Genomic DNA, 144,179 nt, shown 5'->3' with positions numbered 1-144,179 from the left:
CAATGGGTGTAAACAGTAGTAACTGTAAATATGCAAATCTGCCAAAACAGTTAATGATTTACTGCGATACTACAGTTCTCCACCCCTGAATGAGGCAATAACAGCTGCAGGCATGGGCGCAAATACAGAACGACATCAGTGAACATCAGTGAGAGAGGTCCTCTAGGGTCTGATACATACATAGACAAAACCTGGTCAGATTAAGAACTGAATAGAATCAGAATCTACACTAACGTTATCAGCCATCAGCAGGATCTTAGCTAAAATATTCAGTTTCAATTGGGTGCAACTACATTATATGAAATGTGATTTGTGCTGGTATGGATTCTAGGGTTAATGTGCCACCACCACCAAAGGAACTTGTCAAAGCTGGGATGCTTCAATCAGCAATTAGCAACATGCATACCTGCAACAAAATAAATAAAAATCATTTTATAAATTTGCAACTTGGGGTGGGCCATATAGCATAAGAAGGCATACCATCCCAGACACAGTGCAGCAAATAGATATAAACAGAACTAAACAAGCACAATAAAATACAACAGTTTAATTTAAAAAATATTGTTGGATCCTGTTTTTGATCAGCATTTTACAAAATTGAAAATTAAGGACCTGTTAAAACTTGTGAGGACCTGTTAAAATTTTCTGAGGACCTGCTGAAAAAATTTGGAGGGCCTGTTAAAATTTTGACGAATTTCATATATTTGATGTCCCTTTGGGGGCTTTAGGGGCACCGTAGAGATGTTTGCCGGGTATTTTTTTCTTTGTTTTTTATCGGAGTGGGTAGAGAGACTCCAGTCACGTGACTTGAAGATATGCGCATAGGAAAGACTGGGATTATCAAATGTAGCATTGTGACACACTCTATGCGTTTGTCGTGACATGTTTATACTATGTGTTGTGGACAAATGTAGCTATTACACAATTTGGAGTGAGACTGGTTTGGAAAACTTCTATAAAATATGCCTGTAATTCATTCCAAATTGCGTTGAAATGTCCGTGCAGTGTTCCGTCATTGCGGGGCAGCTCCTCCCTCCTCCCTGCTAACCTCCTCCTCCCTTCGGAGAGAACCCGGTCTCCTCCGCACCCAGCCTTCTAAACGTGAACCACACGGTTTATATATTTCTGTTCGTTGCAAAATCTCCCATTTAAAATCGGAAGGAGGGCCGGCAGTTGTGCTAAGCGTTATTTTGTCAACATTTCAATGGTACAGAACAGCTATGGAGCTCAGCAGGAAGTGAGTGCGTATGCGCATCTTTTTCCTGAGCACAGCAGCTGCCATGGGGATGGGTGTGTTTGATTTACAGCACCGGGAAGTTTTCCACAACTGATCCACATGAGTCAAATATGCCAAGACACGACCTTTGTACCAGGACAGGACAAACAATAAATGACACCAACTAATGATCTCATGATCTGTTAATTGATACTTATATTCTAGATGTTAATCAGTAGTTATAATGTTATATTAGTTTTGATAGTTTACTTGGATATCTTCTTATGTCCCTTTCCTGTTTTACACAGTTTAATTACCTTTTCATACAGATCTTTTGCTTTTCCCCTGACTCAGAATCCATAGATTTCAGTGCAAGGGTCTGTCAGGAGCCCAGAAACTCACTGAACCTTTAGACACACATTGATTACAAGCAGACGGATCACAGGTGTGGCTGGTTACCTTTAGCAGCCATTCCTATTTATGTCAAATTGTGTGCATGCTATCAGGCCAAAATCTGATGTGTGTGTGTGGGGGGGGGGGGGGGGGGGGGGTGCTCGATGGACCCCTCCCCTTAATTACCTCTATATAATCACGTCCGTCTGTTGGTTGGTTTGTTGGTCTGTTAGCAAGATTGCGGAAAAAGTAATGGACGGATTGCAATGAAACTTTGTAGAAAAGTGGATCTTGGGCTAACTTACAATCCATTATATTTTGGTGATGATCCGGATCGAGGAATTTTTCAAAGGATTCTTTATCATTGACAGATAGGGAGTCTTTCACATAGTTGGGCAGGCCCGCCGACAGGGGGGGGGGTACAAAAGCCTGGTTCACACAGGACGTGCTGCTTCCGACGCGGAACTGGAAGCGCCGCGCACCGGCTGTCAGATCAGCGTCCCTGTTAACCTATCTGACGGTTCATACAGGAGGCGTGGGGGACCGCCGCGTGCGTAGCGGCTCGCGCTGTGGATCGCAGGCGCTCCGCTCCTCTCTATTTTCTCCGTGAGCCTCGCGCGCCGTGCACCGCCAGTTGTAAAGCTGGACAGAGCAGATCGCACCAGACAGGAAGTCGGTTATGGATAATATGAGAGAATCTGGTCAATTTTCAAATTAAAATGAAGTAAAAAAACATAAATTATGTTGCTTTTCGGTTTTCCTTTTCAGATGAACACACACACACACACACACACACACACACACACACACACACACACACACACACACACACACACACACAAACAGGGAGAGAGGGCGAGAGGGTGACAGAGAGAGGCACCGCATGCCGCAGCGCTCCGCTCCGATCACACCCCGGATTACAATGTTGTTTTATTATATATGGTGTTCTCATTGTTGTTGGTGACTGATTTGAGCTGTGGCGGAGGTCTGTGCTCTCTGAGTGCAATTTGTAGTTCCTTAATTTATTGAGGGCCCGGTTCTGCCCCCTCCCCCAAACCTGGGCCCAGGGCAACAGAACTGTTTGTGCCCCCCTGTGGGCGGCCCTGCTTATGAGCAAAACTGTGTCTTTAGGATAGAAATGAATGATTATCCTCAGTCACAACATTTCAATTACACCTACATGAACACTGAATAATCATATATCTGTTGGGTGTTTTTCTTCCTCAGACTTTCACAAAAAAAACCACGAAAAGCCTTGAGAAGATTTACCCTTGGGATGTTTTCCTCCTGTACTACATGAGAGACAATCCCAAAGCTTTCACATATCTCCAAAAACAACTCTCCTTAATCGACTGTGAGGTGGAATTAAAGTGTGATGAAGAGGAGGCTGTGGTGAGGGGAGATGTAGATAAGGGGGCCTTCGGAGGTGTTGCAGAGAAATGGGAGCAGCAGGTGGACCAGGTCATCAGCAACATTACTGAGAATTACGTCTGCCATCATGTACAGGAGGCAAAACACATCCAGGTGTTACTGCAGGATCTGTCCTTTGTGAATGAAGACATCAAGGTGTACCAGAAGAGTGGATACCCTGTCATTGTAGGGAAAGCAGGAGCTGTGAAAGAGAGGGTCGCAATCCTGACAAAGAGCCTGCCAAGCCGAAACGAAAAGCCAATTACAGAGAATCAGCTAAAACTTATAGAACAAGAGTTCCGCCGTGAATTGCGTGCACACTGTACAGATGTCCAGTACAGCACAGGTAAAGGCATCATCATCCTGGAAGGCCTGGAAGATGAGGTGCAGTCTGGAGCCACAAAGCTTGATGAACTGATTGGCCAAATCAAACAAAGGCAAATTCAGTTCCCAACACCTTTACTGAACTTCATCAGTTTGAGTGGCGCCATTTCCAAATATCAAGCTCGCTTCATTAGAAATCCCGTCTCCATAGAGATGAGGCCGGACCTGGTTCTGTCCAGCCTGTCCGCTGATGCTTTAGACGAGGTCCAGGCAGCGCTGGTGAAAGATCTGAATGTGTCCACCATCCAGCTGCAGGGAGCTGCAGCAGTTCCTCCACATCTGGACGAACTGAAAGACATCCTGAATCAAGCCCAGAGCGAAGCAAACCGTGACGAGCTCAGAGTGGAGGTCAGCTTCCTCCTGGGAATCAATGGAGCCAACAATGTACAACTTGTGGGCTACAGTGCAAATGTGCTTCAGTTTAAAGACATTATTCAAGACTACCAGCTGAATGAAGTAATGAGTCAAGATACAGTGAACCTGTCAAATCCTGAATTCGCTGACTGCTTCGATAAAATTTTAGACCTGACCGGTATCAAGTCACCCAACGTGACTTTTAAAGTTTCTCCTTTACCAAATCCTTGTGTGAGCCTGTCTGGTCCCCATTGCAACGTTCAAGAAGCCAAGCAGGCTTTACTTTCAGCTTTGGCTTCTCTGACGTCAGACACGTTGGTTTTGGAAGGCTCAGGAGCTCAGCGATACTATCAGACAACTGGTAAAGATAGCAAGGAACTGGTAGAGCGCTCCTTCAGGGTTATTATCAGGGAACAGGAATGTGTGTCAACTTCAGATGTGAAAAGCAAACAAAGAAGCTCCAGCAGCCCCATGACTCGCCTCCAAAGACCTCCAGTTTCCACTCACAATGTGAGTTCTCCCATCAAGAAAGCCAACATTGCCATCAAGCTTGGCTCTTTGGAAAATGAACAGGTTTGACAATTTCCATTAATTTTCATCAGTATGTCCTCAAGTAACACAAAAAACAGAACAGTACATTAACTGATTTAACTTTGTTTCACTGCCTGCCTCAAAGGTCAATGTTCTGGTCGTCCCCATGGTCAACAAAGGGCTGACTTCCACACAGATTGGTGAATGCCTTCTCAAGAAAGCTGGGAACGCACTGAAATCAAAGTTTGACTCTGTGGCGTTGAACTACAGCCTCGCTCCTGGAGATGTTCTGCAGGTTGACGGTCCTCCATCGCTGGGCTGCTCAAAGATCTTCTTCATTGAGTGTTTACCTTGGGATGGAGTCGGAGGGATGAGTGTCCAGGTAAAGTAAGAGCATTAATAGGACTGGAAAATTAAATATATTTATTGAATGTGAAGGTCTGCTTTTTGGAGGCAAGCTCGTAAGGTTGACCATACATTTTTCCTGTTGATTATTCTAATGATCACCTTAACAATCAATGTTGAGAGAACCAGCAAGTAATGCTCAATTGAAAAGGTTTGGTATTGAAATACAACCACTGTAAATCTAAATGACCCAATCGAAAGGCAAACGCAATCATAGTTTTGATTTGAGAAATAAATTTCCCTTATGAACATGAACACTCAACTTGTTGAATTTCCGAATTCAAGCAGTCAATAAAACCAAACTATTCCAGCATTCACAAGTACCGTATTGGCCCGAATATAAGACGACTCTGATTATAAGACGACCCCTATTTTTCAAATATCATTTTGTGAAAATAAAAATATGTTGAAGACATAAAGGTTGCTCATAAAAGAACTTTTGGTAACACTTTACTTGAAGCACCAGGCATAACACATTATGAGTAGTTATAAACACTAATAAATGATCATAATGCTTTATAATTCACTATACAGCATAGGGTTAGGGTAAGGGTTTGGGTTGGGATTAGGGTTAGGTCCTGATGTTATAAAGCATTGTGATCATTTATGAGTGTTTATAGCTATAGTTATACAGTGCTATAATATACTTATAATGTGTTATATAGGGGTGCTTGAAGTACAGTGTTACCGAACTTTTTATTATATAATTTTTCTAAACCCAAAAGCTCGCAACAGAGATAATATTTCACGTGATTTAAGATTGAAAAAAAATATTGCAGTATTAAATAAAAAATATATTCTGTTTCTCAAAATAAGCAACAATAAGCAACAATTAAGTAGCCTCAAGGGTTCAATAACTGCATTAACGATGTAAATAACTTTATAACCATCAATTTTCAAGTTCTATTGAACTTCATGAACATTAATAATTCAGCCCTCCGTGAATGTTGGATTCAGTTTGGCATGTAGAGAACAGTTCTTCAGAAAGCTTGAGATTTCAGCTGGTCTGAGCATTTATTACTTTCTCCTGAAGGCACTGTAAAACTGAAGCAAACCAGATATACATATACAGTAAGTGAACAAATACACACGATGTTTCACAACATACATTACTGTCTAAAAACAAAACAAGTCAGTATTTAAAATCAAAGCCGCTAGCTCAATGCCTACGGAAACGCCATCGACATGCTAACGGAATTAGCATCTGCATTGAAACTTCAAAACAAACTGACAAACTCACAAGTATCAATTTCACCTCCATCCTGAACATCAACTAAGTATATTCGAGTCCTTAGAGACATACATTTTCGATGCGCTGTTTGAAATGAACCTTAGAAAAACAACCACCGGCCACACTTGCTCAGTCTTCTTCTCACACTGCTGTAGGCTGACACTCTGTCCAACTCACTACTGCTCCCTCGCGGAGCGGCTGAGCCACTGCATGCAAGCAGAGGCAGTACAGGTCACCGGTACTTTGGCTCCATCTCGTCCTCGATTATAGTGCGACCCCATTTTTGAGAATACCATTTCTGGAAAAAAATATCATCTTATATTCGGGCCAATACGGTAATTAAAATCATTCCGTGATGATAAAATAAAGGGTCGAAGTCCATGAAGGGAAAAAGCATTCCATTATGTTTCAATAATGACGTATCTTCCTGATATTTCATTTAATCTACATGCCAGTGCTGTATATCTTTACATTTCTTCATGTATAATCTTACAAAGAAAATGAAAGAAAATTGTATTTTGTTTTTGTGCTCTGCAGGCTCTTGGTAAAGGACTCAGACAATGCTTGGATATATGTACTCAGCAGGGCTTCAGTTCGTTAGCTTGTCCCATTATTGGGCCTGAAATACCGCTAAGATATCCTCCGAGCGAAGCCATCCAAGTGCTCACTGATGCTGTTTGTGGGTTTGGATCATCTGCATCATCTAGTTCACTCTTAACCATCCACATCATCCTCAAACCCGGTGATCCTGACTCCGACGAGGTGAATATATCAAACACAATGTCTGCATCACATGTGAGATGCACTGCTTGATGTTTGATTGCTTCTGTTTCTGTCACAGCTCTACCGTGACCTCTACCAACACCTGAGCATGAGACAAGGAGAGGAAGGTATCCCAGAAAGACCAGCTTAGTCGGCCTTCATGACATGATAATCTGACTTGCTGATAAATAAAACCTTATCTGAAACATCATGCTTCCCTCCAGAGATCTTCAGATCCCTCACCAGTGACCTGGATGAACTTACCATCAAGCTGGGAGGCAGAGTTAAACTACGGATGGTTTTTGGGGACATCACCAATGAGATGACGGATCTTGTGGTGAACACAACAGACTTCAAAAATTTTGACCTCGGTAAGTGAATTTTAATCTGGAAACTGAAAGGAACTTCATTTTGCTGGTGTCTTTTAATTTTTACCTCCTAAATTCAATAGCAGAAGTCTGGTGTTGATGGGGAAGCAATGGTCAGTCCAGTGGACTTGATGTATTTGGCTTCAAAACTTTGAAAAATGTGTTCATGTTTGCATGTTATTGATCATTATTTCAGTTTATATTACATAGTTTAGAACATGGGTGTCAAACATGAGATCATAGGATCGTGTCTTTTCATTCATGACCCAAAGTGCATGAGCATAGGTTCGGGTAGTGTTGGGGTTCACACCGTTAATGTTCTTTTGGCTCACATGGGCCGCACCAATAATGTTGGAATTTCAACTTAATGAATTTGGCTATCAGTAATAATTGTTTATCAAAGATAACTATTATTTAAATATTTTGGAATCTGATTTTCATCAGGTAACCTGGGGGCACCACCTACGTTTAATAGGAAAAGATAGCCAATTAGTTGTAATCAGTCTCATAAACTTGGTTAAACTATTAATTTGGAATTTGGATTAATGATTAGATTATTAACAATTACCAAATTTTAACAGTAAAACCTGGAGGATTCTGGAGTTCTTGGACAAAAGAGATTGACATTCCATTCATAATTGTGAAACATTAATGACACAAATGATTCCAAAATGATATTTATTAACAATAAAGCAAAGCCAAACACACAATTTGTGTGAATGTGCGTGTGTGTGTGTGTGTGTGTGTGTGTGTGTGTGTGTGTGTGTGTGTGTGTGTGTGTGTGTGTGTGTGTGTGTGTGTGTGTGAGGGAGAGAGAAGGTTTGTGAGATGGGATGGAGGACTGGGGGATGGAACTACAGATCAAAATCTCGGCCAGCCAAGGACTACAGTTAAAATGGCGGATTAGAGGGATGTGCTCTCCACATGTGCTCGGTAACAAAGGAGAGCCTGAGAGGGAGTGAGGCCTGAGTCTCCTCTCAAGGGCAACTTTGTAAAAGCCAATTCTAACTGAGTCTACATGATCGGTGTTGTCCATCACCTCAGACCAGGTAGAAGATGTTGAATTAACCTTGTGATGTTTTGGTGTGATGCTGGAGGCTTAAGCATTACAGTTCAGTATCAAAGATTAACTTGCAAACCTGGGATTGGGTGAAGCGAAGTGATCATTAGTTTACAGACTGTTAACTTATCCTCAGTTCATCAAAACCAGAAAATAATCTCAATTAAATCCACACATCACGAAAACAAGCACCTCTACTCTTGGCAATACCTGTCTATGGTAAAGCCCATATAGTTACCACTTTCCTTTGTCTTTGGAGAAAGAGTCGCTCTGGAGTAGCCAGCCGCTCGGTGCTGGCCAGGTGGTTGCTCTTTCTTTCCTGTTTATCAGGTCCCTGCTAACGTGGTCTATTGCTGTGGTGCAGTAGAAGGTGGAGGCGTTGAAGGGTTGAAGAACCATTCTTCCGTGGTGTTCTTTTCATGGGCTGGAGGAGTGGATCCTGAGCAGTCAGATGCTGGGGCTGACTGGTGCTAGGCTTGGTCGGTCCAGTCTGCCATGTTCTTATGGCTGGAGGCCGGAGATCCTGCTTGCAGGCTGAAGGAACTGGTCACTTCACCTGTGGAAGTCTTTAAGAACAGTTTGTGAGAGTACAGGCTGTGTACCTCTTCCTGTTCTGGTGGTCCTTGGTGGGAAGGCTGGATGCTGGATGCCAGTTTCTGGTTAGGCTTTGGTTGGATGGCCCCTTCCTGTGTTAGCCTTTAGCAGTGCTGGTGGGCAGAGGTGAGGTTTGAAACTAGGGATGCACCGAAATGAAAATTTTAGGCCGAAACCGAAACCGAAACCGAAAAATGAGGAAACTGAAGCCGAAAACCGAAACCCGAAAGACCGAAAGAAATGAATAATTATTAGTCTATATTCCTCAGGGATATTCTTCAGGGATGACCAAGTTCAGCGGATTAATCACTGCATCCAATTAGGTAGAACAGGACAGGAAAAGTTCCTGTCTGTGGCATTTAACCGACCGTATTTTTTCTGCACTATAAGGCGCACATAAAAGCCTCTAACTTTTCAAAACCCAACAGTGCACCTTATAATGTGGTGCGCCTGTTTTGCAGAAAATACGGTAATGAAGACCACCCGGTTGTCAGGCCAGTGTCTTGACTACAGTTCCCATAATTCGTTGCGACGTGATCACATGATCAAACAATTTCTGCTTGCTTGGAGCTAAGTTAGCCACTTCAAACAAAACAGCAAACAACATCAGCATCCACCTCTAACCCGTCAGTCACCATAATCACAGTTTGTCCTCTAGTCTCCCGACCGGAGAGTACGGCGCGCGGGTGGCAGTCCGCACGCTGTGACGCCGAGAGCGGCCAGCTCCCAGCATCCCGGCCAACAGCCAGGATGCTGGGAGTGGCTGGCCGCTGGCCAACAGCCCGTCCGCCGGGACGCCGGGAGCGATGGGGGACTGCACTAGCTGGCTGGACATCGGTGATTTACACTAGAACAGCCAAGACAGTCTGACAGACCGTTTGGGTTTTAATAATTCAACTAAATCTGTTAAAAATAATGCCCCTGTCCTCTAATTCTTGGACTTTTCCTAAATGTGTCTTGTATGATTTTTCTGAAGCAAATAAGGTCCTAACAATGACGCACATAATATTACAAAGCATTTATACCTCCAAACGCCAACATGATAAAAAAAGACGCACTTCACAGGGCTTTTTTTCAGCGATTTATTTGTTTTGGTTCATATGCGCGCATCTGAACAGGGAGCTAGCTCTGACAGCAGACAACCAGACAGACAGCCAAAAATATCAACCAAATCCCAAAAGAAAGACAATAAAAAGAGATATAATGAAGAGATATAAGGTGGAAGAAGCTTTAGCAATGATACAGGAGGTAAGTGAGGGGGAATCGGATGGCGGAGACGTGTCGGACATCAGTGATGTTGACTAGAGTGAAGAGGAGGAACTTTCTGAATCAGAGTCAGAACAGCCACGGGCCAAACAGCGAAAAAAATGTAATCCTGCTGCACTGCCCCAAAAATGCCCAATCGACCTCTAACTGCTGTACAGTTCAGTGCAGAACCTGCAGTGGCGCATGGAAGTGCTCACGCGTCACATCCAGGTATAGAGAATTATTGTAGGCTACTGTCAGTTTACAACTAAATAATAATAACATAAAATGGTGTAAAAAATAAATAAACTAATGTAATAAATCTTAACACAACAGCGAACATGGTAGTTGACAGCAGGAGCACTGCAGCGTCTCCAGAGGTGCCAATTTCAGATTCAGGTAAAATATTATATTCTCCATCAAAGTACAGCAAACCATGTATTTTTAATTTCCAAAAATTAATTTTAGAACGAACATGTTTTATGAATAAATACCTTTGTCCTGTGGAGCCTGCAGTCCCAGAATCAAATGAGCAGGGTGAGGACGGGACCGTGTGGGAAGGTGTCCGTCCTGTGTGCAGACGGGGAGACTTATTTTACTGATTTTAATATGTTCTTGACTATTATTGACGGTTAATAATACAACTATTTTTTGTGTGTTGGTGTGTGTGTGCGTGTTTATCAGGAAATCGAGTGCGCTGAGTGTGAGTGAGAGGTGACGCTGCGCAAATGCGCACTGTAAAAAGTTAAATTTCAAAACCTGATTTGAGGCATTAATAAAGCAGACATGAGGCATTAAAAGGTTTGCTTTAGCATTACCGCCACGCCATCACCAGTTATTTTCGGCTGTGTTGTTTCAGTGATTTTTTTCTTTCGGCCAAAAGCCGAAAATACGCTTTTGAGCCATTTTCGGCCGAAAAATTTCGGTGGCCAAATTTTCGGTGCATCACTATTTGAAACCTCGCTCGAGTTTCAAATGTGTACCCCCAGTGAGGGTGGGAGGAAGGGGCTGACCTTCCCCCTGCTGCGTGTGTGTGTGTCTTGGAAAACACGCACAGCAGTCTTGGCAAATGAGCAGTTTCTTTGTTTAACCATGGGTCCCAACAGTAGAACTGAACATTGAGCGATAAATTGAGAGCTTTGCCTTTCGACTCAGCTTCCTCTTCAATGCACCAGAATGATACAGCAATTGTATCACTGCAGCCACTGCACCAACCCACCTGTCAATCTCAATCTGTCCCCGACTTGTGAACAAAACCTCAAGATACTTGGCCTCGAATTTGGAGGTCAACAGAACAACATCGTCTGCAAAAATCAGAGATGACATCCTGTGGCTTCCAAACCAGACCCCCTCTGGCCCCCAACTGTGCCTAGAAATTCTGTCCATAACAATGACAAACATAACTGGTGACACAGGGCACCCTTGCTGGAGTCCAAAATGCACCGAGAACAGGTCTGACTTACTGCTGGCAATGTGGACACAGACTCCGTACTCCCAAAGCAGCCTCCACAAGGTGCTCCTGAGGGATGCGGTCGAACAGCTTTTCCCAATCCACGAAACACATGTGGACTGGTTGGACGAACATCCATGAGCCCTCAAGCACCCTATGGAGCGTATAAAGCTGGTCCATTGTTCCAGTGTTGGACCAAGACAAAAACCACATTGTTCCTCCCGGATATGAGGTTCAACTCTCAGTTGAACCCTCCTGTCTAGTAGTAGGGGTGTAACAATACACGTATTTTTATTGAACTGTTTCGGTACGGGCCGTTCGGTTCGGTACAGGACTGTGCACGGGTGAGTTCACGGGCCAAAGTTTTTTTTTTTTTTCCCGCTCACGTTCTGTTTACGTTCTGCCGCTAGCATGTGTAGCTACACCTGCAGCCATGATTGCTACTGCTAGCAGCTTTGTCCATGCTTCAAATGTCCGCGTGGCGCATTGGTCCCTGGGACGTAATGTCATGAATTTCTGTCCACGGATGTCCGCGCGCAGGACAGATTTTGTGGCCGCGTTGCGCGTATGCGCATGTCGCGCCGGTACACGCATGCGCCAGAGCGCCACAGCAAACAAACCATGACAGACGCTAACTTTGAAAAGTGAGTCTGTGAAGCGAACAGGCTGCAACTCTGTCTGAAGAAACTCAGAGAAAAGCTGGTGGACGGAGAGAGCAGACTCTGTCAGGAGGGAGGAGAAGGTCTGTCACAGAAGTGAAAGCAGTGTGTGGACTATACCGCGGCTGTCGGGGGGGCTCAGTTATTGGGGGGGATGTGCGTGCCTCGGAGGGAATATGTCTGCTTTAAGTGACGCTTAAGGCATAGCGCCCCCACGCCTCAATGGTGAGGACAAGTACTGCATGCAGGTCGGCATCTTTAAATAGTGAAATAGTGATGCGCAAATCATCCATTAAAATTGGCCTAATTCTGCATATAATCCATGATTCTGATCATACAAAATCAATATTAATAAATTAAAGGAAATACATGGGGGAAACAGCATTTTTCCGATATTTAGGGGCCCCCCAAAATTTCACAAATCATGTTTTCAGGGGGGCTCATGTCTCATCAAGGGGGGCTGAGACCCCCCTGGCCCCCCCATAGTTCGCACCCTGAGTGAAAGTATCTAATCGCTCGGGCGCCGCCCCGAGATTCAGAAACGGAAAAAAAAAAAAGGCTAAATAAACTCTGATACTAAATGATAACGTACTGACAATGTATGTGCCTCATTTCCTATAAATAATCTGAAATAAAGGAGCAGATAAACAGTCTAGAGAGCCGGAAAAGCTTCTCGAGGATGTGTGGATCAGTGCGCCTGCATGGAACGTACACAGCTGAGCCCAAATGTAGCAGGAGAGAAGAGCGTTGGCATTGGTGATGTGCCGCAAAGCGGACACAGACACGCGGACATGGGAAGCATGGACAACAACAAGAAAATTTAGGTTTTGCGTTTTGTTCCCTACTGTATCAAAACCGAATCGAACCGTGACCTCAGAACCGAGGTACGTATCGAACCGATATTTTTGTGTATCATTACACCCCTATCTAGTAGCTACCCTGGAATAGACTTTCCTGAGGAGGCTGAGGAGTCTGATCTCTCTATAGTTAGAGCACACCGTCCTGGCCCCCTTTTTAAAAAGAGGAACCACCAATCTGCCAATCCAGAGGCACTGTCCTCGACTGCCATGAGATAATATAGAGACGTGTCAACCAAGACAGTCCCTGCACAAATAAGAGACATAAGGTACTCAGGGCGAATCTCATTCGCCCCCATTGCCTTGCCACCGAGGAGCTTACCAACCACCTCGGTGACTTCAGCTTGGGTGATGGATGAGTCCATATCTGAGACCTCAGTCTCTGCTTCTTTGTTGGAGCCTTTGTTGTTGCTGGAGATTGTAATAGAGCCTGCCTAAAGACCGTCCTCCCCAGATTTGTACAATATGTGCAATATCCAACCAGAGGAGAGAACACTTTGGACAGGGTCTACTCCAACCTTAAGCAGGCCTACAAAGCTGTCCCCCATCCCCACCTGGGCATGTCAGACCACCTCTCCCTGCTCCTAGTTCCTACATACACCACCATCAGGAGGAGAACAATGACTGCCAGTGACTAAGACTGTTAAAATCTGGCCAGCAGCAGCACTCAGCCAGTTACAGGACTGCTTCCAGAGCACAGAGTGGTCTGTATTTAATCGTACTGACTTACAGGAGCGCACAGATGCCGTGTTATCCTATATCAGTTACTGTACAGACACTGTGACTGTGGATAAGCGGATCAGGGCTTATTCGAACCAATAACCTTAGGTGACATCAGAGGTGAGGTCACTCCTGAGAGCACGGAACTCTGCCTTTAAATCAGGGGACAGGGCCCTGTACAGCACAGCTAGATCTGACCTCAGGAGAGGCATCAGAGCGGTGAAGGAGGAGTACAAGATGAAGGCGGAATCCCACCTTGAGAATAATGATCCACGGCGGATGTGACAAGGGATCCAGCAGCTGACGAAGTACAAAAGCAGGTCGCCAGCTGCAGCCAACACAAGGGCCTCGTTAGCGGATGAACTTAACAGCTTCTTCGCCCGCTTCAGGTCATCAAGATCAGCCACTCCGTTGGTACCTCGTCAACCCTCCAGCCCCCAGCCTCTCACTCTCCAGGAACATCAGGTGAGGTGTGCACTGAAGGCAGTAAATCCAAGGAAAGCTGCTGGACCAGACAGTGTTCTTGGAACTGTGCTTCGTGCCCACACAGACCAGCTAGCAAGAGTTCTGACGGGGATTTTCAACTCATCCCTGTCACTGGCTGAAGTACCACCCTGTCTAAAGGCGGCTACCATCATCCCAGTACCCGAGACCACCGCCATCAGAGACCTGAATGACTACAGACCAGTGGCACTGACGTCTGTGGTGATGAAGTGCTTTGAAAGGCTTGTTCGCCAGCACCTGAAAGCCTGTCTCCCCCAGAACTTTGATCCACACCAGTTTGCCTATAGAGCAAACCGGTCCATGGATGACGCCATCTCCACAGCGCTTCATACAGCCCTGACCCATCTAGAGCTCCCAGGAACCTACGTCAGGATGCTGTTCGTCGACTACAGCTCAGTGTTCAATACCATCAGCCCTGACATCCTGGTGGAGAAGCTGGTGGACCTAGACTTGTACCCCCTGATGTGCTCCTGGATCAAGAACTTCCTCACCAAGCGACCCCAAATTGTGAAGGTGGGTCAGCTCTACTCATCCACCCTGACAATCAGCACCGGTTCCCCCCAGGGCTGTGTACTGAGCCCCCTCCTGTACGCTCTCTACACATATGACTGTACACCCATTCACCCCTCAAACACTGTTGTGGCCGTTCTCTAAGGTTTCCAGAATCTTGTTTACGGCCACATAGAGGGAGGGGGTCGTGTTTTTAGACGCGTGCTTCCAAAAATCCAGATGAGACGATTGAGCTTAATAGAAGATTTATTCAGAACAAAAACGAACAACTTAAGGCTTTACAAAAAATCAAAATGTTTCTGGTCCACTACCAGATCCAAAATATTCCCTTGTCTGAATCCACAATCACCTTAAGGTAAGCTCTCTTTCCACGCTTGTGCTGCACGGTCAAAAACTTTTTTCAACTGAACTCCTCCTCCCATCCAGCACCTTTACAAATAAGCTTTCAGCCTGCCCCTCTGCAGGCCTCGCAGGCAGCAGCAACCTGTGGAGAATCAAGCTGATTGCTAGAGGCAGGACACCAGCTTAACATAAAATATTGCCTCCACACTTACCTGTTCATTTAAACTATAAGATCAATCAATTACCTAAATGATGCAACAAGCACCGAACTGACTATATTACAATGGCTCTTACAATTCCGGCCCCTAATTATAAGGCAGGAGGACTTATAATTAACAAAAACCTTACAGCTTAAGAAGAGCCAAAACAAACGTAAACAATCTAAGCATAACTCTAACAGAACTATGTGCGTTCTAATGCAATCTCAGCACAACAAAAAAAAAGAATTTTAAACATCCATGTCACACACAAGGCAAAGCTTGTCCACGGGCCTTTCCAGAGTGCTGAAAGGAGTCTTTATCAGCACTCTACGGACTAGTCCTTTGGCGTCTGACATGGATTGTATGACTTTTCCCAGCAACCATGAACGTCGCGGGGCGTTGTCATCCACGACCATCACGACTTGTCCGGGTACTAGGTTTTGCTTGACTTGAGTCCATTTTTGTCGTTCCTGCAAGCTGGGGAGGTACTCACGCACCCACCTCTTCCAGAACAAGTCAGCAAGATACTGAATTTGCTTCCATCTGCGTCGTGCGTAGCAGTCGTCTTTACCAAACAGTCCTGGGGGCAGCATTGGTTGTTTCTTTAGCAGGAGCAGGTGATTTGGAGTTAAGGCCTCAAGGTCACTGGGCTCATCAGATGATGTGGTCAATGGTCGGCCGTTGAGAATGGCTTCCACCTCACATAGCAGAGTCTGTAGCCCCTCGTCGTCTAATGTTTGTTCTTGCAACACTGACTTTAAGACCTTTTTCACAGATCTCACCTGTCGTTCCCACACTCCTCCAAAATGAGGTCCAGCAGGTGGGCTGAAAATCCACCGGATGTCTTTTTGAGCCAGCATGTCATGGATTTTGACTTGATTCCATTGCTGCATGGCTATCCGCAGCTCCTTTTCTGCACCAACCAGGTTTGTGCCATTATCCGACCTCATGATGGAAACTTGGCCTCTTCTGCACACGAACCGTCTTATTGCATTAAGGCATGAGTCAGTGTCGAGACTGTGGGCGACCTCGATGTGTACGGCGCGAGTCGCCAGACATGTGAACAGCACACCGTATCTTTTAATCATACTGCGACCTCTTTTGACCTCTATGGGCCCGAAATAATCCACACCAACACTGGTGAATGGCGGGTTATCTGGTTGCAGTCTGTCCACTGGCAAGTCTGCCATTTTTTGTCCATGAGGTTTCGCTTGTATCTTTTTACATGTGACACATCTTGACAAGATTTTTCTTACTGCTGAGTTAGCTGCAGGAACCCAGAATCTTTGGCGTAAACGGGCAAGGGTGTAGTTTCTCCCTAGATGTCCAACCTTCTCATGAATGTCCCGCAGAAGCAGAGTTGTGGGATGTACATCACATGGCATGATTATGGGGTGCTTCGATTCTTCTGGCATGACGGATTTGGTGAGACGACCTCCTACTCTCAGGATACCATCTATCAGCACTGGATCCAGTTTCTGAATTGAGCTGCTTCTTTTCACCGACTGTTCCCCCTTTTCCAGCGTGGAGATCTCTGCTTGGAACCGTAGGCGTTGACAATAACGAATGATCTCCTTTTCTGCTCCGTTTAAGTCCTCGAGCGTTAGTGGTGCCTTTGCCACATCAGGCACTCGCTCACTGGTGACAGCATCCAGGGGTGGCGTTGTAGCCTTCAACATTTGCCGCTGTCTGCTTAACAAAAGCAGCACTTGTCTTAGCCTGAGCAACCATGCGACAGCTCTCTTCAAACGATGCCAGCTGGAATAGTAGTGCATTACTTTGCTCACTGCATCAGCACCTGTGTTCACAGTACAGCTCATGACAACTGTTTTCTTGACCTCTTGGTCATCCTCGGTGAGGTTCATATCGTTATGCTGTGTTGCCAGGTGGCTGTCTGGATTCTTCAAAACTGATGGCCCTTCGAGCCAGCACTGCTTGACCATGAACTGATCCACAGTGAGCCCACGAGAAGCACAATCAGCTGGGTTCTCAGACGTGTTGATGTGACACCATTGCTCCACCCTTGTAGCTTCTTTGATCGTCGCAACTCTGTTTGCCACGAAGGTTTTCAGACGTAGAGACTCATTGCGGAGATACTTCAATACAGCGGTGCTGTCAGTCCAAAACTTTGAGTCTTTCAATTCAAGCTGGAGCTCTTCTCTCAGCATTCTGTCCATATTGACAGCTACAACTGCTGCTGTCAGCTCCAAGCGGGGAATAGTGGTTTGCTTCAAGGGAGCCACTCTTGACTTCCCCATCATGAAAGCACAGTGCACCTGTCCTTCATTGTTTGTTAGTTTCAGGAATGACACTGTTCCATAACCAACCTCGCTAGCATCTGCGAAGTGGTGAAGCTGTGCAGTTGCAATGCCTCCAAATCCTTCCGGTTTGATACATCTCTTCACCTTGAAGTTGGAGAGCTGAGGCAGTTGACTGATCCAATTAGTCCAATGCTGCACCAGCCTGTTCGGAATTTCCTCGTCCCACGTTAGCTTTTCTTTGCACATTTTCTGCAGAAAGATCTTTGCAGGGAGCACCACTGGAGCCAAAAAACCCAGTGGATCATATATGGAGCTCACCACCGATAGAACTCCCCTTCTGGTGACTGCTTTCCTGCTTACGTTCACTCTGAATTTAAAACAGTCCGATTCTATGCACCACAGCACACCCAGCGCTCTTTCTATGGGGAGAGCATCTTTGACCAGGTCCAGATCTTTAATGTCTTTGGCCTTTTCACCATCTGGGATAGCACTCAGGAAGGCTCTGCTGTTACTTGTCCATTTTGTTAGACGAAAGCCTCCTGAGGCACACAGGGTCACGAGCTCTTTACTCAAGGCGATGGCATCAGTGTCGCTGTTCACTGACTTTAAACAGTCATCCACGTAGAAGTTTTTCAGAACTGTTTCAACTGCTTGAGGTGAGGCTCCACTTCTATTTTCTTCTGCTGTTCTCCTGAGCGCGAAGTTAGCACAGCTAGCAGATGAGGTGGCACCGAAAAGATGCACAACCATTTTATATTCCACCAAATCCTTGGATAAGTCTCCGTCGGGCCACCACAGGAAACGGAGCACATCTGTGTCATCTGCTGGAACTCTTACTTGATGATACATGGCTTCAATATCAGCCATCATGGCAACATAGTCCTGCCTAAACCGTGTCAGTACTCCAAGGAGAGAGTTCGTCAGGTCTGGACCCTGGAGCAGTTCTGTGTTGAGCGAAGTTCCTTGGAAGCTGGCTGTGCAGTCAAACACAACACGCAGAGTCTTTTTTTGTGGGTGGTACACCCCGTGATGTGGGATGTACCACACTCTCCCATCTTGGCGTCGGAGTGTGGCGTCTGGTACCTGCACCGCATATCCTTTTGTTAACAGCGCATTGATGCAGTCTGTGTACTCCTGATGAAGTGTAGGGTTTTTGCAGAGTTTCTTTTTGAGATTTACTGCTCGCTGCACTGCAGCACTTCTGTTGTTTGGCATGTTTAATGACGATTTCTTAATTGGAAGGTTGATGTAATAGTGTCCGTCGGCATGACTGACTGACCTCGTTACAGAGGTGATGAAACGCTGGTCTTCTTGTGACATTTCTGTCTTGTCACTGTGGTGTTGTTCAGGAAAATCCACTTGGTATTGTTGCATGAGCAGTTTTTCCACCGACTCCATTGAAATCCTGTTGACTGTGACTTGTTGTTGCTCACCGTCATCTGCTCCAGTTTCTCTGAGTGGACCGTTAACTGTCCAGCCGAGAATCGTCTTCACTGCATAAGGTCCATTACCTTGGCTGTGAATTACTTTCCATGGTTCAAAGGCTCTGTGTACATTATTTCCAATAAGGAGTCCAATGTCTGTGTTGATCTCTGGCAGCTTCACCTCCTGAAGATATGACCATTTTTGGATGTCGCTTTGCTTTGGAATGTGTTCCTTTGTAACTGGGATGTTTTGTTGTGTGAACACTTTAGGCAAGTCTATGAAGCCGTTTTCCTCAATCCCGCTGATCTCCAAGTCTCTAAGAAGGCAACTTTTAACTGGCTTACTCGAGCTCATTGTAGTCAGGATGAGCTCGGTTCCTTTTCCTTGCAGGTTTAATTGCCTTGCCAGTGAGTCTGTGCAAAACGTTGCTGAGCTCCCAGGGTCTATGAAGGCATAGGTTTCTATGACTTTGCTGCCCTTTTTTGCCTTCACAAGGACAGGAAGAATGGCAAGAACACCTTTATCTCCGGCCCCGTCAGAGGTTGTTTTCTCTTGGTTTAGGCTGACGAGGGCGCTGGAAACCACAGTTTGCTCCATATCAGCTTCCTCTTGGATTTCTGTGTTTGGTTGGCTGTGAGCACCATCTTTTCTTGGAATGTGCAACATGACTGGATGTTTTTCTGAACACACTTTGCATGACATTCTTCTTTTACAGTCTTTACTCATGTGGCCTTTAACTAGGCATCCAAAGCAGAGACCAGCCTTCCTTATGAATTCCAACTTGTCTTTGTGTGGTTTTTTGGTGATGTGATGACACTCCACAAGTGTATGGTTGCCTTGGCAGAACAGACAGGGCTTTGAGAAGGAAACTTGACTTGATGTGTCATTGGTCTTTGTCTTTGATTTGTAGATTGCTTCATCCTTTGTTGTAGTTACATCAGTCACAAAGCTGCTACTTTTAACTCTTTCTTTCCTTATTTTGAAGTCCAGCACTGATGCCTTCTTTTCCTTTTTCTCTGTAGTGGGAGTGGGTCCTAGTAAATCTCCAAACATGGGGTCTGTAACGATCTTGGCCTGCCTGTCAACAAAGGAAGCTAGATCTGTGAACCTGACTCTTCTTTGGCGCTCCTCTTGGATCTCAAAGGCTAATGTTCTCCATCTTTCTCTTAACTTATAAGGCAACTTGGAGATGATAACTCTCATATTAGTTGGGCTATCCAACTCCTCCATGTAGTCTACATCTTCAAGGGCATTGCGACAACTTAACAAGAAGAGTGCAAAGTTGTTGAGGGCAGAAGCATCTTCTGGTTTTATTTGTGGCCACTTGAACATCCTTTCCAGAAGAGCAGCTGCAATCTTCAGTGGGTTGCCATATCGATCTTCCAACAGATGTCGAGCATTCTGGTAACCACGACTTGTGGGCATATGCTGGCAGCTTTTCACAAGATGACGTGGTTCATCTCTCGTATACTGTTCCAAGAAGTACAGCTTGTCAGCACTGTTATCAGTCCTAAAGTCCACGGCATGCTCAAATGCTTTAATAAATGACCTGAAGTCGAGGGGATCGCCACAGAACACAGGTATGTCTCTCTTCGGTAGGCGAGCCAACTGTTGCTGCTTAACTAGCATTTCTGTGATGTCAGTCTGCTGTTTCATTACTTTGTAGACATCATTTGTGATGTTGCTTTGATTTTGTGAGACCCCACTAGCAGCCGCTTGAGAACTTTCAGCTTGTATTACTTTACTCCTGGCTCCTGGTGATGGCCCCATCCTGTATGTGGCACGGCGTTGCTCATAGAGGTTGCCAGGGTGACGTCCTCCATCTTCACGTCTTTCAACCTTTGCTGGAGTCTTTGCCTTAGTTGCTGCATCTACATACTCATTCATTGCATCGCCTGTTTCCTGGGCCACTTGGTCTTCATAGACTTTTACTTTAGCCTTTGCCACTGCCATAGCCGTCTTCACATCCAGATGCTCTTTCTCTGCTTTAAGTTGCGCCTCTTTCAGCTCCAAAGCATGTTTTTGTTCGAGTGCAGCTGCCTTGGCCTCCAGGGCTGCTAGCTTTGCCTCCTGTCTACGGCGTGCAGATGATGTAGACGACGTTCCACTGCGGCTGCTGCTGCTCCTGGATCCACTAGATTTACTAGACTGAGTTACCATTGACACGCTGTCCATGGGAGTTACCTCATCATCACACACTGGTAGAGCTTCTTCACCACTTTCAGTGTCCTTAATCCATGTGTAAGCTTTCCTCATAAAGATCTCAAATGCATCCAATTTTGGCTTGAACCATCCATCTTGGTCTGCTGCATGCTCATCTTCATGAAGATACATCAAAACCGTGCTGTTGCATTCTTTGAAATCTTCCAAAGTTGCCTTGAAAACTTTCATTCTTGACTTCACTCCTTCCAAGTTAGAAGCATTGTCCATTAACTTTTCCATCTCATTTGATTTTGCAGTCAGCATCCTTAATTTTCCTCTCCTAGCATTGATAAACTGCTGTAGTTTCTCAGCTGCAGACGCTTCTTTGTGTTTGACCGTAACAACGGCTTTCTCCATATCATCCTCCATGACACCACTTTCTGTAAACAACGCACGGGGATAATGTCCGGATCTTAAACAGCAACCTGCCGAGCTACTCCAATAGTTGGCAGCGTGGCTTTACCTTACAGCTGACGTACTTTTGTTGCTTCAATCCAAGTCCTTCTTTCCTTCTGCAGTGGCACCGGAACGCCCACACACGCAGTCAGGTAATCCCATCAATTAGTCAGGTCCAGTTGCAGCTTTACTCTCCAGCAGTTCCTCCACGTTGAAAGTTTTTGACTAATGTTGTGGCCGTTCTCTAAGGTTTCCAGAATCTTGTTTACGGCCACATAGAGGGAGGGGGTCGTGTTTTTAGACGCGTGCTTCCAAAAATCCAGATGAGAAGATTGAGCTTAATAGAAGATTTATTCAGAACAAAAACGAACAACTTAAGGCTTTACAAAAAATCAAAATGTTTCTGGTCCACTACCAGATCCAAAATATTCCCTTGTCTGAATCCACAATCACCTTAAGGTAAGCTCTCTTTCCACGCTTGTGCTGCACGGTCAAAAACTTTTTTCAACTGAACTCCTCCTCCCATCCAGCACCTTTACAAATAAGCTTTCAGCCTGCCCCTCTGCAGGCCTCGCAGGCAGCAGCAACCTGTGGAGAATCAAGCTGATTGCTAGAGGCAGGACACCAGCTTAACATAAAATATTGCCTCCACACTTACCTGTTCATTTAAACTATAAGATCAATCCATTACCTAAATGATGCAACAAGCACCGAACTGACTATATTACAATGGCTCTTACAAACACCATTATTAAGTTCGCCGATGACACCACTGTGGTTGGCCTCATCTGAGGGGGTGATGAAATGGTGTACAAGGAGGAAATACAGGCACTGGCAGGGTGGTGTCCCAGGAACAATCTGGAGCTGAACACCAAGAAGAAAGACCAAAGAGATGGTCATTGATTTCAGGAGGCATAAGGGTGTCCATGCTCCACTATCCATCAACGGGGTCTGTGTGGAGAGAGTGGCCTCGTTCAAGTTCCTGGGGACTCATTTATCAGAGAACCTCACTTAGGAAGTCAACACAGGATATCCCTGATTAAAGTTCATACTTGGCGCAAGATGGCGCCTGTGACTGGTGGTGCCTCTGCTCGGCTCCTGTGTAGACTTTCTATGATCATTTTTTCTGCATGTGTGATCTTATTAGCCCGACTAACTAATGGATGCGTCTTGGCCTTGCAAACTTATAACCGGGACTCTCTGTTTTGTATCAAAGAGACCATAGAGAGCCTGTTTCATACTCAGGAACGCTACAAACAGGCATTTCCTCCCCCGGTGTCCATTGACCTAAACTCACCCCTACTAAGTGTCCAGTGACATAATGATGTCTGCCGATTCGGGCAATTGCACCGTACTAGTTCTCTTGGATCTGTCCTCGGCGTTTGACACTGTTGACCACCAGGTCCTGCTATGTAGACTGAGGGACCATGTGGGACTGTCGGGGTTGGTTCTCCAGTGGTTCACTTCGTATCTGTCTGGACGCAGCTTTTGTGTGTCTATAAACCAGGTTAAATCAGAGTCCATGAATCTGGCAAGTGGGGTGCCTCAGGGCTCCGTCCTGGGCCCTATTTTATTTCTATTGTACCTGCTCCCCCTGGGTAACATAATCCAAAGGTTTAAGGATGTCTCTTACCACTTGTACGCTGACGACATCCAGCTCTACTGCTCTTTCAAGCCAGATGGGATACAGAAGCTTGATTCCCTTTTCCACTGCTTGGCAGAAATAAAACAATGGCTCAGTGAAAATTCTCTCCTACTTAACGCAGACAAAACTGAAAGACTCATCTTCTCCCCTGATATCTCAATTCCAGGGATCAAACAGTACCTTGGTGACCTAGGGCAGTCTGCTAAATCCAGTCTCAGAAACCTGGGGGTTTTCTTTGATAGAGACATGTCTCTAGTGCAGCACTGCAAGCAGCTGACGAGAAACTATTTCTTTCAACTGAGAAAAATCTCTAAACTTAGGAAAATGGTCTCATCCAATGATTTAGAGCTCATCATTCATGCTTTTGTCTCTTCGCGCTTAGACTACTGCAACAGCTTGTTCTCATGCCTGAATAAGAAGGAGCTTTTGAGGTTGCAACTTGTGCAAAACTCTGCAGCAAGAATCTTGTCCCGCACAAACAGATGGACCCGCATTTCTCCCATTTTGAAGGAGCTTCATTGGCTGCCAGTTTCTTATAGAGTCAACTTTAAGATTTTGGTTTTAACCTTTCGGGCCTTGCACAACCAAGCTCCTTCTTATATTCGCGATCTGCTCCAGCCTTACTCCCCTGTGAGGGCTTTAAGGTCTGCGGACCAGAATCTCTTAAAGGTGCCGCATACCCGCTTCAAGACCAGAGGAGCCCGATCATTCCAGGCCGTTGCCCCCAGGCTCTCGAACGATCTCCCGCTCTCTCTTCGATCAGTTGTGACTGTTGACACTTTTAAGTCACAACTCAAAACCTTTTTATTCTCTCAAGCATTTGCTTAGTTTTTCGGGTCTGTTTTGATCACATTTTTTTAGTGTTGCTTATTTATGTGTGTGTATTTAATTGTTGTCTTATTTATGTATGTTGTGAAGCACTTTGTGGCTTTTGTCTGTGAAAGGTGCTATATAAATAAACTTTACTTACTTACTTACTTACTTACAGCAGCGCTGGTTAAAATGGCTCAGCAGAGACTCCACTTCCTCAGAGTGCTGAGGAGGATCCATCTGCAGGAGAGGCTGCAGGTGTCTTTCTTTCGGGCCACCATAGAGTCTGTGCTGACCAACTGTCTGCCTGTCTGGTTTGCGGCCTGCTCCGCCGCAGACAGGAAGGCTCTGCAGAGGGTCATCAGGACAGCAGAGAGAATCATTGGCTGCCCTCTGCCCCCTCTGGAGAGCATCGCAATCTCCCGCTGTATCAGCAGAGGAAAAAAGATCTGGTCAGACAGCACACACCCTGGCCAGAGACTGTACAGCCTGCTGCCATCAGGGAAGAGACTGAGATCCTTAAAATGCAGGACAAACAGGCTGAGGAACAGTTTCTTCCCTTGGTCTATGAGACTCCTCAACTCTTCTCATTTGTTTGTTTGATGCACAGCCTCATTTGCTCTCTTGTCCATTTTTTTGCTGCTTGTTTTCCATTTTACAACATATCATAATTTATTTCTTTGTACCTGGTGTCTTTCCTTGCACACGATGTCTTTTAGTGTTGTGTATATATGTATGTTTTTATTAATGTACATAGTATGCATATTTTTAGCAGTATAGCTTGTACATATGTACATTTTATGATTTTTTTCATTTTAACTGATATATATTTTCATTTTTACCTATTGTCTAGCACCGTTCAGTGGAAGCATAAGCTTATTTGTCATACCAGTATGATGACAATAAACATATTCTGATTCTTCCATAGAAGAGGTAATGACAGGATTGAGGATGTCCTCAAAGTATTCCTTCCACCATCCGATATTATTGCCAGTTGAGGTCAGTACCGGTAGTCTTCCTCCATGGCGTCCCCCGAAGTTCTCCCAGACCTGAGTTTTTGCCTCCACAATTGCTTGGACTGCAGTTCACTTGGCCTGCTGGTACCTGTCAGCTGTTTCGGGAGTCCCACGAGCCAATAAGGCTCGATAGGACTCCTTCTTCAGCTTGACGGCAGCCCTTTCTTCCAGTGTCCACCACCGGGTTTAGGGGTGCCGCCACGACAGGCACCGGAGACCTTACGACCACAGCTCCGAGCAGTTGCTTCAACAATGTCCCCAATGTCTCAATGTCCCCAACCTCTCTTGGGATCTGGGAGAAGCTCTCCCGGAGGTGGGAGTTGAAAACCATGCTGACAAAGGGTTCCGCCAGACGTTCCTAACAGACCCTCACAACACATTCGGCTCTGCCAAGCCTGTCTGGGTTCCTCCTCCACCAGCGAATCCAATTCACCACCAGGAGGTGATCGGTCGACAGCTCTGCTCCTCTCTTTACCTGAGTGTTCAAAACACACGGGTGAGGTCATATGACACGACAACAAAGTCAATCATTGATCTCCAACTTAGGGTTTCCTGGTGCCAAGTGCACATATGGACTTCTTTGTGCTCGACCACAGAAGTCCAATAACAAAACATTCGGGTTCAGATCAAGGAGGCTGTGCGTCCCAGTCCACGTGGGCGTTGAAGTCCCCCAGTAGAACAATGGAGTCCCCAGTTGCAGCACTGTCCAGCACCTCTCCCAGGGACTCCAAGAAGGCTGGGTACTTTGCACTGCTGTTCGGCCTGTAAGCCGAGACAACAGTGAGGCAACTCTCGCCCACCCGAAGGCGCAGAGATGTGACCCTCTCGTTCACTGGGGAGAACTCCAACACATGGCGGCTGAGCTGTGGGAGTATAAGCAAACCCACACCAGCCCGCCGACTATATCTAGCTGGTACCTCTCAAGCTCGCTCGCAAGCTCAGCCCCCCCACCGCCGACGAGGTGACATTCCATGTCTCTAGAGCTCATCTCTGTGTTCGCAGACCGGGTCGCCAGGCACCCTGCCACCCAATTCACACTGCACCTGGCCCATATGGTTCCCTCAGTAGGTAGTGAGTTCACTGGAGGTCAGGCCCACGTCACCCCTTCAGGCTGAGCCTGGCCGGGCCCCATAGACAAAGGCCTGTCCACCAGGTGCTCACATACGAGCCCCAACCCCAGGTCTGGCTCCCAGGTGTGGCCCTGGCTGCGCCATACGTAATGAAAACGTAATGACCTTTGTTTTTATACTTTTCATAAGGGCTTTTGAACTGCTCTCAGTCTGGCCCATCACTCAGGACCTGTTTGCCATGGGAGACTCTATCAGGGGCATAAAGCCTCCGACAACATATATCCTTAAAATCATACAGACACTCAAACTCCCCCACCATGTTAAGGTGGCAGTTCAGGGGGGGAGCAAAGCAAATATTTAGAATTTAAAATGGTTATTACGGCACTATTTCTTTAAGATCTGTTCTCAGATGTAAAGTGCGTTATAAATAAAATCCATTATTATTATTCATATCATCATCATCATCATCATCATCATTATTATTATTATTATTTTTATTATTATTTCATGGCACTGTGACTGCATGGATGTCAATGTCATTTTTTCAATGCTTACCACATCCACTCCTCTTACTTTCAAAGTGAACATTAATTACTTCAGCACCAACAAGGGGATTTAATTTTGAAATGAACACTATGGCTGTACACAAAGAAATGATCATATTATTAATTTGAACTTTGCGAAATCAGACATAAAGCAAAACAATGTTTCTGATTTCCTATAAATAATATTTTTGTGTACAGCCATATTGTTAATCACTACTATTGTCTAATCATGTGATTTCACGTTTTGTTTTTCAGTTATTGATATTTATATTTAAAAAATTAATCTCCCATTTCTTTTTTTTTTTTTTTGTCCTGCAGATGGTGTGTGCAAATGTATCTTAGCCTTAGCTGGACCAGAGATAGAGGAAGAACTTAAAACAGGTAAAACAAAAAAAGGCTGTTGCTCCTTTTTAATTGACTAGCTTCTGACTAAATTTGTTTACATGTGTTTTGTTTGTAGCGACAGTAAACCCAGGAAGCATGGTTTTCACTCAACCAGGACGGTTCCCCTGCAAAGCCATTTTACACGTGTGGGGAGAGAAATCCGCCAGCCGCATTGAAAAGATCTGTCAAGATATTATCAAGTGCTGCGAATCAAACCACTACACTTCTGTAGCAATCCCTGCAATCTGTGCTGGTGGGTTCATGGAAAATGGAAGATTTACGCTTTCAGGAATCACTTTTAACTGTCCCAGTTTGGTTTGTTGTGCAGGAACCGACGGGCTGCAGCCTGGACTCGTGGCAGGAGCAATCCTTCGAGGGATCAGGAGCGCCACGACTTCCACTCACCTTCACACCCTGCGCAATGTCCGCCTAATCCTGTACAAGATGGATGTGTTCCTGGCATTTCAGGAGGAAGTCATGCAGATGTTTTCCCCTGCTGTATACTGCACAGGTGAAGTGCAGCTTTGGCTTCTCTGTCATTATTGAGAAAGCTGTCTGTTCCAGTGAGGCGCGGCAAACACGTTTTAGTTCAGGGGCCACATTCAGCACAACTTCATCTTGACTGGACAGCAACGATAAAAGAAAGTCTTTAAATTTAAACAATTTCAACTGAAAATGACAACAACCTCAACATGAAGCCTTTTTAATGAAAACCTCTGTTACGTTGTGCGCCAGTGGCTCAAGAGCAGATCGTAAAATGAACAATGGAAAACAAAATTTACTATTTTCACTGAGGAGATCTGAGGTGCAGGAGTCCACAGGGACTCAAGGGACTGGGAGAATACTATAAAAATCCAGAACGAAAGATGACAACACTATATAAAATATGAATATAACATTAGTAAATACAATAGCCAATATACAAATGTTAGTGCATGTAATAAAGTGTGTGTCTGTCAAGGTGCATGACGTGTGTAGGTCCAGGCTCGGTTATTGTTTAACGCCCCCCACCAAGAGGCGTTGAAGAGCCGCATGGTGAGGGGAAGTAACGATCTCCTCAGTCTTTTGGTGGAGCAGGACAGTGAGAGCAGTCTGTGTTCCGGAAAGCTGCTCCTCTGTCTGGAGATGGCGCTGTGCAATGGATGGTCTGGATCGTTTATGATAGACAGGAGCTTGTTAAGTGTTTGTAGCTCTGCCACAGATGTCAGGCTGTCCAGCTCTGTGCCAACAACAGAGCCTGCTGTCCTAAAATTTGCTTGGTGGTTTCGTGGACCAGATTGGAGCCTTTTGAGGGCCCACTTTGGCCCAAGAGCCCCAGCCCTGCTTTAAATTATAATTTAGATAAAAGTATATTTTATTCAATGAGTTGATTTAAAAAAAAATTTTTTGCCCATTTTCAGGTGCCCTGCCTAAAACACAGCAACAACAGCCTCGGCTGTCAGCGAGCGCAGACGTCAGCATCCTCACCATCCTCAGCAACACTCCTGCAAGTCAGTCTGCCTTTCTGTTCCTGGGTCTCTCCAGGAAGAGTGTTGACGACGCCATGGCGAAGCTGAAAGATCTGTATGAGAAACAGTGCTCCACTCACACCTTCAGAAAAGAGGAGCTGGACAGCCTCGTACAGGATGACGTGACAGAGCTGATGCAGCTTATCGACACTCAGGGACTGCACATACAAAATGACCAGTCAGGCAACTTATCTGTGAGCGGACAAAAAGAGGGCGTCACCCAGGCGGTGAATTTCATCAATGCAAGTCTCGACGGTAATCTAAGGAGAGAAGTGACAATCAGAGAGGAAGAGGAACTGTACACCCGTGTGGTTTGGTGCATCATGAGCCACAATGGTCTCTGGGAGAGACTTCCCAAAACTGCAAATTACAATTTGGAAAAACAAGACATTGCAAGGGGAATAGTGGATGCACATGGAGTCACGTGGATGGTAGATCTAAACAACATGGAGGCCACATATCTCATGGTTGGAGAGCCCAGGAAGCTCAAACGACTGGAAAACCTGCCAGGTAAGAAGATGGATGTCAGGAGTCACAACAGTGAACCCTAGTGGACACATTCAGCATAGCAGTTCCTTCTGTTGAAAAATTTCAAGTCATGTGTTTTTAAAAATATATATAATATTCACACTTTGCAGTACCATCCTGTGAAGATTCTCAGTTTATCGTTCTATTTTGTTCCTGGTCTCAATGTCTTCCAGACTTCACCATGCCTCTGTACTGGGACAGCATGGCCCCCGGGGAGAAGGTGAAGGTGGTGGCAGTGCTGCCTTCCTCTGCAGAGTACCGAGCTTTGAAGAGTGCCTTCAGAAAAACTGAGAGCAAGACTGTAATGAAAGTAGGTGGTTCCCAATGGAGATATCTATACCCTTTTTGAAAAAAGGAACCGTTTTTAAATTCAGCCGCAAGTTGTTGAGTTATTTGCAGGCCTGTAATGTTATGAAGTAGTCATGTAATAGACTCCCTCACAGAAAAGTATATTTCCCAAAAAAAATCAATAAATCACCTGGATTAATATCATCTTTTTGTTTGTAACAATGCAGAAGTTTCACAACGGAACAGAAGGAGATAGACTCCTCTACTTAATGACTCATGATCTTTTGTTTTTGTTGCTAGATTGAGCGTTTGCAGAACATCCATCTGCGGCGCGCTTACGAAGTCCAGAAGAAGCACATGTCAGAGAAGAACAAGCAGGAGGGGGGAGCGAGGGAAAAACTTCTGTATCACGGGACCACCAAGGACAGCTGCAACTTCATCACAGAGACCGGCTTTAATCGTCGTTTCTGTGGCCAAAACGGTAAAGATCTCCATAGAAAACTATGACTACTGCTTCTCTCCTTCCCTCTCTGAAAAACAGTATGAGGGGCTTTTGAAATTTAAGTATCTTGTTTGGGTCAGGAGATGAGGACTCTGAGCGTCAGAATCTGCTGATGTAGAAGGTAAAACTCATTTCATTGCCAAGCAAATAGTTGAACCTAAAAAACCAAAGGTCCATCCATCCATCCATTTTCTACCGCTTATCCGGGGCTGGGTCACGGGGGCAGCAGTCTCAGCAGGGATGCCCAGACTTCTCTGTCCCCAGACACTTCCTCCAGCTCCTCTGGGAGGATCCCGAGGTGTTCCCAGGCCAGCTGTGAGACATAGTCTCTCCAGCATTTCCTAGGTCTTCCCCGGGGTCTCCTCCCGGTGGGACATGCCCGGAACACCCGCCAAGGGAGGTCCAGGAGGCATCCTAAAGTTTAGGATGCCTCCTGGACCTCGCCAACTCGAATTCTGATTGGTTGAAGCAACTGTCTGTTTGACGCTTCACTTTACTTTACTGCGCCATCAGGAACGGACTGTGAAGGCCTCGGGCAGATTTCTTTGACCCTAGCAACAGATGATGCCTGAAATCTGATTGGTTAAATGATTTAATATGAAAAAAACATGTGTGGAAGCAGCGCAACCACGGGAAAACTATGAAAGGAACTGGAACATACCATTTGGAATCATTTATTAAGTATTTATGGACAAAATATAATTTACATCAGTCTGTAATTCAGATACTTTTTAGGCCAGCAGAGAAGGCCTTGCAGGCCCTGACGGCCCACCACTGTCTTAAACAGATACCCGAGCCACCTCAGCTGGCCCCTCTTGATGCGGAGGAGTAGCGGCTCTACTCCGAGCTCCTTCCTGGTGACTGAGCTCCTCGCCCTATCTCTAAGGGAGCGCCCAGCCACCCTACGAAGAAAACTCATTTTGGCCGCTTGTATCCGGGATCTTGTCCTTTCGGTCATGACCCAAAGCTCATGACCATAGATGAGGGTGGGAACGTAGATTGACCGGTAACCAAAGGTAAAAAAAAAAAAATAATACATTAATATCATAAAGGAGCTAAGTAAAGCTCAAGAGCACAGAGATAAGAGCACACATGAACAGACAAGAAAGCACAATTTATAGGAGAGGCTCCACTTGAAGACGATCACACTCTCAGGAAGACATCAAAGCAACAATCAAACATGACGAATAAAAGGCAAGGAACGTTAAACCGGAGATCCAGTTCAACTCACAAAGAAGAAAAGACAGAAAATAAACACTGACATTAAATATGTCTAATCCCCTGTTCATCTCATCCTCAGGAACTGCATATGGTGCTGGTGTTTACTTTGCTGTGAAGGCATCTTACTCAGCCCAACCGCAGTACTCCAAGCCAGCTGAGGACAGCTCTCAGGTCATGTTCGTGGCTCGAGTGCTGACCGGCATCTACACTCAGGGCGACAGCAGCATGAACATCCCTCCTCCTCGAGACAGCCAGCAGCCCAACGACCGCTTCGACAGCGTGGTGGATCGAATGGACAAACCCCAGATGTACATCGTGTTTCACGACAACCAGGCTTACCCAGACTATCTCATCACCTTCAAATGAGGGGGAAATACTGAGGGGAGGTCCTGCACAGCTGAAAACAGCTGGTTTTTCTCTATAGGGCCACATTGTAACATAATCTCAGGGTATCATTTAGTTCTTGTAGTTCAGTTATAAACTGTGCCAACTGAAGTCATACTTTAAAGAAGAATTATTGTCTGTGTATTATTTACTGTGTGTAGTCAAAATCAAGGTGGTGTGATGCTGATCGCCTTGATAAATAAATGAATCAATAAAATTGCAACAAACCTTCAAATAAACTGCCTTTTTCAACTGTAATCAGAAAATTAAATGAGCACAAATTGGAACACATATTCCTTATTAGTATGAATAATTTAAGAAAAATGACAGAGGGTTAAAAGCAAAAATACATTAAAACAAAGAGCAAAAGTGAACTAGAAAATTCCAGAGGAAATTTTACTTTGTGCCTACCAGCTGCTGCTGACAGTGATCTGTGTGTGTGTGTGTGTGTGTGTGTGTGTGTGTGTGTGTGTGTGTGCGTGTGTGTGTGTGTGTGTGTGTTTGTTTATATAACACCTCTATATTCACTGTGAGCTCTGAGCTGAGATCAGCCACGACAGTCAGCAGGTGTGTGTGTTGCCATGGGGACCAGCTGCAGTCAGCAGCCACAACAGTGATTCAGCAGTTTCACCCAGTTCGTATGGTTGAATAAATGTTTATTGTCTCATGCTAGCTGTTGCCAAAGCTGTCCGTCCCTGAGAGTGGGATCCCTCCATACTGTGGTTCTCCCCAAGATTTCTTCTTTTCCCACTGGGTTTTTGGAGTTTTTTCTTGCCGGATGTGAGGGTCTAAGGCAGTGGTTGCTTCGTTTTGTTATGTTGCTGTGAATTTGACATATTAACGTTATGCTTATTCACTGTTTTTATTTTTACCAACCAATGTAACATCTTGAAGCCCTCTGAGGCAACTGTTGTTGTGATACTGGGCTATACAAAAATAAATTGATTGATGGGGGGGAATAAATGTCTTTTCTCGAGAACTGAAGAAGTTTTTTTTTGTCTCTGGGTGACTGTCATCTGTTTACATGGATGTTCCTACAGGAATAATGATGGAATATTGTGGAGGAGATACTCTCAATAGATAAACTGACGATTGATTTGAGGACTAAAGCAGAAAGCCATGAGCAAAGATGGGAAAAATATGCAACAGAAAGTATTGCCTGTAAATGCCTTTATTTTTGAAGGGCATCACTTCTTTTTACAATGAGCCTTTCCTTTTTTTGTGAGTGAAGTGTCAGTTGCCATGGCTCCATGGAGGCGCTTGCTTGGAGGAAACCAATAAAATTCGCTATAAATACACTTAAATATTTATTGAATTGTATTGTAACTCGTCGAATAAGGATTTTTAGTGTCATGTACTTATTGTTCGCATCTGTTCTTTAACTCTTAAGCTCTACAGATCTGAAAAGTCTGATGAAAGTTATTTACCACCTTAACGGCTGAAATCATCAGCACCTTGGAAAGCAGAAACAATGTGTGAATAGTGTACATTGTTTCTATTGTTGGTGAATGGGCGAGGTCCTTTACTTAAGAATGTCCTTGTTTGTTTGCTTATTAGTATAGCTGTGCAATGTGCATATATTGTATTAGTAAAAACCTACAACATAAATCTAATTGTCTAAATTATTTGGACTTGTGTAAGAATCACTTGTATTGTGTGATGCTAAAAAGAAGTGTTTGTTTTTCGTTTTATCCTTTTTTGAAGCTTTCACGCCACGGTATTCACTGCGTCTATCACTACGTTTACATGCAGCTAAAATTCGGGTTCAGGTCAATATCTGGGTTTCTGAAACATTAGGAAAACCCCGTTTACATGCTTTAACAGACAGAGTTACCCCGTTTACAAGCCAGCGCATTCAATCGGGATATCCCTTTCCAAACCACGGCGCACGTAGCTGTTCTCAAAACAAAACAGCTCTGACCGGAGCGGCTTTGTGTTGCCAGATTGGGTGGAGTTTCCGCCAAAGCAAGCTTCTTTATTAAAGCTAGGGTTGGCGATCTTGGAAAACTAGCATGTAGCACGAATGTAGCATCTCCCCAAGGCTCCGCCCAGCTCCCACCCCATTGGAGGAGCTCCGTTGGGAGCGGAGACGCAGAGATGTTCCGTGCGCGCAGCCCTTCCGCGTCCAGTGCGTTCCTGGCGTAACCTGTCCTCAGCGCTTCGTTTCTTTGTTTTCCTTTATTTGCACTATGCCAAGTATGGCGCACTCACCGGTAAGTAAAGCCCCAAACATTCTTCTCCGCCATTCTGCAATGACGCTCCGTCCTTCTACGCGCGCACTGAATCAGGGTCAGTGCACGCCATTGACATGTACGCGCAGGGGGCAGGTCGAACGGCGAAGGGATTTGATTGGTTTAAAAAAAGGTGTCCCGTCAAGACTATTGGTTGCTGTTTTTCCCGTTTTACTCCTGCTGTAGATAGCGGATATTTTCCAAACTACTTTAAGAACACGCTATGAATTGTTTCCCATCGGGTCATAAAGATCATTTTAACCAGTATTTAAAAAAATGTATCTCATTCAAATCGCCAACCCGAGCTTCAAACACGTTGGATGGGTTGATTAAATGATTATGTGTTCATGACGTGTTTTTTTTATCATACAAATACGGTTTTAACGTGCATTTTCAACCAAGATGGGGGTTTGGGCTGCTTTCTACGAGTTTCAGATGTTTTTACGGTCTAGATAGACAGATCTGGCAACCTCCTCCACTGGTCTGCAGAGGCAGACAGTGCTGCGGTGAATCCGTTCTGTGGACGGAACGCAGACAGAACGGTTGTTCTGTTGTTCATGATTTTTCTGCAGGCCGTACAAATCGCCAACTTTCAGAAGGAAGCATGTGCGACATGCGCGCTCAGAATAACAGTTCCTATCGTGCGTCACGGAAGCCTCACACGGACAAAAGTGTGGTGAGTTTCGCGCCTACTCGTTGCTGGACTCAAAAGACCATGATTCATTGCGGATGGGAGCATGCGCAGAACCAAAAACAATATCCCTTAACTCGTTATCTGTTTACACGGCGGCACTTTCGAGTTTGAAAACGAGTAACCTAGCGGTCTTTATCGGGTTTTACAAATCTCGAACATGAGCTTTTCTGGGTTTTGGCGGGTGTTTACATGGCCACACGCTACTGAGTTTCGAGTTTGAATAGGGTTTGAAAAGGGTTATTGGCTGCATGTAAACGTACTATATGATGATTGAAAGTCTTCAAATAGTTACATTTTAAGAATATTTTTAAGCTTAGCACGACATCTAGAGGCACTAAGTGGTATTACTGCAGGTTCTATTATACACCATTATTCTTGGGAAAAAAAATTCCTATGGTGCAACATTAATTACATTATTGACAAGCACTTTCTCCTCAATATTTAAGTCAGAGCACATTTAAATGTACCTGACTGGATAAATGGAAGAAAATCCCACTTCAAAAGGGAAAATAACTTCATGTAATCCTCATCTTTCAAGGAAGTGAAGCTGAAACGGGTCATTCCTTCAGTTCAAACTGACACTCAATCTGGGAAGAAGTTTTTAAACAATTAAATTCAAGGCTGCTCTTGAGCAGGGACCACCAGTATGATAGATGATGGAAATGTTGTTAGGCCAGAGGAAGCTTTCTTTTTTTTAAATAAAAAAAGGAGAGAAAAAACACAACCTTACAATAACTTCTTTACACATTTTATTCCAAGGATGTTTCTTGAACGACTTAAAAAGGTTCTTGTGAAGAAGTTTTTCCTTGATAGTCTTTTAAACCCAGGTAAAATAGAATTTGGCAATTTTTCATTGTTTTTTGTTTTTACTTTGTAACCTACAACATTTTAAATTGTTCGAAGCCCCAGTATCTGCTTTGATACTAAATTGGTGAAATAATGGTTGCTGTGGTGCAACTTTAATTACATTATTGTCAAGTGTTTTCAGAAGACATTTCAATGTACCTGAATAGATAAAAAGAGGAAAATACCACCTCAAAGGGTCTATAAACTGCAGTATGCATCTGTCTGTGTGTTTAGGTAATGAGAAGGAGGTACTTATTGAAAATTAAAGTAAAAGGAGACATCCTGTCAGTTCAGTTGCAAACAGGCCACTGAGAAGAAGTTTTTTCAAGAAGGTTTTTTTTTCCAGGGCAAAATGGAAGTATACAAACATCCATTGTTTTTTGAAGCAAGAGGCATGACTAACAAGGAACAGGAGAAGGTGACAAGATACTTTCAGAAGAGAAGAGAGTCTGGAGGAGGTGAATGTGGAGTGATACAGAAACTTCCAGGAAACAGATATGTAATCCGTTTCAAGGACAAAGAAGGTAAGCTCTCTGCACTGGTTTCAATAAGCTCAGTATTAAATAATATTTCATATTTTGAGCGTCTTTGAGAAGTCTGATTGTGACATTTGCTGTTGACAGACCAGGAAAGGGTTTTGCAGAGACAGTTTCACACCATCTCTCTTCCTGATGGAGAAATTCGACTGACTGTGAGTCGGATCAATCCAACAGAAACACCGGATCAACCAAAGACCAGTCAGACACAGGTCAGTTTCAGTGACTTTTATCAACCCTCGGGTCTCCAGGAAACTCTTCTATCAGCTCTCAGTAATAAACACACCTGTCCGTTCCGATACTACTAAATCATTCAGTGGCGCTACTTTTCCCGGGGTCTTAAAGCTGGGGTTGGCAATTTGAATGAGATACATTTATTTAAATACTGTTTAAAATGATCTTTATGACCCGATGGGAAGCAATTCATATCGTGTTTTTAAAGTAGTTTGGAAAATATCCGCTATCTACAGCAGGAGTAAAACGGGAAAAACAGCAACCAATAGTCTTGAGGGGACACCTTTTTTTAAACCAATCAAATCCCTTCGCCGTTCGACCTGCCCCCTGCACATACATGTCAATGGCGTGCACTGACCCTGGTTCAGTGCGCACGTAGAAGGACGGAGCGTCGTTGCAGAATGGCGGAGAAGAATGTTTGGGGGTTTACTTACCGTTGAGTGTGGCATAACTTGGCACTCGTGCAAATAAAGAAAAACGAAGAAACGAAGCGCTGAGGACAGGTTACGCCAGGAACGCACTGGACGCGGAAGTGCTGCACGCACCGCGCGCGCCGCGAAGGTCTCCGTGTCCCAGGGAGCTCCTCCAATGGGGTGGGAGCTGGGCAGAGCTAGCTAGGCGGAGCCGTGGGGAGATGCGACATACTAACGCTAGTTTTCCAAGATCGCCAACCCTAGCTTTAACTTTTGAGTGGAAGTATTTTTCTTGGATAGTAAGTTCCACTACAAGAACCCAAATGAAAATAATAACACATTTGAGTAGAGCACATCCATAACAATCAAACACATGATTAAAATAAGAGTTACATTAAATTATATAATGAATAAAACATTCTGATATAAATGAATAACTACAAAGCAAAGTTTATTAAAACATTTCCAACAAGAGTACAAGCTCAAAAAGTGAATCTCATTGTTTATTGTATTTATGCTGTTTTAGTTCTTGTAACACAAAGTTTGTATTTTTTTCTGCTCAAAATAAATACTTGATTAATTTATATGAACATGTGATGTACAAATAAAACTCAAAGGAGCTTACTAGTGTTTTGTCTGATTAGGCCACGAAAAAGAGAAATATAAAAAAAAAAACCTAACATAAATCGTGTGATAGTAATGGTAGTAGTGCAAATATCCAATTAAAAGGCAGTTGAATAAACAGTAAACCAAATATTCAATATAAATGATCTGTCCTTGGATTTATCGCTGTATACTCACAAACACAGAAGTATATATTGAAAAAATGATACTTATGTTACTCTGATGTCCGTATTCAGCCATCGGAACAACATACTGTAGTTAAAACTGTAGTTAAGTTACTTTATGTCTGTATTTGGTCGTTCAAAACAATGGCTATGCTACCCTGATGGCGGTAGGATTTGCATGCATCAATACTTATTTGCAGTCCATTATAATCATCTACTGGAGCATCGTAGTAAACCTTTGAATGATACTCTGATAAAGTATGCTCGCCCGATAGAAACAGCACACCAGGTATGCTGATTCGACGGAACATCTCCTCCAATCAAAGAGCTCCATGCTCCAGGTGATAACCACTGGCGATGTCGGGAGTAGTCCTCACCATAGATATGTTATAGAGCACAAGATGCCTTAAAGCTCGTGTCCGGAGTTTTGAAAGAGAGAGGGGTTTTTTTTTTTTAAATCCAATGTCTCAGGTTCTGCCCTCCCTCTGCTTTCATGAGCGACCAAGCCACGCCCCTTTAATTGTGCACGCTATTATCTGTCGGGTGAAAATGAGAGCCTCCGAGTCCTACAGCATCCTCCATGTTTAGCTGTTTACGGTGGATGTTCAGCAGGCCATGGATATATCCGAGGTAAGCGCGGCGGCTACTGCGTACCTAACTGACCTCTGCCTGGGCGAGTGCGTGTGCTCTCTGGCTGCTCCACACTTTGATTGACAACACGAGAATGCGGAAGCTCGAAATCTATTGGCTGAAGTTGACCGGCGCTTTTTCGGATAACACGGGGGTCTATGAGACGAAGGCGGAGCTCATAAATAAATTTTTATATTGCTTTATGCTAATATTATATTGTAGTATCGAACCAGACTGACACATTTAAGCTCTGTTGAAAAATGATACATACGTTGGAAACGAACGGAAACTCCGGACACGAGCTTTAAGGCAGACTCCACGACGTCCACAGAGGTTGGCCATCTTAGTACAGGAAAGCTGTTCGCAGGGGTCTCAAACTTCAGTCCTCGAGGGCCACAAACCTGCATGTTTTCCATGTCGCCCTGCTTCAACACAGTTGATTGCAATGAGGCTCGTTATCAGGCTTTCTGCTGAACTTGGTGACGAACCTTCATGAGATTCAGGTGTGTTGAAGTTCACTGATGGGGAAACTGTTCCCTCCAGTTCATAAAGGACACTCTGAAAGAATTGCCAATTAGGTGCACATTCAGGTGGATAGTGAGTATCAAAAATGTAGAAGCTCTTAAAGCACATGTCCACCGCTGCAAGAGCAGTCTGTGCCTCAATAACCTTTCCACAGATGATGGCAAAGGCCTGGGAACAAAGTATCCCATCCCCCAGCAACAGGATGTAAGGGTAGTCCCTGGGCTTCCCCAAGTGTTCCACCATGTTAGTTCCAACCTATGATGAGAAAAAAAAAAGAAAGAAAGAAAGAAAGAGAAGAAAAAACAAAGATAAGTACCGTATTGGCCCGAATATAAGACGATGTTTTGTTTTCCAGAAATTGCATCCTAAAAAGTGGGGTCGTGTTATAATCGCGGACTGACAGTAGATGGTCAATACGCCTCCGCGCCGCTAGATGGAGCCAAAGTATCACTGACCAGAGGGCGAGTGGAGTGATGAAATGAAATCAAATGATCTGATGAAAAATGGCGGATCATCTGGAACAAAGGGGCTGAATGCTGGACAACTGAGCAAACAACAGAGGCGAAGTTATGATACCAACTTTAAACTGATGGTGATCAACACAGCAGAGTCATCAAACTACTGCCAAGCCGCCAGGAGATCTGGTGTAGCAGAGTGCCTCGTTCAATATTGGAGAGCACAGAAAAACGCTCAGAATGCTAACACTATGAGAAAAGCTTTCCGTGGTCCCAAGAGCGATGCTAGAGAGAGACTGATAGAAGGGTGAGTGAAAAACGGAATCACTGAAAAACGGAAAGACAGAATGCCCACCACCAGAGCCGTGATTCAAGGCACTGGACAGTTATCTACATCATTTATGCAGTTTTGACCCCTTGAGGCTTATTTGTTGCTTATTGTTTCTTATTTTGAGAAAAAGAATATATTTTTTATTCAATACTCTAGTAATAATTTTTCATTTTATATCTCGTGAAATGTTATCGCAGTTGTGGGTTTTTGAGTTTATAATAATTGTATAATAAAAAGTTGTTTTATGAGTGACCTTATTGTCTTCAGCATTTTTTATTTATTTTTTTCACAAAATGATCTTTGAAAAATAGGGGTCGTGTTATAATCGGAGTCGTCTTATATTCGGGCCAATACGGTATTTCTACTGGAGCAGAGCAATTGCGATCAGTGGTCTGAAACAATTTTATGGAGTTCTCTAACGATAGTGCTTCATGAAATGAGTAACACTCAAACGTATGCTGTGTCACTCATTCTACACAATCTTTACAAACTGTGCCTTGTTGTAAAGTGGAAGCAGGTTTTCCAACAGTGTAAATGAACAATTTCACTAAATTTATATTTCAACTTAAAGAGAGACTTCACCACAGACGAATGCAACACACACCTGAAAAGATAACACGAAAGAGATAAGGCAGGAAGAGGAGTCCTTTAAGGGAGCCCTGCCATGAGCTAGACCAGCGTTTCTCAAACTTTTTAAACGGAGTACCATCTCAGAAATAATTAGGCTTTCCAAGTACCACTATGATAACCAAAGTAAAAAAAAAAAAAACACCCACAGGAAGCAGGTATATTTCTAATAATCTTGGTCTTTATGTTTTCGTTTAAAGCTCGTGTCCGGAGTTTCCGTTCGTTTCCAACGTATGTATCATTTTTCAACAGAGCTTAAACGTGTTTGTCTGGTTTGATACTACAATATAATATAAGCATAAAGCAATATAAACATTTATTTGTGAGCCCTGCCTTCATCTTATAGACCCCCATGTTATCCGAAAAAGCGCCGGTCAGCTTCAGCCAATAGATTTCGAGCTTCCGCTTTGTCATGCTGTCAATCAAGGTGTGCACGCAGCCAGAGAGCACTGCCCCAGGCAGAGGTGAGTTAGCTCTGCAGCAGCCGCCCGCTGACCTCGGATATATCCATTGTCTGCTGAACATTGAAGAAATACGATCCTCGTTGTTAGTTTAGTATTTTAATCACAACGATGAGGGAGCCCTATGAACAATATACACAATGTAAACAGATGCTAATAAACACAAAAAATAAGCAACAAGCTGCCACTAGCAATTCTAAGATAAGAATAAGTCACAGAAACAATATACTGGACTAACTAGGCTTGAAAGATTATACTACTGACAAACTTTAAATACTTACAACAGTAATATATATCAGCATGAATATATATCCTGGAGAAGTGAAAACGTTCACAGAGTGGGACTTTCTAAAGACAACAACACACCCTCTCAGACAGGCGGAACATGGAAGTAACTTAATACTAGCGCTGCACTGCCACCTAGTGGACGGCGGTAAACTCTGCAAACATCCACCATAAACAACTAAACATGTAGGATGCTGTAGGAGTCGGAGGCACTCATTTTCACCCGACAGCTTATAGCGTGCACAATTAAAAGGACGTGGCTTGGTCACTTATGAAAGCAGAGGGAGGGCAGAACCACGAAACGTTGGATTAAAAAAAAACCCTCTCTCTTTCAAAACTCTGGACACGAGCTTTAATTCTGTCAGCCACAGTTAGCAGAGGCATAACACTAGAACTGTCACACACAAAGGGGCAACCCCTCTCACTTACACCCTCACTCTCTCTCTCTCTCTCTCTCTCTCTCGGTGCATGCTGGGAGTGGGCGGCGGCTGGAGTGTGTGAGAGCGTGGTGTGTGTTGTGTGGGGTTTAGCTTGTTTTTTTCTGTTTGTTTAAGTTGTTAATGTTCACTTTCACTGTAGTTTATTAATCACAGAGCACATTTATTAGTTTATATCGTTTATTTGGGTTCTTGGTGGGTTTTGCGGTCTGTTTGGGGGAGGTCTGGCTGCAGCCATGACCAGCCTCAGACAGCTCACCCGCAAACACGGGGTCCGGGTGGTGGCCCAGCTCCCCTGCAGCGTGGAGGACGTGGCCCTGGCTGTGGGGGAGAAAGTGGGCTACGACAATGTTAAGTCGGTCGCGAGGATGAACAGCGCCGTGGTGATCTTCCTGGACCAGGTGGAGCAGGCTAACGCTGTGGTGGAGTCGGGCATTACCGTCGCGGACAGGTTCGTCCCGGTCCAGCCGCTGTCTCAGCCTGCTGTCCGGGTCGTCCTGTCCAACGTCCCTCCCTTCGTGCCAGATGAGCTTCTGATCCGCGAGCTGTCCAGATTTGGAAAGGTGGTGTCCTCGGTGAAGGACATCCTGTCTGGATGTAAGTCTCAGCTGCTGAAGAACGCCGTGTGCCACAGAAGACACGTATTTATGATACTCAACAACCGGAGCGAGGAGCTGAACCTCCGATTCCGCGTGAGAGTAAATGATTATGATTACGTTGTCTTCGCGAGCTCAGCTGGCATGAAGTGTTTCGGCTGTGGACAGGAGGGACACACCATCAGGGCCTGCCCGGCCGCGTCTGCTCCATCTGGTTCAGCGGACTCCGGCTCTGCTGGGTCTGGCTCGGCGGAGGCGGACCTGGCGGGACCGGGTTCCGCGGGACCCGGCGCTGCCACCGCAGCCGCCCCGGCCCCGGCGCCGCGGGCCAACGCCTGGGGAGTCCCCCCACCGGCGGCGGCTCCGCGCTCCGGGCTCCTGGGGGACACGGCGGCTGGGGCTCAGTCCGAGCGGCCGACTGCGGCTCCTCGGACCTTCCCGATGAGGCGATCTGTCGTGGCCCCACAGGAGAGCACCGAGCACGGGGTGAGTAGTGTAAATACACCGGGTGAAGCAGCGGGTGGAGGCAGGGGAGAGGAGAGCGAGTCTGCCGGTGGCAGCCAAGTGTTTTTTAATTAATTTATTTGTTCTTATCCTGGTTTTAGACATCTCATTTATCATGGATGTTTTTAAGCTGGGTGTTTTAAACATAAATGGAGCCAAAGATCTGAGAAAGAGACAGTTTATGAGACAGCCACACTTAAGAAGATCGACGTCCTGTTCCTTCAGGAAACTCAGTGATTTTAGCATTGAAGCTGAATGGAGGAGGGAATGGAGGGGGGAGGCCATCTTAAGCCACCTTACTCCTCTCAGTGGAGGAGTGGGCCTCCTCTTCTCCAGGGCTTTTAACCCCGACTCACTGGAGGTCCAGCATTGTGTACAGGGGAGGCTGCTTTTAGTCAAAGCTCAGTTCCACCATTTTAAACTTGTATTTATTAACATTTATGCTCCAACAGCCGGTGCAGAGGAAGCAGTTTTTCCTCAAACTGATTGAGGTGGTAAGTGGGTGTGGGTCGGAGGACTATTTGTTTGTGGGTGGGGATTTTAACTGCACGGAAGATGCGACTTTGGATCACAACCATGCAGAGCCTCATCCAGCCTCTCAGCACGTCTTAAAGCAGCTGGTCCACTCTCAGGGCGTTGTGGACGTCTGGAGAAGGATGCATCCTGACTGTCGGCAGTACACCTGGTCCCACTGTAGAGAGAGCAGGGTCTCCTCAGCCAGGCTGGATCGTATTTATTGTTTTAAGCATCATTTTAATGTTTTTAGGAGGTGTGATATTTTACCTGTTGGTTTTACTGATCATTGTCTACTTTTAAGCAGTATTTTTATCAGGGATGTGAGGCCAGGGAGCGCTTACTGGCATTTTAACTCGGTTTTAACCTTTGATAGAAGTTTTAGGGAGGCTTTAATGTTTTTTTGGCAGGGTTTTAGACAGAGGAAGGGAGATTTTAGCAGTCTTAGGCAGTGGTGGGACCACGGTAAGACACAGATCAAACTCCTGTGTCAGCAGCACACCCTCAGTGTCACAAGTGATATCACCAGATCTATGAAGGATCTGGAGACCGAGATAGTGGAACTGGAGCATTTAAGTGAGTCCACAAGAAATCGAGGTGATTTTGAGAACCTCAAAAGGAAAAAAATGGCTTTAGCCGACCTGCTGAACGTTAAAGTGCAGGGCGCACTGGTTCGGTCCCGGTACCAGACCATCACAGGGATGGATGCTCCCTCTAGCTTCTTCTTTAGCCTGGAGAAAAAGGCCGGACAGGGGAGAGTGATCCACGCACTACTCTCAGACACGGGGGAGGAGATCACCGAACCATGCCAGATACAGAGGACGGCGGTGGGCTTCTACTCCTCCCTGTACGGGAGTGAGTTCACGGAGGAGCAGGAGCTCCTGGAGGGGTTCCTGAGGGGACTGCCTCATGTCTCCGAGGAGACCAACGAACAACTGGAGGCCTGCCTGGACATGCAGGAGCTGCGGACAGCGCTGCAGGCGATGCCAACGGGCAGGTCTCCTGGGATCGACGGGCTCACCGCCGAGTTCTACAAGGCGTTCTGGGACATCCTGGGTAGGGATGTCCTGGACGTCCACAACGAGTGTCTGGCCTCTGGTTCCTTGCCAGTGTCCTGCAGGAGAGCAGTCCTCACGCTGCTCCCCAAGAAGGGGAACCTGCAGGACATCAAGAACTGGTGCCCCGTGTCCTTGCTCTTTGTGGATTACAAACTCCTGTCCAAGGTCTTGGCCTCCAGGCTGGGGAGGGCTATGGAGCAGGTCATCCACAGGGATCAGACCTACTGTGTCCCCGGCAGGTCCATGGTGGACCACGTCCACCTGATTTGGGACGTTTTGGAAGTCTCTAGTTCTTTGGACATCGATGCTGGTCTGATTTCAGTAGACCAGGAAAAGGCTTTTGACCGAGTCGAACACAGCTTCCTTTGGAGGGTCATGGAAAGTTTTGGGTTCAGCGCTGGTTTCATAGCTAAGATCCAGGTGCTGTACAGGGACATTGAGAGTGTGCTGAAGATCAACGGCAGTCTGTGTGCTCCTTTTAGGGTGTGCAGAGGTGTCAGCAGGGCTGTGCTCTGTCTGGGATGCTCTATGTGCTCTCCCTGGAGCCCCTCCTCTCTAAGCTACGTTCCAGTCTGCAGGGTCTGCTTTTACTGGGTTTTAGTGAAAGCATGATTTTATCGGCCTATGCAGACGATCTTATTGTTTTTATGAGGAATCAGGGGGACGTAGATATTTTAGTTAATATTATTAAAGATTTTAATGTGGCATCCGCAGCAAGGGTCAACTGGGGGAAGAGCGAGGCCCTTGCTGTCGGCAGGTGGCATGGCGGTCTCCCAGTTCTTCCCCAAAATTTAACGTGGAGGAGGGAGGGCCTCAAATATCTTGGCATTTATGTTGGAAAGGAACATTTTGTTCAGAAGAACTGGGAGACCGTCCTGGAAAAGGTGGAGGCTAAGCTCTCCAAGTGGAGGTGGCTCCTCCCAAAAATGTCACTTCGGGGCAGAGTCTTGGTTTTAAATAACCTGGTCGCATCCCAGCTGTGGCATCGACTCACCAGTGCAGACCCTCCTCCAGGTCTCCTGGCTCAAATTCAAAAGAAAATGATAGATTTCTTCTGGGATGGTCTGCACTGGGTGCCACAGGGGGTGCTGTTTTTAGACAGAGAGGAGGGGGGCCAGGGCCTGGTCCACTTGGCCAGCCGGACCACCACTTTTAGACTCCAGTTCCTGCAGAGGTACCTCGCAGGACCGGCGGATCTGGTGTGGAGAGGCGTGGCCAGCTGCATCCTGAGGCGGGCCAATAAGTTGGGGTTGGATAATGTTCTGTTTTTGACTGATCCCAAATTTCTAAATCTCAAGGGGCTGCCTCCGTTTTACCAGAGTTTATTTAAATGCTGGGCCTTGTTTTCACGCAGAAGGTGCCTGAAAGCCGACTCTCTGCACTGGCTGTTGAAAGAACCCCTGATCCACGGATCCAGACTGGACATCAGCGGAGCCTCGACCCCCGGCCTGACCGGAAGGCTGATCCAGTCTGGGACCCTCACCGTGGGTCAGCTTGTGGATGCTGTGGGGCCGGACCTGAGCGACGCCCAGGCTCTGGGCTCTCTGCTGGGGATGCAGTCCATCCGGGTGTCCCAGGGGCTCCTGGAGAAGTGGAGGAGTGCACTGACGCCCAGAGACAGGAGCCTGCTGAGGAGGTACAGCCAAAGAGAACTCTCCCCGGATGCTGATGACCCCTTCCCCGAGGTGCTGCTGAGCCTGGAGCTGGGGGATCTGTCCGGTCCCCTCCTGAAGACCACACAGCCTGAAAGACTATCCTTGCATAAAGCAGACAAAAAGATTTTTTACAGGAATTGTGTGAAGAGCATCCACAAGGGTGGACTGAGCAACAAGCCCCCCACTGTGTGGTCACAGAGACTGTGACAGGCTGGATCTGGACCTGGCCCACAGTGGAGGATTTTATACAAGCTCCCCTTGAGAAAACGGACTGGAGACCTCCAGTGGAGGATTTTACACGGTGCCATTGCCTCCAATGCTTTTATCTCTGTCCTCAACCCTGCTGTTTTAAACACATGCCCCTTCTGCCATCAGAGAGAGAGACTGTTTACCACGTTTTTACCGAGTGTAAGAGGCTCACGGGCTTCTTCACTCTTTTAACGGCGGTATTTAGTCTTTTTAGTGTTGCTTTTACTGAGAGAACTTTTATCATGGGAGCTGGCTACAGACAAAAAGAAAAAAACAAGTGCCAGCTCCTCAATTTTATCTCAGGAGAAGCCAAGATGGTGATTTATGTCAGCAGGAGGAACAATGTTGAGGGCAGAGAAGGACAGGACGTCAGAGAAGTGTGGCAGGTCAATGTCAAATCCAGACTCTGGCTCGAATACCGGTTTTTTAAGCATAACAATGATTTAAACGCTTTTAAAGAGGTCTGGTGTTTTAAGGACATTCTGTGCTGTTTGGAAAACAATGAACTTCATTTTGCACATTTTTTAATTTGAAAATATGAATTGTTTTTAAGAGTCTGACAAACTATATCACTGTAAACTGTGTAAATAAAAGTGTGGTTTAAAAATAAAAAAAAAAATCTCTCTCTCACTCACCTCATGCAGCGTTGTTTGTTCCTAACGCTAGCAGTTGCCGGTTTGACACATTATATTAGAAGAGAAAAACTGAATGTGAATTACAGTGGATGTGACGTGTTTTAATTTGAAATTATGTATTTTGGTGGTATTATTTGTTTCTGAAAGTTCTGAATTTTAACTAATCTTCAAAGAATATATACATTTCTGTGATTCCCCCGCGTACCACGAGAGGGAGCTCACGTACCACCAGTGGTACGCGTACCGCAGTTTGAGAACGGAGGCACTAGACAGATCTGATTGGAGCAGCTAGATTGAGAGGTTGGGCCGAATGAAACAGCAGGTTCAGCCTCTCAGTTGTTCAAAGGTACATTACTTACAGGCATAACGTCAATGAAGGCTTTCTTCAATTCCTCCACAGTGGCCCTGACAAGTTTCCTGCCGTGTTTGAAAACAGGGGGACGGAGCAGGATAGGCAGCAGCGACAGAGCTACTTCTCCCCTGGCATCTGTAGGAGGACAATTTTAAGTATGAATATAGACTCAAATAGCCATATGACACGGTAAACTAATTGCAGATGACACAGTACTAATGAAAGTGTGGCGAGATGAATCGGGTGAAAAGAAGCCAGACAACGCCACCTTGGGAATTGCACCCAAGGAAATAACTAAAAAGTAATGATTGGTGAGGACACTCAGGTTCGCGGCTTAAGAAGCAGGAGACGTGGGTTCTGGCCAACAGAAAATATCTTTATTAAATATCAAATTTCAAAAAAACACATTCACTCTCTTTAAAAGACGGGGAAGAGGGGGAGCCCAAACAGGAGCTGAGGCTTACCGGTGGGACACGGGTAGTAAGGGGAATGAAGGCCTCTGAAGGATCACCCCAGACACACGTGGACACTCTCACTCGCTGAAAATAAAGGTGAACACACTCAAACAAAAAGGGGTGCGCAGCACATCACACAGGAGGGAGACCCACCACCCAGGGACACCGATGCCGCCACCGTCGTGCTCAGCTTCTGGAAGGGAAGGAAAAAGACAAGGGGAGTTAAAAAGGGTTTTTCCCCTCACATTCATGCATTCAAACAAAAAAAGAAATACCTGAATGAACTAAACACAAGTGGGCGGGCAGCCACAACTCACAAGTAAAATAAATAAATGCAAACCGGTAACTGCCACACCCGAACAAAAACAAAGGTAACTGGAAAACAACAAAGAATGAACACACAATTAAATAAAGAAACAATAACCAAAAGAACAACAAAATATACCAACACCTAACCCAAATATACTTAATCAAAAGAAAAGATGATAAAGTAAGCAGATCGCTTCTGTGTATTCCTGGCGTCCCACAAGCGTGTAATCAGCTCGGTCAGGAAGCCAGCAGGTCGACAGGGGTGCAGCAACCTGCAGACGGCGGGCTTCCAAGGAGCAGAGGCAGTCCAGGCGTATTTATTCGTGCCAACACTGGACTTCGAAGCCACCCAGAAGGACAAAACAGCTGGCGGGCTCCACGGCAGATTAGCCGCTCCTAATAAGCAATAAAAAGGGCAGTCATACACCTGCACGAACCAGCTAAGAATATGAGGGTGTCTAGACTGCGTACCTGGCAAACAAACATTTAACTGACACGCCCAGTAGGAGAGGTGGGGAGTCTGCAACCTCCCTACAGCCACCTAAACACAAACAGCTGATTACTGCCAGCTGATCATGACAGTAGGGCTGTGCCTCCAGAGGGAGAACTGTACTCACTCATCTAGCAGCAAGTTGACACCCAGATGAAGGGGGAATTGATCCCCAAACGCGGCCCAACAGGTAAGCACCGCTCGCACGGTTCACACCAGGAAGTGAGAAAGCCCAGGGGCGGGGTCTACTCCAGACTCAGCGGCAGAGGCTGCACCAGTGAGAATGGCCCTCTTTTATACACAGCTCCCCCTGGCGGGATTGGTTAATTATTACAAGCCAGGAGAGGGCCTCCTCCTGCTACAAAAGGAAGACATGAAGAGGATTAGCTTACCTCTGAACCTTTCAATGAGGCCTGGAAGTTGCCACAACAAAGTCATCCATTTGTAACAATCTGAAACATCAACAAACAGAGAGTCAATTCAGTACTCCAAATGTCTTCACGACATAAAAAAAAAACAAATATACACTATATCCACAATTACTCCATTCACCACCCATAGACAGCATGTTAAGCTATGCGGCTACAGGCGCTAATGCAAAACACAATTCATCATCCGTAGCCAGCATGCTAAGCGAGGCAGAATTAGCACCCCCCCCCCCCCCCCCCCCCTTGTCCTTGTGTGTGGCCCGGCTTGTGCCATGTTTGCTTGAATCCCTCAGATTAATGTTTCACCATCCATGAATCCCTAACATTTGTCAAGTGTTTTTAGAGGATATTTCAATGTACCTGATTGGATTAAAAGAGGAAAGTACCACCTCAAAGGGAAAATAAACTGCATCACGTATTGTCTGTGTGTTTAGGTAATAAGAAGGAGGTACTTATTGAAAACGAAAGTAGGAGACATCAGATGCAAACAGACGCTCATGAGACTGGAAGACATTTTTTCTTGAAAGTTTTTTTTTACGGAGGCAAAATGGAAGAATACAAACATTCATTGTTTTTTGAAGCAAGAGACATGACTGACAAGGAAAAGGACAAGGTGAGAAGATACTTTCAGAAGAGAAGAGAGTCTGGAGGAGGTGAATGTGGAGTTATACAGAAACTTCCAGGAAACAGATATGTAATCCGTTTCAAAGACAAAGAAGGTAAGCTCTCTGCACCTGCTTCAATAAGTTCAGTATCAAATAATATTTCCCATTTTCAGCATCTTTGTGAAGTCTGATTGTGGCATTTGCTGTTGACAGACCAGGAAAGGGTTTTGCAGAGAAAGGATCACACCATCTCTCTTCCCGATGGAGAAGTTCGACTGACTGTGAGTCGGATCAATCCAACAGAATCTCCGGATCAACCAAAGACCAGTCAGACACAGGTCAGTTTCTGTGCCTTACATTAATTGTAATGTGTTTGCGAGAAACTGCTACGTGAGCACTTCACAATGTTGTCAGACCAGTATTGCTGGTTTTTTTCTGTCAGCAGAGGTCAGTTTCAGTGATGTTTGTCAATTCCAATGCCACTAAAATCATTCAGTGGTGCTACTACACTCTAAAAAGTAACTCAGAGAAGCTTCTAACACCACTTGATTTAATACATGGATCCAAGTGAAAAATTGTAATTAGTTGATTTTGATAAATTTTCTAAGTTTCAAACTTATTTTTTTCAAGTTATGAATAAATAAAAATGTTCCTATTTACATCAACTTAATTTTGCTTGCAATTTGAACTCAAAATTCATTGTTGATGGGTTTAAAACAAAATTCAAGTTGTTATAACTTAACAAACTTGGCTGGACAATTTAATTTTGTCAAGGTTGACTTCACAATTTTAAGTTCCCTCTCGCCACACAACATGCCTGGACAAGTTCGACAGTGGTTTAGCAGGATGAAAAACCTTGATACAAGCAACATTTCATGGCGAGTAAAGTTTATTTCAAATAGTTGGAGTAAGGACACCACATCGGCATGGTTAGTGTTGGTCACAGCATAAAGGAAACAGGCTCTTTGAAGAATTTAACAATGATGATGGTAGTGTTGCAACGAATCATGGGAGTTTGGGATGAGATATTTGAGATTTAAACACTGATTTCATGATTTATTTCAATGTTCTGATGTTAATAGTGTTATTGGTAGTTGTGTTTGGTTGTGTTCTTGTTGTTCAGTTAATATAAATAGTTTAGTTACTTTTCATGTCAAACCTGGAATGAGAAGTATTGAGCATTTAATCTGCCCCTGCTACTACACTAAAACTTATAGAGTTCAACAGAACACTTCCCATATGCCTCTGGGGTTAATAAAGGCCTGTGTCTGCCTGTACAGAATCAGTTCACATTAGCTATGACAGTATTGTATTCCCAAATAATCACAATATTAAGGTTAATCAAAAACTGTCCATTTTAACTACTTAAAAGTGGGCAGCCAGTTTATTTGAGTTATCAACATAAAAATATTGCATTTATTAAGTAAGCAGTACTTAAAATGATCTTTGACTGAAGGCAAAAAATGAATTCACCCAAAGTAATATAGTTCGTTGGTTCAATGTAATTTCTGAGGTTGCCATAACTTAAAAAAAACTAATGCAAACTGTTGCATTGATTGTTTTTGTTGAGTCTAGACATTTCTTTTTAGAGTGTACTCTCTGGGTCATAAAATAGCCCCGCTGTCATTACACAATCTTGAAAACTACCTCGTCTGTTTTAAATATTCTTTAAATTCATTCCAAATTGCGTTGAAGTGTCTGTGCGGTGTTTTGGCTAAGCCGGCCAGCTCCCTCCTCCTCCTCTTGGAGAGAGCCCGGTCTCCTCCGCACCCAGCCTTCCAAATGTGAAACGCATGTTCTATATATTTATGTTCGTTGTTAAATGTCTAAATTTAAAATTGGCAGGAGAGCAAGCAGTTGTGCTTCCTGTTATTTTGTCAGATTTTATCAATAAAAGCTGTGTAGCAGCTATGTCACTAAGCAGGATGTGCTCATGCATGTCTTCTTCCTGAACACAGCGGTTGCCATGGGGATGGGTGCGTTTGATTTACTGCACCAGGATGTTTTCCACAACTGATTCACATTATCCACACACACCAAGACACAACCTGTGCACAGGGACAGGACGAACAATAAATTAAACCAACGAAATGATCTCATGATCTGTTAATCGATGCTTATTTTCAAGATGTTTAGCAGTAGTTATAGGGTTGTTAGTTTCCATAGTGTGTAATATATTGTTAAGTGTTTTTTACTTCCTGCCTGCTCCAACATTCTTATTCCACTTACATCAACATTGAATAACTATAGATATGTTGGGTGTTTTACTTTCTCAGATTTTCACAAAAACAAACACGAAAAGGCTCGAGAAGATTTACCATTTGGATGGTTTCCTCCTGTGTTACATGAGAGACAATCCCAAAGCTTTCAAATATCTCCAAAAACAACTGTCTTTAATTGGCTGTGAGATGGAGTTAAAGTGCAATGAAGAGGAGGCTGTGGTAAGGGGAGATGTGGATAAGGGCCTTGGAGGAGCCTTCGGAGGTGTTGCAGAGAAATGGGAGCAGCAGGTGGACCAGATCATCGCCTACATTACCGAGGAGTATGTCTGCTATCATGTAGTCGAGGTAAAGCAGGTCCAGGTGTTACTGCAGGATCTGTCTTTTGTGAATGAAGACATCAAGGTGTACAGAGGGAGAGGATACGCTGTGATTGTGGGGAAAGCAGAGACTGTGAAAGAGAGGGTCGCAATCCTTGAAGACTATCAGATGAACCAAGTCATGAGTCAGGATACAGTGAACCTGTCAAATCCTAAATTCGCTGATTGCTTCGATAAAATCTTAGACCTGACTGGTGTCAAGTTACCCAACGTGACTTTAAAAGTCTCTCATTTACCAAATCCTTGTGTGATCCTGTCTGGTCCCCATTGCAAAGTTCAAGAAGCCAAGCAGGCTTTACTTTCAGCTTTGGCTTCTCTGACGTCAGACACGTTGGTTCTGGAAGGCACAGGAGCTCAGCGATACTATCAGGCAACTGGTAAAGACAGCAAGGAGCTGGTAGAGCGCTCCTTCCGGGTTATTATCAGGGAACAGCAATGTGTGTCAACTCCAGATGTAAAAAGCAAACAAAGAAGCTCCAGCAGCCCCATGACTCTCCTCCCAAGACCTCCAGTTTCCGCTCACAATGCGAGTTCTCCCATCAACAAAGCCAACGTTGCCATCAAGCTTGGTTCTTTGGAAGATGAGCAGGTTTGACCATTTCCATTAATTTTCATCAGTATGTCCTCAAGTAACACAAAAAAACAGAACAGTACATTAACTGATTTGACTGTGTTTCACTGTCTGTCTCAAAGGTCAATGTTCTGGTCATCCCCATGGTCAACAAACAGCTGACGTCCACACAGATTGGTAACTGCCTTCTGGAGAAAGCTGGTAATGCACTGAAATCAAAGTTCAACTCTCTGGCGTTGAACTGCAGCCTCGCTCCTGGAGATATTCTGCAGGTTGACGGTCCTCCATCACTGGGCTGCTCAAAGATCTTCTTCATTGAGTGTTTACCTTGGGATGGAGTCAGAGGCACGAGTGTCCAGGTAAAGTAAGAGCTGTGAAAAAATATGTTTGGAAAAGGAAATATATTTATTGAATTTGAAGGTCTGCTTGTTGGAGGCATGCTCATAAAGTTGACCATACAGTTTTCTTGTTGATTATTCTAATGATCACCTTAACAATCAGTGTAGCGAGAACCAGGAAGTGAAAGATTGAAAGATTTGGTATTGAAATACAACAATTTTAAATCCAATTGAAGCTTTCTGAATAGCATCTGACCTAATCGAAGGCAAAAGTAATCATATTTTTGATTTGAGAAACAAGTTTCTCCTCAAGACCACATTTTAAAACAGTCAATAAAACCAAAATGTCCAGCATTCACAAGTAATCGAAATCATTTGGTTTTAATGAATAAAACAGCTGAAGTTTGTGAAAGGAAAATCATTCCATCACATTTCTTTAATGACCTTCTGTATTCCTGATATTTCATTTAATCTACATGCAGCACTGTATACCTTTACAATGCTTATTGCATAATCTTACAAAGAAAACGTTACTTTGATTTTGTGTTCTGCAGGCTCTTGGTAAAGGACTCAGACACTGCTTGGATCTATGTACTCAGCAGGGCTTCAGTTCGTTAGCATTTCCTGTTATCGGGCCTGGAATACTGCTAAGATATCCTCTGAGTGAAGCCGTCCAAGTGCTCACTGACGCTGTTTGTGGGTTTGGATCATTTGCATCATCTAGTTCACTCTCCACCATCCACATCATCATCAAACCTGGTGACCCTGACTCAGACGAGGTGAATATATCAAACACAATGTCTGCATCACATGTGACATGCACTGCTTGATGTTTGATTGCTTCTGTTTCTTTCACAGCTCTGCCGTGACTTCTACCAACACCTGAGCACGAGCCAAGGTAAGGAAGGTATTCCAGAAAAACCAGCTCAGTCAGGGCTTCGTGACAGGATAATCTGATCTGCTGATTTAAAAAAAAAAAAAAAAAAACTCCTTCCCTCCAGAGATCTTCAGATCCCTCACCAGTGACCTGGATGAAATTAACATCATGTTGGGAGGTGGAATTAAACTACGGATGGTTTTTGGGGACATCACCAATGAGACTACGGATCTTGTGGTGAACACAACAGATTTCACAAATTTTGACCACGGTGAGTGAATTTTGGTCTAGAAACTGAAAAGAACTTCATTTGCTGATGACTTTCATTTTTGCCTCCTAAATTCAAGAGCAGAGGTCTTTTGTTGGTGAACATCAGTGCAGGAGACCTCATGTATTTGACTTGAAAACTTTGAAAAATATGTTCATTGTTGCATGTTATTGATCATTATTTCAGTTTATGTTACATAGTTTAGAACATGGGTGTCAAACATGAGATCATGTAATCTTGTCCATTCAGTCATGACCAAAAGGTCATGAGAATAGGTGAGGGTAGAAGTGAAGATTGACCGGTAAATTGAGGGCTTCGCATTTCGGCTCAGCTCCCTCTTCATCACAATAGACCGATACAATGAATGCATCACTGCAACTACTGCACCAACCCACCTGTCAATCTCACACTGCATCGTTAACTCCTCCACTTGGGGAAAAGTCTCTCCGCCAACCTGGAGAGTGCATAACACCTTCTTCCGGTCGAAGACCATGGCCTCGAATTTGGAGGTGCTGATCCTCATCCCTGTTGTTTCACACTTGGTTCACACATCCTTCAGGTCTAGGTTCAATGAAGCCAACTGTGGCTACCAAACCTGGCCCCGTCCGGCCCCCAGCTGTGCCTAGAAATTCTGTCCATAAAAATGATGAGCAGAACCGGTGACTAAGGGCAGCCTTGCTGGATTACGAAATGCACCTAGAACAAGTCTGACTTACTGCCGGCAATGTGGACCAGGCTCCTGCTTCAGTAACACAGACTGGGCGGCCCTTAACAAGAGGCTCCGGATTCCATACTCCCAAAGCATCCTCCACAAGGCACCCGGAGGGATGCAGTCAAATGTCTTCTACAAATCCACGAAACACATGTGGACTGGTTGGGCAAACTCCCATGAGCCCTCGAGCACCCTATGGAAGTCTTGAGCTGGTGCATTGTTCCAGTGTTGGACCAGGACAAAAAAACCACATTGTTCCTCCTACAAACGACTACTACAATCTACAATTTCATTTAGCTGACGCTTTTGTCCAAAACGACGTACAACACAAGCAAGAATTCAGAAATAAGGAAAGCCTTTAGTGAGTGCAAAAATTTCTTCAAGTGTGACTGGTCAAAGGTGTTGCCTGCAAGTTGCAGAAGAAATGCCAACCCCTCGTCCTTTTTTTTTTTTTTTTTTTTTTTTTTTCAAATTAGAACTTAGTCAGTGCTAAATAAATCCTGGGTTTTGGACCACCTGACTAATTCTACCCCTAAGGTGAGGTGGAGTCAGATTACGTGCCTAGGTGTTCTCTGAACAATTGAGTCTTCAGTTGTCTCTTCAAAGTAGAAAGGGACTCAACAGAATGTACAGAGGTAGGTAGTTTGTTCCACCATTTGGGAACAACAGTGGAGAAGAGCCTGGCTAGAGATTTGGAACTGTGCTGGGCTGGAAGCACCAGGCGTCTCTCACATGTAGAGCGAAGTGGGCGTGAAGGAGAGTAGACCTGAATCAGGGAATCCAGGTAGGCTGGAGCCGTCCTTGTAAAAGTTTTGTAAGCCAGGGGGACAGTTTTGAATTTGATTCTGGCAGCAACTAGAAGCCAGTGAAGGGAGATGAACAGGAGAACCAGCCCAAAAGAGCTCTGGATCATATGTAGAGGTTTGACTGTACATGCATGGAGACACACCAGAAGAGAGTTGCAGTAGTCAATGTGTGACATCACGAGAGCCTGAACCAGAAGCTGTGTGGCCTGTTGGGTCAGGAAGGGTCTGATCTTCCTGATGTTGTAGAGGGCATAACAACAAGACCGAGAAACTGAGGCCAGAGTGAACCTTAAAGGCCAGCTGGTCATCAGTCATGACACCCAGGTTTCTGGCTGAGTTTGTGGGCACAAGTAGGCTCGAGTGAAGTTGGACACTGATCTGAGGCTGAACAAATGGACAAGCTGGAAAGACCATGAGTTCAGTCTTAGAAAGATTTAGCTGAAGGTACTGTTTCTTCATCCATGTGGAGATATCAGCCAGACATGCTGATATCCGAGCTGAAACCTCCTGGATATGAGGTTTGACTATTGGTCAAATCCTCCTCTCTAATACACTGGAATAGACTTTTCCAAGGAGGCTGAGGAGTGAGATCTCCCTATAGTTGGAGCACACCCTCCGGTCCCCTTTTTGAAAAAGGGAACCACCAATCTGCCAATCCTGAGGCACTATCCCTGACTGCCATGAGATGTTACAGAGACATGTCAACCAAGACAGTCCCTGCACAAATAAGAGACTTAAGGTACTCAGGGAGGATCTTATCCACCCACGATGCCTTACCACCGAGGAGCTTTCCAACAACTTTGGTGACTTCAGCTTGGGTGATGGATGAGTCCATATCTGACATCTCAGCCTTTGCATTCTCCGTGGAAGATGGGATGACGGGATTTAGGAGTTCCTCGAAGTGTTCCTTCCACAGTCCGATAATATTGATGTCAGCAGCTCCCCACCTTGACGATAAATAGTGTTGGTGGAGACCTGTTTTTCCCTAGAGAGGCGCCGGATGGTTTGACAGAATTTCTTTGAGGCCGACCGGTAGTCCTCCTCTATGGCCTCCCCGAACTCCTCCCAGACCTGAATTTTTGCCTCCACAACCGCTCGGACTGCAGTTCGCTAGGCCGGCTGGTACCTGTCAGCTGCTTCGGCAGTCCCACGAGCCAGCAAGACTCCATGGGACTCCTTCTTCAGCTTGATTGCTGGTGTCCACCTCCAGGTTTGGGAGTTGCCATCATGGCAAACACCAGAGACCTTACGACTACAGCTCCGAGCAGTTCCTTCAATAATGGAGGTGGAGAACATGGTCCACACTCAGTGTCCCAGAGCTCCCTTGGGATCGGGGAGAAGCTCTCCCTAAGGTGGGAGTTGAAAACCATGCGAACAGAGGGTTCCCCATGATGTTCCCAAGAGACCCTCACAACACGTTTGGGTCTGCTAAGTCTGTCCGGTTTCCAACTGACCACCAGGTGGTGATTGTTCCACAGCTCTGGTCCTCTCTTCGCCCGAGTGGCCAAGACATGTGGGCAGAGATCAGATGACACAAAAACAAGGTTGATCTAGGGTGTCCTGGTGCCAAGTGCACTTGTTGACACCCCTGTGCTCGAACATGGTGTTCATTATGGACAAACTGTGGCTCGCACAGAAGTCCAATAATTGAACACCACTCAGTATCAGATCAGGGAGGCTGCGTGATGAGCCTGGCCAGGCCCCATGGGCAAAGGTCTGGCCACCAGGTGCTCACATACAAGCCTCAACCCCAGGCCTGGCTCCTCGGTGGGGGCCTGGCTGTGCCATACCGGGTGACGTAAGGACCTTTTTCTTTTTATATTTTTCATAAGGACTTCTGTACTGCTTTGAGTCTGGCCCATCACCCAGGACCTGTTTGCCATGGGAGACCCTAACCAGAGGCATGAAGTCCCTGACAATATAGCTTCTGGGATCATACAGGTGCTCAAACTCCTCCAACATGTTAAGGCGGCAGTCCAGGAGGGGAGGAAAGAAAATATTTTGAATTTAAAATGAATGGTTCTTATGGCACTATTTCGTGGCACTGTGACTGCATGGATGTCAATGTTATTAGGTCAGTGCTTACCAAATCCACTCCTTTTACTTTCAAAGGGATTATTAATAACTTGAGCACCAACAAGGGGATTTAATTTTCAAATGAACACTATGGCTGTACACAAAGAAATAATCATATTATTAATTGGAACTTTGGGAAATTAGACATGAAGCAAAACAATGTTCCTGATTTCCAAAAAGTATGACTTTTGTGTACAGTCATATTGTTAATCACTACTGTTGTCTAATCACGTGATTTCACATTTTATTTATTGATATTTATATTCAAAAGATTAATCTAATTGCTTTTTGTTTTTTGTCTTTTTATCCTGCAGATGGTGTATGCAAAAGTATCTTAGCTATAGCTGGACCAGAGGTAGAGGCAAAACTTAAAACAGGTAATAATAAAAAAGAAAAAACGGTTGTTGCTCCTTTTTCATTGACTAGCTCCTGACTAAATTTGTTTACATATGTTTTGTTTGTAGTGACAATAAACCCAAAAACCATGGTTTTCACAAAGCCAGGACGGTTCCCCTGCAAAGCCATTTTACACGTGTGTGGAGAGAAGTCCGCCAGCCGCATTGAAAAGATCAGTCAAATGATCATCAAGTGCTGCGAAGCAAACTACTACACTTCTGTAGCAATCCCTGCAATCTGTGCTGGTGGGTTCATGATTGAAAATGGAAGATTTTTACGGTTTCAGGAATCACTTTTAACTGTTCTGGTTTGGTTTGTTGTGCAGGAGCCGGCGGGCTGCAGCCTGAACTCGTGGCAGGAGCAATCCTTCGAGGGATCAAGAGCGCCATGACTTTTGCTCACTTTCACACCCTGCGCAATATTCGCATCATCCTGTATAAGATCAATGTGTTCCTGGCATTTCAGGAGGAAGCCAAGCAGATTTTTTCCACTGCTGAATATTGCACAGGTAAAGTGTAGCTTCGGCTTCTCTGTGTTTATTGAGAAAGCTGTCTGTTCTAGTCAGAGGCGGCAAACATGTTTTAGTTCAGGGGCCACATTCAGCACAACTTCATCTTGACTGGACAGGAACGGTAAAAGACAGCCTTTAAATTTAAACCAAAGAATTTCAACTGAAAATGACAACAACCTCAACATAAAGCATTTTAATGAAAAATTCTGTTACGGTGTGCGCCAGAGGCTCAAGAGCAGATCGCAAAACGAACGTTGGAAAGCAAAATGTATTAATTTCACTGAGGAGATCTGAGGTCCGGCGTCCAAAGGGATGCAAGGGACTGGGCCAGGTGAAGTGATTGGAGCAGGAGTTCTCCAAAGACAGGTAGGTCCAGCCCTAAAGTCGGGAGTGGTTAAAAAGCAGGTGGCGCCTGAGGGCCAGGCAGGATGCAGCGAGTCAGGGAGATCGGCTGACCGGGAAGGAGACACAAAGTTAAGAGGGAACGGGAAGCCATCAACAAACGCTCACATGTAACAGCTAATTGTAGTTGGTGCTTCACTCCAGTGCTTAAGTGGAGTCAGAGTTCAGCTTTAACAGATGCCCTCATCAGGAAGGGATCTCCACTCGAAGTCGCAGCTGAAGGCAATTCTCATGATCAGGCCGTCCTGATTTCCTTAAACACCACCACCCAGCGCCGCCCACCTAAACAGCCAGGCAGACAAAACAGACCCCGAGCGTCCCTATATGGTCTCAGAGACACAGGCTGTGACACCTTCTGGTGCAAAATATAGTTTAATATCCCCCAATAAAACTTCTCCTACAGCTGTGTCATTTTGCATGTTTTTACAAACCCTTGTTTGTCAGGCTTCTGCTTATTTGTTACCATCAAAGGAGCTATCTTTCATGGCAGCTTCACCAATATCTCACCACTGGACTCAGTATTGTGTTGTGTCCTCTGCTCATAAGAAATTTGTTTCTTAAGAATCCACATATTCTTTGAAATGTTTAAAATTTTGATTGGTTTTTTGGTGGACCAGATTGGAGCCTTTTGAGAGCCCATTTTGGCCCAAGAGCCACAGCCCTGGTATAAATTATAATTCAGCTAAAAGTTTTTTTTTTTTTTCAATTACTCAATTTTCATATTTTTTTTTCTCATTTTCAGGTGCCCTGCCTAAAACACAGCAACAAGAGCACCGGCTGTCAGCGAGCGCAGACCTCAGCATTCTCAGCAACAGTCCTGAAAGTCAGTCTGCCTTCCTTTTCCTGGGTCTCAGCAGGAAGACCGTTGACGACGCCATGGCGAAGCTGAAAGATCTGTATCAGAACCAGTGCTCCACTCACACCTTCAGAAAAGAGGAACTGCACAGCCTCGTGCAGGACGACGTGACAGAGCTAATGAAGCTGATCGAGACTCAGGGACTGTACATACAAAATAACCAGTCAGGCGACTTATCTGTGAGCGGCCTAAAAGATGGCGTCACCCAGGCGGTGATGGCATTCAATGCAATTCTCCACGGTAACCTCAAGAGAGAGATGAGAGTCAAGGAGGAAGAGGAACTGTTCACCCGTGTGGTTTGGTGCATCATGAGCCACAATCGTCACTGGGAGAGACTTCCCAAAACTGCAAATTACAATCTGGAAAAACAAGACTTAGCCACGGGAATAGTGGATGCACATGGAGCCACGTGGACGGTAGATCTAAACAGCATGAAGGCCACAAACCTCATGGTCGCAGAGCCCAGGAAGCTCAAACGACTGGAGAACCTGCCAGGTAAGAAGATGGATGTCAGGAGTCACAACAGTGAACCCTAGTGGACACATTAAGCATAACAGTTCCCTCTGTTGACAAATTTCAGGTCATGAGTTTTTTTTAAAGTATTATTCATCTATATATTATTTATTCACACTTTGCAGTACCATCCTGTGAAGATTCTCAGTTTAGAGTTCTGTTTTGTTCCTGATCTCAATGTCTTCCAGACTTCACCATGCCTCTTTACTGGGACAGCATGGCCCCCGGGGAGAACGTGAAGGTGGTGGAAGTGCTGCCTTCCTCTGCAGAGTACCAAGCTTTGATGCGTGCTTTCAGAAAAACTGAGAGCAAGACTGTGATGAAGGTAGATGGTTCCCAATGGAGACATCTATATTATTTTGAAGAAACGGAAAGATTTTAAATTCAGCAGTAAATTGTTGAGTTATTTGCAGGCTTGCAATGAAATGAAGTATTCATGTAATGAACTCCCTCACAGAAAAATATGTTTCCTAAAAAAAAATCAAAAAATTACCTGGATTAATAACATATTGTTTGTTTGTTTTGTTTCAAGCTTAATTTCATTCTCAGTGTTCAGCAGTAAACAAAAATTACAGTAAACAAAAATCATTACAATCAATACAACACAATACAATAACAAAACACATTTATAATAGCTCGACAAGGAGTGGGATGAAGTAACACTTATTATCTCCCACCCCTCTTTACTAAACTCTTTAACTAAAGATATTACAACCTTCATTATCACACAAATATGTTCACAGTACAGTTAATAACACTTCCTTTTTTTATAAACAAAAACCATTCCCCTTAATATATTTTTCAAAAGTCATTTCTTTAAGTTGCTTTTTAAATAATTTCATCTTTGGACATTCCTTGAACTGCCTTCCCAGATTGTTCCACAATTTTACCTCTTGAACTGAAGGACAAAGTCTTTTCCGTTTATTATTTGCCCATCTAACTTTAAAGTTATGTGTATGTCGTAAATTATACCATACACCTGCTGTTTTAGAAAATAAAAGTCAGATGCTTTTTGGAAGATTGTCCTTACTTGCCCTAAATACAATTTGTACAGTCAATAAATTAACAATATCTTGAAATTTTAATAATTTAGAATTTGCAAAAAGTATGTTTGTATGTTCTCTGTAACCAACACCATGTATTATTCTTATTGCTTTCTTCTGTAAAATGACAAGAGGGTGTAATGCTATTTTATAGGTATTTCCCCATACTTCTGCACAGTAAGTAAAATATGACAAAACTACTGAACAATACAGTATACGCAATGAATTTTTATTTAGATCATGTTTTGCCTTATTTATTACTGAAATACTTATTGAAACTGTTCTTTGAACCTGGCTTATATGTGATTTCCAATTAATTTTATCATTTATTAATACTCCTAAGAATTTTATTTAATTTATTTTTCAATAATTTTATCATCCAACTTGATTTCAACATCATTTGTTCCCATGTTTCCAAACACCATTAACTTGGTTTTCCCCAAGTTTAATGACAATTTGTTTCTGTCTAACTACAATTTAATTTTATTCAATTCTGTATTCATTTCCTGCTCCAATGCCTGGAGATCATCCCCAGTACAAAAAATACTTGTGTCATCAGCAAACAAAACTAACTTAAGAACATCTGAAACTTTACATATATAAATTATATAAGAATAAACAAAATAGGGCCCAATACTGTCCCCTGTGGGACACCACAAGAAACATCCAACAGAAAAGAACAGAAATCTCCAAGTTGTACAAATTGCTTATGGTCAGTCAGATAGCTCTTTACCCAGTCCAATACTCTCCCTCGGATCCCATATCTCTCTAACTTGTATATTAAAATGCCATGGTTAATAGTATCAAAAGCCTTCTGGAGATCAAGGAATATTCCGATTGTATACATTTTTTTCTCCAACGAATTTGCTATCTCCTCAACAGAATCTAGAAGTACTAATGCAGTTGACTTATTTGACCTGAACCCGTACTGACTTTCACTAAGTATTTTTTTTTTTTTTTCAGAAATGTATTCAAACGGGCAACAAAAAGCTTTTTGAATTGAGAAAGTAATGAGACTGGTCTATAATTTGTAAAATAATGTTTGTCCCCAGCTTTATACAGTGGAATGACTTTGGCTACTTTCATTTGATTTGAAAATGTACCAGTTTGAAAAGATAAATTACAGATGTAGTTGAGCGGCTTTGAAATACATTCAATAACATTTTTGACAAGAGTCATGTCAATATCATTGCAATCACGTGATGATTTGTTTTTGCATGCAGAATCTACCTTAATTACTGCTTTTTCTTCAACATTTCTCAGGAACATTGAACTTAGATTTTGATTAATAAAATTATGATTGCCTGTGTCTCTCCCCACATCTGGAATCTTTTCAGCTAGGTCACTTCCATTATTAACAAAAAACTTATTAAAAAAATTGGCCACATCCATCATATTATCATTTTCTTTTCCGTCCACAGTGAAATGCTTGGGGTAACAAACCTTTCCTTTGGATTTATGTATTACATTGTTCAGTATTTTCCATAGTTCTCTCATATTATCTTTATTGTTATCCAATAACTTACATAAATAATCTTTCTTTGCAGTTATGATAATATTTGTTAGTTTATTTTTATATGTTTTGTATTTATTTTCAGTTTCCTTAGTTCTTGATTTGATTAATTTTTTATAGAGCAAATTCTTCCTACAGGCATTCTGCAATCCCTTAGTCATCCAGGGATTACCTTTTTGTTGAAAAATTTTGTTTCTTTTCTTTAAGGGACAATTTTTATCATACAACATTTGAAATATTTTAATAAACATCATATGCATCATGCACATTTCTTTTATTGTACACCTCTTCCCAGTTATGTGTTGTTAAGTCACTTTTGAAAGCATTTATTGATTCCTCTGTTCTTATCCTTATATACTGATTTCCGCTATCAAAGAATGTAAATACTGGTAGATGGTCACTTATATCACATACTAACAGTCCACTTGTTGAGTCATGAAGAATATCATTGGTCAAAATATTGTCAATTAATGTAGGATACAAATTTAATCTGTATATTGTATCAATATAATTCTCAATCATCTTGTTTCGATCTGGATTAAGCAAGTCAATGATGAAGTCTCCACACACGACTATGGTTTTTGTCAATTTTTCAGCAAACAATTCTTCCAATTTCTCACTAAATTGAACCGTACAAGAGCCTGACATTCTACAAACACAAATGAAGATTATGTTTTTGTTTTCTCTTTGAATCTCAATTGTTATACACTCAAACAGGTTTTCAATTGCCATAACACATATTTGTTTGTAACAATAACAATGCATAAGTTTCACAACGGTGCAGATGGAGTTAGACTCCTCTGTGTAATACTCAGTGACTCATGGTCTTTTTTGTTGTTTTTGCTGCTAGATTGAGCGTTTGCAGAACATCCATCTGCGTCGCGCCTACCAAGTCCAGAAGAAGCACATTTCAGAGAAGAACAAGCAGGACGGGGGAGTGAGGGAAACATTTCTGTTTCACGGGACCACCAAGGACAGCTGCAACTCCATCATGAAGACCGGCTTTAATCGTCGTTTCTGTGGACAAAATGGTAAAGATCCCCAAGGAATACAATGACTACTACTTCTCCCCTTCCCTCTCTGAAAAACTGTATAATGAGGGAATTTGGAAATGTAAGTGTTTTGTTTGGGTCAGGAGATGAGGACTTAGAGTGTCAGAATCTGCTGATGTAGAAGGTAAAACTCATTTCATTGCCAAGCAAATAGGTGAAACTAAAAATTCAAATGTCAAAAAAAAAAAAATAAAATAAAATAAAAAAAAACAACAAAATACATGTCACATAAAGGACCTAAGTAAAGCTCAGGAGCACAGAGACAAGAACACACCTGGACAGACAAGAAAGCACAATTTATAGGAGAGGCTCCAGGTGAAGACAATCTAACACTCAGGCAGGTGGAAGACATCAGAGCAGCATTCAAACATAAGGAAGAGAAGACAAGGAGCATCAAACCGGAGACCCAGTTCAACACACACAGAACAGAAGACAGAAAATAAACTCTGACATGAAATACGTCTCATCTCCTGTTCATCTCATCCTCAGGAACTGCATATGGTGCTGGTGTTTACTTTGCTGTGAAGGCATCTTACTCAGCGAATCCGCGCTACTCCAAGCCGGCTGCTGACAAGTCTCAGGTCATGTTCGTGGCTCGAGTGCTGACCGGCATCTACACTCAGGGCAACAGCAGCATGAACGTCCCTCCTCCTCGAGACAGCCAGCAGCCCCACGACCGCTTCGACAGCGTGGTGGATCGAATGGACAAACCCCAGATGTACATCGTGTTTCATGACAACCAGGCTTACCCAGAGTATCTCATCACCTTCAAATCTTAAGATGAGGGGTAAACAGGGGACCCTCCACCCCACCAGAGGCGCATATACATATGAACAACTACTGAACAATTACTTCTGATGAAGAGGTTTTGATACTTATTTAATCACGGCAGACCTCAAACAGGCCAAGCAGCTAGTAGTCAGGCCAACCTCATGGCTAACACTCCACAGGTGTGCTCTGCAGTCCAGCTGTACAATCTGCACCAGAACACAAGAGGTAAGATTAGCCAGGCGTTATTGTTTAAGTTAGTGCAGATCTCCTCCAGGCTGGATTCATTCCATCAAAGATGGAATGAATCCACCAACTCTGTACAGACACATGTCATGTATGACCTGAAGCATTTATTTACACTTTCAACCCATTTTCTGACAAAAATTTTATATTGTTTAAGAAAAGGATGTATTAAGCAAGTGTATATTATATATACACAACAACATTTTGCAGTAGTAGGAGAAGTCTGCGTGTTGCTCTGTTTGACACAGAATTGTGAAAAGAAGTTACTATGATCCCTGCTAACAGGGTCTACTCTATAAAACAGCAGAGCTACTAACAGAACAGTGTTCAGGTCTGCATGTTTAAACAATAGCGCCTTATTATTATTACCTGGTGATTTAATAGAGGTGAAACATGAGCGAGATATGGACAATTAGACACATTTTCAAAGTTTTTTTTCTGTTTCCAATTGTATAAAAGGAAAGCAACATGGCTAAAATAAGTTTTACATAAGGGTCGCAGACATCCCACATTATTTTTGCTGTCTCATTGTGTCATCTCTTTAATTATTTCAGTAAACTTTGTGAATTACTGATTGCATTTGAACACCTCATATTAATGTCCAAGCTGCCTGAACCAGACTGGAGTGAACAGCAGCTACGGTACGGTTCATGAGAGGAGCTGGTGAAGGACCGTGTTTGACTAATGTTGGCCTCAAAATGAAAACCAAACACCTCTGCTGGTCATTTCTGCCTTAAATAGCTGCATAAATACAGTAAATCTCCGTGCGTAATGGCACTGTGCTTTGATGCGACACTTCTCTGGGACTGCGGATCAATCGGCGCATCAGAAGCTCTTCATTTATTATTTAGATACAGTAAGAATCGCCCACATTCATCGTCCAATGCAGCCTGAAATATTTTGTATTGAATGTATTTGATGATCGGCGACACACAGTCAGCCTTGAGCAAGTTACACACAGCAGGCAGCAGTAGCACATAATGTCAGTCTGCTCAGATATGCGTCTATAAAAATTTTAACTGCACTAACTTTACAGTAAAGCCTGGTGATTCTGACCAACCAGCACCAGCAACATCCACACATTTAAAACTACAAGATGGTGACACTGTTTTGATGACGCCAGTCAAGTTCCAGTCAATGTATTCAAACTTCAATCAATATATTCTTTTTTTTTCCCTTGTCCTGTTCAGCAGCTGCAATATTGTATGATTGTAGCCTTTTACTATCCGAACATTATTTAAAGCTGGCATCCGGCTGCTGGACAGGACTGGGACGGAAACACTCATAGAGCGAGAGACAGAAAGAGAGAAAGATAAAGAGAGGGAAAATCGGGATGGGGGGGGGGGGGGGGGGGGGGGGGGGGGGGGGGGGGGCAACCAATGTACAAATTCACAACAAATGCAAAACAGTGTTGTCGAGGCACCACACGCAACCAAGAAGAATCCCAAACCCCAATCTAGACAACGCCAAAACAGAGCCGACAACCAACACAAAAACTGACAGAACCATACATATATATATAATGCCCCCCCCCCCCCCCCCCCCCGATGAACCATAGTAGTGAACAGACTAGTAACTAGTAGTAAACTCAGGGCGTGCATCAAGAGAGGGCTACTCCAGATCACCATTATTCTAACCACCACAAGAAGACAAGGTAACCGAGTATGTGAAGAGTGATTTAAGATCCGCGTGATCATGCAAATATGATGGTGATAGTGATCATGCATATATGACCTCTGACCCCTGAGAAGGCCAGAAGCAGGCCAGAGAGGCCCCCAGAGCCCAGACAGCCGGCGGTCATCACAGAGCCCGGATGCAAACCGCTCCCCCAGGCAGACACCCCCGCTCCGGTTCAGAAATGGGGCAGAGGAAAGCCCCGGCCGGGGACCCTGGTGGTCCCGGGGCCCGGGCCCCGCGGCGCCGGACGCCCAGGGTGGGCAGAGCCGAGAGCCCAAGGCCCAAGAGCCGACCCCCCACACAGGCGGAGGGCCATGACCCACCCGGGAGAACCGGCCCACACGGGCGGCTACCCACCCCAGGCCAGTACACCCCCCAGCGCTCCAGCCACGCACCCCGAGATCCAGGGCATCAGAGCCGGTCCTCACCCCAGGCCCGTGGGGAAAACAACAGCACCCCCCCCCCCCAGCCCCACCAGAAGGAATCCGGAAACGGGGGCACAGAAGACCCCATTGCCCCCTCCCTCCCCCTCGCCTCGTGAGTGTTGATGGGGTATATGTTGTTTGCGATTGCGATTGAGGGGCAGTAACCACACCGTGCCGCGAGTGAGGCCAAACGAGCAGTCCCATCTACCTGAACAGCCCCACCCCTGACATGGCGCACCAAGACCCCCCGACGTGTGTGTTTGTATGTATTTGGTCGTGTTAGATGACTAAGTGCAATTAAGACTGAGAGGCGAGCCACTGAAGGGTGCAGTGATGGAGGCCACTTAGATGGCCCCCTCCACCACACCCAACCTGATAAGCCCACCTCCCAAAGCCCTACGTGTGTGTGCATGAGAGCGGGGGAAGAGGGGGGTCCAGGGATGCCGCCGCACCCCCGTCACCCAGGAGCCCCCGGATGAAGGACAGGGCCAGGAGCGCCAACCCCACCCCCCAGGACCAGGGTGGACAGCGACCATAGCCAGAGAGCCACCGACCCAAGAAGCACACACCCATCATGCATCAGAAGGAGTGGAGGTGAGGACAGACAGGGGGCAGCGGAAGGACCCAGACCCAGGGCCCAACGCCCCCAGGCCCACCAGGCCACCCCCCACAGGGCACCACACTCTCTCCTCACATACATACCTCCAATCGCCCACACATATACACCCACACATAGACATACATACATACTTACAGATACACACCCACACACACATACATACATGCTCACAGAAACATACCCACACATACATACACACTTACACATACACAGTCACACACATATACATACATATCCAGATACACACCCACACCCTCACATACACATACATACATACCCACTCATACAAAAACATACATACATACTCACACATACACACCCACACACATATACACATGCACATACACACACACCCACCTTCCCCCACCCCCTAACCCCCACAGCCCACCACCACCACCCCCCTATCTACACCCCCATCCACCCCACCCCCCATTTGCCACCCCCCACACCCATAAAAGACACAGTGTGGGAGTTGCAGGGATATTGCATGTGAACCATGTTGACAGGTCTTCACACACCTGAAGCCAGAACCTCTGCACTGGTGTGCAGGACCACAAGGCATGGAGGTAGCTGTCAGTCATGTTATTATTGTAATATGAACAGATATCAGATTGTGATAGGCCCATCTGGAACATCCTTCGTCCTGTATAATGAATTCTATGCAGAATGTTGAATTGTATTAGTTGTATATTTGAATTCTTTGTCATTTTGAAAGTATTTAAACATATTTGTGACCACGCATTTTAGTCAAAGTTGTTAGACAAGTCAGCCTCCCATTTTAAGGTCGGAAGGAAGATTTTATCTTCTACCTTTGATAATATTTTATATGTCTTTGATAGCAACTTTGGGGAACTGAGGTTTAAAGGTGCCTTAAGGAGTTTGCACGTTTTATGCGAAACAGCGCCCCCTGCAGGCCTTGGGCGTAATGCAGCTTAGTGAAAAACTCATCCCTGTGGCTCGCGTGCATGGAAGAGGGGAGCTCCTTCCTCGCTCGTTTAGCAGCGCTCAAGTAAGATGTAAGTTTCTTTTACCTGGTGGAGTCTGTGCTGGAGCTGTGGCAGTGCTAGAAGCCAGTCTTTTCTTACTTTCTGGAAGCTCCTGCTCAGTTGTTGCTCACTAAGCATCTGGCGGAGTAATGGCGGACAAATGAAACCTAACGAGCCGGAGCGCGCATTACGTCATTACTTTCAAATTCTCCCCAAAAAAATGCTGGTGCCGGACCGGCACTGCAACTTTCAAGTGACAATTTAGCGCTGTTAGAGGTACTTGTAATGAATATGTCAGGGCACATTGTACACATCATTAAAAATGTGTAACATATTTATGGTGGAAAATAAGTATTTTTAAGGTTGTAAAACTCCTTAATGCACCTTTAAGAATTCTTCGACCCCGAGAGGTAGCTGTCCCTGCAATTGATTAAAGGTATACTTGTTACCTATGATAGATTTGAAGGACCTATATCATGCAAAATCCACTTTTTTAAGGTTTGTAGCATGCCCCAAAATTGAATTCCCTTAAAAACTACCCCCAAAATGTTATTTCCTTTCATCCACGCATGTCTGAGTAATCTCTTTCAGTCTGCTGCTCTTTACAGCAGCCCCTCCCTTCGGATAGAAAACAGCTCGTTTGAAATTCTTCAAACCTAAGTATGTCACAAAGTTGGGGCGAATCCCAATTCTCTGCTTAATCCTCAATCTTACTCCTCATTCCTCAAAATGCGCGCTCCCGTGAAGTTAAGTGCTGTCCCATTCCTAAACAAGTTGAGGAAAGGAGCGAGACTAAGGGACGTTATCTCCCTTAATTTTGAGATTCTACCAGACCTACCTTGGAGTTAAGGAGAATCCAGAATGCTTGTTAAATAGTTCGTTTTGCTGTTATTTTATTAATAAAAAATGGTGTATATTACTTTGGGAGTAATTGTATTAACTTTCTCTCACAGATAATATTTACAAAGGCTGTTAGAAAGAAATCAAGAAAATTCATTTGAATGAATTTATTAACAAGGTCACACATGCAAAATGTTAAACATTTCTAATGCAGCCACCACCACCACCACCACCGCTACCGCACTACATTCTGCAGCGCCTTGACAACGGAGAGGGGAAAAAAACAGCGGTCCACGCGTGTGCGCTCTCTCTCTCCTTCGGACGGTCCAAGAAGCGTCGCGCGAGCCCCTAGCACCCTCCCGACGGTCCAAAAACTCCCCGCCGCGCGCTCCCCCCTGGCTAAACTTTTTTCCTGCAGGAAACGCTGCACTTCTTTCGGCTTTCTTCTACCCTCTTGCGCAGTGCTGCCCCCTGTGGTCCAAGGACGTAACTGTCTTTAAGGGTTGTCCCATTTCCAAGTGACATTACATTCCTTAACACTTGTTTTTAGGAGGCACTTAATTTGAGATTGAGGATCAAGGTTGAGGAGTGAGGATTAAGCAGAGAATTGGGATTGGGCCTTGAACTCTTCCCCACTACTCTTCTCCCACCCCACCCCCGCGCAGACAACACCCCCACTCTCCTCTGACCAGCACGCAGCTGATTCGCATTTTCCACTGAGGAAACCCCCCCGTCGGTCCTCGGCAATCAGCGTTGCTGTTTTTTGTAGCTCTAATTACGCAGATAAACTTTAACCATCGTCTGAAAGCAACAATCAAGCAAGAGCCAGAGTCTGAAGGGTCTGCGCTTGGTGAGTTTCTAACAGGAAAAGACGTTTTCGCGTGTCGAGAGGCTAAAGCTAAAGAGCTAAAGCTAACCCTTAGAGAAGCTACTGTAGCTCCGATTGGTTGAAGTATGCTATCAGTCAAAGTCCACAGGGGGAGAGGCGGGATTTTCAGTGAAACTGAGCGTTTTCTCTTCCGGGTTTCAGAATTAACCTCCGAAAGTCCTTTATTTAAAACAAAATGACTTTTCCTTCGCGCCAAAAGTAAACTATTACCATGTTAATGCTAATAATAGGGTTTGGACGAGCTAAAAAAAGCATGATACAGGCCCTTTAAGTTGATGATATTCTAAAAATGCTGTGCTGCTGATTCCATATTGTGAGATGAGAGTATTAAATGATAGAAAGTTGCCGTTTTCAATTATATGTTCAAGCTGGCTGATTCCTTTATTTCTCCACTGAGTGAAGTTTATCATCTTTTTGTTTTGCAGGATGTCCGGGTTGTTCCAGATGGGTGTGAGTTTACACGGGATCAGAGAAGATTTGGTTAGCTTTAGAAAGTCCCGCCAAGCCATTAAAGAGGAACTGATGTTGACACTTTTAAAACACTGATGGGATTTGATGGTGGTACTGATGAATGGCAGGTCAGAGATGACTAGATCCTCACATAATGCTTGCTCTACATCCAGCCATGGCACATCTAAATTGTTAGGTTTAAGCCATTTGGAGATATATTGCAGCTTGCTGGCTATGAAGTAATTACTGAAGTTAGGCAAGTCTAGTCCACCTCTGTCTTTAGTCTGTTGTAGCGTCTTTAAACTGATACGTGATGGTTTATTTTTCCAGATAAATTTAGATATGTATGAGTCCAGTGATTTGAACCAGCCAGACGATGGTTTGGTTGGTATCATTGAAAATAAATAGTTAACCTTAAAGCTAGGGTTGGCGATCTTGGAAAACTAGCATGTAGCACGAATGTAGCATCTCTCCAAGGCTCCGCCCAGCTCCCAGCCCATTGGAGGAGCTCCGTTGGGAGCGGAGACGCAGAGACGTTCCGCGCGCGGTGCGCGCAGCACTTCCGCGTCCAGTGCGTTCCTGGCATAACCTGTCCTCAGCGCTTCGTTTCTTCGTTTTTCTTTATTTGCACTATGCGAAGTATGGCGCACGCCGGTAAGTAAAGCCCCAGACATTCTTCTCCGCCATTCTGCAACGACGCTCAGTCCTTCTACGCGCGCACTGAATCAGGGTCAGTGCACGCCATTGACATGTACGCGCAGGGGGCAGGTCGAACGGCGAAGGGATTTGATTGGTTTAAAAAAGGTGTCCCGTCAAGACGATTGGTTGCTGTTTTTCCCGTTTTACTCCTGCTGTAGATAGCGGATATTTTCCAAACTACTTTAAGAACACGCTATGAATTGTTTCCCATCGGGTCATAAAGATCATTTTAACCCGTATTTAAAAAAATGTATCTCATTCAAATCGCCAACCCTAGCTTTAAGTAAAGCCATCATTTTAATGGTGGCAACCCTCCCCATAAGAGATATAGGTAAGCGTCTCCACCGTAAGAGGTCATCCTCTATTGACTTCAGTAACGGAACATAATTTAGTTTTGAAAGTTCTGATATCCTTGGAGAAATGTTTATGCCTAAATATCCAATGTTTCTAGACTGGATTGTAGCATTGGGTATACTTTGTAAATCACAGTTTATAGGCATGGCTGTAGTCTTAGACCAGTTGATAGAATAGTCAGATATTAGTGAAAATTTTTCAATAAGTGTGATTGTCTGGGAGATAGAAATTGGAGAGTTCTGCAGGAAAAGCAATACATCATCTGCATAAAGACTTATTTTATGTTCTATCTTATTGTTGGCCAGAATCCCTCTGATGTCTTTATTTTGTCTTATAGCAGCTGCCAGAGGTTCGATAAAGATGGCAAACAATGAGGGAGAGAGTGGACAGCCCTGTCTGGTTCCTCGCTGCAGACAGAAGCTTGGAGAAGTCTGCTCGTTAGTCTTTACACATGCAGCTGGGTTGTTATATAAGATTTTAATCCAGTCTATGAAAGACGTTCCAAATCCAAAGTTGGTTGATATTCCAAATAAAAATTTCCAATTTACTCGATCAAAAGCTTTTTCAGCATCTAAAGAGATAATTATGGATTCTAGATTATGTATTGTAGAGTAATCTATTATATTGACTAATCTGCGCATGTTAGTGGATGAATGTCTACCTTTAATGAACCCTGTTTGGTCAGGATGTATTATGAGCGGGGTTATCTTTTCTATTCTTCTGGATAGGGCTTTGCTGATTATTTTGAGATCTACATTTATTAATGAAATAGGACGATAACTGGATGGAAGTGTGGGGTCTTTCCCTGGTTTAAGTATTAAAGTTAATTTGGCTAAGTTCATATTTGAGGGTACTGTTCGTTTATTTTTTATTTCCATTACCATTTTATGAAAAGTGGGAGCCAACATGGTCCAGAATTCTTTATAGAATTCTGCTGGATAGCCATCTGGACCTGGAGCTTTATTGTTGGGCATATCCTGCAGAGATTTATGGAGTTCATCCACTGAAAAAGGAGAATCCAACACTATTCTATTTTCATCTTTCAATTTTGGAAGGTTGATATCATTAAAAAAAAAGTATTGATTTCCTCATCTGTTGTGTCTATTTGTGATCAGTATAATCCTTGATAGAAATCTCTAAAGATAGTATTGATCTTGTCTGGGTCATGGCTGATGTTTCCTTCTGAGTCTTTAACAGCTGAAATTGTGTTTTTCTCCTTGTTTGTTTTTAACTGATTCGCCAGGAATCTTCCAGATTTATTACTATGCTCAAAATTCTCCAAACGGAGTCGTTGGATTAGCAATTGTTTTTTTTATCTAAAATTTCATTCAGTTCAAGTTTAGCTTTCCTTATGTCCTTCAGTATGTTCTCTTGTGGGGAGACATGATAAACCTCCTCCAGCGATTTAATTCTTAATTCCAATTCTAAAGTTCTTGAAGCTTCTTTCTTTTTCTTGTGTGAAGGGAATGTAAATTATTTTTCCCCTCATCACCGCTTTCCCTGCCTCCCAAAGAACGCACGCTGAAGTATCTGGCAAGTCATTATTTTCTAATTTCTACCATTCTCTTGTTAGATAGCTAATAAACTCTGGATCTTTAAGTAGTGATGTATTAAATCTCCAGTTTCTAGTTGGTGGTTTATTCTTCTTATTTCTGAGAGTAAATGAAACTGGTGCATGATCACTTATGACGATGGGATGAATTTTGATTTCTGAGATGTCATTCATCAGTGTGCTGCTAGTTAAGAAATAATCTAATCCAGAGTAGGAATGGTGAACTGAAGAGAAGAATGTGTATTCTCTTGCAGTGGGGTGGTGAGAGCACCAGGCATCGCAAAGACCAAAATCCTTCATGTACTGTTTCACAGTTTCTGAGGATTGCCAGAGTCGTTGACTTCCTGTGGTACTCAGTCTGTCCAATTGTGGGTCAGAAACCGTGTTGAAATCCCCTCCTATAATCAATGTGTGACCTGAGTGATCATCCAGTGAGGAGAAGAGGGAGTGAAAGAAGGAGGGATCGTCAACATTAGGTCCATACACGTTAGCAATGCAGAATTTAACATTCTGGATAGATAATGTGATAATAACAAATCTGCCTTCTGGATCTATGATTGAACTGTCAGTAGAGAAGTTTAACCTTCTACTGATAAGAGTTGCTACTCCTCTTTGCCTGGAATTGTAACAGGCTGAGTACACGTGTGGAAACTGTGTTGATTGGAGAAGATCTACTGATGAGTTTGTTAAATGAATTTCCTGTAATAAGACAATGTCTGCCTGCAACTCTTGAAGCCGATGGGTAATTTTTAATCTCTTTTCCCTTGTACCAGCCCCACGGATATTCCAGGAAACGAAATTGAGAGTGTTCATGACTAGACGACTATGAGTGTTACATGCATTTCACTAAACCTGGTGTCTGAATGGAGCCCGTTGTTTACTGGTGTGCACGCGTGCATGTCAGCTGAGTGTGCGTTCTGAATCTGTCTATCAACATGCTTAGAGTGCGCGTGAACCTGTACAGTGATGTGTGTCAATAAGCCGATGTCCCGGTGCGCCCCGCGTGTCGGGTTACTATGGTAACGGGTGCAGCTACAGTGAAGTGTGAGAGGGTGAGAGTGAAAAAGGGTGAAAAAAGAAACAAATGCTTAAAAAAACACATCCACGGTGAGCAGTGCAGTGGAGACGGGCAGTGACTTACTATTAATTAATTTATGGCTGTTTTATGTATCAATATTTACGGAGTGATTATGGGACAGTGAGAATGCAGCACCTGAGATCAGTAGAGCCACGGAGTGATGTTTGGGTCACGGAACAGCTGGCCGTTGATGAATAATTTATCCACGGCGATAACGGCGCGGGAGCCCTCCGAGATGGATTTTTTTCTGATCGGGAACAGAACTCTGCGCCGATCCAGGATCTCCTTCGGGAATTGATCATTCACGCCGTAGTGGGTTCCCTTCAGCTGCCGGCCCTGGCTCTTCACCTGCTCCTTCTGTTTGAAGTTGACGAATTTGGCCACGATGGGTCTGGGTCTGGACTCGCCGGGTCTTCTCCCTCCCAGGCGGTGGATCTTGTGGAAGGAGATGTTTTTCACCACTTCCTCCGGGAGCTTCAGGTGCGTTCTGATGAAACTTTTCACCGTCGCCTCGGGGTCCTCCTCCGTCTGCTCCGGGATTCCAGAGAACACTAAGTTGTCCCTCATGCTCCTGGCCTGGAGATCGATCACCGTTTCTTTAATCTTCTTGTTTTCCTCTGACAGTTGGGTCATCCCCTCCGTGAGGGTCTTCACCGACTCTCTGAGGCTGACGTTCTCCGCTGCGAGCGCCTCGACCTGCTGCTGGCTGAATTCCAGCGACTCGCGCATAGCCTGGAACTCCTTATGGAGGATTTCCAACAGGTTCAGGCGAGCATCGAGGCTGGAAAGTTTCTAAGAACGTCCGTCGAGTCGTTCGCAGGTGGAGAAATAGCTCCAGACGATTCCTCCCGCTGTCTCTTGGCTTTAGATGAGGGGGTGGATGTTTGATTCGGCTTCCCCATGACGATCCGGTCGAAGCAGCGATCTATGTACTCTGTCAGGCTGGTCGAATCCTGTTCACTGTGCTCCAGGGTGAACCGAAAACACACTAATTTCTCTACTTCTACGACATTTTAGAGCCGAGTTAGTCAATCAATCAATCAATCAATTTATTTTTGTATAGCCCAGTATCACAACAACAGTTGCCTCAGAGGGCTTCAAGATGTTACATTGATTGGTAAAAATAAAAACAGTGAATAAGCAGAGGATTAATATGTCAAATTCACAGTAACGAGACAAAACGAAGCAACCACCGCCTTAGACCCTCACATCCGTCAAGAAAAAACTCCAAAAACCCAGTGGGAAAAGAAGAAATCTTTGGGAGAACCACAGTATGGAGGGATCCCTCTCCCAGGGACGGACAGCTTTGGCAACAGCTAGCATGAGACAATAAAAAGTAAAGCCTAGGACTATGTTGAGGACAGTCCGTTGGACGGTCCAGCACAGGAACTACGGATCCCAGAAGTAGAACTGAAGCCAGTCCGCGGGCAGGACCGACAGGAGTGTCCTCCCGGTCCGGACGGAGCTTGTTCGTTTGTTGTTAGTGAAAACAATGCAATGAAGTAAACAAATGAATCTGTCAGCGCGCTCAGTTTGAATCTGGCGTTGCACAGGAAGTGCGTCACTTACCACATCACACGTCACCTACCTGCCCAGACTAGTGAAAACCCTGATGTATATATATATATATATATATATATACACATACATATATATACACACACACATATATATGTACGTATATGTAATCTCAGGGTATCAATTGCAGGTAGTTCTTGTAATTTAGTTAGAAGCTGTGCCTACTGAAGCCATACTTTAAAGAAGAATTATTGTCTGTGTATTATTTATAATATTTACTGTCTATAGTCACAATCAAGATGATGTGATGTTGATCGCCTTGACAAGCAAATGAATCAGTAAAATTGCTACGAAAATTCAAATAAACTGTTTTTTCAACTGTAATCAGAAAGTAAAAGCACACATGAGGACACATATTCCCAATTACTATGGATAGTAAAAGAAAACTTACAACGAAAGGGTGTAAAATAAAAACACATAAAAACAAAAAGTAAAAGTGAACTAGAAAATTCCAGAGGAAATTTTACTGCCTGCCAGCTGCTGCTGATGGTAATCTGTTTGTGTATTTGCAGAAGACTCCCATATTCACTGCGCTCTGAGCTGAGATAAGCATGTGTGTGTGTGTGTGTGTGTGTGTTTGTGTGTGTGTGTGTGTGTGTGTGTGTGTGTGTGCCGTGTGTGTGTGCCGTGTGTGTGCCGTGTGTGTGTGCCGTGTGTGTGTGTGTGTGTGTGTGTGTGTGTGTGTGTGTGTGTGTTGCCATGGGGACCAGCTGCACTCAGGAGGTGTGTGTGTGTGTGTGTGTGTGTGTGTGTGTGTTGCCATGGAGACCAGCTGCACTCAGCAGCCAAGACAGTGATTCTTCAGTTTTTTCACCCGGTTTATATGGTTGAAATTATGTCATTTCTTGACACCTGAAGAAGTTTGAGGTGAAATTGACTTTTTTTTTTTTTCTGTGAGCATGAGAGGGCTTTCATGGAATTATCCTGAAATGTTCATGTCTGTAGGATCATCCAAATTGGTTTCCAAAATCAGTTTGGAACTCTGTGTGAACTTTTCGTTTTGAGCAAAGAAATCTCTCTCCAAACTACATTGGAGCAGATAGGAGAAAATTCTTCACTCACCTCAGCATTTGTCTGAGATAAAAAAAAAAATAAAATAAAACATTGTGAGAATCACGAGGACTGCAGCTACATTTTGATGTATAGTTTGTAAAGACTGACCCAGAAATGTGGCCGTGGGGACAAGAGTCATGGTGCGTTCACACCGAACGCGTTGCAAGTATCACGGGCGTCACTGACGCCTCAAAGTTGACGCGTGTAAAGTGTGGAATTCGACGCGTGTTCAAATTACACACGACGCTTGCAAAGCGCGCGAGGTGTGGCAGCTCATTGGTGGGAGTGGGAGGAGCTTCTGTGTCCTGTCTTCATGTTGACAATAGCGGATCCCATCGAGACGCTGGCTTGGCTTTATTTAATAAAGAAAGCCATAAAACGGCCTCGTCAGGCACCTGTGCGACACTTTTGCGTTCATCCCATCCTGCAGCGGCGTTAGCAATTTGGTGAATTTCACCATTTGCTCCAGGAGCTGCGTGAGGACGAGGTTCGCTTTCAGCGGTACTTCCGCCTCTCCCGGGCCCAGTTTGACGACCTTCTGGGCCGCATCAGCGCTCCAGAGATGCGCGGATTGCGGTTGCACCCACGGAGCCCGCTGATAACCGCGGATCGGGCAGATGATGTGTCGAAAAATTAAGATTTTAATTACAATCGGACGGGTTGCGGTTTAAGCACTTAAATTTTTAAAAAAAGCGACTTCAATACACCTAAACACTATTCTGCGGATGCCGGGCGGGTTCGGTTTTAAAATTTGATGAAAAAAAAACATTCATTTGGGCGGATAGCGGGCGGATGGAAAAATGAGCCATCCGCGCATCTCTACAGAGCTCAGAGTGCTCGTCTGTGATTGGATGACGCTCGGCATTGACACTTCCAAAGTTCAATTTTCCCAACTTCAGGCGTTGACGCCTGCAACGCGTGTGACGGGCCTGACAGGTCCGTTGAAGCTTGTCTACCATAGACTTTGAATGTAAAAGCAACGCCCGTGATGCTTGCAACGTGTCTGGTGTGAACGCACCATGAAGCAGTGTTTTTTATTGCTGTTGTTTAAATCGAGAGCCTCTCACACGCTTAGCTGCCACTCTTCAAAACACACCCATTTATAAACTCCAAAAATGGCTGAAATTCTTCCATCCATCCATCCATCCATTTTCCACGGCTTTCCGGGACCGGCTTGTGGGGGCAGCAGTAGCAGAAATGCCCAGACTTCCCTGTCCCCAGACACTTCCTCCAGCTCCTCTGGGAGGATCCCAAGGTGTTCCCAGGCCAGCCGAGAGACATAGTCTCTCCAGTGTGTCCTCGGTCTTCCCCGGGGTCTCCTCCCGGTGGGACATGACCGGAACACCTCCCTTGGGAGGTGTCCAGGATGCATCCTCACCAGATGGCTGAGCCACCTCAGCTGGCTCCTCTCGATGTGGAGGAGTAGCGGCTCTAATCCAAGCTCCTCACCCTATCTCCAAGGGAGCGCCCAGCCACCCTACAGAGGAAGCTCATTTTGGCCGCTTGCATCCGGGATCTTGTCCTTTCGGTCATGACCCAAAGCTCATGACCATAGGTGAGGGTGGAGACGTAGACTGAACGGTAAATCGAGAGCTTCGCCTTTGAGATCAGGTCCTTCTTTATGTCACACGGGGGAGAGCCCCAATTTAACTAGGTCCTGGTAAGAAGGTGAGAAGACACTTTCAGGTGAGAAGAGCGTCTGGAGGAGGTGAATGTGGAGTTATACAAAAGGTTTCAGGAAACATCTATGAAATCTGTTTCAAAGAGAAAGAAGGTAAGCTCTCCGCACTGACTTCAAGTAAGTTCAGGATTAAATCATATTTCACATTTTGAGTATGTTTGTAAAGTCTGATTGTGGCATTTGCTGTTGACACAGACCACACTTCAAAAACTGTAAAATTTTAAATCTTATCAAGTTCATTAGTCTTGTTTTCAGTGAAAATGTCTCATCCCATTTGATTTAAGATAACTTTAAGATAGAGAATTAAATTCTTATATCAACATCTAAAATTTACTTGCTGCATGAACAGATAATTTCACGAGTTTTAACTGTATTTTTTTTTTATTTAGTGTTGATATCCTGTATTTGGGCTACCCTTTTTTGTCGTTGGGAAAAGGGTTTTACAGAGAAAGTTTTGCACTATCTCTCACCATCTTCACATTTTGAGTATCGTTGTGAAGTCTGATTGTGGCATTTGCTGTTGACAGACCAGGAAAGGGTTTTGCAGAGACAGTTTCACACCATCTCTCTTCCTGATGGAGAAATTCGACTGACTGTGAGTCCGATTAACCCAACAGAGACTCTGGATCAACCAAAGGCCGGGCAGTCACAGGTCAGTTTCAGTGACTTTAGTCACTCATAAACTTTTATTACTATATAGTCAATGATATCAACCCACAGGTTTTTACAGGAAAATCTTTTCAGCTCTCAGTAATAAACACACCTGTCTGTTCCGATACAACTAAATCATTGAGTGGTGCTACTTTTCTCTGGGTCAGAAAATAGATCCACTGTCATTACACAGTCTTGAAAACTACTTTGAAATTTGATTTTAACTTTTTCCAGATTGCGTTGAAGTGTCCAGCCTGGCCTCCTCCACACTCAGCCTTCCAAACGTGAACCACATGTTTTATATATTTGCGTTCGTTGATAAATGTCTCAATTAAAATTGGAAAGAGGGCAAGCAGTAGTGCTAAGCGTTATTTTGTCAAAATTTCAACGGTACAGAACAGCTGTGTCACTCAGCAGGACGTGAGTGTGCATGCCCCTCTTCTTTCTGAACACAGCGGTTGCCATGGGGACGGGTGCTTTTGATTTACTGCACCGGGAAGTTTTCCACAACTGACCCACATGAGCCATAAACGCCAAGACACATCCTTTCCACTGTCACAGGATAAACCATATATTATACCAACGAACTGATCTCATGATCTGTTAATCGATACTTATATTCGAGATGTTTATCAGTAGTTAGGGTTAGGTTAGTTTCGATAGTTTACAATATATTGTCAAGTTTTTTCACTTCCTGCCTGCTCCAATGGCCTACAGTAGAAGATTAAAATGTTTTCATTTGTTTGGGATTTGACTTGACTGTTTGAAAATGCATGAAGCCATAAAAAAGACAGATGAAAGCTTTGGTAAGACCATGATGACATGTCGCCAAAAATGTACAGTTTTCAAAAATATCTTTATTTACACAAGATCATTTTCAAAAAAAAATATTCATGTACACGGACTCACATAAAAAACTGGTTCAGAGCAGAATGAATGAAGTAAAAATGATTGTATGAATGAAACTGTGATGGCCTACTGGCTGTACACGGAATATGCCACAATGATTGAACACAGCCCATCATAATCAAGCACAGGTGAGCATAATCATCCCTCCCCACCAGAGTTGAGTATGTAACGACAAGTAACGAACGTTACAAGTAGTAAAATTACTTTTGATGGGAACGAGTAGTGTAACGGCACTCCTCCTCCTAGATTGGTTGTTAAAGTAGAATTACAAATGAAACACTACGATCGTTACTTTTACAATGACTGCAAATCGAGCAACCAAAATATGCAAATACCCCTTTTAAAGGGGTAAAGGGCTCCGAAGATTTTGGACCCAAGCCCTTTCCCTATCATTGACAAAGATAGATAAGCTCATAAATACCTTTTTTTGTGTGTCTTATAAAAAAATTATAATAAAAAATAAAAGAAAACTTATAATGAAAGGGTGTAAAATAAAAATACATAAAAACAAAAAGTAAAAGTGAACTAGAAAATTCCAGAGGAAATTTTACTTTGTGCCTGCCAGCTGCTGCTGATGGTAATCTGTTCATGTATTTGCAGAACACTCCCATATTCACTGTGAGCTCTGAGCTGAGATAAGCGTGTGTGTATGTGTGTGTGTGTATGTGTGTGAGTGTGTGTTGCCATGGAGACCAGCTGCACTCAGCAGCCAAGACAGCGATTCATCAGTTTTTTCACCCAGTTTATATGGTTGAAATTATGTTACTTCTCAACAACTGAAGAATTTTGAGGTGAAATTGACCGTTTTTTTCTGTGAGCATGAGGGGCCTTTCATGGAATTTCCCTGAAATGTTCATGTCTGTAGGATCATCCATCCATCGATCTTCAACCGCTTATCCGAGGCCGGGTCACGGGGGCAGCAGTCTCAGCAGACATGCCCAGACTTCCCTGTCCCCAGACACTTCCTCCAGCTCTTCCAGGAGGATCCCAAGGTGTTCCCAGGCCAGCCGAGAGACATAGTTTCTCCAGCGTGTCCTGGGTCTTCCCCGGGGTCTCCTCCCGGTGGGACATGCCCGGAAAACCTCCCCAGGGAGGCGTCCAGGAGGCGTCCAGGAGGCATCCTGAACAGATGCCCGAGCCACCTCAGCTGGCTCCTCTCGATGTGGAGGAGTAGCGGCTCTACTCCGAGCTCCTCCCTGGTGACTGCGCTCCTCACCCTATGTCTAAGGGAGCGCCCAGCCACCCAACAGAGGAAGCTCATTTCAGCCGCTTGCATCCGGGATCTTGTCCTTTCGGTCATGACTCAAAGCTCATGACCATAGGTGAGGGTAGAGAGCTTCGCCTTTCAGCTCAGGTCCTTCTTTATGTCACAGGGGGGAGAGCCCCAATTTAACTTGGTCGCAATGGAGAGTCCCTCTGAATAAATAAAACATGCAATACTGGGAGCAAATGTCTCTAAAATTTGATTTGATTTCGAAAAATACATCATAAAAAAAGAAGTCCTAAAACAGCGCCAACTAAAAACCTAAACTCGAAGACCTAATAATATATCCGGTGAACGTGGGGTCGGTCTGGCTCAGGGTCCTTTGTGCTCCACTCCTCTCCTGCTGTGGGCATCAGCCGGGTGGACAGGGGCTGGTGGACGCCCTCCTTCTATGGCGTGTGTGTCTCTCTCTCTCACACGCAGACAGAGAAGGGACCTGTATGAGGGGGCAGGGTAGGGCGGCCGTCACTTTAAAGGGGGGCAGCGGTAGGCGTCAAGCAACTGCGTTTGGCTAGGGCCAGAGCCACTGTCACTACACACTGCAGCACACCACACACGAAACGGCATGCTGTGACTCTGACACACAACCACCAACAAAAGCCAGAAATGGAAAACTTTGCGGGAAGGAGAGCGTTTGCACTCTCCCCCCCTCCTGCGCTCCCACGATGCTTCCTGCCACTGCCCGGGAAGCTCTCGCTCTTCCTCTTCGGTCCACCGTCACTCTGGGTCCGTCTCAGGGTCCTTCTGGTGGCCCTCGGGTCTCCGTTTTTCCCCTCGTGCTCCAGGTCTGTGTGTCTTCTCTTCTCCCTGCCACTGGAGTCACACACATGCCGCCCACACACACACACACCTGTGACCCATACTGATTCCAGGAGGGCGGCGGGGCTCAACCACACACACACACACACACACACACACACACACACACACACACACACACACACATACACACACACTTCAACCCAGCTTTGACCCCCCCCCCCACAGAATCACCTCTGACATTTACCATGACAGACCGATACAGCGACTGCATCACTGCAGACGCTGCACCGATCCGTCTGTCAATCTCACGCTCCATCTGTCCCTCACTCATGAACAAGACCCTAAGATACTTAAACTCCTCCACTTGGGGCAGAGTCTCTCCACCGACCTGGAGGGGGCAGACCACCTTCTCCGGTCCAGGACCATGTCCTCAGATTTGGAGGTGCTGATCCTCATCCCTGTCGCTTCACACTCGGCTGCGAACCACCCCAGTGCGAACTTCAGTGCGACTGAAATTCTTACCAAACTTTAAAGCTCACAGTTGGAATTTGGTAGAATATAATAAAAAGAGGTTTTCACATTTCGATAGGGGGCAAAAACGACAATGTTTTGAAAGTTTAACAATATCTGTATGTGAAAGTATACCGAGGCACAATGGACTTGATCGGGGATGATTTATTTCTTTTTCATTTCTGGGCGATTCTCAACTGTTTACATGGAGGTTCCTACAGGAATAGTGGCGGAATATTGTGGACAAAATACTCTCAATGGAACGACTGACAATTTATTTGAGGACCAAAGCAGACAGGTATGAGCAAAGAAGGGAAAAATGGTACATATGACACCCCCCTCCCCCGCCACACCACCACCACCACAGACACGCACCTCTTGTTTTTGTGTGGTTATTGTTGTCCATGTAAAATGAAAAATCGTTACATTTTATGATTTTATGAAGCACATCTAGGGGCACTGTGTGGTATTACTGCAGGTTCTGTTATACACCACTATTCTTGGACAAAACCAAAAATTGGAAAATTAATTGTTCCTATGGTGCAACTTTAGTTAAATTATTGACAAGTGTTTTCTCCTCAATATTTAAGTCAGAGGACATTTCATTGTACCTGACTGCATAAATGGAGGGAAATCCCACCTCAAAAGGGAAAGTAACTTCATGTAACTGGTCGTATCTTTCAAGGAAGTTAATCTTAAATGGGTCATTCATTCAGTTCAGTGGCAAACAGGCACTCAACCTGGGAAGAAGCTTTTCCTTGACAGTTTTTAAACTCAGGTAAAATGGAAATCGAAAATTATTCATTGTTTTTTGAAGCGAGAGACATGAATGACAAAGAGAAGGAGAAGGTGAGAAGACACTTTCAGGTGAGAAGAGCGTCTGGAGGAGGTGAATGTGGAGTTATACAAAAGGTTTCAGGAAACATCTATGAAATCTGTTTCAAAGAGAAAGAAGGTAAGCTCTCCGCACTGACTTCAAGTAAGTTCAGTATTAAATCATATTTCACATTTTGAGTATGTTTGTAAAGTCTGATTGTGGCATTTGCTGTTGACACAGACCACACTTCAAAAACTGCAAAATTTTAAATCTTATCAAGTTCATTAGTCTTGTTTTCAGTGAAAATGTCTCATCCCATTTGATTTAAGATAACTTTAAGATAGAGAATTAAATTCTTATATCAACATCTAAAATTTACTTGCTGCATGAACAGATAATTTCACGAGTTTTAACTGTATTTTTTTTTTATTTAGTGTTGATATCCTGTATTTGGGCTACCCTTTTTTGTCGTTGGGAAAAGGGTTTTACAGAGAAAGTTTTGCACTATCTCTCACCATCTTCACATTTTGAGTATCGTTGTGAAGTCTGATTGTGGCATTTGCTGTTGACAGACCAGGAAAGGGTTTTGCAGAGACAGTTTCACACCATCTCTCTTCCTGATGGAGAAATTCGACTGACTGTGAGTCCGATTAACCCAACAGAGACTCTGGATCAACCAAAGGCCGGGCAGTCACAGGTCAGTTTCAGTGACTTTAGTCACTCATAAACTTTTATTACTATATAGTCAATGATATCAACCCACAGGTTTTTACAGGAAAATCTTTTCAGCTCTCAGTAATAAACACATCTGTCTGTTCCGATACAACTAAATCATTGAGTGGCGCTACTTTTCTCTGGGTCAGAAAATAGATCCACTGTCATTACACAGTCTTGAAAACTACTTTGAAATTTGATTTTAACTTTTTCCAGATTGCGTTGAAGTGTCCAGCCTGGCCTCCTCCACACTCAGCCTTCCAAACGTGAACCACATGTTTTATATATTTGCGTTCGTTGATAAATGTCTCAATTAAAATTGGAAAGAGGGCAAGCAGTAGTGCTAAGCGTTATTTTGTCAAAATTTCAACGGTACAGAACAGCTGTGTCACTCAGCAGGACGTGAGTGTGCATGCCCCTCTTCTTCCTGAACACAGCGGTTGCCATGGGGACGGGTGCTTTTGATTTACTGCACCGGGAAGTTTTCCACAACTGACCCACATGAGCCATAAACACCAAGACACATCCTTTACACTGTCACAGGATAAACAATACATTATACCAACGAACTGATCTCATGATCTGTTAATCGACACTTATATTCGAGATGTTTATCAGTAGTTAGGGTTAGGTTAGTTTCGATAGTTTACAATATATTGTCAAGTTTTTTCACTTCCTGCCTGCTCCAATGGCCTACAGTAGATGATTAAAATGTTTTCATTTGTTTGGGATTTGACTTGGCTGTTTGAAAATGCATGAAGCCATAAAAAAGACAGATGAAGGCTTTGGTAAGACCATGATGACATGTCGCCAAAAATGTACAGTTTTCAAAAATATCTTTATTTACACAAGATCATTTAAAAAAAAAATATTCATGTACACAGACTCACATAAAAAACTGGTTCAGAGCAGAATGAATGAAGTAAAAATGAGTGTATGAATGAAACTGTGATGGCCTACTGGCTGTACACGGAATATGCCACAATGATTGAACATAGCCCATCATAATCAAGCACAGGTGAGCATAATCATCCCTCCCCACCAGAGTTGGGTATGTAACGACAAGTAACGAACGTTACAAGTAGTAAAATTGCTTTTGATGGGAACGAGTAGTGTAACGGCACTCCTCCTCCTAGATTGGTTGTTAAAGTAGAATTACAAATGAAACGCTACGATCATTACTTTTACAATGACTGCAAATCGAGCAACCAAAATATGTAAATACCCCTTTTAAAGGGGTAAAGGGCTCCGAAGATTTTGGACCCAAGCCCTTTCCCTATCATTGACAAAGTTAGATAAGTTCATAAATACCTTTTTTGTGTGTCTTCGTCTGGTTCCCAGCTGTTAGCATCATAGTTAGCTTAGCTGGAAGTCAATAATCAGAGCCAGACTGACGAAAGTGGACAAAATAGTCCTTCCAGTGGTCCAGGGGACGGCGTATTAGGACGTGAAGTACATTGGAATGGTTAGAAAACATTTTAAAAGATGTGTTTTCTTTTCAATCAGTTAAAATAACGTTTTGATACAACCAGATCTGCGTATGCCCAGTGCTCCGCGGAAGGATATACCGTCGCACAGCATTAGAAGCTGTGCGCCAGTATATCCTTCCCCGGAGCACTATGCAGTAACGAGTAGTGTAACTTCTTTACTATTTCCATGGAGTAATCAAGTAGTGTAAGGCACTACTTTTTTTCAAAAGTAACGAGTAAAGGGTAACTCTTTACTTTTTTGAGTAACGGACCCCAACTCTGCTCCCCACAACCACCCTGGCCCTCCCTCTGCCCTGCACTAAAGGTGACCACTCCCCACCACCACAAAAACCATGAAAGAAATAATAATGAGTAATGTATTTCGACTTTCTATGTAAGGACATACGAGGGTGTACCCAAAGAATCCGGAATTTGACTGTAACTTTTTATTTCTGACATTTCAAAATAAAACATCACTGTCGCCTTTAAAATAACCTCCATCTGCATTAATGCAGCGCTCCAGCCGTGTCTCCCACTTCACGAATGCGTCGTCAGACCCACGCGTAATTGTGCCATTTTTTGCCGGCTGCGATTTTTCTGTCACCTCCTCCACATCTGCAAACCGCTGTCCCTTCAGCTCTTTCTTCAACTTGGGGAACAAGAAAAAGTCACTCGAGGCTTCATCTGGCGAATTAGGCGGATGGGAGAGGAGATTCATCTCATTCTTCGCCAGAAACTGCGTGACGCGCAGCGCCGTGTCCGCTGGTGCTCTGTGGTGGTGGATCAACCGGGCTCCACTCCACCACTATGCGGGCCGCTTCCTCCTCACATCCTCACAGAGCCGTCTGAGGACTTCCATGTAGTAGTCCTGATTTACAGTCTGACCTGGACGGACAAACTCGCTGTGGACGATACCCTGGACAGCGAAAAAGCAGCTCAGCATTGTTTTCACGGCTGAGCGGACCTGACGCGCCGACATCTGGCCCTTCTTAAACCACCCGAACCACTCATGGACCTGATTCTTCCCCAGAGCATCATCCTTGTAGGCTTGCTGCAACAAGGTGAGTGTTTCTGCTGCCGTTTTGTCCCAGCAAAAAGCAGAATTTAATGTTTACGCGCTGCTCTGGCTTCCCAGTCAATGTCGCCATTTTGGAAAAAATCGCAGTCTGCACTCTGTTGCTGCACTCTGTTGCTATAAATAGCGCCTGACAGGCGTCAGTGTCACTCTCGGAGCTCAGATTTCTCACAGATGTGCATGAGGTTTACCTGCAGCACATCTGACGGCCAGAAGTCGGAACTCATTATTATTATTGTTTTCTGACCAAATTCCGGTTTCTTTTGGGTACCCCCTCATATCAACTCCAAAAGGGACATTAGCAATGACCACGACATTCTTCCATCAGTGTTGTCAGAAGAATAAGTTCACGTAGACTGATGCCCTCCCAGTGCTCATTCTCCTCTGGTCCTCGATATAGTAAGATATTTGTGAATGGACATGCATTGAAGCCAAAGGTGTTTGCACAAACGTAACAAACAAAATATAAGAAATGCTTTCACCGTTTCTGCTTTCATCACAACAGACAAACCATCTGTCCCCTTCTGTCTACATATAAACAGCAAGATGGAGATTTTCTGAATCTCCACTGTGGCCAGTGTACAAATAGCATCATTTTTGGTGACTCATAGCTGTGTTCACTTTTCAACGAAAGACCCAAACACCAAGAAATACCAGTTTTCTCATTTCTATGGTGTCATGTAGTCAGAGCCAAAAAACTCAAAATTAGTGTCACCCCTGGATTTGTCAGGTAATGCCTGTAGGCACTTAATGAAAGAAACCCCAAAAAATATTTCTTAATTTTGACTTAAGTCCCTAAATAAAGTGGTAAAGCTATAGTAAGACCATTTGTAAAGAAAAAAACCCCAAAAAATATTTCTTAATTTTGACTTTAATAAAGTGGCAAGGCTAAGACCATTTTTTATGAAAATTTTCAACAAAAAAAAATTCTTATTTTTTTTCTTAAATAAAGTGGTAAGGCATGTGTAAGACCATTTTTAAACAACCAGTGTTTGTAATCTATATGATGGAAATGTATGATTATCTTTAGTTATCCCACCTACATCAACATTGAATAATCATATATCTGTTGGGTATTTTTCTTCCTTAGATTTTCACAAACACAAACATGAAACATCTCAAGAAGACTTACCATTTGGATGTTTTCCTCCTGCGCTACATGAGAGACAATCCCAAAGCTTTCAAATATCTCCAAAAACAATTCTCTTTAATGGACTGCAAGGTGGAGTTAAATTGTGATGAAGAGGAGGCCGTGGTGAGGGGAGATGTGGATAAAAGCTCTGGAGGAGCCTTCAGAGGTGATGCAGAGAAATGGGAGCAGCAGGTGGACTGGATCATCGACACCATCACCAAGGAGTATGACTGCCATTATGTAGTCGAGGCAAAACAAGTCCGAGTGTTACTGCAGGATCTGTCCTTTGTGAATGAAGACATCATGGTGTGCAGAGAGAGCGGATACACTGTGATTGTAGGGAAAGCAGAGGCTGTGAAAGAGAGGGTCACAATACTGACAAAGAGCCTGCCGATCCGAAAGGAAAAGCCAATTACAGAGAATCAGCTAAAACTGATAGAAGAAGAGTTCTGTCGTGAATTGCGTGCACACTATCCAGATGTTCAGTACAGCACAGGTAAAGGCATCATCGTCCTGGAAGGCCTGGAAGATGAGGTGCAGTCTGGAGCCACAAAGCTCGATGAACTCATTGGCCAAATCAAAGAAAGGAAGATTCAGTTCCCAACACCTTTACTGAACTTCATTAGTTTCAGCGGCGCCATTTCCAAATACCAAGCTCGCTTCCAACAGATCTTTAGAAATCCCGTCTCCATACAGATGAGGCCGGACCTGGTTCTGTCCAGCCTGTCCGCTGAAGCTTTGGACGAGGTCCAGGCAGCGCTGGTGAAAGATCTGAGTTTGTCCACCATCCAGCTGCAGGGAGCTGCAGCAGTTCCTCCACATCTGGACAAACTGAAAGACATCCTGAATCAAGCCCAGAGTGAAGCAAACCGTGACGAGCTCAGAGTGGACGTCAGCTTCATCCCGGGAATCAATGGAGCCAACAAAGTACAACTTGTGGGCTACAGTGAAAACATGCTTCAGTTTAAAGACATTATTCAAGACTATCAGCAGAACCAAGTCATGAGTCAGGATACAGTGAACCTGTCATATCCTGAATTCGCTGACTGCTTCGATAAAATCTTAGACCTGACTGGTATCAAGTCACCCAACGTGACTTGTAAAGTTTCTCCTTTACCAAATCCTTGTGTGATCCTGTCTGGTCCCCATTGCAAAGTTCAAGAAGCCAAGCAGGCTTTACTTTCAGCTTTGGCTTCTTTGACGTCAGACACGTTGGTTCTGGAAGGCTCAGGAGCTCAGCAATACTATCAGGCAAGTGGTAAAGATAGCAAGGAGCTGGTAGAGCACTCCTTCCAGGTTTTTATCAGGGAACAGCAATGTGTGTCGATTCCAGACGTGAAAAGCAAACAAAGAAGCTCCAGCAGCCCCATGACTCTCCTCTCAAGCCTTCCATTTTCTAGAAACCACTCAAGATCTGTTGCTGGTACTGCTACCACTCACAATGTGAGTTCTCCAGTCAACAAAGCCAACGTAGCCATCAAGCTTGGTTCTTTGGAAGATGAGCAGGTTTGATCATTTCGATTAATATTCATCAGTATGTCCTCAAGCAATACAAAAACAGAACAGTACTGAATACAATGACTACAATAATACAATGAATAATACAATGAATGAACAATACAAACTGATTTGTCTGTGTTTCACTGCCTGCCTCAAAGGTCAGTGTTCTGGTCGTCCCAATGGTCAACATACGGCTGACTTCCACACAGTTCGGTAAATGCCTTCTGAAGGAAGCTGGGAATACACTACAATCAAAGTTCGACTCTCTGGCGTTGAACTGCAGCCTTGCTCCTGGAGACATTCTGCAGGTTGACGGTCCTCCATCACTGGGCTGCTCTAAGATCTTCTTCATTGAGTGTTTACCTTGGGATGGAGTCGGAGGGATGAGTGTCCAGGTAAAGTAAGAGCATTAATAGGACTGGAAAATTAAATATATTTATTAAATTTGAAGGTGTGCTTATTGGAGGCACGCTCGTAAAGTTGACCATACAGTTTTCCTGTTGATTATTCTAATGCTCACCTTAACAATCAGTGTTGAGAGAACCAGCAAGTAATGCTCAATTGGAAAGGTTTGGTATTGAAATACAACCACTGTAAACCCAAAGGACCTCGTCGAAAGGCAAAAGCAGTCATAGTTTTGATTTGATAAGGAAGTTTTTCCTCATGAACACTCAATTTTTTTTTATTTCCGAATTAAAGTAGTCAACAAAACCAAAATATTCCAGCATTCACACGTAATTAAAATCATTTGGTGATAATGAATTAAAGGGTCGAAGTTTATGAAGGGAAAAAGCATTCCATTATGTTTCAGTAATGACGTTGTATCTTCCTGATATTTCATTTAATCTATGTGCCGGTCCTGTATGTCTTTACATTTCTTCATGTATAATCTTACAATAAAAGAAAGAAAATTGTGTTTTGTTTTTGTGTTCTGCAGGCTCTTGGTAAAGCACTCAGACAATGCTTGGATCTATGTACTCAATTGGGCTTGAGCTCGTTAGCTTTTCCCGTTATTGGGCCTGGAATACGTCTAAGATATCCTCCAAGCGAAGCCGTCCAAGTGCTCACTGATGCTGTTTGTGGGTTTGGATCATCTGCATCATGTAGTTCACTCTCTACCATCCACATCATCATCAGACCCGGTGATCCTGACTCAGACGAGGTGAATATATCAAACACAATTTCTGCATCACGTGATACATTGTGTGATGTTTGATTGCTTCTGTTTCTGTCACAGATCTACCGTGACCTCTATCAACACCTGAGCATGAGACAAGGAGGGGAAGGTATTCCAGAAAGACCAGCTCAGTCGGCCTTCATGAAATGATAATCTGACCTGCTGTTAAAAAAAATCTAATCTGAAACACAATCCTTCCCTCCAGAGATCTTCAGATCCTTCACCAGTGACCTGGATGAAATTACCATCACATTGGGAGGCGGAGTTAAACTACGGATGATTTTTGGGGACATCACCGACGAGACGACGGATCTTGTGGTGAACACAACAGACTTCACAAATTTTGACCTTGGTAAGTGAATTTTAATCTAGGACCTAAAAAGAACTTTCTTTTGCTGGCGTCTTTTCATTTTTACCTGATAAATTCAGCAGCAGAAGCCTGGTGTTTGTGGGAAATCCATGGGTAACATCAGTGCAGTGGACCTGCTTCAAAACTTCAAAAAATGTGTTCATTTTTGCATGTTATTGATCATTATTTCAGTTTACGCTGCATAGTTTAGAACATGGGTGTCAAACATGAGATCATAGGATCTTGTCTTTTCATTCATGACCCAAAGCCCATGACCATAGGTTAGGGTTGTGTTGGGGTTCACACCATTAATACTCTTCCCCCTCACATGGGCCTCACCAATAATGTTGGAATTTCAACTTAATGAATTTGGCTCCACCAACAGCGTTTATAGTGGAGGTTGGGAGCTGCTGACCTCAACTGGGGATATTGTTGGACGGTGGAAGGAATACTTCGAGGACCTCCTCAATCTCATCACCACGTCTTCCATAGAGGAAGCAGAGGCTGAGGTCCCAGAGGTGGACTCGTCCATCACTCAAGCTGAAGTCACCGAGGTGGCAAGGCACCGGGGGTGGATGACGTTCGCCCTGAGTACCTTAAGTCTCTGGATGTGCAGGCACTGTCTTGGTTGACATGTCTCTGCAACATCGCGCGGCGGTCGGGGACAGTGCCTCTGGATTGGCAGACCGGGGTGGTGGTACCCCTGTTTAAAAAGGGGGACAAGAGGGTGTATTCCAACTATAGGGGGATCACACTCCTCAGCCTCCCTGGGAATGTCTATGCCAGGGTACTGGAGAGGAGGATCCAACTGATAGTCGAATCTTGGATCCAGGAGGATCAATGGGGTTTTCGTCCTGGTTGTGGAACACTGGACCAGCTCTATACCCTCCATAGGGTGCTCGAGGGCTCATGGAAGTTTGCCCAACCCAGTGCATGTTGGACTCCGGCAGGGCTGCCCTTTGTCACTGGTTCTGTTCATAATCTTCATGGACAGAATTTCTAGGTGCAGCCAGGGGCCGGAGGGGGTCCGGTTCTGGAACCACAGGATTTCATCTCTGCTTTTTGCAGATGATGTTGTCCTGTTGGCGTCATCGAACCTGGACCTACAGCATGCAGTGGGGTGGTTCGCAGCCGAGTGTGAAGCGACAGGGATGAGGATCAGCACCTCCACGTCCGAGGCCATGGTCCTTGACTGGAAGAAGGTGGCTTGCCCCCTCCAGTTCGGTGGAGAGACTCCTGCTCAAGTGGAGGAGTTTCAGTGTCTTGGGGTCTTGTTCACGAGTGGGGGACGGATGGAGCATGAGATTGACAGGTGGATCGGTGCAGCGGCTGCAGTGATGCGGTCGTTGTATCGGTCCCTTGTGGTGAAGAGGGAGCTGAGCCGAAAGGCGAAGCTCTCGATTTACCGGTCAATCTACGTTCCCACCCTCACCTATGGTCATGAACTTTGGGTCATGACTGAAAGGACAAGATCCCGGAAACAAGCGGCTGAAATGAGCTTCTTCCATAGGGTGGCTGGGCGCTCCCTTAGAGATAGGGTGAGGAGGTCAGTCACCAGAGAAGAGCTCGGAGTAGAGCCGCTACTCCTTCATATCGACAGGAAACAGCTGAGGTGACTCGGGCACCTCTTTAGGATGCCTCCTGGACGCCTGGGGAGGTGTTCAGGGCATGTCCCACCGGGAGGAGACCCCGGGGAAGACCTAGGACACGCTGGAGAGACTATGTCTCTCGGCTGGCCTGCGAACGCCTTGGGATCCTCCCAGAGGAGATGGAGGAGGTGTCTGGGGACAGGGAAGTCTGGGCATCCCTTCTGAGACTGCTGCCCCCGCGAACCGGCCCCGGATAAACGGTAGAAAATGGATGGATGAATTTCGCTATCGTAATAATTGTTTATCAAAGATAACTATTATTTAAAGAATTTGGGATCTAATTTTCATCAGATAACCTCAGGGCACCACCTACATTTCATAGGAAAAGATAGCCAATTAGTTGTAATCAGTCTCATAAACTTGGTTAAAGGTGTTGTAGGCAGGATTCTGCATCTCCCCCATCTTGCTTAGGGTTACCTAAGCAAGATGGCGATTTGACCCATCTAAGATTTGAAACCCAGCACAGCCAATCCTGTCCTGTTTTCTCTGAAATCATGCCCCGCAAGTTAAGCCCCTCCCACAAGAACGTGTGATGAACGCCCCTCGGCCAATCGCGGTTAGAGCCTCAGGGGCTCTTCTGGTTGGTCAAAGATACCTGGAGCTGTCGAGATTCCTTTTCAGCTCAGAAGAGAGACAGATGGAAACGCTGCGCCCTCGCGGTAGTGCAGTTATGCTACACTCCTAAAGGATTATCAATGGATACTCTAACATTTAATCCAAAGAAAACACAGAAAAATTAGCATTGACTATCAAAATCCTGCCTACAGCACCTTTAAATTATTAATTTGGAATTTGGATTAATAATTACATTATTAACAATTACCAAATATTAACAGTAAAACCTGAAGGATTCTGGAGTTCTTGGACAGAGGAGATCAAAATTCCAGCCATTCATGTATGAATGTGTGTGTGCGTCTGTCTGTGTGTGTGTGTGTGTGTGTGTGTGTGAGTGTCTGTGTGAGGGAGAGAGATGGTTTGTGAGATGGAATGGAGGACTGTGGGATGGAACTATAGATCAAAATGGCGGCCAGGCAAGGACTACAGGTAAAATGGCGGAGGGATGTGCTCTCCACATGTGCTCGGTAACAAAGGAGAGCCTGATAGGGAGTGAGGCCTGAGTCTCCTCTCAAGTGCAACTTTGTAAAAGCCAATTCAAACGGAGTCTCCATGATCTGTGTTGTCCATCACCTCAGACCAGGTGGAAAATGTTGGATTACACATGTGATGTGATGTGATGTTTTGGTGTGATGCTGGAGGCTTAAGCATTACAGTTCAGTATCAAAGATTAACTTGCAAACCCGGCATTGGGTGAAGCGAAGTGATCATTAGCTTACAGACTGTTAACTTATCCTCAGTTAATCAAAACCAGAAAATAAGCTCAATTAAATCCACACATCATGAAAACAAAAAAGTCTACTCTTGGCAATACCTGTCTCTGCTCAAGCCCAGATAGTTACCACTTTCCTTTGTCTTTCATTTCGTTTCGTTTCGTTTATTTGGGCATATCACATTACAAACATCTCAACAATAATATGCAAACCATTCAATGAGAGCCCAAAAGGAGTAGTCTGAAGCAGAAGCTTCAGTGCCAATCTCACAGTTTTATCACTGAGGGTCACATGGCAGTGTTGTTGTATTTATATATGTTTTCATCACCCATACCCAGGCCATTACGCAGTAATATGTGCACGTGCCTGCCTATGAATGTGTGTGTGTTATGTAGTACAAGATTTATATCCTGGCATGCCACACAAGTGTGTGTGCATGCCTGGACATGAACTGCAACATTAACCATACATAATCATTATTCAAGTCAAGGAATAATGGAGGAAGAGTCGCTCTGGAGTAGACAGCCGCTTGGTGCTGGCCAGGTGGTTGCTCTTTGTTTCCTGTTTAGCAGGTCCCTGCTAACGTGGTCGATTGCTGTTGTTGTGGCCGTTCTCTAATGTTTTCCAAAATTTTGTTTAAAGCCACATAGAGGGCGGGGGTCGTGTGTTCGATGCGTGCTTCCAAAAATCCAGATGAGATGAGCTTGACAGAAGATTTTTTCAGATCCAAAATTAACAAAAAGGCTTTACCAAACTCAAAATGTTTCTGGTCCACCAGATCCACAAAAATCCTTTGTTTGAATCCACAATGACCTTAAGGTACTCTACCTTTCCAAACTTGCCATGTCGCACTGTCAAAAACTTTTTTCGACTGAGAGCCACCCCCCTTCCAGAACTACCATAAATAAGCTTTCAGCTTGATCTCTGCCGGCCTGGCAGACAACAGCACCACAGCTTAACATAGGAAAAGGAAAGGACAGCAACCTGTGGAAAATCAAGCTAATTACTGAAGGCAGGACACCAGATTAACATAAAATATTGCCTCCACACTTACATGTTCATTTAAACTATAACATCAATCCACTACCTAAATGATGCAGTAAGCACCGAACTGAATATATTACAATGGCTCTAACACCTGTGGAGCAGAAGAAGATGGAGGTGTTGGGGTGGCTGTGGTTCAGTGGGGATCTTGCAATCGAGAGGTTGTTAGTTTGATTCCTTCCCGATTGCAAGTCTCCCCCTGCCTGCATGTCAAAGTGTCCTTGATGGATGGACTGAGTGCCTTGCATGGGTTTACAGTCAAGTCGGCACCACTCCAAGTCGGCCCCGGCCAACTCGGCACCGCCCCGGGATACAGTCAACTCGGCATCAAGCCAAGTCGGCATCAAGCCAAGTCGGCATCTCGCCAAGTCGGCCTCGCGGGCAGGGGGGGCTCTCGAGTGGCCGAGTTGGTCGGTGCGGACTTGACTGTAAGCTGCTTACCAACTCGGCCAAAAGCGTCTTTCTTTTTTTTTTTAATCACGATGGTGGATAATGTACCTGGGAGCTTCATGTTTGACGTCCGAGTAGCTACAAGAGCGCAGCGCTTAGCGGCTGTCTGGTCATGTGACCGGTCCTAAGGCATTCTGGGAATCGTAGTGCAGCGATGCCGGCTGCGCCGCGACGATTGGCAGTTTTTTTCGTGCCGGCAGCGCCGCTTCTCCTCACGTAGCAGGCAGGGGACTGGAGGACAAACTGTGTGGTTATGGTGACTGACAGGCTAGAGGTGGAGAATGGACCTGGAGCTTCATGGTTGACGTCCTGTTTGAACCGAGTAGCTTAGCTATGAGCGCACAGCGCGAGCGGCTGTCTGGTCATGTGACCAGATCATGTGACCGGCATGTGATCCGCGAACGCTGCATGATCAAACCAGTCGCCTGCATTATAATTTTATTGTAATGTTCTCCACCCCTGAAGTTTGGTCAGCCAGTACAATTAGATTTACAATTAGATCTAAAACATGTAGGGTCACCGCTCCTGAGGACTGGAGTTTGACACGTGATTTAAATGTATACATGACGACCGTCATTTCAGTGAAATGAAATGTATATAATATTTTACCGGAGGGCTACGTTTATGAGCTTATGAACGCCAAGAAACCACATGAACAGCTTAACATGTACTACTGGTAATCGTTTGATATTACAGTCCCAGTTGCTATTACTGTTGACGCACACTAGATGGCGGGCAAACAACATTTAAAACAAAATACATGCTTTTGCAAATGACAATGTTTGTTAAAGAAAAGAATAATGACTGATAAACTAACAATGTTGATCAGAAATGAACAAATCAGCATAAGCATAATGCAATACAGGTATTATGTTGTGGTTGGGATGAAATACAACAAGTATGATCGAGTTCGTCATGCAGCTTCGGTCTTCCTAGGTTTCCACTGATTGGGTAAAAATAAATTAATTGTACTGGCTGACCAAACTTCGGGGGTGGAGAACATTACAATAAAATTACAATGCAGGCGACTGGTTTGATCATGTAGCGTTCGCGGATCACATGCCGGTCACATGATCTGGTCACATGACCAGACAGCCGCTCGCGCTGTGCGCTCGTAGCTAAGCTACTCGGTTCAAACAGGACGTCAAACATGAAGCTCCAGGCCCATTCTCCACCTCTAACCTGTCAGTCACCATAACCACACAGTTTGTCCTCCAGTCCCCTGCCTGCTATGTGAGGAGAAGCGGCGCTGCCGGCACGAAAAAAACTGCAAATCGTCGCGGCGCAGCCGGCATCGCTGCACTACGATTCCCAGAATGCCTTGGGACCGGTCACATGACCAGACAGCCGCTAAGCGCTGCGCGCTTGTAGCTAAGCTACTCGGACATCAAACATGAAGCTCCCAGGTACATTATTCACCATCGTGATTAAAAAAAAAAAGAAAGACGCTTTTGGCCGAGTTGGTAAGCAGCTTACAGTCAAGTCCGCACCGACCAACTCGGCCACTCGAGAGCCACCCCGCTCGCGAGGCCGACTTGGCGAGATGCCGACTTGGCTTGATGCCGACTTGGCTTGATGCCGAGTTGACTGTATCCCGGGGCGGTGCCGAGTTGGCCGGGGCCGACTTGGAGTGGTGCCGACCTGACTGTATCCCCCTTGCATGGCAGCTGCCTCCACTGGTGTGTGAATGTTTGTGAATGGGTAAATGTGATAATACAGTGTAAAGTGCTTTGGGCTCTGTCAATGCAGTGTAAAAGTGCTATATAAGTGTAGTCCATTTACCATTTGAAGGGTTGAAGAACCGTTCCTGCCATGGTTCTTCCGTGGTGTCCTTTTCATGGGCTGGAGGAGTGGACCCTGGGCCCGGGTGGCAGTCAGATGCTGGGGCTGACTGGTGCCAGGCTTGGTCGGTCCAGTCTGCAATGTGCTTATGGCTGGAGGCCGGAGATCCTGCTTGCAGGCTGAAGGAACTGGTCGCTTCACCTGTGGAAGTCTTTAAGAACAGTTTGTGAGAGTACAGGTTGTGTACCTCTTCCTGTTCTGGTGGTCCTTGGTGGGAAGGCTGGATGCTGGATGCCAGTTTCTGGTTAGGCTTTGGTCAGAGGGCCCCTTCCCTTGTTAGCGTTTAGCAGTGCTGGTGGGCAGAGGTGGGCTTTGAAAACTCACTGGAGTTTCAAATTTTTTCCCCCTAGTGAGGGTTTGGAGGAAGGGGCTGACCTTCCCCCTGCTGCGTGTGTGTGTCTTGGAGCACACACACAGCAGTCTTGGCAAATGAGCAGTTTCTTTGTTTAACCATGGGTCCCAACAGTAGAATTGAACACTGAGCAATAAATTGAGAGCTTTGCCTTTCGGCTCAGCTTCCTCTTCACTACAGCAGACTGATACAACGAATGCATCACTGCAGCCGCTGCACCAATCCACCTGGCAATCTCACGCTCCGTCCCCGACTCATGAACAAAACCCCAAGATACTTGAACTTCTCTACTTGAAGCAGGGTCCCTCTAAAGCTGGTCCATTGTTCCAGTGTTGGACCAGGACAAAAACCACATTGCTCCTTCTGGATATGAGGTTCGATGATCAGTTGAACCTTCCTGTCTAGTACCCTGGAATAGACTTTCCTGAGGAAGCTGAGGAGTCTGATCTCTCTATAGTTGAAGCACACCCTCCTGGCCCCCTTTTTAAAAAGAGGAACCACCAATCTGCCAATCTATAGGTGCTGTCCTCGACTGCCATGAGATAATATAGAGATGTGTCAACCAAGACAGTCCCTGCACATATAAGAGACATAAGTGTACGGTCTTATCGCTCTAGCGCACCTAGATTGATAACTCCCACCGTAAAAGGTGTGCTGACCTGATGACACGGTGTCTCCTCACGCCTCGGACACTCCAGAACTGTTCCTTCATTGTATTTATTAAAGAAAAACACAGTTTGTCCAGCCAGTGGTAGAAATCAACTCAGCTTCACCGGTAAACATTGCCGTCTGATTTAAAGTAGATCCGACACGTAACATAGGCGCGGATGCATCACAGCGTGCCCTATTTTTTCAGTATAATTATGCAGAAACATAGGAACATAACAAAAATTCTACATAAACACAGGGAGGAAATACCAGCAAAGATGAAATATGAATTAAACAATGATAATAATATAAGAAATTCCACACAATAAGGTACTCAGGGTGTATCTCATTCTGGCCACCAGGTGCTCACATACGAGCCCCAACCCCAGGTCTGGCTCCCAGGTGTGGCCCTGGCGCTATACGTAATGACGATGTTATGACCTTTGTTTTTATACTTTTCATAAGGGCTTTTGAACTGCTCTCAGTCTGGCCCATCACCCAGGACCTGTTTGCCATGGGAGACTCTATCAGGGGCATAAAGCCTCCGACAGGCGCTCAAACTCCCCCACCATGTTAAGGTGGTAGTTCGGGGAGGAGCAAAGAAAATATTTAGAATTTAAAATGAATGGTTATTATGGCACTTTTTCATGGCACTGTGACTGCATGGATGTCAATGTCATTTTTTTCAATGCTTACCACATCCACTCCTGTTACTTTCAAAGTGAATATTAATGACTTGAGCACCAACAAGGGGATTTAATTTTTAAATTAAAAATATGGCTGTACACAAAGAAATAATCATATCCATAAACGATGTAGCATCGCAGCCACCTCACCAGGCAGGGATTATCCATTGCTCCTTCATGTGAGTGGCTGGCTACAAAACCAATCACTTGCCTTCCGGGGCAGTGCCTTAGTGATTTGGATCTTTGGGACTTCACAGGTCTTCACGTGGGCACTCCCTTTCACAGGTGTTTCGTCAATTAGCCCACGACACCTCCGGGGGGCTTCACAGCGGGACCAGTGTCCTGGAACCACTTCCTCCGTCCCTCAGATCCTCTCCACTCAGTTCTGCTCTCCCTCCCATCTGCTGGCTGGATTGCGCCATTGCTCAGCACTCTTCAGCCAGAACCATCTTGACGCTGTCTCTGCCTGTTTCGTAACATTCCCAATCAGCGTCTTGCGCACAGGACCTTTCATCCCAAGGGCTCCTAGTGCTGTCCACAATGATTCCCCTGGAAAACCTCTACAGCCAACTTTGACTGGGAGATTCCAGGCTTTCCAGCCCTTCTGCTGGAAACAAATTGCTGGAATCGTATTATTAATTAGAACTTTGGGAAATCAGAAATAAAGAAAAACAATGCTTCTGATTTCCTATAATATGACTTTTGTGTACAGCCATATTGTTAATCACTACTATTGTCTAATCATGTGATTTCAAGTTTGTTTCTCAGTTATGGATATTTAAATTGAAAAAATAAATCTCCCCTTTCTTTTTTTATCCTGCAGATGGTGTGTGCAAATGTATCTTAGCCGCAGCTGGACCAGAGGTAGAGGAAGAACTTAAAACAGGTAAAAAAAAAAAAAAAAAAGGTTGTTGATCCTTTTTAATTGACTAGCTTCTGACTAAATTTGTTTACATGTGTTTTGTTCGTAGCAACAGTAAACCCAAGAGGCATGGTTTTCACTGAACCGGGACGGTTCCCCTGCAAAGCCATTTTACACGTGTGTGGAGAGAAGTCCACCAGCCGCATTGAAGAGCTCAGTCAATGGATCATCGAGTACTGCGAAACATACCACGATACTTCTGTAGCAATCCCTGCAATCTGTGCTGGTGGGTTCATGGAAAATGGAAGATTTACAGTTTCAGGAATCACTTTTAACTGTCCTGGTTTGGTTTGTTGTGCAGGAGCCGGCGGGCTGCAGCCTGGACTCGTGGCAGGAGCAATCCTGCGAGGGATCAGGAGCGCCACGAATTCCACTCACCTTCACACGCTGCGCAATATCCGCATCATCCTGTACAAGATAGATGTGTTCCTGGCATTTCAGGAGGAAGTCATGCAGATGTTTTCCCCTGCTGTATACTGCACAGGTGAAGTGCAGCTTCGGCTTCTCTGTGATTATTGAGAAAGTTGTCTCTTCCAGTCAGAGGCGGCAAACACGTTTTAGTTCAGGGGCCACATTCAGCCCAACTTCATCTTGACTGGACAGGAACGGTAAAAGAAAGCCTTTAAATTTAAAATAAACAATTTCAACTGGAAATGACAGCAACCTCAACACAAAGCCTTTTTAATGAAAACCCCTGTTAAGTTGTGCGCCAGAGGCTCAAGAGTGGATCGTAAAATGAACAGTGGAAAACAAACAGTGGAGATCTGAGGTCCAGGAGTCCACAGGGATGCAAGGGACTTGGAGAATACTATAAAAATCCAGAACGAAACATTACAACACTATATAAAATATGAATATAACGTTAGGAAATACAATACAATCGCCAACATACAAATGTAAGTGTGTGTAATAAAGTCCCCCCCCACGTAGAGGCGTTGAAGAGCTGCATGGCGAGGGGGAGTAACGATCTCCTCAGTCTTTCGGTGGAGCAGGACAGTGAGAGCAGTCTGTTCCGGAAAGCTGCTCCTCTGTCTGGAGATGGCGCTGTGCAATGGATGGTCTGGATCGTTTATGATAGACAGGAGCTTGTTAAGTGTCCGTAGCTCTGCCACAGATGTCAGGCTGTCCAGCTCTGTGCCAACAACAGAGCCTGCTGTCCTAAAATTTGCTTGGTGGTTTGGTGGAACAGATTGGAGCCTTTTGAGGGCCCACTTTGGCCCAAGAGCCCCAGCCCTGCTTTAAATTATAATTTAGATAAAAGCATATTTTATTCAATGAGTTGATTTTTTTTTTTTTCTTTGCCCATTTTCAGGTGCCCTGCCTGAAACACAGCAACAACAGCCTCGGGTGTTAGCGAGCGCAGACCTCGGCATCCTCAGCAACACTCCTGCAAGTCAGAACTCTGCCTTTCTGTTCCTGGGTCTCAGCAGGAAGAGCGTTGACGACGCCATGGCGAAGCTGAAAGATCTGTATCAGAACCAGTGCTCCACTCACACCTTCAGAAAAGAGGAGCTGGACAGCCTCATGCAGGACGACATGACAGAGCTGATGCAGCTGATCAACACTCAGGGACTGTACATACAAAATGACCAGTCAGGCGACTTGTCTGTGAGCGGCCTAAAAGACGGCGTCACTCAGGCAGTGATTGCATTCAATGCAATTCTCCACAGTAACCTCAGGAGAGAGATGAGGATCAGGGAGGAAGAGGAACTGTACACCCGTGTGGTTTGGTGCATCATGAGCCACATTGGTCTCTGGGAGAGACTTCCCAAAACTGCAAATTACAATTTGGAAAAACAAGACATTGCAAGGGGAATAGTGGATGCACATGGAGCCACATGGACGGTAGATCTAAACAGCATGGAGGCCACAAACCTCATGGTCGCAGAGCCCAGGAAGCTCAAACGACTGGAGAACCTGCCAGGTAAGAAGATGGATGTCAGGAGTCACAACAGTGATTTATTATGATTAATGACTATGATTAAGCATAGCAGCTCCCTCTGTTGAAAAATTTCAGGTCTGTGTTTTTAAGAAAATATGTCATTCACTCTTTGCAGTACCATCCTGTGTACATTTTCAGTTTACAGTTCTATTTCGTTCCTGGTCTCAATGTCTTTCAGACTTCACTATGCCTCTGTACTGGGACAGCATGGCCCCCGGGGAGAACGTGAAGGTGGTGGCCGTGCCGCCTTCCTCTGCAGAGTACAGAGCTTTGAAGAGTGAATTCAGAAAAACTGAGAGCAAGACTGTGATGAAAGTAGGTGGTTCCCAATGGAGACATCTATATATTTTTGAAAAAAGGAACAGTTTATAATTTAGCAGCAAGTTGTTGAATTATTTGCAGGCTTGTCATGATTTGAAGTAATCATGTAATAGACTCCCTCACAGAAAAATATATTTCCCAAAAAATCAATAAATCATGTGGATTAATATCATCATTTTGTTTGTAACAATGCAGAAGTTTCACAACGGAACAGAAGGAGATAGACTCCTCTACTTAATGACTCATGATCTTTTGTTTTTGTTGCTAGATTGAGCGTTTGCAGAACATCCATCTGCGTCGTGCCTACGAAGTCCAGAAGAAGCACATGTCAGAGAAGAACAAGCAGGAGGGGGGAGCGAGGGAAAAACTTCTGTATCACGGGACCACCAAGGACAGCTGCAACTCCATCACAGAGACCGGCTTTAATCGTCGTTTCTGTGGACAAAACGGTAAAGATCTCCATAGAAAACTATGACTACTGCTTCTCTCCTTCCCTCTCTGAAAAACAGTATGAGGGACTTTTGAAATTTAAGTGTTTTGTTTGGGTCAGGAGATGAGGACTCTGAGCGTCAGAATCTGCTGATGTAGAAGGTAAAACTCATTTCATTGTCAAGCAAATAGTTGAACCTAAAAAAAAACAAAGGTAAAAAAAAACCAAAACAAAAAAAAACATAAATAAAATAAAGGAGCTAAGTAAAGCTCAAGAGCACAGAGATAAGAGCACACATGAACAGACAAGAAAGCACAATTTATAGGAGAGGCTCCAGGTGGAGACAATCACACTCTCAGGCAGGTGGAAGACATCAGAGCAACAATCAAACATGACAAAGAGAAGGCAAGGAGCATTTAACCAGAGACCCAGTTCAACACACAAAGAAGAAAAGACAGAAAATAAACACTGACATTAAATACGTCTAATCATCTCATCCTCAGGAACTGCATATGGTGCTGGTGTTTACTTTGCTGTCAAGGCATCTTACTCAGCCCAACCGCGCTACTCCGAGCCAGCTGAGGACAGCTCTCAGGTCATGTTCGTGGCTCGAGTGCTGACCGGCATCTACACTGAGGGCGACAGCAGCATGAACGTCCCTCCTCCTCGAGACATCCAGCGGCCCCACGACCGCTTCGACAGCGTGGTGGATCGAGAGGTCAAACCCAAGATGTACGTCGTGTTTCATGACAACCAGTCTTACCCAGACTATCTCATCACCTTCAAATGAGGGCCCCACCAGAGCCCTGGGGAACGAGTATATATATATATACTGTATATATATGTGTGTGTGTGTGTGTGTGTGTGTGTGTGTGTGTGTGTATATGTATATATGTGTGTGTATATATATATGTATATATATATTGGCATGCTATTCAGAAAAAGAAGTGTTTGAATACATTGACTGCAACCTTGAATATATGCATAAGTGCATAAGTCCATAAGTGCACTTGGCACCAAGACCGGAGGTCGATGATCGACTTTGTTGTTGTGTCATCTGACGTCCGGCCGTGTGTTTTGAACACTCGGGTGAAGAGAGGAGCATATATATGTATACATTAGGGCTGTCACGATATCAAATTTTCTCTTAACGATTATCATGGGCAAAAAATATCACGATAACGATATTATCACGATATCAGCAAAAATTTAACCAATAATGGTACAAACATTCAGATTCATCTTTAATTTTATTTTTGTTTGTTTTCTGTCTTTTCCTAGATTCAGAATACCTGTCAAATGAGGTGTTGAAACAATATGAGAACAGTAACTGTACAACTGCATACCAAAAGTGTAGTTACACTCAACTAATTAAAATCTGATGAACTGATTAACAGAGGATCCACAGCAGAGGCGTAATTTACGTAGGTACGTAGGTACGTAGGCACGTAGGTACGTAGGATTTCACCCCAACCCACCAACGTACGTTGGTGGGTTGTGAAAACCCACGGGCCCTGTTGGGGTGAAATCCTGTACCACCACCACACTACCGAGGATTTTTGTTTGTTTGTTTGTTTGTTTAAATCCGAGGCGGAATGAGCAGCAGCTGCTTCTCTCCGGCCAGAGGCGCCGCTACTGGCTCGGGCCCCGAGCTGAAGGGGGTCCCGAGGAACGGCTGACATCAGTCAATTTCAAAGACAAATTTAAGGTGCTACACTAGACGCTGCAACGACAACGTGTCGAAAATCCCCCGCATGGGGCCCTTTTCCGACTACTCACCGGTTAGTTGCTAGAAGGGGGCCAGCGGAGAAGACGGCGGATATCAGCGACACAACTTGAACAATACCGGTTTACCGCGACAGCCCTAGTATACATATATATGTATACATATTTATTAGAGATGCGCGGATTGCGGTTGCACCCGCGGAGCCCGCGGATAACCGCGGATCGGGCGGATGACGTGTCAAAAAATTAAGATTTTAGTTACATTCGGGCGGGTTGCGGTTGAAGCACTCAAATAAAAAAAGCAACATTTTAATAGCCAAAACACTATTCTGCAGATGGCGGGCGGGTTCGGTTTTGAAAATTGATAAAAAATCTTTGGTGCGGGCGGATAGCAGGCGGATGGAGATTTTAAGAAGCGGTTGCGGATGGAAAAATGAGCCATCTGCGCATCTCTAATATATATATACCATATTTTCCGGACTATATAGCGCACCTAAATAGAAGCCGCACCCACTACAATTGGAAAAAAAAATACGTATTTTGTCACATATATGCCACACTGGACTACAAGCCGCTGGATTACAGGCTGAGAAATAAGATATTTACATAGAAAGATTTTGCACCATAAGAGTTCATTCATAACGTAACAGAACTGATTATTTTTGAAAAGTGCCTATAACATGGCAGTAAAAGTGCTGATCAAACAAAACAAAAAAGAAATTGATTTTGTTCATTTTCCTCCTGTGCACTGAAACAAAGTTGCTTTAGTTTTCTTCCTCCTGCATGCTGAAATCACTAAACACCAAACCAGTGTCAGTTTTTCTTATTGTGCACTTTAAGCGTAACTGCGCAAAGTCACTCCATTCTCCCGTGCACTGAAACCACAAGTCACTTATTATTCATCTTCCTCCTACGCACTGAAGCCACTGAAGTCGTCCTCTTCAGTGTCAGAAATGAACAGCCTCAGATAATCTTCGTCACATACCTTTTCAGTCTCTGTGTTGGTGTTGCTCCTGTCACTCTCATCTCAAGGTAAAGTGATCTCTGAAGTTGTGCTGTTCTCCCCAGTCTCTCTGTCAGTGTCGCTCTCCATGTCACTTTCATCTGGAGGAGAAGTTGCCTCAGAAGCTGCGCTGCTCTCTTCACGCAGCAGTCCGGCCTTTTGGAATCCGTTGATGAAGGTGGATTCTTTAACACTCCTCCATGCATTTAAGATCCACTGACAGACGTCAGAAAAAGATGCTCTTCGCATGCAGCCGGTCTTTGTGAAAGATTTATCACCGCTTGTCATCCAAACCTCCCATTCACCCCGGAGAGCTGCTTTGAAGGCTCGATTCACACTGATGTCCAGTGGCTGCAAATGCTTTGTAGTGCCTCCAGGGATCACAGCTGGAATAGAGTTCATTTTCTGCTTTCACAGAATCTGTGATATGCACTCTCATACTATCCAAAACAAGCAGCGCTTTTTTCTGGTGAAAAAATCTTCCGGGGCGCTTACTGTAGCACTCTGTTAACCATTCTTTCATTAGGCTTTCTAACATCAACCCTTTTTTGTTATCTTTAACGACTATGTCCTTTGGAAGTTTTTCTTCTGGCATAGTTATTCGCTTAAAAATCACCATTGGTGGAAGCTTTTGTCCGGACGCGGTGCAGCCCAGAACACATGTGAAATGCGTCCTCTCGTGTCCACTTTTTTTCACCATAATGGATGATGCACCTGACTTGTTAACAGTCCTGGTGAGAGGCAAGTCAAACGTTAAAGGCACTTCATCCATATTTATGATGTTGTCTGGTCCGATGGAGTTCTCAGTTATCTTTGTTTCAATGAATTTGTGGAAGTTTGTAATTGTCTCCTCGTAGTCAGAAGGGAGTTGCTGACAGAGAGTTGTCCGCATCCTGATGGACAGACTTTTTCTTTTCATAAATCTGAAACACCACGACGGTCCACCTTCGAAATCTTCAATATTCATTTCTCGGGTGATTGTTTTGGCTTTAAGCCGGATCTGCACAGTGGATACACCTCGGCGGCCTGCTCTCTGTGTGTTCACCCAATCTTCAAGAACATCTTCAAGTTCCGGCCACCTGCTTTTATGTCCTCTGAAAGCCTTTCTTGTCTTTCGGCATTGCATCAGTTCTTCCCGCTGCCGCCTCCAACGTCTCACCATAGATTCATTAACACCAAGTTTACGTGCAGCCGCTCTGTTTCCTTCACGGAGAGCCAGATCGATGGCCTTCAACTTAAAAGCTGCATCATAAGACTTTCTTCGTGTGTCTTCCATGATGAAGGGATGAAGGTGTAAAATATATTTTCGGATTTTGCTGTTGTGTATCTTGGGTTGCATATGTTAAAAATAAAATCTGGCGCTTTTTTACTTGCCCTGACTTCCGCTGCCTGTCTCATTTTTGCACTTCCTGCTAGAGCGCCCCCTGAGGTCTGAAGAAAAATTCATTGAAAAGCCACATCTCTGTATATGCCGCATGGTTCAAAGCGTGGGAAAAAAGTAGCGGCTTGTAGACCGGAAAATACGGTACATATATGGGGCTTTGCACGTTAACGCACTGCTTCCTTAATGCCGACAAATATTTTCATCAGGCGTTAAACCCCCCCCCAGCTCCAGCTGAGCGTCCAAAAAGCACACACAGCCGAGGCGCTTTCTGCAGTGAAACACGGTCCATTCCTCATCATTTGCCACAATGAACTCGGCCAAATTATCAGAAAAATCACGAGGAAAAGGCTGGTGTCAGGCACAAACTGAAATAAGGAGCGCAAATATGACAAAAATGAAAGTGAAACTTAAATTGCGTCTTTTGCTGGTGCAACACGCAATATAAAGTAAATTTCCTTCAACACACAAACTGGCTTAATGAGGCACAATTCAGCGTGACTGAATTTATCCTGTCTTCTCTGTCTGAGGGTCAGAGATAGAATGAAGTTTGAGAAAGTTGTGTGTGAGTGTGTGTGTGTGTGTGTGTGTGTGTGTGTGTGTGTGTGTGTGTGTGTGTGTGTTTGGGGGGGGGCGGGGGTTGGGGGGTATTTTAAGTTATTATAAATCATATTTGATGAACTGTAAAATTATTATTGTAAAATTATGCTTCTTGTGAAATTCTTGCAAAAAAAAAATTCCCTGTCCCCGGCTGGGGGCAGGATGATCATTACAGAGCACTTTTGAATTTATTGTTGTTTTTTGCGCATAATGCGATTAATCGTGATTATGCCAGAAGCCTGGGAGCTTGAGGGTTCTGTGCAGGAAGATTCTCAGTTCCCTGTTGATACAGTTTCAGCCATTCCAGTATCTTTGTGTCCGACACTGAGTCATAGGCTTTCTTGTAATCAATCCAGGCAGTGCACAGGTTGGTGTTCCTGGTCTTACAGTCTTGTGCAATCACCCTGTCAATCAGTAACTGATGCTCATCTCCTCTGCTGTTATTGCCAATTCCTTTCTGGGCTCTGTCCATATATTGTTCCATGTGCCTGTTTATCTTAGCCGCTATGATGCCAGATAGGAGCTTCCAGTGCAGGCCTTCATTTTTGCCACCTTCTTTTGGATGTCTGCTATATATACAGTATGTGTACATAATCTCAGTTTTCAAATAAAATAAAAAAAAGGCAAATACTCAATAAATGAAATTAAATATGTCAAAAGCCTTATTAAATTGTATTATTATTGTTATTAGATTATTAAGAATGTTTTTGGATTCATGAGGTTAAGTTAAATGAAAAAAAATTAACTTAATCTTTTGTGATTGATTAAACATAACATTAACTTTTATTACAGGCAATCAAAAAGTAGTGAGTTATCAATGTCTGCACACTGAAGAAACAATCACAAAACAGATTTAGTCAGTAATTATTTATTTGGCTGGTAATTGCATTTATTTCTCTCCAAATATAAAATCAAAAACGTTGGAAAGAGCACAGCGAGATTGACCTGATTTTGCAGAGAATGAAACACTTCATCATGCCAAAGTTGGAGAATGATCAAATATTTCATACTTTTATGTCAAAATCACAAAATGTGTCACTTACATCCACAAAAAAGTCACAATCCAATGCAGCTCAAATGGACATTTTAGTCTGCCTGCTCAGTCTGGAGGGAATATTTGTGTCTGTGTCTCGTCGATGAACTGTATCAGTGTGTGGCTTTTCTTGATCACAAGTCAGTAGCTGCTGTTTAAATGGACACGATTGGAATGATAAATGGTGACGGAAAGGCAAATCGATTCAGTCGATTCAGAAGACAACGCAACAAGCTTCATTAGTCGAACTATCAAATTCATCTTCAGTACTGGTGGGCTTCCAGGTGAAGCTATAAGTAAGATAATGTCACAGGACAGTGTCACAATGCAAAGCATTATGGGACACGACAGCGTTTTTGTCTCAGAAAAGTTTTGCTTTTAGATGACAATATTTTGAAAATGACTGTCAATTTATGTGTTCTTCCTTCTGATTGGTTTTGTATCCATTAACATAACGTCTGAGTTATCTCAAGTGGAACATGAAGGAATTCAAAACTCCAGCTTTTGCTAGCTAGATGCTAAAGCTACACTTGTTCCACCGCTAAAGGTTTCAACTACATTACAGACTGGTACATTAGCCTTAAAATAACTGCGTCTGGATGGAGTCGGCGGTCCTGCAGTGCTGCTCAGGCCGTGATGGTGACGGTCGCCTGGCCAGAGACCTGCCGGAGGGCGGCACAGTCCAGCGTGGCGATCACCCGGGTTTCACCGGGCCTCTGCGGGACGAAGAACTCTGACCAGGTCAGAGACAGGCCTCCAAGGATCACACTGAAACCAATGGAATAACATCATCTCGGAAAACATGTTCCCCTCTGAACAGAAGATTAAGTCTGTGTCTTCAGCAATAAACTCACCCGTAATATTTGAATTTGGGCGCCATGAGGCCCGGCCCCTCCATGCGGACGTAGACGTTCTCCAGGCTGAAGCTGAAGGGGTTTGTAAACTGAACTTTGGCCACCATCTCTTCATTCACTTTGCCTGTAGCAGACACCTGAAGAGAACCAAAAAAAGGACCATGCATGTGTATTATTTATGTTTTATACTTCACTGCAACACAAACTGCCCTGCAAGGACACACAAAAACTGAAGTGGGTTCCAACTTTGGAGCTGTCTTGAAGAAAGTTGCATTTTCAGTGGCTGCTAGCACCCTTGTCATGGAAACTGACACCCAAAACACAATGAAAGTTACATGTTGAAAGTCACATGTTTAAGAAAAAGGGTCACAGAAAAAAGTTTAAACAGAGAGAGTGCATTCTGCTGCATGTTTTAATAATCTTAATTTCTGCTGTGTATCTTTTTCTGCTGTCAGTCAAATACAGCGATGGTGGAGGTTTTTTTTCGGTGTTCCTGCAGCAGCATTCTTGTGTCATACACTGACCTCTAGTGGTCCCAGACAGTATATACTGGAGGCAAAATTTGCCTAATGTGCATTTAAAGCGGAATAGGTTTGAGGCCAGTTTGCCACCACAGGAGGAGACTTTACTCGATGGAAGTGTCAGACCTCGACCGTGAGTTTGGGATTGCGCAGCGCGACGACTTTCATTGCGGTGACGATCTGGCCGGTCTCCCTGATCTTCCCGGTGGCTATGAAGTGAAGGTTGGCCTGCTCCACCAAGTACTTCAGGTACCTCTTTGACTCCACTGTTATCAGCTCGTTCACAGCTGGAAAACACAAATCATTTACTGCATAAAAACAGATTCTGTGGTTAAAAACGGGCAGTTCTTGCTCTTCGCTCACTTTTGTTGGGGCCGATTTTGACGGTGGGGTCCCTGAAGAGGAACTCAGAGGTGGTGACTCCGGTGTAATACATGATGAAGAAATACAGCTGAAATGAGCGACTTTGCAGAGATTATGTCCCGCGCTGACGCTCCCCTGCCGCTAAGTGTGGCTAAATCGGCTGGATCTAAATAACTTCTGATGGACTCCGAGCTGCACGATGTTTGTCTGAGCATGCACACACCTAGAAATAAGGTCCAGATGTCAAAAAACCGAAGTTGCCCTTTAACTTTATGCTTTACATTTTCAGAACGCTATTCTACTGTGGTTTACTTTTTTTTAAGTAAGCTGCCTTTTAATTGCAGGCTGTTTTATTACTCGTTTGCAATTGTGGCCTTTTCATTTGTGTCTGTTGCCGCCATCAGTGGGGAAAATAGAAAAGGATTGTTCTGAATTTTATTCATTTGCACTGACTTAGGCTACCTAACTTTGCATTTGCAGAATGCACAGAAATGCACTGAAATCAAAATTAAACAGCTTATTTTCATTTTATGTAACCTATTCACCTTTTCAAAAGGCTGCTGTTCTTTTTGTATAGTTGCAGACTGTGTTTTAACTGCAGGTGTTTTATTGCACTGTTACCCAGATAATGGAAAAAGAGAAGAGGATTGTATTATTGAAGTTTGAAGAGGATTGCACTTTATTTCCATGGGAAGGTCTGACAGGAGGCCTATTAATAATAGGCACGTTCCATTTTGTTTTGTTTTTTTCAAATCCTCAAAATAAAAGTGACACCAACAATTTGATTTCTTTACTGTATTTTTATAATTTCATCAGTGTGACAAAACATAATACATATATTGTTATTAATACATAATATTGTAATGGAAGTTAAACTTAAAGCACCAAGTATCGTACAGCAGGGTAGTCATGTGGTGTTTCATTCTCTCCAGGATGTGCTGCAGTCATGATGCTCATTATGTATTTGCAGCTTACTTACTCATTTTGATAGTAGGCTAATATAGCTATTATACACTTACAGCTGTGTTGCCTTCGTATAAGGCTTATAAAAGACTTATTTTTTTGCCGCTCCAGACAGATTTGTTTTTTGTTTTTTTTGGTCCAATATGGCTCTATGAACACTTTGGGCTGCTGACCACTGGTATAAAGGAACTATCTATAACAGATGTGGAAAAACTGTGGTGGCACAAATCCTGTTACTAGTTGTTCACCAGCAAACTTAAAATTGAAAAAATAAAATGAAAAATTCAGACATCCAGGCCTAACTGTGCTAGCACAGCAAGCCCAATGCTGAGAAGTTCAACTCCGCTCTTCTGCCGCGGCTGCAGCACGCCGCTTCACGAGCAAGACCGCCACGAGCGGTGCTTCACCTGCCTGGGCTGGCAGTATCAGCGCCAGCGGGCTTCCTGCCCTGCGTGCCTCACCCTCCCGCTCGAAGAACCCGAGCATCGAGCGGCATTCATGGGCGCCGTTTCATCGGCTTCCGTCGTTCCAGACGAGACCGGTGCTGACCTCACCGCCATTCCCACCTCCTTCACCGACTGGGCCGTTTCGGGCGGGGATCTCCTCAGCTGCCGTGGCTCCTCCGGCTCGGAGAAGTCTGCACAGATGATTCCCTCTCCACGTTCTCCAGAGCCAGCCGTCTGAGTGTTCCCCGCCAGCCTGTGGAACACCTCGCGGGGCTCTTCACCTCCGCTGCGAACCGCACCGACCTGGCACCCCCGCCGCAACCCCCGGAGCTAGCGCATTGCGATTTGGCACTCGGGCTAGCAACCCAGTCGCGGGCTCGGTCCCGGCCTGCGGTGCTGTGTCCCGCTGTGCCATCGTTCCAGGCCAACGTGCAGCGTGACTGGTGTACGCCAAGGGCGCGGTGAAAGGCTACCATGAGTACTGCTGTGTGGACGGCTGGCCCTCTGTCTCCGGAGTCCCAGTGATAGAGGACTCCGTGAGGTCTGCCTGTTACCCACCTTCACTCCGTGGCACGGCGGAAACCCTGTGCTGCCGTCTGAAAGAGGCAGGCGCATGGCTGCCTTTCTGGACCGTGGTTATGCTAATGGAAATCAGGTGTTCGCCTTAGCAAACAATATGACCTTTCTCCTAGGCTCCACTGATAAGCTCTGCCACGAGCGGTCAGAGAGAAGTTCTGGATCTCGACAACGTTTTGAAAGTTTAATGACATCTCTATGTGAAAGTATAGCGAGGCACAATGGACTTGATCGGGGATGATTTATTTCTTTTCTTGTTTCTGGCCGATTCTCATCCATTTACATGGAGGTTCCTACAGGAATAATGGTGGAATACTGTGGAGGAAATACTCTCAATGGAAAGACTGACCATTTCTCCCATCTTTGCTCATGGAAGCCATGAGCAAAGATGGGAGAAATGGTATATGTGCCATCTAGTGGCATTACTTTGTATTACTGCACGTTCTGTAATACACCATTATTCTTGGGCAAAACCAAAAATTGAAAAAATAATTGTTCATATGGTGCAACGTTAGTTAAATTATTATTGAGTGTTTTCTCCTCAATATTTAAGTCAGAGTACATTTCAATGTACCTGATTGGATAAATGGAGGGAAATCCCACCTCAAAAGGGAAAATAACTTCATGTAATTAGTTTTATCTTTCAAGGAAGTTAATCTGAAATGGGTCATTCATTCAGTTCAGAGACAGACACTCAACCTGGGAAGAAGCTTTTCCTTGACCGTTTTTAAACTCAGGCGAAATGGAAATCTACAATTATTAATTGTTTTTTGACGCAAGAGACTTGTCTAACAAGGAAACGGAGAAGGTGAGAAGATACTTTCAGAAGAGAAGAGCGTCTGGAGAAGGTGAATGTGGAGTGATACAGAAGGTTTCAGGAAACAGCTATGGAATCCATTTTAAAGAGAAAGAAGGTAAGCCTTCTGCACTGACTTCAAGTAAGTTCAGTATTAAATCGTATTTCACATTTTGAGTGTCGTTGTGAAGTCTGATTGTGGCATTTGCTGTTGACACAGACCACACTTCAAAAAATGCGAAATTTTAAATGTTGTCAAGTTCATCAGTCTTGTTTTCAGTGAAAATGTCTCATCCTAATTGATTTAAGATAACTTTAAGATAGAGAGACTTATTTCTTGATTTAAATTCTTAAACCAACATTCCTTCTTATAAAATTTACTTGCTGCATGGACAGATAATTTCATGAGTTTTAACAGTAATTTTCTTTAAGTGCTGATATCTTGTATTTGGGCTACCCTTTTTTGCCGTGGAGGAAAGGGTTTTACAGAGAAAGTTTTGCACCAGACCCGTTGCCAGACAATTGTCTCAGGGGGGGCATATCAAGTGTATAGGGGGGGCAAATGTGCGTTCAGCGGGGGGCGTTGGCATGTAGCGTCGGAGCGAGGATGGTGCGGTGTGTGCTCGTGCTAATATATTTTGGGGGATTTAGTTTGAGGGGGCACAACATTTATTTGAGGGGGCCAGGCCCCCTCTTGCCCCTGCGTAGACCCGGCCCTGTTTCGCACTATCTCTCACCCTCTTCACATTTTGAGTATCTTTGTGAATTGTGATTGTGGCATTTGCTGTTGACACAGACCAGGAAAGGGTTTTGCAGAGAAAGAATCCCACCATCTCTCTTCCCGGTGGAGAAACTCAACTGACTGTGAGTCGGATTAACCAAACGGAGATTCTGGATCAACCAAAGGCCAGTCAGGCACAGATCAGTTTCAATGACTTTTGTCACTCATAAACTTTTATTACTATATACTCAATGATATCAACCCTCAGGTTTTTACAGAAAACTATTTTCAGCTCTCAGTGTTCGGATACAACTAAATAATTCAGTGGCGCTACTTTTCTCTGAGTCAGAAAATACACCCACTGTCATTACACAGTCTTGAAAACTACTTTGAAATTTTATTGTAACTTTTTCCTGATTGCGTTGAAGTGTCCGGCCTGGTCTCCTCCACACTCAGCCTTCCAAATGTGAACCACATGTTTTATATATCTACATTCGTTGATAAATGTCTCAATTAAAATTGGAAAGAGGGCAAGCAGTTGTGCTAAGCTTATTTTGTCAAAATTTCAATGGTACAGAACAGCTGTGTCGCTCAGCAGGACGTGAGTGCGCATGCGCGTTTTCCTCCTGAACACAGCGGTTGCCATGGGGACGGGTGCTTTTGATTTACTGCACCGGGAAGTTTTCCACAACTGATCCACATGAGCCATAAACGCCAAGACACACCCTTTGCACTGGCACCAGATAAACAATATATTATACCAACGAACTGATTTCATGATCTGTTAATCGATACTTACATTCGAGATGTTTATCAGTAGTTAGGGTTAGGTTAGATTCAATAGTTTACAATATATTGTCAAGTGTTTTTTTACTTCCTGTCTACTCCAATGGCCTACAGTGGAGTATTAAAATGTTTTCATTTGTTTGGGATTTGACTTGACTGTTTTCAAATGCATGAAGCCATAATAAAGACAGATGAAGGCTTTGGTAAGACCATGATTACATGTTGCCAGGTATTCAACAAAAATTTACATTTCTCTCTCTGCGTTTTCAAAAATATCTTCATTTACACAAGATCATTATTTTTTAAAAAATCTTCATGTACACGGACTCTTAAAAAAACTGGTTCAGAGCAGAATGAATTAAATTTGTGTATGTATTAATGGAACTGATGGCCTGCTGGCTGTCCACGGGATCCGTCACAATGATCACGCACAGGTGAGCATAATCATCCCTCCCCACAACCACCCTGGCCCTCCCTCTGCCCTGCACCAAAGATAACCACACCCCACCGCCATAAAAACCATGAAAGAAATAAAGATGAGTATCAACTCCGAAAGGGACAGTAGCAATGACCAAGACATTCCTTCATCAGTTTTGTCAGAAGAATAAGTTCATGTAGACTGCTGACCTCCCAGTGCTCACTCTCCTCTGGTCCTCTATATAGTAAGATATTTGTGAATGGACATGCAATGAAGCCAAAGGTGTTTGCACAAATGTAACAAACAAGAAATGCTTTCACCATTTCTGCTTTCATCACAACAGACAAACCATGAACATGGTTTCAAACAGACGACGCTTCTGTCGCATAATGTGACGTGATTCTCCGTCTCCTTCTCTCTACATGTAAACAGCAAGATGGAGATTTTCTGAATCTCCGGTCCACTGTGGCCAGTGTACAGATAGTATCATTTTGGTGACTCATAGCTGTGTTCACTTATCAATGAAAGACCCAAACACAGAGAAATTCCACAGTTTTCTCATTTCTATGGTGTCATGTAGTCAGAGCCAAAAACCTGAAATTACTTTCACCCCTGGATTTGTCAGGTAATGCCTGTTAACAATTACACAACCACAGTGTTTGTAATCTTTTTGATAGAAATGTATGATTATCTTCAGCTATTCCATTTACATCAACATTGAATAATCATATATCTGTTGGGTATTTTTCTTCCTCAGAATTTCACAAAAACAAACACGAAAAGTCTTGAGAAGATTTACCATTTGGATGTTTTCCTCTTGCGCTACATGAGAGACAATCCCAAAGCTTTCACATATCTCCAAAAACAACTCTCTTCAATCGGCTGCGAGGTGGAGTTAAATTGTGATGAAGAGAAGGCCGTGGTGAGGGGAGATGTGGATAAGGGCCCTGGAGGAGCCTTCGGAGGTGTTGCAGAGAAATGGGAGCAGCAGATGGACCGGATCATCACCACCATCACTGAGGAGTACGACTGCTATCATGTAGTCGAGGCAAAGCAAGTCCAGGTGTTACAGCAGGATCTATCCTTTGTGAATGAAGACATCAAGGTGTACACAGACAGAGGATATCCTGTGATTGTGGGGAAAACAGAGGCAGTGAAAGAGAGGGTCGCAATCCTGACAAAGAGAATGAAGAGTCGAAAGGAAAAGCCAATTACAGAGAATCAGTTTAAACTGATAAAAGAAAAGTTCTGTCGTGAATTGCGTGGACACTATCCAGATGTTCAGTACAGCAGAGGTAAAGGCATCATCATCCTGGAAGGCCTGGAAGATGAGGTGCAGTCTGGAGCCACAAAGCTCGATGAACTCATTGGCCTAATCAAAGAATGGAAGATTCAGTTCCCAACACCTTTAAAGAACTTCATCAATTTGAGTGGCGCCATTTCCAAATATCAAGCTCACTTCCAGCAGAGCTTTAGAAATCCCGTCTCCATAGAGATGAGGCCGGACCTGGTTCTGTCTAGCCTGTCCGCTGATGCTTTGAATGAGGTCCAGGCAGCGCTGGTGAAAGATCTGAATGTGTCCACCATCCAGCTGCAGGGACCTGCAGCAGTTCCTCCACATCTGGATAAACTGAAAGACATCCTGAATCAAGCCCAGAGCAAAGCAAACCGTGACGAGCTCAGAGTGGATGTCAGCTTCATCCCAGGAATCAATGGAGCCAACAAAGTACAACTTGTGGGCTACAGTGCAAATGTGCTTCAGTTTAAAGACATTATTCAAGACTATCAGATGAACCAAGTCACGATTCAGGATACAGTGGACCTGTCGAATCCTGAATTCGCTGACTGCTTTGATAAAATCTTAGACCTGACTGGTATCAAGTCACCCAACGTGACTTTTAAAGTCTTTCATTTACCAAAGCCATGTGTGATCCTGTCTGGTCCCCATTGCAAAGTTCAAGAAACCAAGCAGGCTTTACTTTCAGCTTTGGCTTCTCTGACGTCAGACACGTTGGTTCTGGAAGGTTCAGGAGCTCAGCGATACTATCAGGCAAGTGGTAAAGACAGCAAGGAACGCACAGAGTGCTCTTTCAGGGTTATTATCAGGGAACAGCGATGTGTGTCGGTTCCAGATGTGAAACGCAAACAAAGAAGCTCCAACAGCCCCATATTTCTCCCCCCAAGACCTCCAGTTTCTAGAAACCACTCAAGATCTGTTGGTGGTACTGTAGCCATCAAGCTTGGTTCGTTGGAAGATGAGCAGGTTTGACATTTCCATTAATTTTCATCAGCATGTCCTCAAGTAATACAAAAACAAAACAATGCATTAACTGATTTGACTGTGTTTCACTGCCTGCCTCAAAGGTCAATGTTCTGGTCGCCCCAATGTTCAACAAACAGCTGACATCCACACAGATCGGTAACTGCCTTCTGATGAAAGCTGGGAACGCACTGAAATCGAAGTTCGACTCTGTGGTGTTGACCTGCAACCTCGCTCCTGGACACGTTCTGCAGGTTGACAGTCCTCCATGGCTGGGCTGCTCAAAGATCTTCTTCATTGAGTGTTTACCTTGGGATGGAGTCAGAGGGGCGAGTGTCCAGGTAAAGTAAGAGCTGTGAAAAATATGTCTAGAAAAGGAAATATATTTATTGAATTTGAAAGTCTGCTTATTGGAGGTAAGTTCCTGAAGTTGACGATACAGTTTTTCTGTTGATTATTCTAATGATCATCTTAACAATCAGTGTCGAGAGAACCAGCAAGTAATGCTCAATTGGAAAGTTTTGGTATTGAAATACAACCATTTTAACCCCAATAACCTCATCGAAAGGCAAAAGCAGTCATAGTTTTGATTTGAGAAACAAGTTTCTTCTCAAAAAAAACTCAAGTTGTTGTATTTCCGAATTAAAACAGTCAATAAAACCAAAATGTTCCAGCAATCACAAGTAATTAAATTCATTTGGTGTTCATAAATAAAAGGGTTGAAGTTTGTGAAGGGAGCAAGTATTCCATTACCTTTTATTGACCTCGTGTCTTCCTGATACTTCATTTAATCGACATGCCAGTGCTGTATGTCTTTACATTCATGTATAATCTTACAAAGAAAATGAAAGAAAATGTATTTTGTTTTTGTGTTCTGCAGGCTCTTGGTAAAGGACTCAGACAATGCTTGGATCTATGTACTCAGCAGGGCTTCAGTTCATTAGCTTTTCCCATTATTGGGCCTGGAATACTGCTAAGATATCCTCCGAGCGAAGCCGTCCAAGTGCTCACTGATGCTGTTTGTGAGTTTGGAACATCTGCATCGTCCAGTTCGCTCTCCACCATCCACATCATCATCAAACCTGGTTATCCTTACTCAGACGAGGTGAATATATCAAACACAATGTCTGCATCAAATGTGATACTTTGTTTGATGTTTGATTGCTTCTGTTTCTTTCACAGCTCTACTGTGACCTCTACCAACACCTGAGCATGAACCAAGGAAGTGAAGGTACCCTCAAAAAACCAGCTCAGTCAACCTTCATGACATCCAGCCTGTTGATAAAAAAAAAAAACCTCTAATCTGAATCGTGATCCTTCCCTCCAGTGATCTTCAGATCCCTCACCAGTGACCTGGATGAAATTACCATCAAGCTGGGAGGCGGAGTTAAACTACAGATGGTTTATGGGGACATCACTGACGAGACGACGGACCTTGTGGTGAACACAACAGACTTCATAAATTTTGACATTGGTAAGTGAATTTTGGTCTTGAAACTGAAAGGAACTTTATTTTATTTTCAACTTTACCTCCTAAATTCAGGATCAGAAGTCTTGTGTTGTGGGAAAGTGTTGGTGAACATCAGTGCAGTGGACTTGATTTATTTAGCTTAAAAACTTTGGAAAATGTGTTCATTTTTGCATGTTACTGATCATTATTTCAGTTTATGTTACATAGTTTAGAACATGGTTGTCAAACATGAGACCATGGGATCTCATGGGGTGAGGGTAAGAGTGAAGATTGACCGGTACATCGAGAGCTTCGCCTTTCAGCTCAGCTTCCTGTTCTCCAGAACAGGCCGATACAATGAATGCATCACAGCAGCCACTGCACAAACCCACCTGTCAATCTCACACTCCATCCGTCCCCGACTCGTAAACAAAACCCAAAGATACTTGAACTTCTCTACTTGGGGCAGGGTCTCTCCGTAGCACTGGAAAGGGCAGACCACCTTCTTCTGGTCGAGGACCATGGCCTTGGATTTGGAGGTGCTGATCCTCATCCCTATTGTATCACACTCGGCTGCAAACCACTCCAGTGCATCCTTTAGGTCTGGGTTTAATCAAGCCAACAGGACAACATCATCTGCAAAGAGCAGAGATAAAATCCTGTGGCCAACAAACATGACCCCCTCCAGTTCCCAGATGTGCCTAGAAAGTCTGTCTATAAAAATGACGAACAGAACCGATGACAAAGGGCAACCTCGCTGGAGTCCAAAAAGCACCGAGAACAAGTCTGACTTTCTGCTGGCAATGCGGACCAGACTCCTGCGCTTGTTCGGCGCTTTTTCGGATAACATGTGGGTCTATGAGAGGAAGGCGGGGCTCATAAATAGATTTTTATATTGCTTTTTGCTAATATTATATCATAGTATCGAACCAGACTGACACATTTAAGCTCTGTTAAAAAAATGATACATACATTGGAAACGAACGGAAACTCCGGACACGAGTTTTAAAATGAACCCCGACTATAATGATAAATTTGCTCTATGTGGTTCAGCTTGCTGTCAGTAACATATCTATGAATAATTTAAAAATATATATATATTCAGTTAACTATATTTTAACAAAGTTTATTTCGCACGGAGGCCGCCATTGTTGTGCACATTGCAAAGTATTCTGGGTAGTGACGTCACAAAGTTGTTTCACCTCTCAGCAGTGTTTTTAGGAGTGATCTGTTCACAGCTTTATAAGCATGAGCGTTCAACCCTTTCAATTCGAACCAACACGAAACCAAATACAGAGCGAGGACGAAAATGAAAGTAACAAAGGAGATGACGATAAAAATGGTCGCTATCAAGAGGAAGAGAGAGTCGGCCACAGCTGCTGGTGCCTTTGTGGATGCTGCCTCTCAGTGGCGACCGAGAGAGAGCGTCTGCTGCAAAGAGCTCAGTTTTCTGTTGCTGTTCATGGTACTTATTTACTTTATATCGTCACGATTAACATAATTAACACAAAAATGACAAACGGAGATGGTTGCTCTCTCTACTTTACCATAGATCTCCCCTGTATCACAGCGCATCCGAACTTTCAGGCTGTCTGCATAAACCCGAACTTGTTGTGGGCCCCGGCCAGCCTTCATGATGATTCAGTACCGATCTACCCAACATAAGCCGAATCACCAACAGGGAAGTATTTTATCTAACGAAGAGTAAAATATACAGTGGTTAATTCGTAAATCATAAGGTACCGGAATGCATACAGAAAACAGTGCTGAAAAAAAAAAAAAAAAAAAAAAAAAACAGAAAACGGTGCTGAAAACAACACGCAAATGCTCACGCACCATGCTGTGGGGCTTATAAGCCTAAATTTCAAATAGCAACCTTGGTATAAATGTTCTGGCAATTATTTATCATCATTATTGTTGTCAAGTCCTCCAAGTTTTTGTGCTGCTCTGGACTTGAAAAGAGCGTTCTCTTCGTATGGATGTGGCAGGATTCCACTCAAAGAAGAAGAAGAATTCAAAGTTTTCTTTTTCCAATTCTTTTATTGTAGATAAATCTTTGGATCTGATTTTATTTTATTTTAGCTAAACCTTTAGCTGGTTTTTAGTTCCTTTGGGCTTCTTATTAGGCTTCTCTTTAGGTGAAAAACCTTCAGGAAAACAAAATATACCAATTACTCCTGGGAGTAGTATTTAGACTTTTTCACAAAAGTAATGAAGAGCTAACAATGATCTGGCCACAAAGTACCAAGCAATCCTAACAAAGGTAGATTCTGAATATTAAATTTACTTATCAGTTTAAGGTAGCAAATAAATCAAATGCTTTTCCTCACAATACATTGACTTAGTTACTTTTCAGTGAATTTTAACTTAAACTTCATCACCTCAATTAAATATTAATGAAAAGAAAACATTCTTAAAGTCTCATTTGCAACTGGAGAGTCCCAGGCGCTTCTGCACTGCAAACATTTCTTCTTGACACAGTCACCGTTCTGCAGCGCTTACCGGCTGTCCATCCAAGTTGAAGAGTTGTTTTGCACAAGGTGAAATCCAAGGAAGAACAACTTTCCTTTCCTGATCATTCCCAGAGAGCTGTGTTTTCCCCTGGTCTGTCTCCTGCTCCAAGCAGGAAAGCTGTGAAGCAGGTCGTCTCTCCACCCAGCTGGCCAGGGGCATCAATCAGGTGATAGGAATCACCTGCTCCCTCTCCTTCCCGATGGGGGATGGGAGGCGGAGCCAGCTCGCAGCCAGTTTTGACAGAACAATTGTTATAGGGCAGGGGTCTGCAACTTGATTTGGCATCTGGCCAATGTTTGTTTGGGTTTTTTTGCGACTGTCAGCACCAGTTCCCTCAGTCCTGAGAGCTACACAATGATCCCTGAACAACCAGATGAAGATAAAACAACAACAGAACAGTAAACAGCCACGCTAAACCCAGAAATTAACCTACCAGAACAATGTTTCCCTCGTTCTCTCCAAGCCGCCGCTACGCCGCTCAGATCCTTCTTCTCAGAACTGAACTGTTCGTCAATAACAACCTTTCCCGTTCTGTCCGAGACGCTCAGCGTTTAAATCTTCTTTCCACCGTCTCAGAAGTTGAGATCACGTCCCGTCCACTGATGTTGGAGCACGGAGGAATCGTTCAAAGCCAGCTAGTTCATCGGTGGCTAACAGCTAAGCTAACAGCTGACTGAGACACGCAGCAGGAGCTGCCAGAGCTTACAATGGATCACACAAATCTTCGGTTATCATTTAAAATCTGGCACGGTGGCCTAATAACAGTGTTCTTACCATATTTAACTGTCCAAAACACTCCACATCAGGCCATGTCCGGATTCTCCTCCTGCTCCCCATTTCAGCTGAGCGTCACTTGCTGGTGTTACTCGGACTCGTTTTGAGTCATTATCGCGTTCCCCTTCCTTCTTTTTAAAAAATGACAGTAAATTTAACTGTCTTTTAGACATGTTTCAGTAGCCCTTTGCTTACTCTCTTCATGAATAATCTCAGATGCAACAACTTCCTGTCAGAGGCGGGTTTGTTTCACTGTGTCAGCAGATCTGCAGCTCTTTTAAATGACTTTGTATTAAACAATCTGAAATTAGTAACAATTGTTCTGTGAATTAATGTTAGAATATTATTATTTTATGCAATTAACATGATTTCTGAGCACAGGTATGGGGAGCTGAACTCTCCCACAGGCATCTTCCCACTCTTTTCTTAATTTTCTCTCCTTAGGAAAGCTGTGGATGCTCACCACACTTCTTTTAATTCCCTTGTTTTCAAAATTACATCCGAAAGTGACGCAATGTAGCATTTTGTTCAGTTGTAGCTGACGAGAGAAGTACTTTGTGAGTAGTTTGTGGCTTTGCTCGGTGAACAGACAACTACCTGACGTCATCACTCCCAGAATGCATTGCGCGGCCAAAACATTGCCGCCACCATGTAAACAATAATCCTATAAACGAGTGGCATTTTATAATTTATGCATTATGTTTATACTTTTCTAACAGCGTATTTTAAGTGTAGACATCAGCGACAACATTTGTAGAACGAATAGACGTTTTAATCGAGGTTCGCTTTAAGGTGGCAGTTCAGGGGGGGAGCAAAAAAAAATATTCAGAAATAAAATGAGTGGTTATTATGGCACTATTTCATGGCACTGAGACTGCATGGATGTCAATGTCATTTTGTCAATGCTTACCACATCCACTCCTGTTACTTTCAAAGTGATTATTAATTACTTGAGCACCAACGAGGGGCTTTAATTTTTAAATGAACACTATGACTGTACACAAAGAAATTATCGTATTATTAAGTGGAACTTTGGGAAGTTAGAGATAAAGCAAAACAATGTTCCTGATTTCCAATAAGTGATTCTTTGTGTACAGCCTTATTGTTAATCACTACTGTTGTCTAATCATGTGATTTCACATTTTGTCTTGTAGTTATTGATATATATATTTAAAAAATTAAATTGCCTTGTTTTTTTGTTTTTTCCTGCAGATGGTGTGTGCAAATGTATCTTAGCCGTAGCTGGACCAGAGGTTGAGGAACAACTTAAAACAGGTAAAATAAATAAATAAATAAATAAAACAGAAACAAAAAAAAGGTTGTCGTTCCTTTCTAATTGACTAGCTTCTGACTAAATTTGATTACATATGTTTTGTTTGTAGCGACATTAAACCCAAGAACCATGGTTTTCACTCAACCGGGACGGTTCCCCTGCAAAGCCATTTTGCACGTGTGTGGAGAGAAGTCCACCAGCCGCATTGAAGAGCTCAGTCAACTGATCATCAAAAGCTGCGAAACAAACTACTACAAGTCTGTAGTAATCCCTGCAATCTGTGCTGGTGGGTTCATGGAAAATGGAAGATTTACAGCTTCAGGAATCACTTTTAACTGTCCCAGTTTGGTTTGTTGTGCAGGAGCCGGCGGGCTGCAGCCTGGACTCGTGGCAAGAGCGATCCTTCGAGGGATCAAGAGCGCCACGACTTCCACTCACCTTCACACTCTGCGCGATATCCGCATCATCCTGTACAAGATGGATGTGTTCCTGGCATTTCTGGAGGAAGTCAAGCAGATATTTTCCACTGCTGTATACAGCACAGGTAAAGTGTAACTTTGGCTTCTCTGTGATCATTGAGAAAGCTGTCTGTTCCAGTCAGACACTGCAAACACATTTTAGTTCAGGGGCCACATTCAGGCCAACTTCATCTTGACTGGGCAGGAACGGTAAAACAGAGCCTTTAGATTTAAACCAAACAATTTCAACTGAAAATGACAACAACCTCAACATAAAGTATTTTTTATGAACTTCTGTTACGGTGTGCGCCAGACGCTCAAGAGCAGATCACAAAACGAATGTTGGAAAACAAAATGTATTAATTTCACTGAGGAGATCTGAGGTTCGAGAGTCCACAGGGATGCAAGGGACTGGGCCAGGTGAAGTGATTGGAGCAGGAGTTCTCCAAAGACAGGGAGGTCCAGCAGCAATGTCAGGAGTGGTACAAAAGCAGGCGGCAGCTGAGGGGCAGGCAGGGAGATCGGCTGAGCGGGTCTTCAGACTGGGATGGGAGACACAAAGTTAATAGGGAACGGGAAGCCATCAACAAACGCTCGTGTGTAACAGCTAAGTGTTGTTGGTGCTACACTCCAGTTCTTAAGTGGAGTCAGAGTTCAATTTGAACAGACGCCCTCACCAGGAAGGGATCAGGAAGTCGCAGCTGAAGGCAGTTCTCATGATCAGCCCAGTGTTGCCAACTCCCCAGTAAGGAAAGTAGTTATTGGCTGTCCTAAAAGTCGCTAGTAGTTGCTAGATGACGTCATCACCTAATTTGCATAATTGTCAATTTGCATGTAATTGTAATGGACACTGTAGGAGAGAAGAATAACGTCGTGGGAGAAGCAAAAAGTGAGCTAAAAAACACCCTAAATATGTTTAGAACTACAAATGAACTTTCTTCTGTTGGTTCTTGGTTTGTCAGCGAGTGAGCAGCGGAGTATTTGCGCACGTGCGATTCATTTGAAGTGTGGACGGAGTGGTGTGGGTCTCCTCCTCTCTGCTCTGACTGCAGCAGGGAGCGCTGCGTGAGACTGACCACTTGTGAGTGCTTCGGGATGGGGGAGGGGCTCATGGCAGCACCCGCTGCTTATTGAGAACAGCGGAGACATCCTGTCATGTCATTCTCCAGAGCACCAGAAAAAGTCGCTAAATTTGTGGTGGGGCTCATCTCTGGAGGGGATGAGACTGCATACCGGGACGAGGTGGAGAGGCTGTCTGCGTGGTGTTCAGAGAACAACCTGATCCTGAAGACGAAGAAGACACAGGAGATGATCATGGACTTCAGGAGGAAGAAGGAAACGGATCTATCTCCCCTCTTCATCAGTGGAGATTGCATGGAGAGGGTCTCGAGCGTCACATTCCTGGGCGTGCACATGCAAGAGGACCTGACCTGGAGTGCCAACACCACAGCCATCATTAAAAAGGCGCAGCAGAGACTCTATTTTTTAAGGACTCTAAGAAACAACTCCTTCAGACAGGAACTGCTTGTGTCTTTTTACAGGTGCTCCATACAGAGCATCCTCACGTACTGTTTCTGTGTCTGGTACTTCATCTGCACAGCAGCAAACAGGAAGGTGCTTCAGAGGATCATCAGCACAGCTGAGAAGATCACCGGCTGCCCCCTTCCATCTCTGGAGGAACTCAACAGTTCTCACTGCCTCAGAAGAGCACAGAACATAATAAAGGACAAAACCCACCCTGGACACGCACTTTTTGAACTCTTGCCCTCAGGCAGACGTTTTCGGACATTAAAAACCAAAACAAACAGACTAAAAAACTGCTTCTATGCAAGAGCCATCATTACGCTAAACACATCCTGATGCTGCTGTACCGTCTACGTAAACCCTTGGAATTTTGAGTTGGTAGCTATCTGAGTGATGTAAATACTTTATTTTTATTATTATTAGGTTGTGTGTGTGTGTGTGTGTGTGTGTGTGTGTGTGTGTGTGTGTGTGTGTGTGTGTGTGTGTGTGTGTGTGTGTGTGTGTGTGTGAATTTCGGTGTGTAGGTACATATGGATATACGTACACACTCTTCTTTGCACTCATTTTTTATCTCTTTTTTGATGTTTTTAATGGCACTTAGCGAGGAGACTTAATGTGCAATTTCGTTGTGCTTGTTACATTGACAATAAAGACATTCTATTCTATTCTAGTCGCTTTTGACAAAAAAAGTTGCCTTTGGAAAGTCGCCAGATTTAGCGAAAAAGTCACCAAGTTGGCAACACTGGATCAGCCCATCCTGACTTCCTTAAAGGGATACATTTTTGTCAATTTGGCCCATGTAGCGCAATTCCTTCGTCATTTCAAACAGCATACTCTTTTTGTGAGGGCGAGCTATTGTTTATTCAGAGGTGAGTCGGGGAAGGTTTTCGGGACGGACACAATTGAAGTAAATGGTATTTTTGTTCCCCTTTGTCAAACTCATCAAATACACAATCCAACAACCCCAAAACACTTTGGTGGACACGTTATAATCCTCACATTCACTACGCTGCGGAACACCAACACATAATATTGTAGCGCTGAAGCAAATACTGGGAACTATTTTTTCTTTTGAAATCACCACGCCCAGACGCCATATTTAGTAAGTAGTTCTGTCTTAGCAATCTTCGCATAAACAACTCAATCTCGTAATTTTGCATTAATATTTCACAGCGTAGTGAATGTGCGGATTATAACGTGTCCACCAAAGTGTTTTGGGGTTGCTGGATTATGTATTTAATGAGTTTGACGAGGGGAAGCAAAAATACCGCCCACTTCCATTGTGTTCCTCCTGAAAACCTCCTCCACTCACCTCTGAATAAACAATAGCTCGCCCTCACAAAAACAGTAAGTATGCTGTTTGAAATGACAAAGGAATTGCGCTAAATGGGCCAATTTGCCAAAATGTTGAAGTATCCCTTTAAACACCACCACCCAGCGCCGCCCACCTAAACAGACAAGCAGACAAAACAGACCCCGAGCGTCCCTATATGGTCACAGACTGTGACACCTTCTGCTGCAAAATATAGTATATCATCCAATAAAGCTTCTCCTACAGCTGTGTCATTTTGCATGTTTTTACAAACCCAGGATTGTCTTGTGTCCTCTACTCTCAAGAAATTTGTTTCCTAAGGATCCAGATATTCTTTGAAATGTTTAAAATTTGCTTGGTAGTCTGGTGGAGCAGACTAAATGGGCCTTTTGAGGGCTCATTTTGGCCGAAGAGCCACAGCCCTGGTTTAAATTATAATTCAGTATATCAACTGTAATCGGTCACAAAGTGGAGCACGTTGTGACCAATGTCTGTGTAAAGCGCTATATAAATAAATTTTACTTACTTTTACTTACTTGTTTATATTTTCAATGAGTTTATTTTTTAATTATTATTTTTTTTCTTTTCTCATTTTCAGGTGCCCTGCCTGAAACACAGCAACAAGAGCGCTGGCTGTCAGCGAGCGCAGACCCCAGCATTTTCAGCAACAGTCCTGCAAGTCAGAACTCTGCCTTTCTGTTCCTGGGTCTCAGCAGGAAGAGCGTTGACGACGCCATGGCGAAGCTGAAAGATCTGTATCAGAACCAGTGCTCCACTCACACCTTCAGAAAAGAGGAGCTGGACAGCCTCATGCAGGACGACGTGACAGAGCTGATGCAGCTGATCAACACTCAGGGACTGTACATACAAATTGATCAGTCAGGCAACTTATCTCTGAGCGGCCTAAAAGATGGCGTCACTCAGGCGGTGATTGCATTCAATGCAATTCTCCAGGGTAACCTCAGGAGAGAGATGAGGATCAAGGAGGAAGAGGAACTGTACACCCGTGTGGTTTGGTGCATCATGAGCCACAATGGTCTCTGGCAGAGACTTCCCAAAACTGCAAATTACAATTTGGAAAAACAAGACATTGCAAGGGGAATAATGGATGCACAGGGAGTCACATGGACGGTAGATCTAAACAGCATGGAGGCCACAAACCTCACCGTTCGAGAGTCGAGAAAGCTCAAACGACTGGAGAACCTGCCAGGTAAGAAGATGGATGTCAGGAGTCACAACAGTGAACCCCAGTGGACAGATTAAGCATAGCAGTTCCCTCTAATGAAAATTTCAGGTCATGAGTTTTAAAAAATACATATATCATTCACTCTTTGCAGTACCATCCTGTGAAGGTTTTTCAGTTTACCGTTCTATTTTGTTCCTGCTCTCAATGTCTTTCAGACTTCACCATGCCTCTGTACTGGGACAGCATGGCCCCCGGGGAGAAGGTGAAGGTGGTGGCAGTGCCGCCTTCCTCTGCAGAGTACCGAGCTTTGAAGAGTGCCTTCAGAAAAACTGAGAGCAAGACTGTGATGAAGGTAGGTGGTTCCCAATTGAGGGAATGTAAACGTTTTTGAAAAAAGGAAAAGATTTTAAATTCAGCAGTAAGTTGTCGAGTTATTTGCAGGCATGTAATGATATGAAGTATTCATGTAATAAATTCCCTCACAGAAAAATATATTTCCAAAAAAAAATCAAAAAATTACCTGGATTAATAACATTGTTTCTGCTTGTAACAAATGCATAATTTTCACAATGGCACAGATGGAGTAAGACTCCTCTGTATAATACTCAGTGAATCATGATCTTTTTTGTTGTTATTACTGCTAGATTGAGCGTTTGCAGAACATATATCTGCGTCGCGCCTACGAAGTCCAGAAGAAGCACATTTCAGAGAAGAACAAGCAGGACGGGGGAGCGAGGGCAAAACTTCTGTATCACGGGAGCACCAAGGACAGCTGCAACTCCATCACAGAGACCGGCTTTAATCGTCGATTCTGTGGACAAAACGGTAAAAATCCCCATAGAAAACTACGACTACTACTTCTGTCCATTGCTCTCTGACAAAACTGTATAATGAGGGAGTTTTGAAATTTAAAGTTAGGGTAGGCGATGTTGTCCAAAAGCATTTTTTGTCATACTGAGTGAAATGCTCGTTGCCCCCTGGGAGAAGTCAATACATTATGTGGATGGAAAAAAGTGCGGAAAAAATCTGACCACTGTAGCGGGCACAGGAGTGTAAAAACTCCGACCAATCGTATCGCGCGGACCCATCTTCAGGAACCAATCAAATCCCTTCGCTGTTCTACCAGGCCCCTGCGCGTTCATTTCAATGGCGTGCACTGGCCCTGGTTCAGAGCGCGCGCGTTGCCAAGGAGGTCTCGGCGCTCGCGGCTCGCGTGAAAAATAGAACGAAGCAGAGCGGGCGCGCTGCGCTCCTATGAGCGTTGTGGGCGGGCAGTCAGAAAGGTTAATAACATTGGGGGCGATCACAAACTCCGTGCGCGTGGCGCTTCTGTGCGCGTGCGGCACTTCGGCGTCCAGTGTGTTCACTCTTAACGGGAGCTCCTCCAATGGGGTGGGAGCTGGGCGGAGCCTTGGGGAGATGCTACATTCGTGCTACATGCTAGTTTTCCAAGATAGTCGACCCTAGCTTTAAGAGTTTTGTTGGGGTCAGGAGATGAGGACTCAGAGTGCCCATATCTGCTGATGTCGAAGGTGAAACTCATTTCATTGCTAAGCAAATAGGTGAAACAAAAAATCTAAAAGTAAAAAAAAAAAAACCTTAAACAACATAAAGCAGCTATGTAAAACTCAGGAGCACAGAGACAAAAACATACATTAATCGACAAGAAAGCGCAATAAATAGGAGTGCCTCCAGGTGGAGACAATCACACTCCCAGGCAGGTGGAAGGCATCAGACCAACAATCAAACATGAGGAAGAGAAGGCAAGGAGCATTAAACCAGAGACTCAGTTCAACTCACAAAGAAGAAAAGATAGAAAATAAAGACTGACATTAAATGCATCTAATCCCCTGTTCATCTCATCCTCAGGAACTGCATATGGTGCTGGTGTTTACTTTGCTGTGAATGCATCTTACTCAGCCCAACCGCAGTACTCCAAGCCAGCTGAGGACAGTTCTCAGGTCATGTTTGTGGCTCGAGTGCTGACCGGCATCTGCACTCAGGGCGACAGCAGCATGAACGTCCCTCCTCCTCGAGACAGCCGGCGGCCCCACGACCGCTTCGACAGTGTGGTGGATCAAATGGACAAACCCCAGATGTACATCGTGTTTCATGACAACCAGTCTTACCCAGACTATCTCATCACCTTCAAATGAGGGCCTCACCAGAGCCCTGGGAACACACACACACACACACACACACACACACACACACACACACACACACACACACACACACACACACACACATATATATATATATATATATATATATATATATATATATTTGTGGTGTCCCCGACTAAGAATTTCCATAGTCGAATCTGCCATTTCGGCCAATCTGCCGAATCTGCAAATTCGTCCGAATCCGCCAATAGTCGACTGATAGTCGAATCTATCATCTTGTTTGGCATTGTGGGGTGGGGGGGGGGGGGGGGGGGGTGGGGGGGGGGGGGGGGGGTGGGGTGTTCACGGGCGCCTATGCCTACAGCCGGCCCTGCTCCCTGATTGCACTAATAATAAAAAAATTAACAAAACAAAACAAAAAAAACAAACAAAAAAAAAAAAACAGCGCAAGCAGGTTAAACAACACTTTTTTTTCCTACACACTGAAACACAGACTGGAACAAAGTGTCGGTGACTCTAAACATTAAACAAGTGAAGTATAGTTCAAATGACCAGAACCAAACCCTCTTCTAACAAACGGGCTAAAGCATGTCATTTATTTATATCTATAATCTCTGCAGATAAGCTCACATTTTGTGGCTAAACAATTTCTCACATTATCTGCTCAAAATAAATGAAATAGGCTTAATTGCACTGTGTCGGTCTGTTTCGCAGCGCAACATCCATGCAAAAACAAACACTAAATTAAATAGAATTAGCCTTTTAGATAAATAAAAATAATAATATAATAATAACCTAAAATATTACAATTAAACAAAATAAAAGTCAGCATTAAAAATGAGAATTGAGTAACAGAACCGTCTTTTATTAGCCCAATTATCTGGCTACTTACCCGTTTAAGGTGGAAAGCCATGTTGTTGTGAAGTGATATGACACAACTTGCATTTGATTTTTTTTTTGGATCATCTTTGACTTGGTCTGAAGTTCTGTTTTTTTCCGACGTTGTGAGCCTTTTAAAGTTAAGCCAAATCACCGAGATGCTGCTCTGTGATGGAGCTCTGTGCAAAATCGGATTGTGCCACTCGCCATGGTGGTTCATTCACAAACAGTAAATAGATAGAATATTGAATAAAAGTACAAGTAAATTTTTCCACAGTGTATTTGATAGGCTCACATGTATATCAAATAGGCTTTATATCATGTTTATTTGGGAAAAAAACAAGCAATTCTATGTAAAATCAGTCATTCAGCACCCCCATGCAGCTGTAATGCAATGGTCCTCGTTTAATAACCACATTTTTTTGATGCTTCGACTGCGTGATTGGCAGTCTAATCAGGGCCCTTCAAATCGAATCATCGAATCGTTGACTATCTGAGGACACCCCTAATATACACACACACACACAAACACACACACACACACACACACACACACACACACACACACACATATATATATATATATATATATATATATATATATATATTAAAATTAAACCAAGACAGTCCCTGCACATCCAGAGACTTAAGATACTCAGGGCAAATCTCGTCCATCCCCGGTGCCTTGCCAACAAGGAGCTTACCAACCACCTCGGTGACTTCAGCTTGGGTGATGGATGAGTCCATATCTGAGACCTCAGCCTCTGCTTCCTCCACGGAAGATGTGGCGGCAGGACTGAGGAGGTCCTCGAAGTATTCCTTCCATCGTCCAATAATATCCCCAGTTGAGGCCAGCAGCTCTCCGCCTCCACTGTAAACAGTGTTGGTGGAGACCTGCTTTCCCCTCCTGAGGCACCAGACGGTTTGCCAGAATTTCTTCGAGGCCGACCGGTAGTACTCCTCCATGGCCTCCCCGAACCCCTCCCAGACCCGAGTTTTTGCCTCCACAACCGCTTGGGCTGCAATTTGCTTGGGCTGCCGGTACCTGTCAGCTGCTTCTGCAGGTCCATGAGCCAGCAAGACTCGATAGGACTCCTTCTTCAGCTTGATGGCAGCCCTTACTTCCTGTGTCCATCACCGGGTTCAGGGGTTGCTGCCACGACAGGCACCGGAGACCTTACGACCACAGCTCCGGGCAGCTGCTTCAGCAATCTATGTGGAGAACATGGTCCACTCGGACTCAATGTCCCCAGCCTCCCTCGGGACATGAAAGAACCTCTCCTTTAGGTGGGATTTGAAAACCATGCTGACAGAGGGTTCCACCAGACGTTCCCAGCAGACCCTCACAACGCGTTTGGGTCTGCCAAGTCTGTCCGGTTTCCTCCTCCACCAGTGAATCCAACTCACCACCAGGTGGTGATCGGTCGACAGCTCTGCTCCTCTCTTCACCCAAGTATCCAAAACACACAGCCGGAGATCAGATGACACGACAACGAAGTTGATCATCGACCTCCGGTCTTGGTGCCAAGTGCACTTATGGACTTATGCATTTATGCATATATTCAAGGTTTCAGTCAATGTATTTAAACTTCAATCAGTACATTCAAGGTTTCATTCAATGTATTCAAACACTTTTTTTCTGAATGGCATGCCATGTTTCATATATATATATATATATATATATATATATATATATATATATATACATATATATATATATATACATATATATATATATATATATATATATATATATATATATATATATATATATATATATATATATATATATATATATACATATATATTAGAGCTGTCGCGGTAAACCGGTATTGACGATAATCGTGGTATTAAAAAATGAAATTTCTGACTGCCCGCGTAGTAGTGGGGCCCCATTAGGTAGGTTCCAGACGTGTCACAGTAATGTGTCCGGGGGGTTTCAAGTTGTGTCACTGATATCCGCCGTCTTCTCCGCCGGCCCCCTTCTCCGCCGGCCCCCTTCTAGCAACTAACCAGTGAGTACTCGGAAAAGGGCCCCATGCGGGGGATTTTCGACACATTGTCGTTGCAGCGTCTAGTGTAGCGCCTTAAATTTGTCATTGAAATTGACTAATGTCAGCCGTCCCTCTGGGCCCCCTTCAGCTCGGGGCCCTAGCCAGTAGCAGCGCCTCTGGCCAGAGAGAAGCAGCTGCTGCTCATTCCGCCTCGGATTTAAACAAACAAACAAACAAAAATCCTCTGCAGTGTGGTGGTGGGACAGGATTTCACCCCAACAGGGTTTTCACAACCCACCAACCCTACGTAAATTACGCCTCTGCTGTGGATCCTCTGTTAATCAGTTCATCAGATTTTAATAAGTTGAGTGTAACTACACTTTTGGTATGCAGTTGTACAGTTACTGTTCTCATATCGTTTCAACACCTCATTTGAAAGGTATTCTGAATGTAATTCATCTGGGAAAAGAGAGAAAACAAACAAAATTAAAGATGAATCTGAATGTTTGTACCATTATTGGTTAAATTTTTGCTGATATCGTGATAATATCGTTATTGTGATATTTTTTGCCCATGATAATCGTGAAGAGAAAATTTGATATCGTGACAGCCCTAATATATATATATATATATATATATATATATATATATATATATACATACACACACACACACACACACACACACACACACACATATATATATATATATATGTTAGGGCTGGGCACGTTAACATGTTATCAACGCAGTAACGCACTGCTTCCTTAACACCGACAAATATTTTCATCAGGTGTTTGTGTGTGTGTTGGGGGGGAGTATTTCAAGTTATTCTAAATCATATTTGATGAACTGTAAAATTATTATTGTAAAATTATGCTTCTTGCTAAATTCTTGCAAAAAAAATAAAAAATCCCTGTCCCCGGCTGGGGGCAGGATGATCATTACAAAGTACTTTTGAATTAATTATTGTATTTTGCGCATAATGCGATTAATCACAATTATGCCAGAAGCCTGGGAGCTTGAGGGTTCTGTGCGGGAAGGTTCTCAGTTCCCTGTTGATGCTTTACAGTTTCAGCCATTCCAGTATCTATGCGTCCGACACTGAGTCATAGGCTTCCTTGTTATCAATCCAGGGGAAGACCAGAAACCCCAACCACTGGTTGGTGTTCCTGGTCTTCCAGTCTTGTGCAATCACCCTGTCAATCAGTAACTAATGCTCGTCTTCTCAGCTGTTATTACCAATTCCTTTCTGGGCTCTGTCCATATATTGTTCCATGTGCCTGTTTATCTTGGCCGCTATGATGCCAGATAGGAGCTTCTCGTCCAGTTCTTCATTTTTGCGACCTTATTCTGGATGTCTGCTATATATATGTATACATAATCTCAGGGTATCATTTGCAGGTAATTGTTGTAGTTTAGTAAGTTGTTGTGTCTACTGAACTGAACCCATACTTCAAAGAAGAATTCCTGTCTGTGTATTATTTACTGTCACAATCAAGATGGTGTGATGTTGATTGCTTTGACAAAAAAAAAAAATGAATCAATAAAATTGCAATGATCCTTCAAATAAAGTGTGTTTTTCAGCTGTAATTAGACAATTACATTAGCACAAATTAGTACACACATTCCTTATTAATAACAAAATACAAATGGAAAGGGTTTTCTAATAAAATAAAAAAACAGAAGAAAAATATGATTAAAAAAGGCAAATACTCAAATGAAATTAAATATGCCAAGAGCCTTATTAAAGGGACTTAAGGCAAGATTTGTGAAAAACTACACATGCATTTCCAGTTTATTCAATGCTAATGGGTCGTGAAGCATTAAAAACCTAAAATAACAGGCCAATCCGCGTATCTGTCTGTTGCCTTATACAGGCTGTGTGCCAAATAATTTGTTGCTGTTCGGGGTCTGCATTTCTCGCGCAATCGTGGGGATGTGATGTAAATTGACGCTGTATGCGCATTGCCGAACAGGAAGAACATGGCCGCCGTGGACACGGACTCAAACACTGCTGGGATCAGGGGCGGGCAGTGTTGCCAACTTGGTGACTTTCTTGCTAAATCTGGTGACTTTCCAAAGCCTCTTTGCGACTTTTTTTTTTTTTTTTGTCAAAAGTAACTAGCAACAAATTTAGCGACTTTTTCTGGTGCTCTGGAGACGTAGAGTTGCCAACCGTTCCTTGAAAAACGGAATTGTTCTGTATTTGGATGTAAAAGTGTGCGTTCCGTATTGAGCTGAAAGGAACGCACTTTGTTCCGTATTTTTGTGAGAGTCAAAACGTGAGCAATGGAACATGCGCTTTTTTTTTTAGAACTTACGGTAAATTGTTCACCGGCTCTCTGACGTTCTGTGACCAATGAGCTGACAGAGATGGCTTGACAACACAGAATCACTCTTATCTCATTGGTCAAAAAAAAAGACCGTTCCTAGGAGGCTACGGCAGTTCATTGGCTAATAGTCAGTTTCGTCACAGAGCACATGGGAGGAAGTAAATCAAAACATTACAGCAGCTGCAGCACGGCTTCCATAGACACTTAAGTTTGTGCCGTTTCCATATCGGATATATCATGTTTAGTTCTTTGATTTGTGTCTGCTGCTGCAGACTGTGGAGTGTTTTCAGTTTAGAAACGGAACCTTGTCGGGTTTTTTTGTTCAGAAGGTTTTTCAGTTTTGATTTTGCACTTTTTTAGTTGAAAATAAAAAAAAAAACATGTTAAAATCCAGAAGAGACAGCAGCTGTTTGTTATTTTGTACATTTAGCAATAAATTTAGAATAGAATAGGAATAGAAGACTTTATTAATCTCACAGTGGAGAAATTTACAGGTGTATAGGCTCGTAGAACCCACAGCAGGGTGCAAAAGTAATGAATGGTGCAATAATTAATAAGTGTACAACCTGAATCTTAAAAATATAACAGGAAATATATATATATATATATATATATATATATATATATATATATATATATATATATATATATATATATATATATATATACAGTATATATGTATGTATGTATACAATACAATATGTAATATATGATGCAATATATAACTATACAGTATGATATAATATATACAATATGTTTTAGCAGCGTGAATGGATACAGCAGAGTGAATGGATGATAAAGTCTTGCTGAATTTCTTTAGGGGGGGTGCAGGATATTATAATGTCCAGGATCATTGCACATATTCCACACAGTAGAATTGTACAGTCTGACAGCGGTGGGGATGAGAGACCTGTGGTAGCTCCTTCCTGCTCTGAGGGTCTCAGTCTCCTCTGAAGGAGCTGCTGAGCTCCTCTACCGTGCAGCGGCTGAGAGCTGCTGCCCATGATGATGATACTTGAATGATAACTGTCTCACTGTCGGCCTCAAATACAAACAGATCAAGCTGATCATGAGTTGTTGCAATCTTGCTACTGTCGGTGTAATGCAGTAGCCTAATGTGTTTTTATAGTCTGTAATAGGTATAACTGTGGCAAAATGCTGTTATATTTGTGTTTTTCACCCCCAAAAAAACCCAGTTTTTTTCAGCTGCCTGCGAGAGGCGTTCCTTATTTCAATCTCTGGGAGTTGGCAACCCTATGGAGACGTGACAGGACGTCTCCGCTGTCCTCAACTAGCAGCGGTTGCTGCCGTGAGCCCCTCCCCCGTCCCAAAGCACTCACAGACGGCCAGTCTCACGTAGCGCTCCCTGCTGCAGTCAGAACAGAGAGGAGACCCACACTACTCCGTCCACACGTCAAATGAATCGCGCGTGCGCAAATATGCTCACTCACTCACTCACTCACTGACAAACCAAGAATCAACAGAAGAAAGTTCATCTGTAGTTCTATTTGTAGTTTCATTTGTCCGCTCTCCCGGTATATTATACATTTGCTCCCTGTCTGTGAATCCAAGCACGAGCCGAGCCCCCCCACCCCACCCCATCCCATCTTCATACAATCGGATAACTGCATCCACTCAAAGCCCACAAAAAAACACCACAAAGCAAAAAAAAGGATCAGCGTTATCTCGCGAGTAAAAAAAAAAAAATTAAAAAATAATATAAAAAAAAAAAGACCAAAGCCACAGGCACCCGAATAAATATTGGATATGCGTTTGATTCACATAGGGAACTTCAGCTGCATTTGGGAGTGAAAACGGATGCTGACAAAAATCACATAATATGCGCTGTGGTCTTGCAGTAAACCACGACGTAGTAAACAGCATGAGCATCCCTGGTGCAGGGCTGTGAAGACACACATTCTGTAAGATGTAGGGGTGGGCGGATCGACCCAAATATCGATAGTATCGATACCAAAGTTAGTATTGGTGTCGGATCGATACCAGCACGTTGAGATCGATTCTTTTTTTTTTCCTGCTCTGGCAGAGTTAGCGCAGCCTCTCTGTCGGACCTGTCAGGCGCTCATTAAGGCGCTCTATACCCCTCCCCTCCTCGCTAAGCACTTCACTGCGTGCCAGAGCAGTGAAAGAGAGAGAGAAAGAGAGATGAGTGAGGAAAAGCGATGGTGGACGGATAAAGAAGCCCTGCGTGGACTTATTTCACAGCTTCAGACAAAGACACTGCATCATGTAATGTGTGCAAGAAGGTAATTCTCTGCTGCGGTAACACCACCAACCTGCACAAACATTTAAAAGCAGCGTAAACGGAGGGAGGAGGAGGGAGAGCCCCGATTGATCAGACCCTGACACAGAGACAGAGGTCTCTGCCTGAGGTTTTCAACAGAAGCCTCCAGAATATCCAGGGAGCTGTTTTAGAGAAGTCAAGTGAAGATTTTGGTATTTCCAGCATAATTTGACATTGCTTTTCAATTGGTGATCAATGTCATTTCAGCAGTGATTATACTAATAATAATAATAATAATAATAATAATAATAATAGATTTTATTTGTAATGCACTTTACATTTAAAATCAAATCTCAAAGTGCTACATGAGACACAGGATTTAAAAACAAGCGCAGGGTAAAAAAATTGCAATACAGCACACTTTAAGCAACGTTATTGTTGGTATGCCTTTCTGAAAAGGAAGGTCTTCAGTCCTTTTTTGAAAGTGCCCACCGTCTGTGGGGCCCTAAGGTGGTCTGGGAGCACGTTCCACAGACGGGGAGCTGCGGCTTCAAAGGCCCGGTCCCCCATGGTTTTGAGCCGTGTCCTGGGCTGAACCAGACGGTGCAGTTGGCCTGACCGGGTCTGGGCAGAGGTGTGTGGTGTGAGCAGTTCAGAGAGGTATGTGGGGGCCGCACCGTGTAGACAGTGATGGGTGTGCAGGAGGATCTTGTACTCTATACGGGCCTGAATGGGAAGCCAGTGGAGAGTGTGAAGGATGGGAGTGATGTGCTCATATTTCCGCACCCTCATCAGGACTCTGGCAGCACTGTTCTGTACATACTGGAGCTTTTGGAGGCTCCTGCCAGAGATCCCAATGAGGAGTGCATTACAGTAGTCCAGCCTGGAGGAAACAAAGGCGTGGACAAGCTTCTCTGCAGCAGGGAGGGAGAGGGAGGAACACAGTCTGGAAATGTTACGAAGGTGGAAGAAGGATGTTTTGCAAATGGAGGTGACATGATTGTCAAAAGAGAGGTGGGGGTCAAACTTGACCCCAAGGTTTGTAACAGAGGGAGAGAGGGAATGGTGTGACCAAGCAATGAAACAGAGGTAAGAGGAGAGGAGCGGAGTTGATAAGGAGAACCCGTTTGAATGGCTTCTGTTTTTGAGTCGTTAAGCTGCAGGAAGTTTTGACTCATCCACGCCCCTATATCTTCCAGGCAGGAGCTGAGGGTGGAGACAGAGGGGGTAGGAGAGCTGTTGGATGAAATTTTAATGTACAGTTGTGTGTAGTTGGAAGTTTATGGAAGTTTATTGCATGCTTGTTGACGACACAACCAAGGGGAAGCATGTATATGGTAAAGAGGTAAGGACCGAGTACGGAGCCCTGGGGGACCCCACAAGTGACGGTGTGTGGTCTGGATTTTGCCTCCCCCAGAGCCACGTACTCCATCCTATCAGTGAGGTAGGAGTGAAACCAGTGAAGGGCAGGACCAGTGAGACCAGTGAGACCGATGTAATGCTGGAGACGGTGAAGGAGGATGTTGTGGTCAACTGTATCAAACGCAGCAGAGAGGTTGAGGAGGATGTGGAGAGAAGTGGAACCAGAATCAGAGGCCATCATCAGGTCGTTTGTAACTCTGATGAGTGCAGTTTCTGTACTGTGGGAGGGGCGAAAACCAGATTGAAATTTTTCATAGAGATTATTGCTTTTGAGATGATGATGTAGCTGGGAGGAAACAACTTTTTCTAGGAGTTTGGAAATGAATGGAAGGTTTGAGATTGGTCTGTAGTTTGACAGGGGCTCAGGGTCTAATGTGGGTTTTTTGAGAAGAGGTTTTATGACTGCCGTTTTGAGTGTGGGTGGGACGATTCCTTTTGCCAATGAGTCATTTATGATTTTTGTTATGAGATGGCTGATGGATTGATTGTAAACTTTGAGCAGAGGGGATGGGAGAGGATCAAGGGAGCAGGTGGAGGATTTGGATTTGCAGATGATTTCCTCGACCTCCTGCTGCGTTGAAGGCGTAAAGTGTGATAAGTGTTGTGTAACTGGTGTTGAAGGAACGTCCATGGAGGAGCTGTTTGAAGGTGAAAGAGAGGTGCGGATGTCGGCAATTTTTGTGGTGAAGAAGTCAAGAAACCAGTCGCAGTTTGCATCTGTGTGTTTGTGATAAGGAGTGATTTGCGGTTTGAGAATATGGCTGATTGTGGAAAAGAGTTGTTTGGAGTTACCTGGGCTATTGTTGATGAGAGCGGAGCAGTGGTCTGACCTGGCCTTGGAGAGGGCTTTTGCATATGATCTGCGATGTTCCCGGTAAGCCAACTTATGCACCGTCAGGCCAGATTTTCTGTAGGCACGCTCCAGGACACGGCCGGATCTCTTCATTAGTCTCAGCTCATTTGTGAACCAAGGAGCAGAGCGGGAGAATGTTACTGTCCGTGTTTTGAGCGGGGCATGAGTGTCCAGGATAGAGGTGAGAGATGAATTGTAGAAGTCCATTAAGTTACTGACAGTTGAAAATGAAGAGGGGGAAAGCTGTTGTAGATGAGAACAGAAGGAAGCGGAATCAATGCTTTTAATGTTTCTGAAGGTGATCTGGTGCCTGGGTTTAGCAAGAAATGATATTTTGGGGACTCTGAAAGTAACAGCTGAGTGATCAGAAACACCAATATCATAGACTTCAAGATCTGTGAGTGGGAGGGAGTCGGTGATGACGAGGTCTAATGTGTGCCCCCTCCTGTGAGTGGGACCTGTTACGAGCTGTTGAAGATTGAGACAGTCCAAAACCTGTTTGAAATCAGCTGCCAGTCGGCAAGTGTGAGAGTCCATGTGGATGTTAAAATCACCGGTAATAAGAATGTTAGAATATGTTGTGCAAAGTGAGATTAGAAACTCATGAATGTCAGAAATAAATGTTGGTTGCGGTTTGGGGGGGCGGTAAATGACAGCTACTATTGCAGAGAAGGGATGGGTACATTTGAATACTTGGCTCTCAAAGGAGCTAGCACTTGGGATAGACACAGGGGACAATACCATGTTGCTGCGATAGAAAACAGCAAGGCCACCACCACGGCCGGTTGTGCGGGCCTTATTTAGGTAATTATATCCTGGTGGACAAGCCTCATTGAGTGATGAGTATTCCTCAGGCGGTTGCCAAGTCTCTGTGAGGCAGAGAATGTCTATCCCTTTGTCCAAGATGTGTTGGTGAATAAGACCAGATTTCTTTGTCAGTGACTGTACATTCAGTTGCTCCAGTGACATATTGGGATTTGAATCCAGTTTGTTAAGGGGTCGAAGCACAGTGTAATCCACTCCAGGTCTTCCAATGCGCCGCTCAGCCATATCAGTGACTGGGGTGTCGAGGTGTTTGTGGGCAGCATGCTGGGCAATGGTGCGCCGCCGGTGCTAACAGTTAGCCGAACTCCAGGTGAGCCGCGGTGGATGACAGCCACACCAACACAGACAATCCACAACCTCCACAGGGGTGGTAATCCAATCGCAGACCACCGCTTGAAGGCAGTGGCAGTGCAGAGTTCATGGAGACTTCTGGGACACTTTGGCATGAGAGTAGCTCCGGCTATCACTGTTAGCATAGCTGTCAAAAACAACAAGTTGCCAGCAAGTTGACAAGCCATCAATGTAGAGCACACCATCAAGGAGGACAAGTGGTACCAGGACATCACCGATGAAATAATCCGGCTAGATGGACTCAAAGTTGGTACCAGGGTTCGGAGATTTTGAAGCCGAAGAGAAGGAACGAGGCAGTGTCCAACGAAGTGACAGGTAGGTACGGGCACACGCACTACACAACTTTTACGGTGCTGTACTGCAAAAATGTCACTTACTGTAGTCACTTGCTGTAGTACTTGCTGTAGTACTTGCGTTTTACTACAGCAAAGATGCAATAAGGTAGGACGGATTATTGCAGAGAAGCGGCGAACAGCCCACGCCAGCGTCCTCTCCGCTCACCGTCAATCTGTGACTAAAAAACTATTTTCATATATTTAGTCAATTGAAATAAATCCTGATTGTGTTAATGGAGCTAATATATACACACACACACACATATATATACATATATATATATATATATATATATATATATATATATATATATATATATATATATATATATACCTATATCAAAGGTGGTGGTGAATGACAACCAACTATAGTTTACAGTATATTTGCACTGATGACTGGAGTTGTTTAATGTGCAGCATATGACTGTGAACCAAATGCTGTGTGTTCACGCAGCATATGTGTTTTTAAAGTTTTGTTTATCGTGTTGTTTGTTGTGTATTTTCAGGTATTTTTTTTAAATGTATTTATTTACTGTAGTATAACTGCTCACGACACCTTGGGCAAAACAAGAGACCTTAATTATCTTTATTGAAAGCCATTTCAACATAACATAAGATAGAGTATGACAGAGAGAACTTTCAGAATATTGCATTGTTCTAGTATTCTTGTGTTGGTTAATAAAATGTTTTCTTTTATTTGGTTAAAATCTTGGTCCTGTGTTTTATTGTCCAGAGGTCATTCACTCAGGCTCAGTGTGCAGCTCCCCTTCTGCTGATCAGACAGACAGACTGGCTTATGAAGGCAATGTTAAGATGAGGAAGAGGAGCAGGAACTGTTGGGAGCTACTTTACAGTGTCAGACAGCATTACTGCTACCTGTGATGTATGTAAAATAAAAATAAAAATATACAAAATGAAAAAGAAAAAAACGAGTGAAAAGTATTGGAAACGGTATCGGTATCGGCGATACTGGCCCAGTAATTACTTGGTATCGGATCATCCCAAAATTTGGAGTATCGCCCACCCCTAGTAAGATGTTTGTGCGCGCTCCCGTGCCACCTTGGCTGGTGGCTGCAGTTACCCGCAGCACCTATCGCGGCAGCACTGAAATTTTGAAAAGTTGCCTTAAGTCCCTTTAAATTTAATTATTATTATTATTAGATTATTAATGTTTTTGGATTCATGAGGTTAAGTTAAATGAAGAAAAAAAATAACTTAAAGCTCGTGTCCGGAGTTTCCATTCATTTCCAATGTATGTATCATTTTTTAACAGAGCTTAAATGTGTCAGTCTGGTTCGATACTATAATATGCTGTAATATGCTATAGCATAAAGCAATATAAAAATGTATTTATGAGCTTCGCCTTCATCTCATAGACCCCCATGTTATACGAAAAAGCGCCGGTCAGCGTCAGCCAATAGATTCGATCTTCCGCTTTGTTGTGCTGTCAATCAAAGTGTGCACGCAGCCAGAGAGCACGCGCACTCGCCCAGGCAGAGGAGAGTTAGCTACGCAGCAGCCGCCGCGCTTACCTCAGATATATCCATGGTCTGCTGAACATACACTGTAAACAGCTAAACATGTAGGATGCTGTAGGACTCAGAGGCTCTCATTTTCACCCGACTGATAATAGCGTGCACAATTAAAGGGGCGTGGCTTGGTCGCTCATGAAAGCACAGGGAGGGCGGAGCCTCGAGACATTGGATTAAAAAAAACCTCTCTCTTTCAAAACTCCGGACACAAGCTTTAATCTTTTGTGATTGATTAAACATAACATTAACTTTTATTACAGGCAATCAAAAAGTAGTGAGTTATCAATGTCTGCACACTGAAGAAACAATCACAAAACAGATGTAGTCAGTAATTATTTATTTGGCTGGTAAATGCATTTATTTCTCTCCAAACATAAAATCAAAAAAGTTGGAAGGAGCACAGCGAGATTGACCTGATTTTGCAGAGAATGAAACACTTCAACATGCCAAAGTTGGAGAATGATCAAATATTTCATACTTTTATGTCAAAATCACAAAATGTGTCACTTACATCCACAAAAAAGTCACAATCCAATGCAGCTCAAACGGACATTTTAGTCTGCCTGCCCAGTCTGGAGGGAATATGTGTATCTGTCTGTCTCGTTGATGAACTGTATCAGTGTGTGGCTTTTCTTGATCATAAGTCAGTAGCTGTTGTTTAAATGGACATGATTGTAATGATAAATGGTGATAGAAAGGCAAATTGATTCAGTCGATTCAGAAGACAACGCAACAAGCTTCATTAGTTGAACTATCAAATTCATCTCCAGTACTGGTGGGCTTCCAGGTGAAGCTATAAGTAAGATAATGTCACAGGATGGTATCACAATGCAAAGCATTATGGGACACGACAGCGTTTTTGTCTCGGAAAAGTTTTGCTTTTAGATGACAACATTTTGAAAATGACTGTCAATTTATGTGTTCTTCCTTCTGATTGGTTTTGTATCCATTAACATAACGTCTGAGTTATCTCAAGAAGAACATGAAGGAATTCAAAACTCCAGCTTTTGCTAGCTAGATGCTAAAGCTATACTTGTTCCACCGCTAAAGGTTTCAACTACATTACAGACTGGTGCATTAGCCTTAAAATAACTGCGTCTGGATGGAGTCGGCGGTCCTGCGGTGCTGCTCAGGCCGTGATGGTGACGGTCGCCTGGCCAGAGACCTGCCGGAGGGCGGCACAGTCCAGCGTGGCGATCACCCGGGTTTCACCGGGCCTCTGCGGGACGAAGAACTCCGACCAGGTCAGAGACAGGCCTCCAAGGATCACACTGAAACCAATGGAATAACATCATCTCAGAAAACATGTTCCCCTCTGAACAGAAGATTAAGTCTGTGTCTTCAGCAATAAACTCACCCATAATATTTGAATTTGGGCGCCATGAGGCCCGGCCCCTCCATGCGGACGTAGACGTTCTCCAGGCTGAAGCTGAAGGGGTTTGTAAACTGAACTTTGGCCACCATCTCTTCATTCACTTTGCCTGTAGCAGACACCTGAAGAGAACCAAAAAAAAAGGACCATGCATGTGTATTATTCATGTTTTATACTTCGCTGCAACACAAACTGCCCTGCAAGGACACAAATAAACTGAAGTGGGTTCCAACGTTGGAGCTGTCTTGAAGAAAGTTGCATTTTCAGTGGCTGCTAGCACCCTTGTCATGGAAACAGCCACCCAAAACACAATGAAAGTTACATGTTGAAAGTCACATGTTATAAAAAAAAATGTTTAAATAGAGAGCACATTTTGCTGCAAGTTTTAATAATCTTAATTTCTGCTGTGTATCTTTTTCTGCTGTCAGCAGTGTTCCTGCAGCAGCATTCTGGTGTCATACACTGACCTCTAGTGGTCCCAGACAGTATTTATTTATTTATTTATTTATTTATTCCAGGCAAAATGTAACCATAGTCACACAGGACAAAGCCATTTTCAAACTATAAATAAAGTAAACTATAAACTATAAAGAAAAACTAAAATGGACGAAAACAGAAAACAAAAAATAAATGTCCTGTACGTTAAATCAGGCTGCCTGAAAGGGAGTGGGAAGAAGAAAAAACTACTGGAAAGTATGGCAAAATTTGCCTAATGTGCATTTAAACCGGAATAGGTTTGAGGCCAGTTTGCCACCACAGGAGGAGACTTTACTCGATGGAAGTGTTTCAGACCTCGACCATGAGTTTGGGATTGCGCAGCGCAACGACTTTCATTGCGGTGACGATCTGGCCGGTCTCCCTGATCTTCCCGGTGGCTATGAAGTG

General features: G+C 44.1%; 5 protein-coding genes and 3 long non-coding RNA genes across 9 annotated transcripts in view; 4 read left to right on the top strand and 4 right to left on the bottom strand.

The window, feature by feature from the left end:
- The first annotated feature begins 28,903 nt into the window (after window positions 1-28,903).
- LOC115382345 (protein mono-ADP-ribosyltransferase PARP15-like) lies at window positions 28,904-102,883 on the top strand. The gene is made up of 4 exons (XM_030084087.1): window positions 28,904-28,967; window positions 29,159-29,295; window positions 101,932-102,112; window positions 102,597-102,883. Exons 1-4 carry the CDS (start codon window positions 28,904-28,906, stop codon window positions 102,881-102,883), a joined length of 669 nt encoding a protein of 222 aa, XP_029939947.1.
- LOC115385926 (uncharacterized) lies at window positions 35,603-35,909 on the top strand. The gene is made up of 2 exons (XR_003931209.1): window positions 35,603-35,675; window positions 35,775-35,909. It is a non-coding gene; the product is annotated as an uncharacterized LOC115385926 (long non-coding RNA).
- Window positions 37,966-47,065, bottom strand: LOC115385927 (uncharacterized). Its single transcript, XR_003931210.1, has 3 exons — window positions 46,900-47,065; window positions 46,443-46,570; window positions 37,966-38,532 (listed from the first exon to the last, which is right to left on the bottom strand). It is a non-coding gene; the product is annotated as an uncharacterized LOC115385927 (long non-coding RNA).
- On the bottom strand, window positions 47,103-47,956 carry LOC115385924 (uncharacterized). The gene is made up of 3 exons (XR_003931208.1): window positions 47,817-47,956; window positions 47,671-47,740; window positions 47,103-47,595 (listed from the first exon to the last, which is right to left on the bottom strand). It is a non-coding gene; the product is annotated as an uncharacterized LOC115385924 (long non-coding RNA).
- LOC115385919 (protein mono-ADP-ribosyltransferase PARP14-like) lies at window positions 48,639-65,500 on the top strand. Of its 2 annotated transcripts, none has more exons than XM_030088013.1 (14): window positions 48,639-48,836; window positions 48,936-49,060; window positions 50,999-51,910; window positions 52,015-52,251; window positions 52,785-53,009; window positions 53,089-53,137; window positions 53,232-53,378; window positions 57,284-57,346; window positions 57,434-57,610; window positions 57,691-57,873; window positions 59,021-59,629; window positions 59,836-59,972; window positions 63,054-63,234; window positions 63,745-65,500. In XM_030088013.1, exons 1-14 carry the CDS (start codon window positions 48,665-48,667, stop codon window positions 64,032-64,034), a joined length of 3,507 nt encoding a protein of 1,168 aa, XP_029943873.1. In that variant the 5' UTR covers window positions 48,639-48,664; the 3' UTR covers window positions 64,035-65,500. The 2 variants fall into 2 exon arrangements, with proteins under 2 accessions (XP_029943873.1, XP_029943875.1); XM_030088015.1 differs by having other exon boundaries at window positions 48,640-48,836; window positions 53,089-53,128; window positions 63,745-65,499.
- A 5,125-nt stretch (window positions 102,884-108,008) lies between the features above and the next one.
- Window positions 108,009-111,597, bottom strand: LOC115382337 (coagulation factor XIII A chain-like). The gene is made up of 6 exons (XM_030084074.1): window positions 111,541-111,597; window positions 111,091-111,285; window positions 109,574-109,661; window positions 109,337-109,497; window positions 108,690-108,826; window positions 108,009-108,603 (listed from the first exon to the last, which is right to left on the bottom strand). The coding sequence occupies exons 1-6, from the start codon at window positions 111,595-111,597 to the stop codon at window positions 108,462-108,464; spliced, it is 780 nt and encodes a 259-aa protein (XP_029939934.1). The 3' UTR covers window positions 108,009-108,461.
- A 14,945-nt stretch (window positions 111,598-126,542) lies between these two features.
- LOC115382329 (protein mono-ADP-ribosyltransferase PARP15-like) lies at window positions 126,543-129,186 on the top strand. Its single transcript, XM_030084061.1, has 4 exons — window positions 126,543-127,054; window positions 127,246-127,382; window positions 127,675-127,855; window positions 128,951-129,186. Exons 1-4 carry the CDS (start codon window positions 126,580-126,582, stop codon window positions 129,184-129,186), a joined length of 1,029 nt encoding a protein of 342 aa, XP_029939921.1. The 5' UTR covers window positions 126,543-126,579.
- A 13,056-nt stretch (window positions 129,187-142,242) lies between these two features.
- The window catches only part of f13a1b (coagulation factor XIII, A1 polypeptide b), an 8,622-nt gene continuing 6,685 nt past the window's right edge, over window positions 142,243-144,179 (bottom strand). The window contains exons 13-15 of the mRNA XM_030088353.1: window positions 144,087-144,179; window positions 143,280-143,416; window positions 142,243-143,193 (exon numbers count right to left, since the gene is read on the bottom strand). The exon at window positions 144,087-144,179 is cut by the window's right edge and continues 68 nt beyond it. Of these exons, the coding sequence (XP_029944213.1) occupies window positions 143,052-143,193; window positions 143,280-143,416; window positions 144,087-144,179 (372 nt within the window). The 3' untranslated portion in view covers window positions 142,243-143,051. The remainder of the gene's footprint in view (window positions 143,194-143,279; window positions 143,417-144,086) is intronic.

The sequence above is a fragment of the Salarias fasciatus genome, chromosome 3 (genome assembly GCF_902148845.1).
Source record: "Salarias fasciatus chromosome 3, fSalaFa1.1, whole genome shotgun sequence".
Taxonomy (NCBI): domain Eukaryota; kingdom Metazoa; phylum Chordata; class Actinopteri; order Blenniiformes; family Blenniidae; genus Salarias; species Salarias fasciatus.
The sequence above is the reverse complement of the archived record's forward strand: the minus strand, read 5'-3'. Positions and strand labels throughout refer to the sequence as shown.

Coding starts and splice junctions, on each gene's coding strand:
- LOC115382345 (XM_030084087.1), top strand. CDS start 28,904: ATGGAGGCCACATATCTCATGGTTGGAGAGCCCAGGAAGCTCAAACGA. Junction 28,968..29,158: donor ACGACTGGAAAACCTGCCAG/GTAAGAAGATGG, acceptor AATGTCTTCCAG/ACTTCACCATGCCTCTGTAC. Junction 29,296..101,931: donor AGAGCAAGACTGTAATGAAA/GTAGGTGGTTCC, acceptor TTTTGTTGCTAG/ATTGAGCGTTTGCAGAACAT.
- LOC115385919 (XM_030088013.1), top strand. CDS start 48,665: ATGGAAGAATACAAACATTCATTGTTTTTTGAAGCAAGAGACATGACT. Junction 53,010..53,088: donor GTGACCCTGACTCAGACGAG/GTGAATATATCA, acceptor TTTCTTTCACAG/CTCTGCCGTGACTTCTACCA. Junction 63,235..63,744: donor TCGTTTCTGTGGACAAAATG/GTAAAGATCCCC, acceptor TCTCATCCTCAG/GAACTGCATATGGTGCTGGT.
- LOC115382337 (XM_030084074.1), bottom strand. CDS start 111,597: ATGCGCCTGCCTCTTTCAGACGGCAGCACAGGGTTTCCGCCGTGCCAC. Junction 109,662..111,090: donor TGAAGGAGGTGGGAATGGCG/GTGAGGTCAGCA, acceptor CGCTCATTTCAG/CTGTATTTCTTCATCATGTA. Junction 109,498..109,573: donor CAAAATCGGCCCCAACAAAA/GTGAGCGAAGAG, acceptor TGTGTTTTCCAG/CTGTGAACGAGCTGATAACA.
- LOC115382329 (XM_030084061.1), top strand. CDS start 126,580: ATGGCGAAGCTGAAAGATCTGTATCAGAACCAGTGCTCCACTCACACC. Junction 127,383..127,674: donor AGAGCAAGACTGTGATGAAG/GTAGGTGGTTCC, acceptor TATTACTGCTAG/ATTGAGCGTTTGCAGAACAT. Junction 127,856..128,950: donor TCGATTCTGTGGACAAAACG/GTAAAAATCCCC, acceptor CATCTTACTCAG/CCCAACCGCAGTACTCCAAG.